Here is a 140,302-nt window from a genome sequence, read left to right as displayed (position 1 = left end):
CAGCAACACATTTTCAGCTCTGATCTCCAACATCTGCAGTCCTCACTTTCTCCTAAACTTAGAGATAACCACTGTTCAAGAAATTAAGAGATTATTCCAAGTTGCTTTTTCACTGATGCTGTTTTCTAAACGAGTGGAGAAGAGCTTTCAATATCTTTGCTGTTTATCATTCCATATTGCTCTCAACCTTTATAAATCAAACCGTCCATACCCGGCAACATCCTGGTATATCTTTTCTTCACCGCTCCCAACTTAATAATATCCTTCCTGTAACAGGGCAACCACAATTGGATACAGTACTCCAGAAGAGGCCTCACAAATATCCTGTACAACATTATGTAAAGGAGTCAGAACGCCATGTTAAAAGGTGTGAGCAATGAACGCTAGCATGCTAAATGCCTTTATAACCACCCAGTATACACGTGATACAAACTTCAAAGAACTATGTACCTGAAACCCCTCGGTCCCGCTGTTCGACAACACCACCCACTAAGAGAAATTGAGCTTTTGGTTAAGAAAAGAAGGAAGCATATGTCAGGTACAGACAGCAGAGATCAAAAGGAACCACAGAGTATAAAGGTAGTATGAGTATATTCCAATGGGAAATCAGGAGGGCAAAAAACGGGACATGAGATAGCTTTGGATTCTATTTGCCAAACAAATATTAAAAATATATGAAGGACAAAAGGGCAACTAGGGAGAGAATAGGACCCCGGCTGAAAATGTGTTGCTGGAAAAGCGCAGCAGGTCAGGCAGCATCCAGGGAACAGGAGAATCGACGTTTCGGGCATAAGCCCTTCTTCAGGAGGGCTCCTGAAGAAGGGCTTATGCCCGAAACGTCGATTCTCCTGTTCCCTGGATGCTGCCTGACCTGCTGCGCTTTTCCAGCAACACATTTTCAGCTCTGATCTCCAGCATCTGCAGACCTCACTTTCTCCTCAGAGAATAGGACCCCTCAAAGATCAGCAAGGCAGCCTATGTGTGGAACCACAGGAGATGGGGGAGATAATAAATGAGTATTTTGCATCAGTGTTTACTGTGGAAAAGGACATGGAAAACATAGAATGTGGTGAAATAGACAGTGACATCTTAGAAAATGTCCACCTTACAGTGGTGAAGGTGCTGGATGTCTTGAAATGCATAAGAGTGGATAAATCCCCAGGATCTGATCAGGTGTACCCTAGAACTCTTTGGGAAGCTAGGAAAGGAATTACTGGGCCCCTTAATGAGATATTTGTATCATAGATAGTCACAGGTGAAGTGCCGGAAGACTGGATGTTGGCTAACGTGGTGCCATTATTTAAGAAAGAGGGTAAGGAAAAGCCAGGGAACTGATGACCAGTGAGCCTGACATCGGTTATGGGCAAGTTTTAGATTAGATTAGATTAGATTAGATTACATTGTGGAAATAGACCCTTCGGTCCAACAAGTCCACACCGACCCGCCGAAGCGAAACCCACCCATACCCCTACATTTACCCCTTACCTAACACTACGGGCAATTTTAGTATGGCCAATTCACCTAACCTGCACATCTTTGGACTGTGGGAGGAAACCGGAGCACCCGGAGGAAACCCACACAGACACGGGGAGAACGTGCAAACTCCACACAGTCAGTCGCCTGAGGCGGGAATTGAACCCGGGTCTCTGGCGCTGTGAGGCAGCAGTGCTAACCACTGTGCCACCGTGCCGCCCACGGTGGAGGGAATCCTGAGGGACAGGATTTACATGTATTTGTAAAGGCAAGGACTGATGAGGGATAGTCAGCATGGCTTTGCATGTGGGAAATTATGTCTCTCAAACTTGATTGAGTTTTTTGAAGTAGTAACAAAAAGGATAGACAAGGGCAGAGCGATAGACGTGATCTATATCGACTTCACACAGGTGTTCAATAAAGGTGCCCCTTGGGAGACAGGTTAGCAAGGTTGGATCTCATGGAATACAGGCAGAATTAGCTATTTGGATACAGAATTGGCACGAAGGTCAGACAGTGGTGATGGAGGGTTGCTTTTCACACTGGAGGCCTCTGACCAGTGATGAGCCACAAGGATCGGTGCTGGGTCCACTGCTTTTCGTCATTTATACAAATGATTTGGATGTGATCATAGGAAGTACAGTTAGTAAATTTGCAGATGGCACCAAATTGGATGTGCAGTAGACAGCGAAGGTTACATAGAACATAGAAAAGTACAGCACAGAACAGGCCCTTTGGCTCACGATGTTGTGCCGAGGTTTAATACAAATATAAAATATAGTAACAACCTACGCACTCCTCAACTCACTGCTATCCACATGCATGTCCAGCAGTCACTTAAATGTCCCCAATGACTCTGCTTCCATCACCACAACTGGCAACACATTCCATGCATTCACAACTCTCTGCGTAAAGAACCTACCTCTGATGTCTCCTTTATCCCTTCCTCCTAATATCTTAAAACTATGACTCCTTGTACCAGTCAATCCTGCCCTGGGGAAAAGTCTCTGGCTATTGACTATCTATTCCACTCATTATCTTGTATGCCTCGATCAAGTCTCCTCTCTTCCTCCTCCTCTCCAGAGAGAAAAGTCCAAGCTTATTCAACCTTTCTTCATAAGGCAAGCCCTCCAGTTCAGGCAGCATCCTGGTAGACCTTCTTTGCACCCTCTCCAAAGCCTTTATAGTAGGGCGGCCAGAACTGGACACAATATTCCACTTGTGGTCTCACCAGGGACTTGTACAGCTGCAGCAAAACCTCATGGCTCTTAAACTCGATCTCCTTGTTAATGAAAGCCAAAACACCATATGCTTTCTTAACAACCTTATCCACTTGGGTGGCAACTTTGAGGGATCTATGTACTCGCACATCAAGATCCCTCTGTTCCTCCACACTGCCAAGAATCTTGTCTTTAATCCTATATTCAGCATTCGAGTACAACCTTCCAAAATGCATCACTTCGCATTTATCCAGGTTGAACTCCAAGTGCCATTTCTCAGCCCAGCTCTGCATCCTGTTAATGTTGCACTGCAACCTGCAGTAGCCCTCTATAATATAGACGACACCTCCAACCTTTGTGTCATCTGCACATTTACTAACCTACCCCTCAACCCCCTCAAAGTCATTTATAAAAACTACAAAGAGCTGAGGCCGAAGAACAGAGCCGTGCGGGACCCCACTCAACACTGATCTGCAGGCAGAATACTTTCCATCTACAAACAAACACTCTCTGCCTTCTGTCAGCCAGCCAATTCTGAATCCAAATAGCCAAATCTCCCTGTATCCCATACTTTATGAATGAGCCTACCATGGGGAACCTTATCAAATGCCTTGCTGAAGTCCACATACACCACATCCACTGCTCGACCGGTCTTGACATCTCCTCAAAGAACTCAATAAGATTTGTGAGGCATGACCTGCCCCTCACAAAGCCATGCTGACAGCCTTTAAATCACACTCTGCTTTGCCAAATAGTCATAAATCCTGTCACTCAGAATTCTTTTCACAACTTTGCTGACCACAGGTGTAAGACTAACTGGTCTGAAATTGCCAGGGATTTCCCTATTACTCTCCTTGAAAAGAGGAACAACATTCGCATCCTTCCAATCTTCTGGTACGACTCCCATGGAGAGTGAGGAGGCAAATATCCTCTCAGCAACCTCCTTTCTCACTTCCTGGAGCAGCCTAGGATAAATCTGGTCTGGCCCTGGGGACTTATCAATCTTAACATTTTCCCAAATTTCCAGCACATCAACTTAATCAATCTTGATCTGGTCAAGACTGTATCCCAGCTCCTCAAAGTTTTCATTCACAACAAGTTCCCTTTCCTTGGTGAAAACCAAGGCAAAAAACTCATTTAGGGCCGAGGGCAGCACACTGGCTCAGTGGTTACCACTGCTGCCTCACAGCACCAGGGTCCTAGGTTCGATTCCAGCCTCGGGCGACTGTCTGTGTGGAGTTTGCACATTCTCCCTGTGTCTGCATGGGTTTGCTCCAGTTTCCTCCCACAGTCCAAAGATGTGCGGGCCAGGTGAATTGGCCATGCTAAATTGCCCGTAGTGTTAGGCGCATTAGTCAGAGGGAAATGGGTCTGGGTGAGTTACTCTTTAGAGGGTCGGTGTGGACTGGTTGGGCCGAAGGGCCTGTTTCCATACTGTAGGGAATTTAATCTAATTTATCTGCTCAGACTCCACGCACAAGTTCACTCTGCTATCCCTGATCAGCTCTACCTTCTCCCTGATCATTCTCTTATTCCTCACATATGAGTAAAATGTCTTTGGGTTCTCCCTAATCCTTAGAACATAGAACATAGAAGAATACAGCGCAGTACAGGCCCTTCGGCCCTCGATGTTGTGCCGATCGAAGCCCTCCTAACCTACACTAGCCCACTATCCTCCATATGCCTATCCAATGCCCGCTTAAATGCCCATAATGAGGGAGAGTCCACCACTGCTACTGGCAGGGCATTCCATGAACTCACGACTCGCTGAGTAAAGAACCTACCCTAACATCTGTCCTATACCTACCCCCCTAAATTTAAAGCTATGCCCCCTTGTAATAGCTGACTCCATACGTGGATAAAGATTCTCACTGTCGACCCTATCTAAACCCCTAATCATCTTGTACACCTCTATCAAGTCACCCCTAAACCTTCTTTTCTTCAATGAAAACAACCCCAAGTGCCTCAGCCTTTCCTCATACGATCTTTCTACCATACCAGGCAACATCCTGGTAAACCTCCTCTGCACCCGTTCCAGTGCCTCCACATCCTTCCTATAGTATGGCGACCAAAACTGCACACAATACTCCAGATGCGGCCGCGCCAGAGTCTTATACAACTGCAACATGACCTCAGTACTCCGGAACTCAATTCCTCTACCAATAAAAGCCATTACGCCATATGCCTTCTTCACCGCACTATTTACCTGGGTGGCAACTTTCAAAGATCTGTGTACATGGACACCAAGATCCCTCGGCTCATCCACACTACCAAGTATCCGACCATTAGCCCAGTACCCCATCTTTTTGTTACTCTTACCAAAGTGAATCACCTCACACTTAGCTACATTGAACTCCATTTGCCATCTTTCTGCCCAGTTCTGCAGCTTATCTATATCCCGCTGTAACCTGCCACGTCCTTCCTCACTGTCTACAACTCCTCCGACTTTCGTATCGTCCGCAAACTTGCTCACCCAACCTTCTAACCCCTCCTCCAGGTCATTTATAAAAATGACAAACAGCAATGGTCCCAAAACAGATCCTTGCGGAACACCGCTAGTGACGGCACTCCAAGATGAACCTTTGCCATCAACTACTACCCTCTGTCTTCTTCCGGCCAGCCAACTCCTAATCCAAACCTCCAACTCACCCTCAATGCCATACCTCCGTATTTTTTGCAGTAGTCTACCATGGGGAACCTTATCAAATGCCTTACTAAAATCCATATACACCACATCTACCGCTTCCCCCTCGTCCACCTCCTTAGTCACCTTCTCAAAGAATTCAATAAGGTTTGTGAGGCACGACCTGCCCTTCACAAAACCATGCTGACTATCCTTGATCACATTATTCCTATCCAGATGTTCATAAATCCTATCCCTTACAATTCTCTCTAAGATTTTGCCCAGAACAGAAGTGAGACTCACGGGCCTGTAGTTACTAGGGTTATCCCTACTCCCCTTCTTGAACAAGGGAACCACATTTGCTAGCCTCCAATCTTCTGGCACTACTCCTGTAGACAATGAGGACATAAAAATCAAGGCCAATGGCTCTGCAATCTCCTCCCTTGCTTCCCAGAGAATCCTAGGATAAATGCCAGCAGGCCCAGGGGACTTATCTATTTTCACCCTTTCCAGAATTTCCAACACCTCTTCTCTACATACTTCAAAGCCATCCATTCTACATTGTGACTCAGTATTCACATTGACAACAATGTCCTGTTCCTGATTGAATACTGACGAAAAGTATTCATTCAGTGTCTCCCCGATGTCTTCAGCCTCCACACGCAACTTCCCACTACTATCCTTGACTGGACCTATTCCTACCCTAGTCATTCTTTTATTCCTGACATACCTATAGAAAGCCTTAGGGTTTTCCGTAATCCTACCAACTGAGGACCTTTCATGTCCCCTCCTTGCTGCTCTTAACTCTCTCTTCAGGTCCTTCCTGGCTACCTTATAACTCTCAATCGCCCCAATTGAACCTTCACGCCTCATCTTTACATAGGCCGCCCTCTTCCATTTAACAAGGGATTCCAATTCCTTATTAAACCACGGCTCCCTCACGCGACCCTTTCCTCCCTGCCTGACGGGTACATACTTATCAAGGACACTCAATAGTTGCTCCTTGAACAAGCTCCACATATCAATTACGCCCTTGCCTTGAAGCTTACTTTTCCAAGCCACACATCCTAAGTCATGCCTCACCGCATCATAATTTCCCTGCCCCCAGCTATAACTCTTGCCCTGTAGTGCACACTTATTCCTCTCCATCACTAGAGTAAAAGTCACCGAATTGTGGTCACTGTCCCCAAAGTGCTCACCTACCTCTAATTCTAACACCTGGCCTGGTTCATTACCCAGAACCAAATCCAGTATGGCCTCACCTCTTGTTGGCCTATCTACATATTGTGTCAGGAAACCCTCCTGCACACATTGGACAAACACTGACCCATCTAACGAACTTGAGCTATAGCTTTCCCAATCAATATCAGGAAAGTTAAAGTCCCCCTTAACAACCACCCTATTACTTTCACTCTTCTCTTGAATCATCCTCGCAACCTTTCTTCTACGTTTCTAGGACTATTAGGAGGCCTGTAAAAAACTCCTAACAGGGTGAGCTCACCTTTCCTATTCCTAACCTCAGCCCAAACTACCTCAGATGGCGAGTCTTCATCCATCGTCCTTTCCACAGCTGTAATACTATCTTTGACAAGCAATGCCACACCTCCCCCTCTTTTACCCCCACCTCTGACCCTACTAAAACATTTAAACCCTGGGACCTGCAACAGCCAATCCTGTCCCTGTTCTACCCATGTCTCCGTAATAGCCACAACATCGAAGTCCCATGTACCAACTGTTAAGACGGACCCGGAGGGTCCCGTCTTTGCGTGTTCTTTTGGAAGGAGAGACTCACACTGGCAACTATGATTAGACGCAGACAGCAGTTTATTCACAGAATCTTAACTGGTACAACGAATCTACAGGCATGCATTCGTTGGAGAAGGCGTTCTGCCTTCCCGTTCAAAGTTGACACAATTATACTTCGCGCTGCCTGGAGTCCCCGGTCAGTTCGCCTTCCCCATTGGTCCATTCGTCTGCGCGCGCTGGGGATCCGTCCTCCTATTGGCCGCATCGAAGTGCCTGTCCAGCTCCAGCTGTGCTTGACAATGGCTCAGCCATCCCTGGGAGCGGTTCCGATCCCGTATTCAATAGTCCATTGTGTCAAGGAATTACTATGCGTCTGACAGGCTAGCCATTTTCAATAGTTTTAGTTTAACTAAATTGTCAATTACACTTATCAACTTTAGACTTAAATAGAGCCATTCACACTCACTAGTTACAGGTTCCGATAGAGCAATTCACACTTGTCTAACAGTTACAGATTCCGATCAGTTTCTTTATGAATCCCGAGTTTCGATGGGGCAATTGATACTGGCTGGTATTTACAGGCTCCAAGATTTAATTAACATTATGCATATCCCTTACAAGCTCCAGCAGTCATGCAATCGCCTGCAGCAGCTCGCTTGGCTGTTGTTAACCATTTCAGGGCTGGAAGTGTCACCCTCCCTAGCCCTACATTAAACACCGCAGTGAAATCTCCCCAACATTCCCTCCCTTGGCCTCTACTGAGGCCACACCAACCCATGTAAACAGTAACGAACGTAAGAGGACCGGAAGGGGGAAAGTAAACCACATAGGGTGCCACGTCTGCTGTCCAAGAAAGAAGTGCAAATGCCCATCCGCTACGGTGGTGTGTGGTTTGTCTCGTGTTTCCTTGTACAACAAACGAGAAGGTGTAAGGGCATACTGCCCGCAGTCAGGTATACGCCAGCGTCCGGAAACCCATTGGAACAGTGTACTGTGCCCCGGCCTTCCTGCCAGCCAGAATGGTTCACCGGCCTGCAGGCCCGTCCAGGCGTCTGATGTGTGTACTGCAGGCCATGTGGTCGGAGGCAATCTCCTCCCAGTGCACAGCGCAATTGCACCTGTGCCAGGCTGACCCGTGCCCGAGGAGAGTCTTCCGCCACTGGACAACCTCCAGTCAGTAACGGACAGCAACCTCCATCCAGGTGCCGCTGAGGACAGAGCCGGGCAGTGGCAACCCGGTCAAAACCCACATAGAGCCTCCGATTGCAGGGTAGTAGTTACTGGTGTGACCAGCAGTTGGATCCCGGGGCATACAGTACTTCTCGGCCCCTGACTGCAGCGTACAGTATAGGTTAAAGTGCTGCCAATGTAGGTGGGCAAAACTAACACGGAAGGGGTTTATTATATTCTTCGAACAGCAGACGCTACATTGAGGGAGAAGGAATAGTATTGGGTAGAAGTAGGGGAAAAACGAAAACATAAGCACACCTATTGGAGCCCCGTACCCTACGGAAATAGATGACCCTCAAATAGGCCTGTCACCGTGAGCAGTGTGAATTGCCGTACATTAATGATAGTCCCCCGTGTACGGGGAACGGACATGCGCGCAAACTGTAGCATCTGTATCTATCCAAGAGAGAGAAAAAAAATCATTATAAACCGCAAGCATCGAGAAAAAAAATCATTATAAACCACAGGCACCATTAGACAAATCATTATAAACCGCAAGCATCGAGAGAAAAAAAAAATCATTATAAACCACAAGCATCGAGAAAAAAATCATTATAAACCGCAAGCATCGAGAAAAAAAATCATTATAAACCACAAGCATCGAAAAAAAAATCATTATAAACCACCATTAGACAAATCATTATAAACCGCAAGCATCGAGAAAAAAAATCATTATAAACCACAAGCATCGAAAAAAAAATCATTATAAACCACACGCATCGAGAAAAAAATTATAAACCACAGGCACCATTAGACAAATCATTATAAACCGCAAGCATCGAAACAAGCAATCACCCCCACGCAGAGGCAATCCGGCTGTCAGCTAGGTAAGCTTTCTAGGATTCAAGTACTCGAATCAGCAGGAGATCCCCGCAGCCCGCCAGCTGTGTAAACATATTAAAGGCACTCGAAAAGTGATTACCTACAACTCTAGCAATTTCACCCCAGGCCGTTGGCTGTGTAAACATCAAGGGCCCTTTGAGGTAAAAGCTGGGTGAGTTTCCGATTTAAACGGACAGATGACCCAGCGCTGGGTCTGTGGAAGACAGCACCCACATCCGGATGAAAGTGAGGGAATCGGGCACTAGGGTTAACTGTACATCTGAGCGGCTGGAGGCACCAGCTCCCGCGCGGCGGTCTTTGCCCCCACCTGCTCTAGAATCTTCCCAAACTGTTCCAAGATATGTGTAGCCGTCTTGGAGGCCTACCTTCGACTTTCATCTTTAGGGAACCAGTTCTTAACCCGCCACAGCTTGAGACTATTCTCTAGGTTTCGGACCTTTCGTTTAGCCTCCATAGCAGTATTATTCTCCCTTAACTGGGTCCTGATCTCCCCCAATATCTCCCCTGTCGGTGGCCGCGAGTCGGGGGTTTTCGGGACTGGGGTGGACTCGTCAGTGTACGCATCAGTGGGTAAAGTAACAGTCGCGGCTAAATAGTCTAGCTCGGGGGTGCCCACCCCGCGGGGGGCTTGCCTAGCACAATTGTTTGGAGAGCCGAATAATGTGGCGACCTGTAGAGACCGTCCAGAATCGTGATCATTAATGTGGGATTTTTAAATGTTTCTCTCAATCTTGTCAGGATAATTCCCTTTTGTTCTGGTGCTTGGGCAATCACCAGGTCCAACTTTTCCTTATGCAGGGCTATGCTATCCAGCAGTAACTGACTGTGAATAGGCATGTCCCCACTGTCCCTGCAGTGCCACCAGGGCACTCCGGGACGTGCTGTCCTGAGGTGAGTCAACTTAGGTGGTCCGAAATTCAGGTCCCCCATGTCGGATCTCCCCTGAAGGGAACCGCTTCAAAAACAGTACGTCTTTCAAAACCTGACCTTCGCGTGGCAGATCTCTGCTCTTAACAACCGGTCTAAGGCAGACGTCTGTACGGTTACACCCTCTTCATAAGAAGAGCTCCGACCTCTGTCACCCCGGGTATGTTCGGTGGTCACAACAAATATACAAACCAAAAGTCCGTCAGGTTTAAGTGCTCAGTAACATGGATCCAGGAAGTCGAATATGGTCAGCGCTCAGGTAGGAAACGTCAGGTAATCGTCAGGCAGAACTATCTGCAAAATCGGGCAAAACAGATATGCGCTCTGGCTCCGAAAGCCACGCTAGAGATTCAGGGGAAAAAACACACGGGAAAAAACACATGCGCTCCGGCTCCGAAAGCCACGCTAGTGATTCACACTCTGGGTAAAAATATATATGCACTCCGGCTCCGAAAGCCACGCTAGAAATTCACACACTGGGTACAAATATATATGCGCTCCGGCTCCGAAAGCCACGCTAGAAATTCACACACTAGGTACAAATATATATGCGCTCCGGCTCCGAAAGCCACGCTAGAAATTCACACACTGGGTACAAATATATATGCGCTCCGGCTCCGAAAGCCACGCTAGAAATTCACACACTGGGTACAAATATATATGCGCTCCGGCTCCGAAAGCCACGCTAGAAATTCACACACTGGGTACAAATACATATGCGCTCCGGCTCCGAAAGCCACGCTAGAAATTCACACACTGGGTACAAATATATATGCGCTCCGGCTCCGAAAGCCACGCTAGAAATTCACACACTGGGTACAAATATATATGCGCTCCGGCTCCGAAAGCCACGCTAGAAATTCACACACTGGGTACAAATATATATGCGCTCCGGCTCCGAAAGCCACGCTAGAAATTCACACACTGGGTACAAATATATATGCGCTCCGGCTCCGAAAGCCACGCTAGAAATTCACACACTGGGTACAAATATATATGCGCTCCGGCTCCGAAAGCCACGCTAGAAATTCACACACTGGGTACAAGTATATATGCGCTCCGGCTCCGAAAGCCACGCTAGAAATTCACACACTGGGTACAAATATATATGCGCTCCGGCTCCGAAAGCCACGCTAGAAATTCACACACTGGGTACAAATATATATGCGCTCCGGCTCCGAAAGCCACGCTAGAAATTCACACACTGGGTACAAATATATATGCGCTCCGGCTCCGAAAGCCACGCTAGAAATTCACACTCTGGGTACGTCAAAAGGTTAGTAAAAGCTTACCAGTCAGGACTCTGCGATGCTGCTGTCAAATTGATCAGGTTTTTTTTTTGGGTTGGTGAGGGTCGGAGAGCAGACAAGAAACTAACTGAGAGTAAATCTAACTACTGGAAGCCTTGGATTTAACAGGCGCTTCCCCACCTTTAGAAAACTTCGGCCGAAGGTTGTCTGCTCCCTGATCCGCCAACGTTGCCAACTTGCCGTTGTCTCTTTCCCTTCCCGCGTCAGGCTCACCAAATGTTAAGACGGACCCGGAGGGTCCCGTCTTTGCGTGTTCTTTTGGAAGGAGAGACTCACACTGGCAACTATGATTAGACGCAGACAGCAGTTTATTCACAGAATCTTAACTGGTACAACGAATCTACAGGCATGCATTCGTTGGAGAAGGCGTTCTGCCTTCCCGTTCAAAGTTGACACAATTATACTTCGCGCTGCCTGGAGTCCCCGGTCAGTTCGCCTTCCCCATTGGTCCATTCGTCTGCGCGCGCTGGGGATCCGTCCTCCTATTGGCCGCATCGAAGTGCCTGTCCAGCTCCAGCTGTGCTTGACAATGGCTCAGCCATCCCTGGGAGCGGTTCCGATCCCGTATTCAATAGTCCATTGTGTCAAGGAATTACTATGCGTCTGACAGGCTAGCCATTTTCAATAGTTTTAGTTTAACTAAATTGTCAATTACACTTATCAACTTTAGACTTAAATAGAGCCATTCACACTCACTAGTTACAGGTTCCGATAGAGCAATTCACACTTGTCTAACAGTTACAGATTCCGATCAGTTTCTTTATGAATCCCGAGTTTCGATGGGGCAATTGGTACTGGCTGGTATTTACAGGCTCCAAGATTTAATTAACATTATGCATATCCCTTACAAGCTCCAGCAGTCATGCAATCGCCTGCAGCAGCTCGCTTGGCTGTTGTTAACCATTTCAGGGCTGGAAGTGTCACCCTCCCTAGCCCTACATTAAACACCGCAGTGAAATCTCCCCAACACAACCCACGCTGCAAGTTCACCTACCTTATTTCGTATACTTCTTGCATTGAAGTATACACACTTCAAGCCACTTTCCTGTTTACAGGCACCCTCCTTTGACATTGATGCCATGTTCCTAACCTCCCTACACTCCAGGTCCTGCACCCTAAAGCTACAGTCTGGGTTCCCATGCCCCTGCAGAGTTAGTTTAAACCCCCCCCAAGAGCACTAGCAAACCTCCCACCAAGGATACTGGTGCCCCTCAGGTTCAGGTGCAGACCATCCTGTTTATAGAGGTCCCACCTTCCCCAGAAAGAACCCCAGTTATCCAAATACCGGAATCCCTCCCTCCTGCACCATCCCTGTAGCCACGCATTTAACTGTTCTCTCTCCCTATTCCTCGACTCTCTATCACGTGGCACGGGTAACAAACCAGAGACAACAACTCTGTTCGTTCTAACTTTGAGCTTCCAACCTAGCTCCCTGAAAGCCTGCCTAACATCCTCAGCGCTCCTCCTACCTATGTCATTGGTGCCAATGTGGACTACGACTTCGGGCTGCTCCCCCTCCCCCTTAAGGACCCGGAAAACACGATCAGAGACATCACGTACCGTTGCACCTGGGAGGCAACATACCAAATGTGAGTCTCTCGTTCCCACAAAACCGCCTATCTGTGCCCCGAACTATCGAGTCCCCAATTACTATTGCTCTGCTCTTCTCCACCCATCCCTTCTGAGTAACGGGGACAGGCTCCGTGCCAGAGGCCTGAGCCCCATTACTTACCCCTGGTAAGTCGTCCCCCCCACAAGTATCCAAAACGGTATACTTGTTCTTGAGGGGAACGGCCGCAAGGGGTCCCTTCACTGGCTGCTTCCTCCCAGTCCCCCTCACTGTCACCCATCTATCTGCCATCTTTGGAGTTACTACTTCCCTAAAGCTCCGATCTATGACCCCCTCTGCCTCCCGAATGATCCTAAGTTCATCCAACTCCAGCTCCAGTTCCCTAACACGGTCTTGGAGGAGCTGGAGATGGGTGCACTTCCTGCAAGTGTAATCAGCAGGGACGTCCATGGCATCCCTCACCTCAAACATGTTGCAAGAGGAACATTGCCATCACTGCCTTCACTGCCATCCCTCTGAAAGTAACCTTTTTTAAAAAAAACTGCGTCTAAAGAATACAACAAGCAAAATGCAGCACTTAACTACTTACCACTATTTTTTTTTTGTTTTTTTTTATGACTGAAATTAAATGTGCAGACATTATGCTGCAGTTAGAGTATTGTGAGCAGATCTGATCATTACAGCTTAGGAATGATTTGTTGGAGGAAATTCACTGCAGTTATACTTCGACTTCAAGGTTATTTTATGAGGAGAGATTAGAGCCTTTATTTTCTTGAATTTAGAAGGTCAGGAGATGAGCTAATTGGAGTCTTCAGGATATTAACAAGGAAATGCAGGGTGGATAAAAATAACTATTTCCACAGGTTGAACATGCTAGAACCATAGGGCAATGCTGAAGAATTAGGGCCAGAGAGAAATTTTAGAGTAGTGGTGTTTTGGAACTCTGTACCTCAAATGGCAGTTGGATGCTAATGCATTTGTTAAATTTAAACTTCAAGTAGTCAGATGTTTATTAAGCAAAGCCTTCTTGCAAAGCCTTTTTCGTGCCCCATCCTGGCTCTCCTCAGTCTATTTCTGAGCTCCTTTCTACCAAGCCTGTAATCACCTAAAGCTGTGCTAGATGCTTGCTGAGGGGTGACCTTATAGAGGTTTATAAAATCATGAGGGGCATGGATAGGATCAATAAAAAGTCTTTTCTCGGAGTGGATGGAGTTCAGAAGTAGAGGGCTTAGGTTTAGGTTGAGAGGTTAAAGAAATAAAAGGGACCTAAGGGGGACCATTTTCACTTAGAGGGTGGTGTGTGAATGGAATGAGCTGCCAGAGGAAGTGGTGGAGACTGGCACATTTACAGCATTTAAACAGCATCTGGATGGGTATATGAATAGTAAAGGTATAGAGGGATATGCTGGCAATGGGACTAGACATGTGGTCAGCATGGACAAGTTTGACAGAAGGGTGTGTTTCTATGCTGTACATCTGACTCTGACTTTAGTCCACACTTCATACTTAAACTGTTTTGTAATGTGCGTACAGATGATTTGAATAAAACAAAATGTAGTGGACTCTTAAATGCCCTTCGAAATGGCACTAGGAAGCCATTCACTTGTAAAGCATTTGGGGCAGTGATAAGGCAATATGCACACTTTTACCTCGAGCACATGGCATGAAGGAAAATAAGTCCCACTAGGAGATCTGCTCTGATCACTGTTGAAGATAAGTGCTTTGGGAAGTTTTTAAGGGGTATTCCCTTTCACCAAGAATGAAATGCTGCACTGCCAACATGGTATAGCGTAATACTGATTAGGTCAACCTGGCAAAATTGTTTAATTGTTGCAAATATCGTGCCCAAAATAAATTTGTCACATGCCCGTGTTCATTGCATTTGTGAACCTTACAAAAACCCATTGGTGTGATTAAGTTTATACATCATTCACTATGAATACCCTTGTCGTTGCATCATGTTTGTTTAAAAGATCATCACGCAAATTTTCAGGGCAGAAATACCTTTCTTCATAATGTCATAATGGTAGTTACCTAGAAGACTGAGTTCCAAATCGCTTAATGTCCACAGTCCCTTCCTCAGAGCCATAGAGTCAGAGATGTACAGCATGGAAACAGACCCTTCGGTCCAACCCGTCCCCCATAATCAGCAATTTCTAACAATCTTTCAACCTGTAATATCAAGTAAAATAGGTTTAGATATGGTGTACCTTAAAACTCTGTATATTAAAAGGAATACAAGTGAATTAAGCATTTTAACTTTTTTAAAACTGTCTTGTCAAATCACTTATGAGAAACCTATTAGGTTATCGTTAAACTGTAGGTACAAGTTTGTTCAGGACAGATTATACAGCTGGAATAAAATATGAAGACTTATTTTCTGCCGTTTTGGCTTTTATTTGCATTTCATTTATTACCCACTTCAGCTATCACTGCTTGCTGTTGGTCTTTAACAAAGACCACTGGAGGAACATTATCCATGACTTGCTGGGAAATGAGAAGGTACCTCGAACCTTTTTATTTTACAAAAAAAAAATGGAATTTGCCCACCTCAAATCAATAAATATTCCCAGTACATTTTCACTATGAATGTTTCTTTGTAAACTATAGATAAAACAAATATGGCTTGGTTAACATCTACTATGAACAAAAATGGTGCAAACTTAATAGAAAGGTGGTAATGATGACACTTACCCCAAGAGCAGAGTCATAGAGTCAGATGTACAACACAGAAACAGACCCTTTGGTCCAACTTGTCCATGCTGATCAGATAACCCAACCCAATCTAGTCCCACCTGCCAGCACCCGGCCCATATCCCTCCGAACCCTGCCTAATCATATACTCATCCAGATGCTTTTTAAATTGTACAACATTCAGGAATTCTTGACTATCAATTTAGACATGGCTAATAGTCTATGCGAAGAGACACTGCTAAGGTTTTTGCTAGGGGATTAGCTACTTCCTATTCAGCTGGCCAGAAACGACAGAAGGGGTAACAGCAGCGTCTACTTGAGGTGCGGTTGAAAGCCGCCGAGGCAGCACATTTTTCACAGCTTTCGGCAACCAAGCTGCAGCGGATCATGGCCCTCCAGGCTGCCTTGAATTCAATACTGACAAACGCAAAGGATGAACTTGTTTTTGCTAGACAAGGCTGTTCGAGTATGGGGATAGGCCAGGGAAGTGTTTAGCATACTTGACTCGGAAAAAGTGTGCTCCCTAATCCATTACTGCAATCAGAGATCACGCTGGGGTCCTTACACACGATGCAAAAATGATTAATGAGGCTTTTCAGAGGTTTTAAACTCTGAATTGTCTTGGTCTGAAGGTTGCAAGGACAGGAAGACTAAAATGGGGACGTTTAAGAACCTGGACCTCATAGGGGTAACCTTGGAACAGACCTCTCTCCTTAATGCCGCCTTGACAGTTCAGGAAATACAGGAGGCAGCTAGGCAACGTCAGAGTGGGAAAGCACCTGACCTTGATGGTCTCCCATGGGAGTTTTATAAGGAGTTTATAGGGATTCTGTCAGGGCTGATGTTGGAGATGTAAAATCACTCCTACACGCATGAATGCTTACCACCATCTTTGAGAGAAGCTAATATTTCCTTGATTCTTAAGAAGGGGAAGGTTCCTGAGGATTGTACCTCATACAGGCCTATCTCTCTATTAAATTCAGATTTCAAGATTCTGTCTAAGATCTTGGCGCTGAGATTGGAAAAAGGTGTTGCCCGTATTGTTAAAGAGGACTAGAAAGATTTTATAAGTTGCTGTAGGTCCTCTAATAATATTAGAAGGTTGCTGAAAATGGTCCAAGTTTGTCAGCAACAATCGATTCAGGGGTTGGTGATTTCCTTAGATGCAGAGAAAGGATCTGACTGGGTGGAATGACCGTATCTTTTTATGTCTTAGAACGGTTTGGGTTGGGTAGGGTCTTTGCTAGGTGGATGAAGGTTTTATATCACCACCATCTGGCCGCGGTCATCACCAACAGGGTGAAGGCTGGGAACTTTAGGATTGGGGAGAAAGTGAGAACTGCAGATTCTGGAGATCAGAGCTGAAAATGTGTTGCTGGAAAAGCGCAGCAGGTCAGGCAGCATCCAGGGAACAGGAGAATCGACGTTTCGGGCATAAGCCCTTCTTCAGGAGCCCTCCTGAAGAAGGGCTTATGCCCGAAACGTCGATTCTCCTGTTCCCTGGATGCTGCCTGACCTGCTGCGCTTTTCCAGAAACACATTTTCAACTTTAGGATTGGTAGGAGTAGTTGGCAAGGCTGCCCCCTCTCACCATTGTGGTTTACATTGCCAGCGGTTCCATCACCAGAGGCCATTAGTCAGAACATCCACATAACCGCTCCAGAAGTGGGATCGAGGGCACACAAGATTACACTGTATGTGGATGATGTCCTGCTGCTTTTAAATCGAACCCGCTGACCTCCATACCCCATCTGATCAATGTATCAATTCATTCAGGACAATTCCAGGATAAAAGATCAACTTTGCAAAAATTGGAGGCTATGTCTTTGGGGAACCGCAAGGAAGTGCCGGAGGTTGAAGATGGCCCTCGGTTCCCTTTTAAGTGGTCACGGGCAGGGTTCCGATACTCAAGCAGTTTTATTACCCCCAAGCTTGATCAGTTATTTCAGACTAATTTTGCTCACCTGCTCGACAATATTATGCGGGATCTCCAGAGTTAGACCGAATATCTCTCATTAAGATGAACATCCTTCCTCGTTTGCTTTATCCCATGCGTATGCTCCCTATAATGTTTCCCAGATCAACACTGTGGAAGCTTATGGGGTGGTTTGGTTCCTTTATCTGGCATCGTGGATGGCCCCTCAAACTTACTAAATTGCAGTTGCCTCAAGGATGGGGAGGAATTGATTTCCCAGACATCAGGAGGTATCAACCGAGTTCCCTGCTGTCTGTCCATTGTCTGCGATTGGGTAGGTAACGATCTGGGCTCTATATGGTTGTCTATCGAGGCCTCCCTGGCAAAGTGCCCTCTTATTCACCTGTTGTCCATGGATAAGATGAGGACAGTTATGGACTACTGTTGGAACCCCGTTGTTATTCGTGTGGTCATGCAATGGAGGGTGATGCATCAGTGAGGGTTGCTTATCCGAAACTTTGCCACTTATGCCTATAGTTGGTATGTCAGGGTTTCGACCAGAAGTGATGGACTCAGGGTTCAAACTATGGGCAGCGAGAGGAGTTTCCCAGTTTGGGAGACTTGTTTGAGGGGGACGTTATGATGCCTTTCGTGCAATTGAGCCGTAAATATGGGTTGCCCAGCAGAGATCTTTTCTATTTTTTTCAGATTAGGGATTTCAACCAGAAGACTATGCCTCTCACTAAGCCCTAAAAGCCTGATACAGAGAGGTTGTTGCTACATTCCACAAGCACCCTTTTGGTTAGTGCCCTCTATTGCCTGCTGGGCGGCGGGGCCTGGCAGGATATTAACCTGTTATGTGAGGACTGGGAGCAAGAGCTAGGAGTGGAGATCTCTTCTGCACATGGGAGAATGCGCGAAAGATCTCAATCTGTAATAGGACACGTGCTATGCAGTTAAAAGTTCTGCACAGGGTTCACTTGGCACTGGACTATCTGGCAAAGTTTAAAAAAAGGGGCATCTCCAATGTGCCCCGAAAGTGTAAGTACTCTTACTCACTGTTTCTGGACTTGCCACAGGCTCAGTGCTTATTGGAGCGCTGTGGTGGGAGAGATAGGGAGGGTATGGAACGCTGAAATTAGAGTCTATGTTTCTCCTAGGAGAAAGTGAGGACTGCAGATGCTGGAGACCAGAGTTGAAAAATGTGGTGCTGGAAACACAGCAGGCCAGGCAGCATCCGAGGAGCAGGAGAATCGACGTTTCGGGCATAAGCCCTTCTTCAGGAATGAGGCTGGTGTGCCAAGCGTGCTGAGATAAAGAGGAGGGGGTAGGGAATTTGGGGGAGGGGTGCTGGGAATACGATAGGTGGAATGAGGTGAGGGTGAGGGTGATAGGCTGGAGAGGGGGTGGGGGTGGGGGTGGAGAGGTCGGGAAGAAGACTCTAGGTTAAGAGGGCGGAGCTGAATCCGAGGGTTGGGACTGAGATAAGGTGGGGGGAGGGGAAATGAGGAAGCTGGAGAAATCTACATTCATCCTGTGTGGTTGGAGGGTTCCTAGGCGGAAGATGAGGCGCTCTTCCTCCAGGCGTTGTGTGGCCAGGGTCTGGCGATGGAGGAGGCCAAGGACCTGCATGTCATTGGCAGAGTGGGAGTAGGAGCTAAAGTGTTCAGCCACGGGGCGGTTGGGTTGGTTGGTGCGGGTGTCCCAGAGGTGTTCCATGAAACGTTCCGCAAGTAGGCGGCCCGTCTCCTCAATGTAGAGGAGACCACATCGGGTGCAACGGATACAAGTAAATGATGTGTGTGGAGGTGCAGGTGAATTGGCGACGGATATGGAAGGATCCACTGGGGCCTTGGAGGGAGGTGAGGGGGGAGGTGTGGGCACAAGTTTTGCACTTCTTGTGGTTGCAGGGGAAGGTGCCGGGAGTGGAGGTGGGGTTGGTGAGGGGTGTGGACCTGACGAGGGAGTGGTCTCTCCGGAACGCTGATAGGGGTGGGGAGTGAAATATATCCCTGGTGGTGGGGTCCGTTTGGAGGTGGCGGAAATGACGGTGGATGATACGATGTATCCGGAGGTTGTTGGGGTGGAAGGTGAGGACCAGTGGGGTTCTGTCCTGGTGGCAATTGGGGGGGGGGGGCGGGGTTCAAGGGCGGAGGTGCGGTGGAGAGCATCGTCGACCACGTCGGAGGGGAAATTGCGGTCTTTGAAGAAGGAGGCCATTTGGGTTGTTCTGTTGTGGGAGCAGATGCGGCGGAGGCGAAGGAATTGGGGATGTGGGATGGCGTTTTATACAGGGGGGCAGGGTGGGAAGAGGTGTAATCCAGGTAGCTGTGGGAGTCGGTCGGTTTGTAGTAAATGTGTTGAGTCAGTCGTCCGAGATAGAATTGGAGAGGTCTAGGAAGGGGAGAGAGGAGTCTAAGATGGTCCAGGTAAATTTGAGGTCGGGGTGGAAGGTATTAGTAAAATGGATGAATTGTATATTTCTCCTCTTAGGTCTACCGAATTTCATCTTCAGACAGGCATGGGAAGAAATTCTTGCATACGGAAGAATATTCTGATGAATTGGGTGTCTGAGAATCCGCCAGGCTTGCTGGGATGCCGGAAATTAACTATGGAGTACATTCCCTTGGACTTTTTTCTAAAACAAACATGGTGCACCACACAGCAGACCATTTTTATAAGACATGGCAGACTTTCTTTGGAGTTATTTGGATATAGATTTGTTGGCTATTTTAACTAGGATGTTTGTTTAACCAGAATAGTTCGGTTTGTTAAGCCCTAGGCCCTGGAGGGAGGACTCCTAAGTTAATACAGGTATATATACACAGCCACACACAACGCTCCCGTTCTTTTGTTTGGGAGCTTTGCGCTGAGCATAACTATTTTGTCATAGAGTCATAGAGATGTACAGCATGGAAACAGACCCTTCAGTCCAACTAAGAAAACAAGCTGTTGAAAGAGATGGAACCCAGAGCTGAAGTGTGGTGAAATCATTTTAAAGCACTGCAAGTAGTAAAGATGATTTCTGCATGGTTTGGAATGAATTTAGATTCATAGAGATGTACAGCATGGAAACAGACCCTTTGGTCCAACCCGTCCATGCCAACCAGATATCCCAACCCAATCTAGTCCCACCTGCCAGCACCTGGCCCATTTCCCTCCAAACCCTTCCTAATCATATACCCATCCAAATGCCTCTTAAATGTTGCAATTGTACCAGCCTCCACCACATCCTCTGGCAGCTCATTCCATACACGTACCACCCTCTGCGTGAAAAAGTTGCCCCTAAGGTGTCTTTCCCCTCTCACCCTAAACCTATGCCCTCTAGTTCTGGACTCCCCAACCCCAGGGAAAAGACTTTGCCTATTTATCCTATGCATGCCCCTCAATTTTGTAAACCTCTTTCAGGTCACCCCTCAGCCTCGTGGCACTCCACTGGTCAAGTGTCTCGTGGCACTTCAGTGGTCACAGTGAAAAACAACCCTCCACCACCACCGTCTGTCTTCTACCTTTGAGCCAGTTCTGTATCCAAATGGCAAGTTCTCCGTGTATTCCATGAGATCTAACCTTGTTAATCATTCTCCCGTGGGGAACCTTGTCGAACGCCTTACTGAAGTCCATACAGATCACATCTACTGCTCTGCCCTCGTCAATCTTCTTTGTTACTTCTTCAAAAAACTCAATCAAGTTTGTGAGACATGATTTCCCACGCACAAAGCCATGTTGGCTATCCTGAATCAGTCCTTGCCTTTCCAAATGCATGTACATCCTGTCCCTCAGGATTCCCTCCAACAACTTGCCCACCACCGAGGTCAGGCTCACTGGTCTATAGTTCCCTGGCTTGTCCTTACCACCCTTCTTAAACAGTGGCACCACGTTTGCCAACCTCCAGTCTTCCAGCACCTCACCTGTGACTATCAATGATACACATATCTCAGCAAGGGGCCCAGCAATCACTTCTCTAGCTTCCCACAGAGTTCTTGGGTACACCTGATCAGGTCCTGGGGATTTATCCACTTTTAACCGTTTCAAGACATCCAGCACTTCTCCTCTGTAATCTGGACATTTGCAAGATGTCACCATCTATTTCCCTACAGTTTATATCTTCCATATCCTTTTCCACAGTAAATACTAATGCAAAATATTCATTTAGTATCTCCCCCATTTTCTGTGGCTCCACACAAAGGCCGCCTTGCTGATCTTTGAGGGGCCCTATTCTCACCCTAGTTACCCTTTTGTCCTTAATATATTTGTAAAACCCCTTTGGATTCTCCTTAATTCTATTTGCCAAAGCTATCTCATGTACCCGTTTTGCCCTCCTGATTTCTCTCTTAAGTATACTCCTACTTTCTTTATACTCTAAGGATTCTTTCGATCTATCCTGTCTGTACCTGACATATGCTTCCTTCTTTTTCTTAACCAAACCCTCAATTTCTTTAATCATTCAGCATTCCTTATAGTTACCAGCCTTCCCTTTCACCCTGACAGGAATATACTTTCTCTGGATTCTTGTTATCTCATTTCTGAAGGCTTTGTGTTTTCTTTTGCTTTTTCTTTGATTTATTAATCACTTATTTATTGGTGTTGTTTTGCACAGGGTTAGGTTTTGTTTTGTATTATAGGGTAGGTTAGTAGTTAGTAGACAGTAGTTGTAATTTGTGGGGGGTTTTCCCCTCTTTATTATTTGTATTTTCAATAACTTTTTATTTTTGTAAAGTCAAAATTTTAAAGTGTTGTTTTATTAACCCAGAAATGTTACATTATGTAATGCACAATAAATTAGCCCACTGCTTAGTTAGAAATTTGTTTTTTTTTTGTTTAACCAATTTTTCTCATTAACCTGGCCAGAGATGTTCTTACAAACCTCTAGAACAGATGGACTTGAAGCTCAGCCTTCTGGATCAGGGTAGGGTTATGATGACTATGCAACAAGAGCGCTATTAAAAGACAAAATTCACAAAGCTTTTGTTTATCTTAGAGTTTCAATGGTGATGAATACAAGGTTGCAAGTCAGAAAGATCAAGGGAATCATGACTAATCAAACATTTTGTCTGCACCATTCCTGTATCCTTGCATGCCAATCTATCAATCTTAATCTTAGACTCTAAGAATGAGCTTCCACACCCCTCTGTGGTACAGAATTCTGAAGGTTTACAACCCTTTGAGTAAAACATATTTATACCTCTCAATTAGGGATGGCACCACCTGGGAAACATCTTATCTCCATCTCCGCTACCCAGTCATTTTAAGGATTCGTAGGTTTCAATGAGATCATCTTTCCTTCTTTAAAACTCCAGAACCTACAGGCCCAATTAGCCCAATCTCTCTTCATCATCTCAGGAACAACAGTCTGTCTGTCTATCTTTATTGTATCCCCTCAATGGCAGTAATTCTTTTTCCTGAGATATGGAGACCAAAACTGCAAACAATACTCCAGATATAGTCTAACCAAACTCTTGTGCACTTGAAGAAAGATTTTGCAACTCCTATACTCAAATCCCCTTTCAATAATAGCTAACATTCCATTAATCTCCTTACTAACTTGCTGGACTATCATGTCAGCTGTCAGGGAATTATTGACAAGGATACCCAGATTCCCCTTGTACATCTGCACTGTCCAACCTCTTGCTATTTAAAAACTACACTACGTATCTTCATCACCTGCTTAAACAGATAACTTTTCACATTTTTCCACATCATGCCATGTTTCTGTCCACGCATTCAAGGTGTTCAAATGTTCCTGAAGAGACCTTCCATCTTTTTCACAATACCCATTAGCACGCAGTTTTGTATCATCTGCAAATCTGGAACTCTTAATTGGGTCCCTACCTCTAAAGCATGGACATATAGTGAATAGCAGGGGCTACAGATAGAAAACACAGGAATAAAAATCAATCATTAATCCATGCTAATACACTCTCATTGCATTTTTCACCATCCATTTGAAAATTTAAGTACTCCAATCAGCTCTCTATTCTCAATTTTGTTAGTTATATCTACAAAGACCTCCAAGTTCCTATTCAGAAATCTATGCTGACAATGCCTAATCACAGAATTGTATCAATGTCTATTTGCTCCATCCTGTATATAGATTTGAATATTTTCCCCTTCTACTAATGCAAGACTAACCAGGTTGAAATGCTGTTTTCTTTCTTGCTTCCTTCTTAATGAGTAGGAAGGTAATCTATAGAAGTTTGGAAGATAATCACCAATGACTCTCTACAGCCATCTCCTTCAACACTATGGGATGAAGATATCAGATCCTGGAGACTTATCAAGTGTCGACCCCATTAATTTCTCCAGTACAATTTTTATAAACCGAAAGCCAATTTTCTTCAAGTTCTCATTTTTCCCATCCACATGGATCACTAGTTTGGGAGATTTCTGGCATGTTCCTCCATGAAGACAGACAAAACAACCACTTCACTTCTCTGCCATTTCTTTATGCACACATTTTCTTTTCTTCTGACTACCTGTAATGGATCCACATTCATTCTAGCCAAACGTTTACACACCTATAGAATCTCTATAATCCATTTTGGCAATATTCCTAAATAGCTCCAACCTTAGATTGACATAAATGTATTCACTTCGTAAACTTGACTTGAATTTAGCTTGAATTGGCAGACAAGGGAGGTGCGGTAGTAGTTTGGCGCACCGACCTTTACACCGCTGAAGCTAAACGCCAGCTCGCGGACATCTCCTACCACCGCCCTCCTACCCTTGACTATGACACCACCTCCCACCTCCAAACCATCATCTCCCAGACCATCCATAACCTCGTCACCTCAGGGAATCTCCCATCCACCGCCTCCAACCTCATAGTCCCACAACCCCGCACCGCCTGTTTCTACCTCCTGACTGCCCCGGCCGACCCATCGTCTCAGCCTGCTCCTGCCCCACCGAACTCATCTCTGCATACCTCGACACGGTCCTGTCCCCCTTAGTCCAGGAACTCCCCACCTACGTTCGGGACACCACCCAAGCCCTCCACCTCCTCCATGATTTTCGCTTCCCCAGTCCCCAATGCCTTATCTTCACCATGGACATCCAGTCCCTGTACACCTCCATCCCCCATCACAAAGGACTCAAAGCCCTCCGCTTCTTCCTTTCCCGCCGTACCAACCAGGACCCATCCACTGACACCCTCCTTTGACTGACTGAACTGGTCCTCACTCTGAACAACTTCTCTTTCCAATCCTCCCACTTCCTCCAAACCAAAGGAGTAGCCATGGGCACCCACATGGGCCCCAGCTATGCCTGCCTCTTCATAGGATATGTGGAACAGTCCATCTTCCGCAGCTACACTGGCACCACCCCCCACCTTTTCCTCCGCTACATCGATGACTATATCGGCGCTGCCTCGTGCTCCCACAAGGAGGTTGAACAGTTCATCCACTTTACCAACACCTTCCACCCCAACCTCAAATTTACCTGGACCGTCTCAGACTCCTCCCTCTCGTTCCTAGACCTCTCCATTTCTATCTCAGACGACCGACTCAAAACGGACATTTACTATAAACTGACCGACTCCCACAGCTACCTAGACTACACCTCCTCCCACCCTGCCCCCTATAAAAACGCCATCCCATATTCCCAATTCCTTCGTCTCCGCCACATCTGCTCCCAGGAGGACCAGTTCCAATACCGAACAACCCAGATGGCCTCCTTCTTCAAAGACCGCAATTTCGCCCAGACGTGATCGACAATGCTCTCCACCGCATCTCCTCCACCCTTGAGCCTCGCCTCTCCAATCGCCACCAGGACAGAACCCCACTGGTCCTCCCCTACCACCCCACCAACCTCCATATACATCATATCATCCGTCGCCATTTCCGCCACCTCCAAACGGACCCCACCATCAGGGATATATTTCCCTCCCCTCCCCTATCAGTGTTCCGAAAAGACCACTCCCTCCGTGACTCCCTAGTCAGGTCCACACCCCCCACCAACCCAACCTCCACTCCCGGCACCTTCCCCTGCAACCGCAAGAAATGCAAAACTTGCGCCCACATCTCCCCCCTTACTTCCCTCCAAGACCCCAAGGGATCCTTCCATATCCGCCACAAATTCACCTGCACCTCCACACACATCTTTTACTGCATCCGCTGCACCCGATGTGGCCTCCTCTATATTGGAGAGACAGGCCGCCTACTTGCTGAATGTTTCAGAGAACACCTCTGGGACACCAGGACCAACCAACCCAACCACCCCGTGGCTCAACACTTCAAGTTCCCCTCCCACTCCACCAAGGACATGCAGGTCCTTGGACTCCTCCATTGCCAGACCATAGCAACACGACGGCTGGAGGAAGAGCGCCTCATCTTCCGCCTAGGAACCCTCCAACCACAAGGGATGAACTCATTTCTCCAGTTCCCTCATTTCCCCTCCCCCCACCTTCTCTCAGTTCCAACCCTCGAGCTCAGCACTACCTTCCTAATCTGCAAACTTCTTCCTGACCTCTCTGCCCCCACCCCCACTCCGACCTATCACACTCACCTTAATCTCCTTCCACCTATCGCATTTCCAATGCCCCTCCCCCAAGTCCCTCCTCCCTCCCTTTTACCTTAGCCTGCTGAGGACACACTTTCCTTATTCCTGAAGAAGGGCTCATGCCCAAAACGTCGATTATCCTGCTCCTTGGATGCTGCCTGACCTGCTGCACTTTTCCAGCATCACATTTTCAGCTCTGGTCTCCAACATCTGCAGTCCTCACTTTTAACTTGAATTATATTAATGACTGGGTCTCATGAACATGCCACTCACTCAAACATTTTGTGAATGCCTGGCTATTATACAGGGTTATAAGGAATGAAGGGGTCTCAGGTATATCCAGCATTCTAACATAGATAGTTTAGAATTAAAGAATAATAGAGAACCTGTTATGATGCTGGGTGAATGCTTCAAGCACCAAACTGTAGAAAGCGCAAAGATAAATTACAGTAAAACGTGCAAGAACTTGGAGACTCGCGAAGCATAAGGCACAGAGGGCACAAATTTCTGGAATAATTCCCTTGTTAATTGTTTCCACCCCAATTAGAAAGGAATAAATACTGGATCGAGCTGTGGGAATGTAGTGGGACAAGTGTTGTGTGTTTCAACGGGGGGGGGGGGGGTAAGAAAAGAGTTGGCGAACTACGATCACTATGTCATGAAAAAGAACCAGGAAATAGCAAATTTGAAAATACTCAACTGGAGCAAGCTATTTACAATGAAGTGGGAAGGGACCCCTAGTGTACTGGAACAGAGTTTCACAGGTAAAGAAAGAAGAGAATACAGCTTCCTATATGACAAAGACAGAGATTAAGACACAAAAGAGAAAGCAATGTTGTTTAGATGGACTTTACTAAATCCTAGACAAGGTTCCGCAAGGTAGACTAATCAGTAAAACGGAATCACGTGCATTCACAGTGAGCTTGCCAACTGGATACAAAATTGGCTTTATTCTAGGAGACAGAGGGTGGTGGTAGTGGTGGTGGAGGGTTGCTTTTCAGAATGGAGGCCTGTGACCAGCAGTGTTCCGCAGGGATTGGTACTAGGTCCACTTTTGTTTGTCATTTAAATCAATGATTTGGATGAGAATATGGGAGGCATGGGAAGTAAGTTTCCAGATGACACCAAAATTGGTGACATAGTGGACAGTGAAGAAAGTTATCTAAGATTATAAAGAGAGATCTTGACCAATTGAGTTAATAGGCTGTACTTAGGATGTACAAAACAAGGACAGGACTTGAACCACTACCCAGGGCCCTACCATTAATTGTACAAGAACAGAGACAACATGGTTCACGTACAAAGTCCTTTGTAATTCGTGTCACAGGTTGACAGAGTGGTTAGGAAAGCATTTAGCACATTTGCCTTCATTGCTCAGACCTTTGAATACAGGAGTTGGGACATCACATTGAGGTTGTACAGGATATTGGTAATGCTCTTCCTGCACTACTATGTGCAGTTTTAGTCACCTTGGTATAAGGAGGATATTATGAAGCTGGAGAGGATTCAGAGAAAAATTACCAGAATGTTGCTGAGAGTGGAGAGTTCCGTTATAAACAAAGGCTGGATAGTCTGGGGCTTGTTTCACTGGACCTTAGGAAGCTGCGAGGTGACCTTGTGAGGTTTATAAAATCATGAGCGGCATAGATAGAGTTAATGGCAGGTGTCTTTTCCTTGGGATGAGGCATATCAACAATAGGAGACATGTTTTTAAACACGAGAGGAGAAACATTTTTAAAAAAAAGACAAAGGGTAATTTCTTTTTTAAAAAGGTGTTTCTCACATGGAATGAACTTCCTGAGAAGTGGTGGATGTAGGCACAGTTACAACATTTAAAAAGATAGTTCGATAAGTATATGGAATACAACTGATTTGGATGGAAATAAGCAGGAGCAGGCCAGTGCAACTAATTTATATTTGGCTTGGACTGAAGGATCTGTTTCCATACTCTATGACTTGATGACCCAAAGTGACAAATGTTAAAATCATTATTCAGCTCCCTAAATGACAAAGACAGAGATTAAGACACAAAAGAAAAAGAGGAGTCAGAGTGTGATGCACGTTAGACAAATTATTTAGTAGAAAACCAACCAGAATATAAATAGAGGAACTGAAAAAGGAAACACACAAGACAGAGTGCATGAGCACAGATATGCTGCTACCATTAGAAGAAACCCAAGGAGCTCTTCTGGAAATTTGCAAATAGGAAAAACTTAGTCAAAAGGAATTTTTACCAATTAAGGACCAAACATATGGAGGTGGTTATTGCTGAGTTTGTAAGTGAGTACCTTGTATCAGTTTCCACCCAGAAGAGGATGCTGCAAATGTCACATTAATGAGAGGTGAGAAATAGATAAAACAAGATGGTTGGAAGTTCTCATGAGAGAAAACAAAATAATTTCATCCAGATAGGATGAAACCTAGATTGTTAAAGGATTAAAACAGTAAAGAAAACTTGGATGATTAATTGGTTTGACGTTTATTTATAGTTGCTGGTGATTACCTAGTTTTGATGCTGATCTTCATAGTTGATGGATATTATTCATAGTTTTTGCCATGACATGAAACAAAGTACTTCTAGCTCCACGTTCAGTCCTGATTAGGTTCTTCATTAACAGAGAAAGTCACGTGAACTCTTAAATTCCTTCCATCACTCAAAAGACAAAATCTCTTTAGTCATGAAAAAAATGGAAATCAAATCAATAAGTCATTTCTCCAGTTTGCTAAATTAACACATATTTACTAAACCTTCCCTTACAAGTTGCAATCCCAGTGTCAGGCTTTCATACCAAAATGTCTTCCTGGTTGAAGGTCAGAAAATAATAGATTGAGAACAATTAGGTGGACTTAGTCCCTCACTTTTCCACTGTACCATGGGTGCTACACGGTTACATGCCAGTGTGAATTGGAATCCCACCATCATGCAAGTTACCCCCTCTGGGAAATTCTAATAATTTTGTAATTGTGGATAAATATGCATGTTGGTAGCAAGCTTAATCCAGGTCCTGTACTTTCAGTGTAGGTTAGCAGTAGCTGTTTTTAGAATTGATTTTAAGACTTATTTTAAGTGCTACTGTCGTTATCCAACATCGAACTTTTGGAAAAATTAATTCCTGAAACTTCTCAACTGCATCCCTTGCCTGAGGGGAGTTAAGTTTCATGTTTAACAAACCAACAGTGTCTCTCTCTCACACATGAGATAGCAGTCAGAGTCATACAGCATGAACACAGACCCTTCAGTCCAACTTATCTGAATCGACCAGACATCCCAATCTGACCTTATCCCATTTGCCAGAATTTGGACCATATCCCTTGTAAACCTTTCCTATTTATGTACCCATCCAGATGCCTTAGAAAATGTTGCAATTCATAATTTGTACTCATCATCACCATCACCCCCAGCAGCTCGTTCCATACACGTATCACACTGCATGAAAATATTGCCCCTCAGGTCCTTTTCATATCTTTCCCCTCTCACCTTAAACCTTTAGTTTTGCAATCCCCACCCTGGGGAAAAGACGTTGTCTATTCACCCTGTGCCGCTCATGATTTTATCAACTTCTATAAAGGTCACCACTCAAACTCTGACGAAAAAAGCCCCAGTCTGTTCAGCCTATCCCTATAACTCAAATCCTCCAGTCCCAGCAGCATCCTTGCAAATCTTCTCTGAACTTTCAATTTTAACAGTATCTTTCCTATAGCAGGAAGACCAGAATTGTACACAGTATACTAGAATTGGCCTCACCAATGTCCTGTCAGCTGCAACATGATGTTCCAACACATGTACTCCATAAACTGACCAATAAAGGCAAGAGTCCCAAATGCTTTCTTCATCACCCTGCCTACCCACGACTCCATTTTCAAGGAACTATGCCCCTGCACCCCAACATCTGTTTATTCAGCAACACTCACCAGGGACTCATGATAAGTCTTGCCCTGGTTTGTCTTACCAAAATGCAACACCTCACATTTATCTAAATTAAACTTGATCTGCCACCCACAGCCCACTGGAGCATCTGATCAAGATCCCTTTGTACTCTGAGATTACCTTCTTCACTGTCCACTACACCACCTATTTTGGTGTTGTTTGCAAACTTACTAACTACGCCTATATTCTCACCAAAATCATTTATATAAATGGACCAAGCACTGATCCTTGTGACACACCACTGGTCACAGACCCTCTACCACCACCCTGTGTTTCCTACCTTCAAATCAATTGGCTAGCTCCCCCAGATCCCATGTGATCTAACCTTACAGAGCAGTCTACCATAGTCTTGGGAGACCATGGGAATATTAAAATGAATTTTCCTTACTATTGAAACCATAATGCTTACAAATACCACAATGCATTTCTTAATGCACCTAAATGGCAACTAAATTATCAATTTAGGATTATTTAATAATGGAGTATTTCCTGAAGATTCTCAAAATCCATTTTAACATTATTTCTAAAACAAACCACACAGCATAATAAATTCAAATCATTTAAATAATGAAAAGACTATGTTTCAGTGAATTTGACAGCTTGATCTAGTTTATTTTGAGATATTTTAATGAGGGAAACAGGCAGTGGATAATTTAAATGATGGTTATGTGAACAAACTATAGACACAGTAAACTACTTAATTTATACGTACGTTCATTGGAATAACTCCAATGAAAAGTTACAGCAAGACGTTAATTGTTTCTTTTCCCACAGAAATCCACCTGCTAAGCATTTGCAGCATGTTTCATTTATTACTTTTTGCCACTCCAGGTGGACAGAAGTCATATTTCTCATCTATTTAGTTGTAAACAAATCTCAAACTCGTTGATAGATTTCAACAAAGCCTGGTATATAATTAACATATGGCCCAAGGAAAATCTGATCAGTACCTTCAGATCCTATAGCCTTTTGAAAGAATCATTTCGGAAGATATGACAAATTGACTTTTTTCCTTTTATATTGTTTATGGTCTCAGCTGATTTGATGCAATTGGCCACAACTGTCAAAACACAAACAGGGTTTTCCAGGTGTGAATTGGCCTGAAGCCATGGCAGTGAAGCTCTTAAAGTGTTGCACTTTTCAATGTTGCAGTTACTGGTTAGCTCAGTCAGCTACATGGCTTGATAAAAAATTAGAGGAAAACAAATAAAGTGTTTTGACTGTCTAAGAGCGAGACAACGGAAAGGTGGAAAACGAACTAAGGTTGGTCAGGTGAGGGATTTGACACATAACGTTTTGAGTGGGAATGAAGAATTCCCTCTTTCAGCTCTGGTAGTGAGGGGCTGAAGTAGCGGTGTTGGTCTCTTAGTGTTCAGCCAACCTTTCCCCAGTCCCAATCCAAAGAGGCACATCCATCTCCTTTGACATGTTGACTGAACTTTACATTTACTTTTATTTTCCTTGTAACTAGATGAGCTGTTTTATTCTAACCCTTTCTCGGTTTTGTATTGCTGTGTCTTTGACAAATATCCCCCAATAGGTGAAGGATTCACTGCAGCCCAATGACTGGCTGGCTACTCCTGGTGCAGGACTACCTGGACTGCACTCCCTCCCTCTTCCCATAGATGATGCCTTCAACTTGTTCATAACCGCAAACTTGGACCATTTGATATGACGTCTTGCAAAGGTGAGGGAAGGGGCATATAAGGGTTTCTCTCGCAAACAAAATGATTGGTGTGAATTGTATTTGTGCAAGGATGATTCAGTACTCTTTGTTAATTTGCATCAGAATATTGTCTTGTGCCTTTCTGAAGTAACTTTCATAAGTCCTCAACTGTAGCATATTCAGATACTTCAAAAATATTTAAAGTATGGAACAAACAGGCACACCAACTTGACGAGTTTTTCTGTAGTATGTAGTATTGTATCTGATTTTTGGTGTATTTTTACTACATTTTGTAAAGTGCACGGGTGTAATGAGTTTAAATTTTATGTGCAATGATGGTGAAATATTGCACTAAATACTTGCGACGTACATTCCACATGATGGCTAACTTTTGCTTGATCAAGATTTTGGAATTTTTTTTATACAAGTTATCTGCAACTATCAGAATTCTTCTAAATATAGCTCATCACTCGAAGATCGAGCCAAGTTGGTTGCAAGCATCAAATACTTTAACTGAACCCCATCCCATCCCATGGGTTAATGGAGAATAGTCACAATCTTGACAACTATTGATAACTGGATAAACTTGATTTTGGCTAGTTTGAAGTACTTCAGATGTGGAATGCATTTTGTTTTTAGTACATCACTAGTTTTTAAGCACTGTTGTCTCTCACAGCCAGGAACCCAGATTCGATCCCAGCCTCAAGAGACTGCATGTGTGGAATTTGCACATTCTCCTTGTGGCTGCATGGGTTTCCTCCCACACTCCAAAGATGTGCAGGTTAGGTGAACTGGCCACTCTAAATTGCCCATAGGTGTTCATGGATGTGTCAATTATGTGCATTACTCAGGGGAAAATATACGGTAGGGGAATGGGTCTGGGTGGGTCACTCTTCAGATAATCGTTGTGGACTTGTTGGGCTGAAAGGTCTGTTTCCACACTGTAGGGATTCTAGGATTCAAAAACAGAAAGACTTCATATCCCATACCGGCTGAGGTCACCAAGGGTTCCAACCATCTCAAATCACCTTATGCCTGAGGCATTGTGACCTTCAGATTAAAATCATCACCACACCTGCTAGAATTCTTTGAGGAAGTAACAAGCATGTTAGACCAAGGAGTGCTGATGGATGTTATCTACCTGGACTTCAAAGGGGGCATTTGACAAGCTGCCACACAGGACTCTGAGTAAGATAAGGGCCCATGGCGTTAGAGGCAAGGTGCTAGCATGGGTGGAAGATTGGCTGTTTGGCAGAAAGTGGGGATAAAAGGGTCCTTCTCAGGATGGCAGCCGCTGAGAAGTGATGCTCCGCAAGGCTCTCGAGCTACGAGTGATGAGCTATATTTAGAAGAATTCTGATAGTTGCAGATAACTTGTATAAAAAAAATACTCATGCGCGGTCTGGATCAGGTACATGGTCACATTGGTGCACGTGCGAGTAGCACCTCATGGGCACGCGGTTGGTGGTGCGCACGAGCCTTCTTAGCCGTTGGGTTTCCCGGCAAAGTGTGCGTGCGTGTCGATGCTGCGCTCGTGGTGCTGACAGCAACCCTTGTCCGAGATGACAATTGCTCTTATGGGATATGTAATGTACTGCAGTTAGCATAAGACTTATATTTGAGCTCCTAAAGTTATTTCGTTTGTGATTAGCAGAAACATGTTGGTGCTGAAAATTTGCAATGAAATCAGAAACGACGGTGTAAGAAACAAACTCAATAAAATTTTAGACGAGACCAACAAATCTGGAAACAAGACAATTTATTACGGACTTGCAAGTACGGGCTGCAACTGCACAAAGCAATTGAGCGAATTAGACTTGGGTTAGTTTACAATTATACCAAAGTCTGTGAGAAGATTTGTAGCTCAGGTGCTCGTTGTTGTGGTTCTGTTCGCCGAGCTGGGAATTTGTGTTGCAGATGTTTCGTCCCCTGTCTAGGTGACATCCTCAGTGCTTGGGAGCCTCCTGTGAAGCGCTTCTGTGATCTTTCCTCCGGCATTTATAGTGGTTTGAATCTGCCACTTCCGGTTGTCAGTTCCAGCTGTCCGTTGCAGTGGTCGGTATATTGGGTCCAGGTCGATGTGCTTATTGATTGAATCTGTGGATGAGTGCCATGCCTCTAGGAATTCCCTGGCTGTTCTCTGTTTGACATGTCCTATAATAGTAGTGTTGTCCCAGTCGAATTCATGTTGCTTGTCATCTGCGTGTGTGGCTACTAAGGATAGCTGGTCGTGTCGTTTCGTGGCTAGTTGGTGTTCATGGATGCAGATCGTTAGCTGTCTTCCTCTTTGTCCTATGTAGTGTTTTGTGCAGTCCTTGCATGGGACTTTGTACACTACATTGGTTTTGCTAATGCTGGGTATTGGGTCCTTTGTTCTGGTGAGTTGTTGTCTGAGAGTGGCTGTTGGTTTGTGTGCTGTTATGAGTCCTAGTGGTCTCATTGAGCTGAGTGAGGTCACCTCTCCAGACTCCTAATTACCCAATCTCTCTTACTAGGCTATATAACTGCCCATCTTCGCTCCACCCTTGTTACTTCCCCTTCCCCATGTTGGCAACCTTCCTCCCTGTTAGTGCTGACATTTTCATTATTTTGTCGATAGTACATCAAGATATAGTTTAACATTTTGTATCAATACTGCTGGTATATTCCATTCTCCATACACTTCATCAATTTTGTATCATTTTTGTACAGCTCAGGCATTTTTGTTATCTCAGGTTTTTTGCTGAAAACCTATTTTAAAAGAGTTAACTTGACTCCAGAATTAGTATTGAATTGACCATAATTAAAAGTAAAGATACACTTCCCTAAGTACCTGCAGAGTTAATAGTTTTTCTGCTGGACCCCTTTTCTTCATGTTTTTATATATCTGCAAAAACAACACTTCTTTTCGTTTCTAACAACGGGAAACACCAGCATCTGTAAAGAGTTATCGCATAATTTCAGACCAGACAGGAAATGTAATTTCAAAAAATTGCAAGGACCATGATATGTGACATAGTGACATAAAAGTCACCACCTTTTCTTCAGTCACACTCTGGGTAAAATAAAGTCAGTGTTGTGTGTTTGGTCAGTCAATTATGTCTGTGTAATGTACAGCAACATTCAGCACCAAATCTAGGCTATGTATACCTCTGTGATGTTTTAACAATGGAAATGCGTTGTGTTAATTAAAGCTTAAGACATTTGTCTCAACAAGTACGTGATATTTATCATATACTTTACGTGAGCTAACATATATGCCAGTCTCATGTTAAAATAGTGCTTGACCCAAGAAACCATATCATGGTGACACATTATTTAACATTTCAGATCAATTTTTTTTATTAGAACTGGGGAAAGTTAAAGATCTAATAGACTTTGAGCAAGAGGTAAGGACAAAATGAAGATTTCTGATAAGGTGGAGGACAGGAGAGATTGAATGATAAAAAGAGTTACTTCCATGGGGTAGAAGGGAAATGTGGTAGGACAAGAACAGAAACAAAATGAAAGAATGTCTGGAGCACGTGTGCAACTGCAATTAAAGGCTAAAGCTCTCAACTGCATTTTGTGGTTATGATTTGTTGTCATCACAGCCACTTTGTTGGCCAGGAATCCACACTGAACACCAGTTCTCCAACTCTTCTTATGAGGATTATGACTTCACCGCTGACCATCAAGCCACCATTTTGAAAGCAGATGCTTCCCTCATTTCTTCATAAGCAAGTTTGAGGAACCAAATGGCCTCCTCCTGTTCCTATTTCTTATGATCTTTATGGGGTTCTGGAATTTTCCCTGAACAGCTTCTTCCTGCTTCCCAAGATCAACAACTAGCTCTGCTCTGGTGGACACAACCTTCCTGCCCCAGTAAATTAATTTCTTCCAATTTTGACTCCATTTATCTCTCTCCAAACTGTCTGCATTAGGGGATTGCAAGAGGAGAAGAGGGAGCTGTGGGGTCATGTAACTTACTATGTACATTTAACCCACTTCTAACTATCCCATATGCCGCACTTCTAAACATTTCTTACATTTTTGGCATAATAAAATTTATCAGTTTTGGGACCTTTGCTATTTGTGGTAAATATAAGTGATTTAAATTTGATTGCAGGATTATGTGAAATTTGTTGGAGTGTTAAATCGTGAAGAGGATCAACTTACATTGCAGGAATGTACAGATTGGTTGCTCAGATGGTCTGATCAATGGCAAATGGAATTTAATCAGGATAAGTCTGAGGTGATTCACTTGGGCAGGACAAATAAAGCAAGAGAATATATGATGAATGGCAGGACCTTGGATACACCTTGACATGCAGGTCTGTGGTCTTTTAATGTCGGACAAGTAAATATATTGCCTTTATTAGCTGAGGCATAGCGTTTAAGAGTAGGTAGGGTGTACTGCAATTGGATAATAGTCATGATTCGGAGATGCCGGTGTTGGACTGGGGTGTACAAAGTTAAAAATCACACAACACCAGGTTATAGTCCAACTCATGTGCTTCCAATTAAACCTGTTGGACTATAACCTGGTGTGTGATTTTTAACTTTGCAATAGGATAAGGCATTGCTTTGGCAGAGACTACAATACTGTGTGCAGAGGGGAATCCATGTTATCAGAAGGATATGATGGCACGAGAGAGGATGCACAAGCAATTTACCAGAATGTTACTTAGACTGGACAGTTTTAATTATGAAGAGAAATTGTTTACCTGAGAGGAGACTGAGGGGAGCCACTATTGAGTTGTGCAAAATAATGGGAGGCATAGTTAGTATAGACAGAAAGGAACTTTTCCCCTTGGTGGAGGAATCAATTCCAGGGACATAGCGTTAAGGCAAGGGACAGGAGGTTTAAAAGGACTGTGAGGAAAAATCTTTTCACTCAGGCCGTATTGGGAATCTGGAACTCAGTACTTCTAAGAGTGGAAGAGGCAGAAGCCCTTATAATTTCAAGAAATATTCAGATGTGTTGTTGCAGTGCCAAGACATTCAAGGCTACGGGCCAAGTGCTGGATTTTGGGATTAGAATAGTCAGATGCTTGTCTTTGACTGGCACAGATTCAATAGACAGAATGGCCTTTGTTCTGTGCTGTAGATTTCTGTAACTCTATAACTGTTCCAAACCTGTTCTTTCCTGGGAAAGCCATAGTTATACTTCATAATTTACTGTCTGTGAGGACATTTATGTATCACTATTGTATTGTGTTTTGACTAAAAATGTCATGAGAACAGCATTTTTAAAAAAAAAATCATCTCCTGATGTGGGAATCTAGACAGTTGCTCTGGGAATAAGAGACCTCGAAAATTAGCTACCTGCGCTGTCCAAATATTGGGATCTGCCGATAACTGGCACTTTTGCCAGTATGTCCCACCATTTCAGATGTCTTTCTGGTTTGCATCAGGTGTTACAATGTTCACGAGAGGCCACAATTTATTACTGTTCCATAAAACAAAATTTAATTGAAACTGATAGTAAAATCAGCAAATTATATTGCTTTCTCATCGAGCCTCAAGGGAGGAATGAATGTTGACCGGCCTGCATTGGAATATTGAACTACCAATAGACTTCAATAAAAAAGGCGGTTCCCAAGACTGGTTAAAAAAAATCCTTGTCAAGGTAACTGTTGATGAGAATGTATGATTCACATCAGTCCCAGTCTGGCATAAAATCAAAGCTGATGGTGATATTTCAGTGCAAAGCTTTTCCTGAGGAGAATTTTTTGATTTTATTGTCACATGTATTTTACAGTCAGAATGCAATAATACAGGGTGAAAAATTTTCATTTGTCGTCACTGTGAGATATTGTATTATAGGTCTCATTACTAACCCACTCACAAGTGCCTTGTTTATTCATTCGTAACTCCTTTCTTACCCACTCTCAAGCGAACACAGTGCACCCGTTTCATTCATAACTCCCTACAAAAATAAAATTTCATTTGTTCGTTCATAAAACCATGGTTATGTAGTATAATTTTACGATCATAAGATAGACCAAATTAAAACAACCCTTTCTAATCAAAATAACCCTTTCAAACCCATTACTGCATTTTCACACCTTATCAGTCATTGCTATAAGCAGTGTTTAGGCCTATTTACCTCTGAATAAGTGTAGCATATTCAGAACAATATCAAACCCACCATCAAGTCTCCACAAAACATTATATTAATTAGCCCTTACCAACCGTCTCTCGGACCTGATAAGATTACAGAACACCAAACATTTCTCCCAATTAGTATGTACCTGTTAAATACCCTTCAACTGGGCTGTTATCTCATTAAGAAACCAACTGTCATAACAGCACTGATGTGAAATTGCATGAATGAATGAAACTCACACCAGCAAATAGTAAACAAATCTCACATCGGCTGTGGTAATCAGTTTAATATCCTTTATTCTTTTCTTAAATACAGGTACAATTTCTAACTTATTTAAAGCATGTCAGCCTGGTAAATGTTTTACTAATGTTGACTAACAGTTAAGACAAAAGGATTAATACCTCTTAATTATACAAGCAGACAGGACAGTCACACTTCATCCTATCAGGAGTAGCAGCTAGTATTTAGCACATGTTTTAATCAATCTCCTGTCTCCCAGGGCAGACACCTGTCAAACCATTGTGTATTATAGATAAAACAATGTAACATCACAGTAATGGGAATTTTAATATATGTAAGAACTGGGCATAAAGAGGCTAGTGTAAGATCTGTATTTTGGGACTCTGTTGCCACCTTGAAATTATGCTTCTTGTGGTTGCTGAATAAAGAGGCTATTTTCTCCACTCACTGATTTCGATCATTATTTGAAGACGATCCCACACCACAAATCGGCGCCCTTTTAAATAATTTAAGAATAGGAACAAAAAAAATTTCAGAAAGGCACTGTGATCCACTTGCACAAGAAAGTTTTAATTGAAGAAATAGATCAAATAAGTGTGAAATTTGAGAATGGGGGACTATTGAAGAAAGAACTTTGCTTCTGTGGGATTTGTTCATATCCCACCTTGTCAACAGTGTAGTCTGTGTTACACAATCAACCAAAACCAACTTAGCAGTTATACCTGGCCTTATGAATGTAGTTCAGCCCTTGGAAATGTGCAAAAATGAACTTATCCAGGACAGCATCTGAAATATTTGCAACAACTGCAAACATCTGAAGATAAACAATTTCACTAAGGGCAGAAGTATGTGACCATCCTTGCAAGCAGTTGTGTCACAGCGTCATGGAAATGGGGAATGAATTTGATCCTAAAATTGTCAAAAAGTTAATTTCTAACATTGAATATCAAATGTACCAAGAGCAATTGCTTATGCAACAATAATGCCAAAGTTAATGGGGTACTGAAGATGCCAAGCTCAGGGACGAATCAAATTTTGATATTATACAACAAAGCTACTCATGTTGTATATTTTATGGATCCATGCAGAGACAACACGAGTTTCTATGAACATAAGTTTCATTTACTGTCCTTTAAAATACTTACATTACTGTTTTCTGAGACCCCCCCCCCCCCCCTCCCGCCCCGCCGCCCCCCAATTAAGCATAAAGAGGATCAAGAGGAAACAGACCACAACATGATAATCAACCACTTAACAACTGAATACTACATTTTTTTCCCTTTGGAAAACTCAAATACCTTATTTTAAACTAAACCATCGAGGGAACAGATATTTGTATATAAAGTTATTTCGTAGAATTCAGTTTGTCTAGTTTGACCAAGTACAGAAATAATATTTGTATCGAGACATCAACGTTTCTGTTGTCTCTGTTGTGATGAGCAAATTTGAGGTTGGAGTTCTGTGTGATTGACTAATGAAAAAGATAGTCAACCTGATTGCAAGGGCCTGCAAGATATTCAATCTTGAAGTTAATACTGATGATCTTGATTCCATCGATCTGTCAATGACTAGATCTTGAAATGGCTTAACATTGTAGTCAGCACTTGATAATCGGTGCAGAGAGTGAATCTTCTACCAATGTGGTACATGTGCCAGCGTCGACAGGTGTACGTGTAAACTAATACTTCCTGCACTTCAGTAAAATATTTGCATTCAGTTTCTGACATCATATACGATGCGTAAGTGATTTTTTTTTGCTTCCTTTGTGTTCTGTGTTGGCACAGCTGCAAGCATATTTTCAGATGTACCAGTTGTGACAAACATTTCCACAGGTGAAGAACTGTGAGGACTGGGATGCAGATACAGCCTTCACCTTTAATGTGCCAAATATGCTAGTTGTGCAATTGTTAATTCCCATTAGGTGTCTTTGCACAGTAGCTTCTGATGAGTCTCCACGATCTCTGAGGATTTGGAAGGAATTTATGACAGAAGTGGCACTGTGGTTAACACTGCTGCCTCACAGCGCCAGAGACCCAGGTTCAATTCCCGCCTCAGGCGACTGACTGTGTGGAGTTTGCACATTCTCCCCGTGTCTGTGTGGGTTTGCTCCGGTTTCCTCCCACAGTCCAAAAATGTGCATGTTAGGTGAATTGGCCATGTTAAATTGCCCGTAGTGTTGAGTGTAGGGGAATGGGTTTGGGTGGGTTGCACTTCGGTAGGTTACTGTGGACTTGTTGGGCCGAAGGGCCTGTTTCCACACTGGAGGTAATCGAAAAAAAAGTTTTCGTATCCTATGACAAAATTAGCTCCAACACTTCATGTTGAAATCCTTCAAAATCATTCTGATCACTATCTGAATCACCAAACAATTCATCCCAATTTTAGTTTTCCATTGTTCATTACTAGATTCTGTGAGTTTGAATACAGGCATTCTTCACTGTGCTTAATTGGTTCAGAAAATAAATTTTTGAAACATTGCTAGGTAATTACCATCTCCAGTAAGAGACAATCTAACCACCACTCTTTGACATTTGATGGTGTTACCATCACTGAATCCCTCACTATCAATATCCTGGGGATTGCTGTTGACCAGAAACTCAACTGGACTCACCATAAAACTCCATTGGCCATGTTAACAGGTCAGAGGTTAGGAATACAGCAGCAAATAACTCACCTCCTGACTCCCCAGAGCTTGCCCACCATCTACAAGGCACAGGTCAGGAACATGATGCAATACTCATCACTTGCCTGGATGAGTGTAGCTCCAACAACACTCAGTAAGTTTGACATCATCCAGGACAAAGCATCCTACTTGATTGGCACCATATCCACAAGCATCCACTCCCTCGGCCACTGATTCCCAGTAACAGCAATGTACTATCATCAAGATGTCTTATAGAAATTCTCTAAAGATTCTTAGACAGTAGATTCCAAAGCCAAAACCACTTCCATCGAGAAGGGCAAGGGCAGCAGATATACAGGAACAGTACCACTTGCAAGGTCCCCTCCAAGACATTCACTTCCTGACTTGGAAATATATTGCCATTCCTTCACTGTCCCACCAAAGTCCCGAAATTCTCTGCTTAATGGTATTGTGAGTCAATCTATAGCATGTGGACTATGGTTGTTCAAGAAGGCAGCTTCCCACCAACTTCTCATGGGTAACTACGGATGGTCAGTAAATGCTGGTCAAGTGGCAACTCTTACATTCAACAAGAGAATAAAAAGATTGGGTGTAGACCTAGCTAAGAAAACAAGCTGTTGAAAGAGATGGAACCCAGAGCTGAAGTGTGGAGAAATCATTTTAAAGCACTGCAAGTGGTAATGATGATCTCTGCATGGTTAGGAATGAATTTAGAGTCATAGAGTCACAGAGAAGTACAGCATGAAAACAGACCCTTCCGTCCAACCCGTCCATGCCGACCAGATATACCAACCCAATCTAGTCCCACCTGCCAGCACCTGGCCCATTTCCCTCCAAACCCTTCCTATTCATATACCCCTCTCACCCTAAACCTATGCCCAATAGTTCTGGACTCCCTCACCCCAGGGAAAAAACTTTGCTATTTATCCTATCCATGCCCCTCATCATTTTGTAAACCTCTATAAGGTCACCCCTCAGCCTCCGACACTCCAGGGAAAACAGCCCCAGCCTGTTCAACCTCTCCCTGGAGCTCAAATCCTCCAACCCTGGCAACATCCTTGTAAATCTTTTCTGAACCCTTTCAAGTTTCACAACATATTTCTGATAGGAAGGAGGCCAGAATTGCATGCAATATTCCAACAGTGGCCTAACCAATGTCCTGTAAAGCTGCAACATGACCTCCCAACTCCTGTACTCAATACTCTGACCAATAAAGGAAAGCATACCAAACGCCTTCTTCACTATCCTCTCTACTTGCGACTCCACTTTCAATGAGCTATGAACCTGCACTCCAAGGTCTCTTTGTTCAGCAACACTCCCTAGGACCTTACCATTAAGTGTATAAATCTGCTAAGATTTGCTTTCCCAAAATGCAGCACCTTGCATTTGTGTCAAATATTGTTAGTGCCACTGTTCACTCTAGCCAGGGTTGTCATGACTTTAACGTTGTGTTTCGGCTTTGCTCCAGACTGTGATCACAACTTAAACTGATCAATGAAGGAGTTTTTAATTCAAGGCATCCAGGAGGGATCAGAATGGCTGAACTCAATATTGGTTCCAAAGACTTCAGAAAGCAGAAAAATGGAAGTGAGGCTTTGTTTTAATATTTCAAGGAGCATAACAAATGTACAATTATTTTAAATAAATTATACTTTGTGAATAAAAGCAAATTACTGCGGATGCTGGCATCTGAAACCAAAAGAGAAAATGCTGGAAAATCTCAGCAGGTCTGGCAGCATCAAAGGTCAGTTAGACTCGAAACATCAGCTCTTTTCTCTCCTTACAGATGCTGCCAGACCTGCTGAGCATTTCCAGCATTTTCTCTTATATTTTGTGAATTTTGTTTACTTGTTTGCTCTGTTGTTAAATCATTTATTTTCAGTTATCTGGGAGCATGCATCTTTTGGAGGGTAAATGTTCATTATTGAGGAGAGTCAGATGGTGGCTAATGTTCCCTCTAAGTTTTCTTTATTTTCGCAGGCTCAAAGCTCCTCTGAACACTGTGTTGAAATTTATGGAGTGAGAGGGGCAGCTATGGTACATATTGTTTGCCAAATTCAGAAGTAAAGTCAGTCCCAAATGGACATTTTATAGAGGCCAGCCCACAGCCAAAATAGACAACCTTAGCGATATGACGATAGATATTTCCAACCCTTAGCACAAGGATGTTCTAACTTCAAGAGCCATCCAGTTCCAACAATGCCAGAATGTGGCAATGGAAACCTTTTGAGGCTATAAGCAAACCCACAGAGATTGTCAGTTGGATCTCGCTAGGACCCTGGCATTTTTGGCAGGGAGCTTGCAAGGAGCCTAAGGAGCAGGATGAGGCATAGGATTTGGTGGTCAGATGAGAAGTGGCAAACAGCAGTTACGTCGGAATGTGCTCCTGACACATACAGGGTGCATGTACCATCTTTCATATACGTTTATGTAGGTATATTGGACTATCATTTTAAGAGTCCAATCATGTGATGTTCTATGCCTATATGCATCATGTTACTGCACTCCAAAAATGTTTGGTGGGCAGAAGCCAAATTCAAAGGGCTGAGAAATGATCAATGATTCTTTCAATTTCTGTGAACCATTGTATATATGATTGCAAATACTGTACATGTTTTCATTGCATTTCATTATTTATTGTGTGTTTATCTAAGTTTGTTGGACTATCCCTTTAAGCATCTGACATCGACATTTTGGAGGAAAGCACCTTAATATGAGCCTTGCCTGCAGAGTGGTCACATTGTAATATAAAGCTTCTGCTGTTGTGAAACACTTTGGCCTTCCATCCTTCTTGGAATGTTGACACTACTACCTCCCACTTCCTTCCCACCTTTCAATCAGCTGAATTAAAAAAGTGCTTTTAAACTCCTGCCTGTCTGCTTTCGCTACAATATTATAGCACGGCAATGTAATATTGCGATCATTTGGCTTGTTAAGAATTTCAATTTCCATTAGTTACTTTTGAAAACATGATTGGTGGGTAGGTTGTCGGTTTCAGCACCCACCAGCCTATGGGGGTTTGTCATGGATGGATGGGAAGGCAGTGGACTAGCCACCTGACACTTCAAATGAAAACATGTCCAGCAGAGAGCCATAAAATTCAGCCATATATTTTTGACTGTAAACAGTTTTCATTTTAAAAGAAAAGCAATATATTGAGAATGATGGAAATCTGAAATAAGAAATACTGGAGAAACTCCAGAACAAGAGAACGAGAAGAAGAGTAATTGGATTTAAAATGTTTACTCTTATTCTCGTTCCACAGATGCCTCCAAACTTGCTAAGCTTATTCACATTTTCTGTTATTATTCCATTTTAAAGATCATGACTTATGCTGGAAATTTCTCCTGAAGAAATTGTGAGCTGTCTGTCTATTTCAGTTTTCTGACTGCATGGCTGCACACGTGTGTATCTGAGAGAGAACATAGTGATGGATTGTGATGTTTTTTTAATCTAGAATACGGCGGCCAGGCTATTTCTTATCAGAAACCCTGGCTATAACTTAGATCTATTTAGATACTAGGCATGTTATGGTACATTGTACTCCTCTACATTGGGGAGACAGGCCGCCTACTTGCGGAACGTTTCAGGGAACATCTCTGGGACACCCGCACCAACCAACCCGACCGCCCCGTGGCTGAACACTTTAGCTCCCCCTCCCACTCCGCCAATGACATGCAGGTCCTTGGCCGCCTCCATCGCCAGACCCTGGCCACACGACGCCTGGAGGAAGAGCACCTCATCTTCCGCCTCGGAACCCTCCAACCACAAGGGATGAATATAGCTTTCTCCAGCTTCCTCATTTCCCCTCCCCCCCACCTTATCTCAGTCCCAACTTTCGGATTCAGCACCGCCCTCTTGATCTGCAATCTTCTTCCCGACCTCTCCGCCCCCACCTCGTCTCCGGCCTATCACCCTCACCTCCTTCCACCTATCGTATTCCAACCGCCCCTCCCCCAAATTCCCTCCCCCCTACCTTTTATCTCAGCCCACTTGGCACACCAGCCTCATTCCTGAAGAAGGGCTTATGCCCGAAACGTCGATTCTCCTGTTTCTTGGATGCTGCCTGGCCTGCTGTGTTTTTCCAGCACCACATTTTTCAACTCTGGTACTCCAGCATCTGCAGTCCTCACTTTCTCCTATATTATGGTACATTCTGACTTGGGGACATGGAAATTATTTGCAAAAATAGTGTTTGATCCAGAACCTGAGCAAGACATGTAGTGGAACCCCAAATTAGTGGAATTACTCTACATATGCAGGTTTGCTTGTAGAATTCTAAAACCTACAGTGTGAAAGGTGTCAATTTTGCGTGCTGTGCCTCTGTTTGCTTTTTGTACTGACTTCCAAATCACCTATTTATGTGTATAACCTTGAAAAGAGGTTGTGTTCACCGAGCTGGGAATTTGTGTTGCAGACGTTTCGTCCCCTGTCTAGGTGACATCCTCAGTGCTTGGGAGCCTCCCGTGAAGTGCTTCTGTGATCTTTCCTCCGGCATTTGTAGTGGTTTGAATCTGCCACTTCCGGTTGTCAGTTCCAGCTCTCCGCTGCAGTGGTCGGTATATTGGGTCCAGGTCGATGTGCTTATTGGTTGAATCTGTGGATGAGTGCCATGCCTCTAGGAATTCCCTGGCTGTTCTCTGTTTGGCTTGTCCTATAATAGGAGTGTTGTCCCAGTCGAATCGAACAGAGAACAGCCAGGGAATTCCTAGAGGTCTGGCACTCATTCACAGATTCAATCAATAAGCACATCGACGTGGACCCAATATACCGGCTACTGCAACGGAGAGCTGGAACTGACAACCGGAAGCGGCAGATTCAAACCACTACAAATGCCGGAGGAAAGATCACAGAAGCGCTTCACAGGAGGCTCCCAATCACTGAGGATGTCACCTAGACAGGGGACGAAACGTCTGCAACACAAATTCCCAGCTCGGTGAACAGAACCACAACAATGAGCACCCGAGCTACAAATCTTCTCACAAACTTTGAACCTTGAAAAGACCTAATCCTGGAGTACATTTTTAAATTATTTATGGAATCAACTTCTGCTATCTTTTCATGTTGAGCATTCCAGAGGTTATTGAATCTAAATTTTAAAAAAATCCTACATTTTCCATCTAGATCTTTTGCCAATGATTTTTAAATGTGTAACTTCTGGTTTTTGATCCCCTCACCAGGAGGACTGGTTCTGTCAAATCTCCTCATTTGAAAACCTTGAATAGGCCATCTCTGAACCTTCTCTTGGATCAAGGATCAGTCTGTTTTTTCCAGCCTCTCCTCATGATTGATGTGCTTATCCTTGGTAAACCTTTGGACCCTTCCGGAGGCTTTCTCAAATAGAATAGAATCAAATAGCAATTTATTGTCACTTGTATTTATGAAAATACAGTGAGATGTGTATAATTCAGTTTGGCACCATTTTAATTACAGAAATTTAAAAACTAAGTTCATCTTTTGTTCCCTCCACAGCTGTATGATGATTCCTTATCACTGCATATCATGTTGTATGAGCTAACAGGATTTGGGTCCCTATAACTCTGCTACTACCATATTTTAGGTAGGGATCCACAAATCTGTTTTGTTCAGAATCACAGAATTCTTACAGTGTGGAAAGAGGTCATTTGTTGAGTCCACACCAACCCTCTGAAGAGCATCCCACCCGTACATAGCCCCTTACCCTATCTCTGTAACTTCATATTTACCATGGCCAATCAATTTTTGACTGTGGAAGGAAACCAGATTGGTTGAAATTCACACAGATGCAGGAGAATGTGCAAACTCCACACCGTGACCCAAGGTGAACCCGGGTTCCTGGCGCTGTGAGACAGCAGTACTAACTACTGTGCCTCTGTGCCGCCCAGCTTTGTTCAAAGCGTCTCTGGAAAACCAATAGGTAGACCAATAGGAAGTGGCTCTTATCTCGAACAAGGTATACTCAAATGTAGTATCGCCATCAGATACACCCCTGAGAAGGAATATCTGTGAAGCTCTGAGAATGTACTGTCAAAATGTTCCTCCCATCTTCCACAAGTGCAGATACGTTCACTTGGGTGTGTAATCTATCCTGAATTGGCTCAGGGACAACTGCTGGTGAGCTTGGCACAGACATGGGCCTTATAGCCAGTGGATGAAATCATGACCAAGCTCTCTAAAACCCAGAGGATATTTGGAGAACAGGTCCCTGCTAAGCACACGATGATGATGAGTCTCTGGATGTGGACATGAACGAACCAATGGAACGCATGAGAAGCAGAGGAATGTTAGGCAGAGGTGTCAGAGATTACGTGTAGACTGGAACAAGATGCCTCGGAGTCTGGCCAAGGTCTGTCTGACCTATAGTTCTGGCATGGCAGCCTCCATAGTGACGGCCGCTGCCCTGGGAAGTTAGGTCCAGCAGAGCAAACAAAGGGAACTTCAATCTATTATTCAAGCTACAGGTGCATGGATGAATTCATTCAATGGCGAGGTGAGGCCTCCCTGCAAGTGCTACATCCCTTCAAAGTGTGAAGGTGGTGCCATTGTGCCCCGACAGGGAGGAGGTCTGACAGCCAGACATCCAAGAATTGTTATCCTAGGATACTTCGGCAGTGAAATGCCTCTCCACCTTCATCTGCCTGTGACCTAATAACCTCAAGGAGGGTAGGCCAAGAAGATTACACTTGTGCAGGCTTCCCACAGCAGGCCTCACTGCTCTAGCTCCTAAACGACCAGAATTCTCCCACCAAAATCACCTGAGGCATTCTGTCAAAGTGGTCAGCAGGCTTCCTCAAGCTTAGCTGCAGCTGTCAAGGTAGCACCCAGCTGTCGCAGTAAGAAAAGAAAGAATAAAGAACATTAACATTTTCTTTTGGATGTGCAGCTGTCTATGTTATGTGGAACCAAGTATTTCACAAACATAGCACTTTGCACTACATTAATGAAGTTTCTTTCTCACTGTTAAGGCTTCTAAAAGTTTCTGTTATGTGCAAGCTGGATTAGCCATGGAAAATGTTGAATTGCAGTGATAGGGTAGCGGATTGGGTCTGGAAGGGATGATGTTCAGAGGGGCAATGTGGACTTGATGGACTGAATGGCCTGCTTCCCCACTGCTGGGATTCTGATTCTATGAGAGTCATGATTCTTTGCAACTGTCTCCCTGAAAAAAAAAACGGTGAAAGTGGAGTCTGAATATTTCTGAGCAGAGGTGGACAGATTCAAATTAAGTAAGTGGTGAAAGGTTAAAAGGCTGGTGAGAATGTGGACTTAATCATATAATCAGATCAACCGTGATCTTCTTACATGTTGCAGCAGGCTTGAGGGGCTGAGTGGCCATTCCTGTTCCTGATCCTGTGTTTTCGTCTACATCTACCTGCCGATCTAAGGGTACAGCTGGATTTCCAAGCCATTATTATCCAGGATCCCTGTTTCTACTGAACTTCTAGGTTGTAACCCTTGTGGATTTTGATGAGAAGACATTGGAACTGTGGTATTGCACTTGTAAGAAGGGACGGGGGGGGCGGAGGTGGTGAATAACTTAGTTGGTTGGACAGCTGGTTTACAATTTACAATAATACTAACAGTGTGGGTTCAGCTGCACCAGCTGAGGTTATGATAAAGGATTGTCCTTCTCAACCTCTCCCCTTGCCTGAGGTGTGGTGACCCTCAGGTTATACCATTACCAATCATCTCTCTCTCTCATTAGAGAGCAGCCCTTTGGTCCAGTAGGACTGTGGCAACTTTATCTTTACCTGTAATTTGTTCCCTACAAATTGTTTCCACAGGCTTCTGAACAGTTTGGACTGCAAAGTATTTATCAAACAAATATAGTGGAACCTCTAGATGCCAAATACCCATGCCAGCATTCCACTTTCAGTATTGGAGTTATTTTCCTGTGCCATTGTGATGGGTTTTGGATCTGAATGTGACACATTAGTTGTCCTGCAGCAGACCCATACCAAGGCCTTTTTGAGATGTGTCTATTTTCAGAATGGTAGGGTTAGAGAGTTTACTGAAGGACACATTGTCTCTTGATGTAAGACATAGCATTCTTGAGTGAAACAATATGTAGAGATGACCAAAATAAGGTGTTTTTTTCTCCAGTTATGAAACCAGCTGAGAAATGTTCAAGCATAGTGCTGTACCCAAACCTAGCAAATTTGTGTTGATCTTTCACTGCTCAACAGAGAGATGTCAAGAGGAATCCACCGAATGTCTACCCGAGTTAATGAGAGTTCAACAAAATTATCCAAAAGTGTGTTTCTCATGAACCTCAATGCATTTTGCCAGGTGCTATTGGTAACCAATCAAGATTGTGGCACGGTGGCACAGTGGTTAGCACTGCTGCCTCACAGTACCAGAGACCCGGGTTCAATTCCCACCTCAGGCAACTGACTGTGTGGAGTTTGCGCATTCTCCCCGTGTCTGTGTGGGTTTCCTCCGGGTGCGCCGGTTTCGTCCCACAGTCCAAAAATGTGCATGTTAGGTGAATTGGCCATGCTAAATTGCCCGTAGTGTTAGGTGAAGGGGTAAATGTAGGGGAATGGGTTTGGGTGGGTTGCGCTTCAGCGGGTCAGTGTGGACTTGTTGGGCCGAAGGGCCTGTTTCCACACTGTAAGTAATCTAATCTAATTGCTTGCCACATTCATTTGGAAAGTTTTGCTTTACCAGATTAACATTGGGATCACTTTGGTCCTCATCATTTTCCAAAGGAATATGTGGGCGGCACGGTGGCACAGTGGTTAGCACTGCTGCCTCGCAGCGCCAGAGACCCGGGTTCAATTCCCGACTCAGGCGACTGACTGTGTGGAGTTTGCACGTTCTCCCCGTATCTGCGTGGGTTTCCTCCGGGGGCTCCGGTTTCCTCCCACAGTCCAAAGATGTGCAAGTCAGGTGAATTGGCCATGCTAAATTGCCCGTAGTGTTAGGTAAAGGGGTAAATGTAGGGGTATGGGTGGGTTACGCTTCGGCGGGTCGGTGTGGACTTGTTGGGCCGAAGGGCCTGTTTCCACACTGTAAGTAATCTAATCTAATGTCCAATAATGTCTTCAAATAGTCATATGCCACATGGTAACATATTGATACTTGGGAAACAGGGGGACACGATCAGAGTCCTAAAGCAATTACCTGTGGAAGGGCTCACCCAAAATGTGTATTTTCAAAAGAATGTATTTGCTTCTTGCAACATAATCAACAATGATGGTAGACATTAAAAAGACTAAAGACCTTTCAGGAGTTTGCTACTTCAAACTCAGTTCATGACTCCCAAGATCTTAGAAGATGGTAAACCAGTTGGTGATTGCTTTTGTCTCACTTTGCAACTACCACAGAACCCTGACACATTCTGCAAGAAAGCGCAAGAATGTGGCTGCATCAATTGAATGCTTTTCACAGGATCAAGAACATGTCGTGTCGTAGATGTCCTAGCTTAATACAAGTTGGCCTTTCCAATCATTACAGCAGCTGTTGCAGTCTTAGGAGCAGTGCTTTTCCAGTAGAAACCAGTTGGTTGTCATAAACTGGTCGATTATACATTATAAGCATTATCAGTCACAGTAAATTGTGCAGGGCCATTTCTGTGGTTCTGGCACCTAACATCATCCCCTGAAGTAAACTGTCTCTCTTGCTTAGAGGAAGCAGGTGGCCTGCATTTGCATTCCTGCTGGTTCCAATCACTACACTCCTTTTCTTCTCTCTCTCTCTCTCTCTCTCTCTCTATCCCCATTCCCCCTTTCTTCTGTTGGGGTCTTTCTCTCCTTTAGCTTCTGCTTTTAATCGTAATTCAAAGTTTCATTTCCTTTTCTCTTCCTTTTTGTTCTGATCTGGCTATTCTTTCCTTTCGTTTTCCCTTTCCATTGCCTTTAATTCCAGCTGCTTCACTTGCAATCAAATTTTAGCCATTTCCAAAGATTCCGATTGTATTCCTGACAATTGTAAATCCTGTGTAATTGCCACAACTATCTCCACTTTCCTCACAGGTACAGGCAACTCCAACTCCCGCTTTTTTGCCAATTCTGGAAGCTTTGCCTTGCTCACTTTCTGTAAAACGTTTGAAGTGACTTCTTCCATCCTGAGGAAACCCTTAGTGACTGAAAGAGCCATTAATACACAAGGCACACCCTGTTTAAACCAACGAAATACAATGCTTGAAATGAAAAAAAGCCAACACTTACTACTCACTGCCTTTGAGTCCCATAATCTTAAATCCATTCTAGAAATAGAGATTTTGATCCCAACAAGAGTCACCAATTTGTTATGGACCACAATATATTTTGAATTTATATATTAAGAAAGTAGACTAGACTGTACCCTTTTCTTATTTTAAAGGCATTGTGTTCTGGGTGCAATTTGATTGGTCAAATTACCAGTGTTGAAGCAAAATGCACTTGTCTCATACACGATAGTTAAAATACATTAGAAGACAAATTGTAATAATTTAACTCTAATAGAAAACTTAACAGAACAATAGATTACTTAATGAATAAACAGTAACTGTTCCAATATAGTAACATCCCATAAACACACCCCCAATAAAGGCAAATTCAGCAAAATAGATTGTCTTACAGGCAATTGTCTAGTCTAGGAGGAAAGCAAAAAAAACAAGAAGACTCTGTGTGTGTGTGAGAGAGAGAGTAGCAGGGAGAAATGTATTGCAGCTTTCATCCAGCTTCAAGAACCTAACAACTGCCACTGAAGCATTAACAGTAAAAACAGTGCTGGCTCTGTGGAAGCCTGACCCCACTCATTTCGGCTGCCTCCATTGCTCCAATTTAAAAAAAATACCCAAAGCCTCATAAGCTCTTTACTTTACTGGATTCAAATAGCCAGCTTGTTGTATCTGTCTTTAAACCTCTCTTCAAAAAAACACAGGACAATATGTACTTCTTAAAGCCACAATATCATCACATCACCACCCTGTCTACCTCCCAGTCCACTAACTGTGCATCTGCACCCTTCGGTCTCTTTTTATCGGCCACACTCTCCAGAACCGTATCATTAACTGTATAAGTTCTGCCCTGGTTTGCCATACCAAAAGGCAACACCTCACATTTGTCTAAATTACACTCCATCTGCCATATCCCTTTACTGTGAATAGCCTCTCCCAATCAACTTGTGAAAGTTCTTGCCTAATACTATCAAAATTGGCCTTACTCCAATTTAGGACGTCAACTTTTACATCAGGTCTGTCTTTTCCATAACTATTTTAAAACTAACAAAAGAATTATATCTGTTTCTAGTACAGTGAGTGCTGATGCAGCTTATTTCAGAAATGGTTTGGAGATGTCGGTGTTGGACTGGGGTGTACAAAGTTAAAAATCACACAACACCAGGCTATAGTCCAACAGGTTTAATTGGAAGCACTAGCTTTCGGAGCACTGTTCCTTCATCAGGTGGTTGTGACAACCCCCTGGTAAGGAGCAGCGCTCCGAAAACTAGTGCTTCCAAATAAATCTGTTGGACTATAGCCTGGTGTTGTGTGATTTTTAACTTATTTCAGAAATGTGAGTGACTGCTCAATACTGTGTTTGCTACCTGTCAACCTCTGATATCTGGCAAGCTGATAAAGGAATGGAAATGATTGTGAAAATAGAAAGTTTTGAGATGTATTGGAGTACATGTTCCATGGATAAAATGCTAATCTGGCTTGTAAAAACAGTTCTACTCCCTTGACTGACCAAGGGAATCTAATGTTATCCGGTTGGTGGGAATGTGGAATTGAGGCCACGATCAGATCCCCCATGATATAGTGGATGGTGAAGCAGCTTTCAAGGGGCCTACTCTTGCTCCTGCTTCATATATAGAATGTTGAAGTTTGGATCTAACAGTGTGAAATGTACCCATAGCTTTGATGGTTTCCTTGAAGTTTAGTTCATCCATTTGCTTGGTTTTCAAGCTTTGGCAGAAGGCTGGGCATCTGATTATCTTCAAATGCTTTACTGAATTAAGCCAAGGAGAGTTTGTTGACCCAGTTCTTCAATGGAATCTTGTTATGAATAGTTGGCTGACTTTCAAAACAACTATTTGATTCCGCTCTGGAAGGTTAGTTCACATAGTGGTCAAACAGAATATGAACTTTCTTATTGTGACAGATTTTGACTTGGTCTGAGATCATGGTTTTCAAGTGAAATTCAAGTAATGTTTATTTATTTAGTCAAATTTATCACCTTCCCAAGGATTTGCAATTGTTAGTATAGAGCTTGTGAGTTATTTTTACCATGGATATTGGATGACGGCTCGTGGTTATACAGAGATGAGGGATGTCTTGAGGGTGTGGGGTAATAAGAGAGTGAATGTCAAGGAGCTGTACACATCACCAGACTGGGCTGTTATTTCAATGAACAGAGGTGGGCCTCAGTATTGATCAGCTCCTGTTCCTGAGCTGGGTCTGATGAATATAGTGTTGGTGGGCAGAAGTAGAATCACAATGTTTTACTTGTTAAGTCAATTCATTATTCATCTTGTCATATCTGCATGAAGATTCTTGTGCTTCAGTGTGAGAGCTGGCCTGAATTTAATAAATTAATATGAAAGGAGGGAAAAGGAAAATCCCAGTATTATTTTGGCTGACAACAGGATATAAAACCTTATTTCTTCACTAAAATGTTGACATTTTTGTTTTTAATGAATTGATGTTGAGGTGGTCATTCCTACAATGTATTAGTATCAAAGAATCACAAAATCTCTACTGCTTATACCCATCATGACAGCAGCACTTCGTCAGGCATCGGAAATCCACGAACAGCAGCCACAGCATTTTCAATCATTTTCTCCAGCATTTCACGAGTGGTCTTTTCAGTAGCACCTCCAATGTGGGGAGTCAGAATGATATTTGGTATGTGTAGTAAAGGATGATTCCTTTTAGGAAAAGCACAAGATGGTTGTGATGTGAAATGGGTTTCTGTGCCAAGGTCATTGATTGCTATTTTTGAATTGATAATTTGAATAAATGAATGTGACAACATACCTCGGAAGGGGCTCTGGTTCAGAGACATCTAGTGCTGCTGCACGAATAACCCCATTCTGAAGCGCTTTCACTAAAGCATCCTGCTCAATCACTCCACCTTGAGATATCAAGCAAACTATGTTAGCTTGGTCTCATAGTCTACTGTATGTGGAACATAGATTTGAAATATGCATGCAAAGTAAAAGTTACATAGTTTTAGCAAAATTTATTTTGGGGAAATTTATCCCAAAAATGTTTTATTGCAGTTGTGGAGGCCATATCATTCATTTTACTTGAAATTAATGTCAGTTAGGGAAAAATATTGCATCTAACATATAACTGTAATGTTAACTTTATAAAGAATTCATTAACTCAAAAATGATTGGTTGAGGTAACCACTATCTCCTGTTTTCTTGATTACTGTTCATTATGTTTCTCCATGGACAAGGCATTCTGGTTCAACAGCAACACTGTTTCAATGGTTAGAACAAGTCAGTAGTGGCTTGAAGAGATGGGGACATGAATGACAAAACCAGGCATGTTCACCTCATGTGCCTGGGCCTGAGTGGCTGCTGTGGGTAAATGTAGATGAGTTAGGTTTAGATTTCTGCAAGTGTAATTCCTTCTCGGTTAATGGGATAGACCACTGGTAAGTGGCTTTGGATATTTGAGGAGTCATGTTGAGGCTGGGAGAATGTTGCAATAATGACGAGGAGGAAGAGTGCTTACTATTGCCTTCCATCTGGAAATTGCAAGTGCAGGCTAAGTGACTGGGTCTGTGAGGGAGGAAACTGCAGCATACACATCACAGGACTTTTAGAGGGAACCAACAAAGGTTACAGGCATGTGAAAGGTCGAGTGCAAAAGCCTGTATGATGTATACTCCCTGGTCATTCTCCAGAATTGTCTCTGAAGGTGGCACCGCTCTGGCACAGCCACTGGTGGATAATTCTTTGACTGCTAAACTTCGTGCACAAAGGTATTTAGATTAGATTTGATTCCCTACAGTGTGGAAATAGGCCCTTCGGCCCAACCAGTCCACACCAGCCCTCCGAAGAGTAACCCACCCAGACCCATGCCACTCTGACTAATGCACCGAACACTAAGGGCAATTTAGCATTGTCAATTCACCTAACCTGCACATCTTTGCAATGTGGGAGGAGACCAGAGCACCCGGGGGAAACCCACTCAGACACGGGGAGAATGTGCAAATTCCGCACAGACAGACGCCCGAGGCTGGAATCAAACCTGGGACCCTGGTGCAGTGCTAACCACTGAGCCACCATGCTGCCACCCTAAACATTTAAACATTTGGGATCTTCATCCAGAAGGGCCAAAGGTGTCAGCAGCATATAAAGCGATGTGCACACATTGTTCTATCTGATTATAAGTGATGCTGTCAGCTCTGTGCACAAACCTCAATCCATGAAGCCCCTTGTTTGATTATGAACTCCTGCTGGATGATATGACCAAGTATCATCATTTGTCTCTGCCGCTACGTCAATGCATCTTCTCCTGAAACTTATGCAGGATTTATTTTTCTCCAGCATTCTAAAACTCTTTCAATGGCTTCCAATTCTCCACTTAGCTTCAGGTCATCCTGAAGCAGATCCTGCTCACACATCACCACAACCAAGCTTTCTTATATTGATTTATAATCCTTTTCTCAATATTTCATGCACTATCGATGAAAATTTCATACAGTTTATATACCAGCAATACTACTCTAATCTTGACCTTCAAGTTGACTTTGGGTAGTCCACTTTGTGAGGTGGTGAATGAGTTTAACTACCGCATGGAAAGCTCTGTTATATGTTCTTATATACAAGAAGTGTCTTGCCCAGTCTGTTTGATCCTTACTAATTGGAACAAGTTGCCCCTTTGAAAGGAAACATATATTGTTGACATAACTACATAAATATTTAGGCTGCTCCCCAGAGATGCAATGCTGAAACCATCAATCAGTGGAATTCACAAGTGCTCCTGTGAAGAAGAGTATAAACTATGGAATCTTGTAAAACCTGTCCAAAAAATTAGTTTTGATAATTTTCTGTGTTAGAAATGTGTCACTTTTATAAAAGATTTAATAGAATTACAAAATCAGAAACTTCTTAAATAAGGAACTTAGTCATAGCAAACAGATGGTGAAAACATTTTTGCAAACGACATCTATATTTGTAAAACAAGCAATCACATATATATTTTCTTACCACGGGAGATATTAATGAGAGTAGCGTTGGGTTTCATTAGACTGAGCTCTCTTTCCCCAATCATTTTGGAAGTTTGAGAAGTCAAGCTTACTACTATCATCACAAAATCTGACTTCAGGAGGAGATCATCAATTTTTGCACAGTAACAAGCCCCAACCAGCCTCTCTTCTTCCTCAGTCCTAAAAATAGATGAAGCAAGTGTTATGATAAAGATAGAGAATTTTTAGTACCTGGTATCCAGTTTATTTTAGTTTAGTATGCTGTTTTGGAAAATGTAGGGGATGATGGACTCTCAGGAGAGTGTAGCATGAAATGCCAAGTTTCTGGTATCGAGATTGGCACTAATGCAATCAGGGGACATTGGGTTCCAAGCGATTGATTGCGATAGGGGACTCTGCAGTCAGAGGCACAGACAGACGTTTCTGCAGCCGACAGCAAGAAATCAGTTTGGTGTGTTGCCTCTCTGGTGCCAAGTTCAAAGACATCTCTGAGAGGGTGCAGAATGATCTCAAAGGGGAGAGGGACCTGCCGGTCATTGTACACATTGGAACTAACAACATAGAAAGGGAAAAGCATGAGATTCTGAAGGGATAAAAAAAAAAGTTAGGCATGAATTTAAAAAGGAGGTCTTTGAGAGTAGTAATATCTGGATTACTCCCAGTGGTATGAGCTACTGAGGATAGGAATAGGAGGATAGATCTGATGAATGTGTGATTGAGGAGCTGGTGCAGGGGAGAAGGGTTCACGCTTTTGGACCATTGGAATCTCTTCTGGGGTAGAAGTTACCTGTACAAGAAGGACAGATTGCACCTGAATTAGAAGGGGGCTAATATATTGGCAGGGAAATTTACTCAAGCTACTTGGGAATATTTTAAACTGGTAAGGTGGGACAATGGGTTGGGGGGGTTGGACCCAGGGAAATAGTGAGGAAAGAGATCAATCTGAGACTGGTACAGTTGGGAAAATGAGTGAGTCAAACAGTCAGGGCAGGCAGGACCAAAGCAGAGATGAAGGTAGGACTGATAAATTAAACTGCATTTATTTCAATGTAAAAAGCCTAGAAGGGAAGGCAGATGAACTCAGAGCATGGTTAGGAACATGGGACTGGGATATCTTGGCAATTATAGAGATGTGGCTCAGGGATGGACAGGACTGGCAGCTTAATGTTCCTGGAAACAGATGCTATAGGAAGGATAGAAAGGGGGAGGTGGTGCAAGAGAGGAAGGGGAGTGGCGTTTTTGATAAGGGATAGCATTACTGCTGTATTTAGGGAGGATATTCCTGGGAATACACCCAGGGAAGTTATTTGAGTGGAACTGAGAAATAAGAAAGGAATGATCACCTTATTGGGATTGTATTGTAGACCCCATAATAGTCAGTGGGAAATTGAGAAACAAATTTGAAAGGAGATTTCAGTTATGTGTAAAACTAATAGGGTGGTTATGGTTGGGGATTTTAACTTTCCAAATGTAGATTGGGTTGCCGTGGCATTAAGGGTTTAGAAGGAGAGGAATTTATTAAGTGTGTACAAGAAAATTTTCTGATTCAGTATGTGGAAGTACTAGTGGAGAAGGTGCAAAACTAAGTGTGACTTGAAAGTGTGATGCCAACAGTGTGGGTTCAATTCCCATTACTGGTTTGAGGTTACCATGATGGACTCTCCTTCTCAACCTCTTCCCTGGCCTGAGGTCTGGTGACCCTCAGGTTAAATCACCAATGAAGAGAGCGACCACTATGGTCTGGTAAGAAAATGGCAACACAACAATGCCAAAAGTGGCCTCAACAACATCAGTGCAGCTGCAACATGACCTCCCAACTCCTATACTCAATGCACTGACCAATAAAGATAAGCATACCAAATGCATTCTTCACTATCCTATCTATCTGTGGCTCTAGTTTTAAGAAAATATAAACCTGCACTCCAAGGTCTCTTTGTTCAGCAACACTCCTCAGGACCTTGCCATTAGGTGTATAAATCCTGCCCTGATTTGCCTTTCCAAAATGCAGCACCTCACATTTATCTAAATTAAACTCTATCTGCCATTCCTCAGCCCATCGACCCATCCGATCAAGCTCCTCTTGTCCTCTGAGGTAACCTTCTTGGCTATCCACTATATCAACAATTTTGGTGTCATCTGCGAATTTACTAACTATACCTTCTATTTTCATATCCAAATCATTTACATAAATGACAAAAAGCACTGAACCCACCACCAATCCTTGTGGCAACTTCTGGTCATAGGTCTCCACTCTGAAAAGCAACCCTCCACCACCACCCTCTGTCTTCTACCTTTTGAGCCAGTTCTGTATCCAATTGGCTAGTTCTCCCTAATTTCCAACCTTGCTAACCAGTCTACCATGAGAAACCTTTTTTGAACGCCTTACTGAAGTCGGTATAGATCACGTCCATTGCTCTCTCTTCATCAATCCTCTTTGTTACTTCTTCAAAAAAAATCAATTAAGTTCATGAGACACGATTTCCCATGGTCAAAGTCATGTTGACTATCCCAAATCAGTCCTTTCCTTTCCAAATACATGGAAATCCTGTCCCTGAGGATCGCATCCAAAAGCTTGCCGACCACTGATGTCAGACTCACTGGTCTGTAGTTCCCTGGCTTCCCCCGTCTTCCAGCACCTCACCTGTGGCTATTGATGATTCAAATATCTGAGCAAAGGGCCCAACAATCATCCCTCTCGCTTCCAAAATGTTAGGGTACACTTGATTTATCCATCTTCAGTCATTTTAAGACATTCAGCACATCATCTTCTGTAATAGGGACATTTTTCAAAATGAAGCCATTTATTTCCTCATGTTCTCTAGCTTCCATATCATTCTCCACAGGATTCACTGATGTAAAATACTCGTTTAGTATATTACCCCCATCTCCTGCGGTTCCATATGTAGGCAGTCTTGCTGATCTTTAAGGGGTCCTGTTCTCTTCCTAGTTACCCTTTTGTCCTTCATTTATTTATAAAGTCCTTTTGGATTCTCCTTAACCTTATTTGCTAAAGCCCCTTTTTGCCATCCTGATTTCCCTCTTTAAGTATACTTCAACGGCCTTTATATTCTTCGAGGGAATCATTCAATTTCTGCTGTCTATATCTGCCATATGCCTCCTTTATCTTGAAGAATACGTCAATTTCTCTTGTCATCCAGCATTCCCTGTACCTAATAAGCGTACCCTTCACCCTCACAGGAACATACTCTCTGTGAACTCTCATTAAATCATTTTTGATGGCTTCCAACTTTCCAGTGGTCCCTTTACCTGCAGATACCCACCCCCAATCTACATTTGAAAGTTTTTGCCTAATTCCATCAAAATTGTTCTACCTCCAGTTTAGAACTTGAAATTTAGATCTGGTCCATCATTTTTCTATCACTATTTTGAAAGCAAGAGAATTATGATCGCTAGCCCCAAAGTGCTCCCCCACTGACACCTCAGTCACCTGCACTGCCTTATTTCCCAAGAGTAGGTCAAGTTTTGCTCCTTTTCTCATTGGTACATTCACATACTGAATCAGAAAATTTTCGTGTACATGTGTAACAAATTCCTGTCCATCCAAGCTCTTAACACTATGGCAGTGTCAGTCTGTTTGGAATGTTCAAATTCCCTAACATTACCACCCTATAATTCTTACCGATAACTGAGATCTCTTTACAAATTTGCTTCTCAATTTCCTACTGACTACTGAGGAGTCTGTAGTACAATCCCAGTAAGGTGATCATCTCTTTCTTATTTCTGAGTTCCACCCAAATAAGTTTCCTGGATGGACTCCCCGGAATATCCTCCCGAAGTACAGCTGTTATGATATTCGTAATCAAAAGCACCACTCGCCTTCCTTTCATGCCCTTCTTTCTATCCTTCCTATCGCATCTATACCCTGGAACATTAAGCTGCCAGTCCTGTCCATCCCCGAGCCATGTTTCTGTAATTGCTATGATATCCTCGTCCTATGTTCCCAAATATGCCCTGAGTTCATCTGCCTTACCTGTTGGGCATCTTGCATTGAAATAAATGTATTTTAATTCATCAGTCCAACCTGTTCTCTGCTTTATTCCTGCCTGCCTGAACTGAGATACTCTATTTTCCAGTTGCAGCAGTCTCAGACTGATCTCTTTTCTCATTATCTCCCTGGGTCCATCCCTTACTGGTGTAAATCCTCCCGAGCATTCCTCGCAAATCTCCCCAACAGTGTATTAGTCCCCTTCCAATTGAGGTGCTATCGTCCTTCTTATACAGGTCACTTTTTTACCTAGAAGAGATTACAATAATCCAAAAATGTGCATCCTTCTCCCCCACACCAGCTCTTCAGTCACGCATTCATCTGTTCTATCCTCATATTCCAACTCTCACTCGCTCATGGTAGAGAGTCAATCCAGATTTTACTACCTTTGAGGAACTACTTTTCAAATTCCTGCCTAATTTCCTATATTGTCTCCTCAGAATCAAGTCCTTTACTCTTCCTATGTCATTGATTCTGCGTAATCCAAGATGGAAGACAGGAAAACATTGTGGATGTAAGAGCTGCTCCTTATTTGAAATGTTTTAGATGTTGGAGGTGATTTCCTTGAATTCCAGGAGCAGCAATTACTTTTCTATATACTGTTATGTTGATTTGGAAATTAGGGGGGAAAAACAGATCAAAACAACAGCACTTTAAAAAGGAGGAAGACAGAGAAAAGCATTGACCACATGGTTAAAGAAAGAAACTTATACTGCTGTCTGACACAGCAGTGAATCTGCACAGTTACTACCTTTGCTGTTGAGTTCAAGTATCTCTGGACATCAGAGTGTGCCCATGAAAAATTAACAAACAGCGAAATTCACAGCTGAACCTGGAGGAACCTCTGTGGGAGAGCTCACAGCACAGGAACGGATAGGTGCTTAGTTTTTAAGTGTAGCCTTACTGTAAATCAACAACAGTGAGTACAGTGGGTTATTTCTTGATTATATTTTTAATTCCGATCTGTCTCCTGATTAAATTTTAAAAATATAAGCTATAAGTATTAAGTTAGCCTGGAGCAGTGTTTTTATTAGAGTGGTACTGGAAAGGCACAGCAGGTCATGCAGCATCTGAGGAGCAGCAAAATTGACGTTTCGGGCAGGAGCCCTTCATCATTCCTGATTTTCCTGCTCCTTGGATGCTGCCTGACCTCCTGTACTTTTTCCACTCTAATCTTGATGCTAATCTCTAGCATCTGCAGCCCTCAGTTTCTCCCAGTGTTTTTATTTAAGAACAATAAGACAGTGCTATTTTTTGGGCTAGTAGATTGTGAAGGAGCAAAGATGGCCTTTAGTAGAGTGATGTGCTCTTCCTGTCAGGTGTGGGAGTTGAGGGAGAGTTGCCATGTTACTGATGATTACGTCCACGGGAAGAGTCTTTGGTTGCAAATCCTATCCGATCGCATGGGTCGGTTGGAGCAGCAGTTAGAGGCAATAAGGAATTTTCAGGAGCTAAGGAGTGTGATCAATGACAGTTATAGGAAGGGAGAAAAGCCACAGTTAGAGCCAGGATGATGAGCCAACTCCAGGAAAGGTAGGAGGGGTAGATAGGTAATGCAGGAGTCTCCTGTGGCTATCCCCATCTCAAACAAGTATGCTGTTTTGGAAAATGTAGTGGACTCTCAGGGGAATGTAGCATGAACAGCCAAGTTTCTGGATCTGGAATGGCTGTAATGTAACGAGGGGTATGTCAAGTCCCAAGCAATCGATTGTGATAGGGGACTCTCCAATCAGAGGCACAGATAGATGTTTCTGTGGCCAGCAGCAAAAAATCAGAATGGTGTGTTGCCTCCCTGGTACCAGGATCAAGAATGTCTCAGAGATGGTGCAGAATGTTCTCAAAGGGGAGAGGAACCAGCAGGAGGTCATTGCACACATTGGAACTAACAACATAGAAAGGGAAAAGGATGAGATTCTGAAGGAACAATTTAGAAAGTTAGGCTGTAATATAAAAGTTAGGTCTTCTAGGGTAGTATTATCTGGATTACTCCCGGTGTTACTGAATATCTGGACCCCCTGGAGTAGCGGGGTGGTGGGTGGGGTGGTACCTCTCTGTTCCGTGATCGGTCAATAATCACTCACAATCAGTCTGGTTCTTTAAGGCTTCATTCTTTCTTTCTTAATACGGCCAGGTACACAGCATCCGGAAACACAGAGGTTATACACTTCCGTGTTCCTCAGAAGAGCTGCACACATGGTTAAAATAAAGACATTTTTATACTTTTCTTAAGGAAAGATACAGGCCATGATCACCTAGTACATTCAGACAATTATCAATCAATACATGATACTGCTTTATTTGATAGTTACTGTCAGGCAATGAGACAAGTCACTGACAATGTGTAAAGGAATAAAACCAAGCAATCCTGCCAATTAATTCTGATTTTGTGATTCAGGGCTAATACAATTGATTATTAAAAATAATAAATAAAATAATCATTATCTGTAATTCAGAGGGGGAAACCAAACAAGTGACTCAGATATTTTTAAAATCATCATAGAAGTTGGGAAGTTATGTTGCAGTTGTACAGGACTTTGATGAGGCGCACTTGGAGTGTTGTGTTCAGTTTTGGTCACCTTGTTACAGGAAGGATGTTATTAAACTGGAAAGAGGTGCAGAAGAAATTTGCAAGGATGTTGCCAGAACACAAGAGACTGAGTTATAGCGAGAGGTTGGACAAGCTAGGACATTTTTCTTCAGAGCTTAGGGGACTGAGAGGGGATCTGAGAGAAGTGTGTAAGATCATGAAAGTGTGGATAGGGTGAATGTATTCTGTCTTTTTACCAGGGTTGGGGAATCGAGGACGAGAGGACATCAGTTTAAGGTAAAAGGGGAAAGAATAAACGGGAACCTGAAGGACAACTTTTATACACAGAGGGTGGTACACAAATGGAATGAGCTGCAGGTGGAAGTGGTTGATGCAAGTACATTAATGACATTTAAAAGACATTTGGACAAATACATGGATAGGAAAGGTTCAAAAGAATATGGGCCAAGTGCAGGGAAATGGGATTAGCGTGGATGGACATTTTAGTTGGCATGGACCAGTTTGGGCTGAAGGGCCTTTCTCCATACTATGGGACTCTATGACTCCATAAAAAGAGCAATTTAAGGAAACTTGCCACGGTGAACAATTAGATCTGAGGCAGAGGACAACATTCTATGTTTTGGGTGTGCTTCCTGCTTCTCTTCTTGCTGCTCCCTCTCCTCATGTATACACTTCCTTTACTAACAACATCTGACGGCATTGAGCCAGCTTCCATGTGAACAATGGTACACAACTTTAAAACTCTATCACCCCATCTTGACCCATTCACTGCTTCCATATTGTCGGACTGCTTAACCAACATCCAGTCTTGGACAATCCATGATCTTCACCAGTTAGAAAGAAAGAGCTTGTCCTTACATTATTGCCACTGCAACTTCAGGACATCCCAAGTTCTCAACAGACAATCAAGCGGTCTTTGAAATGTGGTCACGATTGTAACATAGGAACCATGGCTGCCAACTTGTACATAGCAAGCTTCACAAACAAGTGTGGTAACAAGCAATTAATTGTTTTTGTATGTTGCTTGAAGGGTGAACATTAACTAGGACACTGTGAAGAAGTTATTAACTCTTTTTAGGAATAGCACCATAGGATTTTAAATATCCCATAGAAAACACAGCATCTCTGAAATGCAGTCCTCTCTCAGTTCTACATTGATATAGCAACCTCCATTTTGCTGGAGTGGGACCTGAATCCAAAATGTTCTGACTCAGAGATATGTGTGCTACATTTGGCACATAAACGTTAAGAAGATTAAACTCAGTTTCTTCAAACCCCACCACAAACTCTGCATCTTTGCTGCTATTTACAATTCTATTTTGGCTGCTGTCTCAATAACCTGGGTAGACCTTTGGATTCCTGAGGGGTTTGGGGACATAATCGGGCTGCACCTTTTGAATTTTTAGTCAGCCTCGATGTATTCTTTTGGAGGGGAGGGGGGGGGGGGCGCAATTTCCACCAGGATTTGAATTATCACTGTGAATATGGCAGCAAGGCAGTTGTAATACGGAATATCAATTTTTTGTGATTTTAATTTCTCATTCAACCCTGACCTGGCTATCCAAGAAGCAGGTGAAATACTGTGTTTGGGGACTAATGTGCTAGTATGTCAATGTGGACCTCATGATTTAGAAGAGTCGGTGTGGACTGGGGTGGACAAAGTCAAAACTCACACAACACCAGGTTATAGTCCAACAAGTTTATTTGGAAGCACTAGCTTTCAAGGCGCTGCCTCTTTATCAGGTGTTGTGGAACATGATCATATAACGCAGAAATTATAGCAAAAAGGTTACAGTGTCATGGAGTTGTAATGATATATTAAACTACTACACCATAAGACCATAAGAAATAGAAGTGGAAGTAAGGCCATTCAGCCCATCGAGTCCACTCCACCATTGAATCATGGCTGATGGGCATCTATCCACACTCTCCCCGTAACTGTCTGAGCTGAGATGACACCTATTATTAAATAAGCTGACGTCACCTTGAGAATGTAATTCTGGGATTTACATACTAAAGAACCTAAACCACCATATCCCAATCTAAAAGATGAAAGACTTAATCTAAATTTGTTTAAGAACTATAACCTGGTGTGGTGTGTTTTTTTAATAATGTGCACTTCAATATACTATTAACAGATAATATCTATGCACTGTTACAAAATGATCTTTATTTGGAACCTCCAATAAATCCTACCTCCTGTTCCTGTTGTGATACAGAATTTTCATCTCAAATCCTTTGGCTCTTTGAGCGACTTTGTATCCGATCCGTCCCATTCCAATGATCCCAAGAGTGGCTCCAGTCACTTCGACTCCGTACCAACTCAAAGGGTACATTTTAGTGTCTGGACAAGTTGTAATCTTCTGACCTAAAATTTTAAAATCAAACTAGTCAAGAGCAGACTAATAAATGCTTTCAGAAATAAAAATATAAAACTGCTGGAAATATTCAGCAGGTCGGGCAGCATCTGTGGAGAGAGAAACAGAGTTATCATTTCAGGGCGATGACGTTCAAACAGAATGTTTTTCAGAAGCTGGAAGAAGGTGAAAATTGAAGGCCAATATTGTCCAATATCCTCGTTGTCTGGCAATAAATAGGTCAACAATCTGTTGCAGTACTGCTTGCAGATTAGCAGATTATCTTGAGATGTCACTACAGTGCTATTTGGGTTAATTAACTTTTATACCTGCAACAATTAAACTTAGAAGCCTTGTGCACATCTTCAGCACTGTAGCACCAACAAAATAGTTGGTTTCATATGAAAACCAGGGAAGAAGTGTGCACAAATCTGATATTACCAATTGATAACCTATAGGAGGCTCATGTGCTAAATTGACAATCAATTTTCAGTAATTTTGGTAGGGGGCTTATGTAAAGACTTTCCTTTTATAACCCATACATCATAAATGCCTGTTTATGTAAAATACCACATCCACAAGAGAAACAATTCATACTGTTAAATGTAGTATCCCTATATGGTAAGAAGTGGAGTCCCTGAGTGAACTGCATATCTAAATTCAGATCAATTCTGTTTAATTCAGTTTTCAGATATTATTTTTATGAAGACTAGAACACTCAGAAGTTAAAAATTTTAATCACATAAAGCAACCCAATCTTTTCATGGTTTATATATTTTTACAAGGTACATTCTTTTTCCTGTCCATAAGACATAGGAGCAGAAATTAGGTCATTCAGCCCATCACGTTTGCTCTGCTACTCAATCATAACTGATAGGTTTCTCAACCCCATTCTCCGGCTTTCTCCCCATAACCCTTGACCCCCTTGACAATCAAGAACCTATCTATCTCTGTCTTAAATATACTCAATGATCTGACCTTCACAGCCTTCTGTGGCAGTGAATTCCGTAGATTCACACTCTCTGGCTAAAGAAGTTTCTCCTTATCTCCATTATAAAAGTCTGTGCCCTCGGGTCCAAATCTCTCCTACCAATAGAAACATCTTCCCAATATCCACTTTGTCCAGCCATTCAGTATTTTATAAGTTTCAGTTCGATACCCCCTCATCCTTCCAAACTCCATTGCGTATAGAGCCAGAGTCCTCAAACATTCCTCATATGTTAAGGTTTTCTTTCCTGGAACCATTCTCCTCAACCTCCCCTGAACATGCTCCAGGGCCAGTACATCTTCCTGAGATATGGAGCCCAAAACTACACACAATACTCCAAATGTAGCCTGACCAGAGCCTTAGTGAGCCTCAGAAGTACATCCCTGTCTTTCTAGTCAAGTCCTCTCAAAAGAAGTGCCATCATTGCATTTGCCTTCCTATCTACTGACTCAACCTGCAAGTTTACTTGAGAGAATCCTAGACTAGAATCCCAATTCTCTTTGCACTTCAGACTTCTGAATTTTCTCCCCATTTAGAAAATAGTCCATGCCTCTATTCTTCCTACCAACACACATGACCTCACATTTTCCCAGGTTGTACTCTATATGCCACTTCTTTATCCACTCTCTTAACTTGTCCAAATCTTCTGCAGCCTCCACGCCTCCTCCATTCTGCCTGTCCCTCTACCTATCTTTGTATTGTCTGCAAACTTAACCAGAATGCCCTCAGTTCCTTCATCTAGATCACTAATGCATAAAGTGAAAGTTGTAGTCCCAACACTGAGCCTTGTGGAACACCACTTGTCACCGGCTGCCATTCTGAGAAAGATGCTTTTATCCCCACTCTCTGCTTCCTGCCAGACAGCCAGGTTTCTATTTCTGTTAGCACCTTGCCTCTAACACCATGAGCCCTTATCTTACTCAGCCTGCTGTGCGTCACCTTGTCAAAGGCCTTCTTGAAGTCCAAATAGATATATCCATTGGCTCTTCTTGGTCTAACATGCTTGTTCCTTCCTCAAAGTATTCAAACAGATTTGTCAGGCATGACTTCCCCTTGATGAAACCATGCTGACTTTGCCCTATTTTACCATGCTTTCCCTAGTTTTCAGAAATCTCATCCTTCACAATGGACTCCATGACCAAGGCTAGGCTAATCGGTCTGTAATTTTCTGTCTTTTGCCTTAAAATTAAATTTGTGCCCTCTCGTTTTGATCCTTCTAGCTTTTTCCTTTGCCTATAAATCGGATACACAAGGGATGAGTGAAAGTAAGTAATTCCTACAGGGTGAAAATGTGAAAAAAAGCTAAAGAAGCACCTCCTTCATCTAACTTCATCAATTCCCTAAACTCCCAGCATTCCGTTCAAGTTGCACTGAGGTGCTATGTGTAATAACTCTGAAACTGAACTCCAGTTACAGAAAGAAAGTTCAAACTAGCTTCCTTAATTTACTAACCTAGCTATCCTACAGTGATAATTTGCATACCTCTGCTTAGGCCCTGGTTCATAAATTTATGCATTAACTTTTAGCTAACTGTTAGATATAAGCAAGTCTAGATTTTAAGAAAGAGATAAAAATACCCTCAACTCACCAACTCCAGCACACTGAGCTAGTTGTACTAACAGCCAGTAAATGCAGTTAGTCTATCTGAGAGCGTGTTTCTGTTGTGCATAATTTTATGATTTGAACCTCTGTTTTCTCTGATTATTATATGTTAATTTGAATGTTTATTACCACATGCTGTACTCCTTCCTTGGTTTTAAAGTTCAAAGTTATAGATTCCAAGTCATCATCTGTCTGTTTGCCAAAATAGTTTACATTTTACCTTCCAATATATTCCTGGCAGATGCCAACATCAAAGCCATGCCCATTTCAGCAGTAGCATTGTCCACCACATGAGGAGTGTTGGCCACCTTCACCCCAAAACTGTTGATCAGAGGCAAGTCGAGATGGTCCACACCAACTCCATAATTTATAATGGCCTTCAAATGAGGTAGAGATTTCAGAAGCTTTTCATCTATTATGGGATAGTGTTTCCAACCAAAAATAAACTGGATTTTCTCAGCAAGTTCTTTTTCATTTTTCAGGAATTCTTCATAGTAGATGATGTTGAAATGTTTCTTGATGAGTTCTACAAACCTTTCTGGAATACCTTCAGTTTCATGAAGCGCATAAGCTAAAACGTGAGGCTGATTGTTCATTGTCTGTGGAAGAGCAGAAATGAAAAGGCATTATTCTGTAAATTTGTTGCTACATTTTCTTCTCATAATCCTTCACTTCTGATCCATCGTGTAGGCAAGCACCAGGGAGAGAGTTAAAATGGATTGAGCCATCAACATGTGGAAACCTCCTGGTCACACACACACACAGGTTTGGAGACAAGTCAAAGGGCAGAATTGGAAATTTGCAACTCTGGTTGGCACAATTCCACCCTCAAGCACTCTTGCCAGAGGCAGCACTATTGTCACAGAGGTCATCCATTTTAAAAAATATTAGACAGATTCTGAGAGCGCCTGCATCTTGAGCCAACCTCACACTCTCCCATATACCTCAACAACTCCACCTCAGCTGGTGGAACTTCTATTTTCCCCTGCTGCAAGCCTCCCTAAAGGCTTTCCTGTCTTGGGAGCCCACCCATCGTCCTTCACTATATAGTGAATTTGAAGGTAGCCTATTCATTTGCTGCCTCCTGGAAGATTGCAATCTCTGACCTGGACTGGGTTTGGGGGCCCAGAAATAGATCTGATTCATAAAACTTTCCAAAAAGCAGGTGATCCCATCCAACATGTGATTTGGTGACCAATTGCTGAATTCATGACACATGGAGTGAGTCAACTAAGGGAAAATCCTTCGCTGTGATGGAAAAATTATTTCCCACAATACACTGCTGAACAAGCATCTGCATTTAACTAACTAATCCTGCAGAGTAAATTAGTTTTACTACCATTTTAATTTCACTGCTTTGTTAATTCAGTTTATTTCTATTTCTATTTAGTGTACTTACATTTTTCGCTCTCTTAACTCTATACAGGGCAAAGGAGTAAAGAAGTAACTTTTGAACAGAACCACAGGTTGGAAATTCAAAGAAAAATGAAAACCAATTTTTTAAAAATCTCCATGATGTTTCTCCAGGACTGTTTCAATTCTTTTAGGAGAATCATTTTTTAGTTCCAGGACAACCCTGGAGGATTGATGTTCTGCACAAATTTGAATTTTTAAAGTGAAAATCTCAAAAAATGAAAGGAAATATTATCGAAAATTAAGTGCATACCCCTCTGAGTCATGCTTGTTGGAGATTCATGATAGGATAACATGGTATTCCATTGTATTATTGTAAGATCATCTTGGTGTCTGTCAGCTAGCAAGATTAATTGGTTGACCAGCCATTATGCGGAAAGGTCAAAGAGAGTGGCTCATTCTGATAATTGGAAGAGAACAGGACAGACAATACGTCTTCAGATTTGCAGTTGGGTGAACAGGTTTCGGAGTTATAGGTTTGAGGGAGGGTTTGTTTGATAACCAAAGAAACCTACTCGAGGAAACACGGACAACAGTCCTGATCCCCTGACTCGCCAGGGTGCATTTTTCTGCTCGTTCAGGCTGCTACTATCTCTGTTTTGCGATTGGGTTTATCAAGAATTAGGAAAGCGCACTTGCAGCCATGAAAGCGGGTTTTCCGTCTCATTGAGGAAGCATAATTTAGTTATTATAGTGGAGTATTCCATTTTACAGGTTCGCTACACTGCACAATGATGCAAAATAGTGTGTATGCTGAGGGTTGGGTTACTCCATTGTTTACTTTAACCTTCTTTTTCCTCCTCCCATACTTTCTTCCCTGTCATGAGAAGGATTAAAATTTCCAATTCCACCTCCATGTAATGTTTTAAGTGGCCATGGTGAAAAGTTGAAGGTCGAGTGAGGAAGGCGTTTGGTATGCTTTCCTTTGTTGGTCAGAGTACTGAGTACAGGAGTTGGGAGGTTGCTGTACAGGACATTGGTTAGGTCACTGTTGAAATATTGTGTGCAATTCTGGTCTCCTTCCTATTGGAAAGATGTTGTGAAACTTGAAAGGGTTCAGAAAAGATTTACAAGAATGTTGCCAGGGTTGGACGATTTGAGCTATGGGGAGAGGTTGAACAGGCTGGGGCTGGTTTCCCTGGAGCGTCGGAGGCTGAGGGGTGACCATATAGAGGTTTACAGAATTATGAGGGGCATGGATAGGGTAAACAGGCAAAGTCTTTTCCCTGGGGCTGGGAGTCCAAAACTAGAGGACATAAGTTTAGGGTGGGAGGCGAAAGATATAAAAGCGACCTAAGGGGCAACATTTTCATACAGAGGGTGGTATGTGTATGGAATGAACTGCCAGAGGAAGTGGTGGAGGCTGGTACAATTGCAACATTTAAGAGGCATTTGGATGGGTTTATGAATAGGAAGGGTTTGGAGGGAAATGCACCAGGTGCTGGCAGGTGGGACTAGATTGGGTTGGTATATCTGGTCGGCATGGACGGATTGGACCGAAGGGTCTGTTTCCATGCTGTACATCTCTATGACTATGACTCTATCTATAAATAGCACACCTGATCCATGGTGCAAGTCACTTCCTGTTACTGCAACAGTTTGATTTCTGTTGTTTTGTAGCTTTGTTGGTTGTTCTTTGCTGTTAATGGATTTACAATCTATCTGGCAACAGCAACAATGAAACCATCAAATCTCAAATAAAGTCAGTAATGTGTGAAATTAAGAAGCCACATTGTGAGCTGACAGTGATCTAGGTTTTAATTGCATCCCAACTATATTCGCCACAGGGAGAGGACATGTTCTGGTGTGAAGGAGAAACTGCTGAATTGCTGCAACTAATTTCTGCCTTGCTGCAATCAGCTGCCAAGTTTATGGTCTTTGAAAGGGGAAATAAATGGTGGAAAATCAAAGCATTTATTTGCTTCCATGGTTTCTGTCAAGATCGTCTATTTAATTGGCACTCAGAGGGATGTTTAGGAAGCGTGAAGTAAAGATTGTGCTTAAATTTGTAGTTGCAAACAATGAAGCTGAACTGGACCTTTATGGATGGTTCATCTCTCTGGTACACTATCCACTGGAACTCTCCAACCCCAGCAATATGCTAGTAAATCTTTACTGCACCTTTTCTAGCTTAATAGTATCTCTTTCATAGTAGGGAGACCAGAACTGAACACAGTATTCCAAATGTGGCCTAAACAACATCTGCATAATGAATAATAAAATTCTCTTGTACACATTTAACAAATTCCTTGCCATCCAAGTCCTTAACCCTATGGCTGACCCAGTCTATGTTTGGAAAGTTAAAATTCCCTACCATTACAACCCTATTATTCTCACAGATATCTGAGATCTCCTTACAAATGTGTTTCTCAATTTCCCGCTGACTACTGGGGGCCTTCAGTACATCCTAGTAAGCGATCATCCCTTTCTTATTTCTCAGTTCTACCCAAATAATTTTACTGGATATATTCTTGGGAATATGCTCCCTCTAGTACAGCTGTAATGTTATCTCAAACCAAAACCACTCCCCTCTTCTCTTGCAGTCTTTCTATCCTTCCTGGAACATTAAGCTGCCAGACTGCCGTTCCCTGAGCCACATTTCTGTAATTGCTATGATATCCCAGTCCCATGTTCGCAACTATGCCCTGAGTTCATCTGCCTTACCTGTCAGGCCTCTTGCATTTTAGCTTATCAGTTTTACCTCATTCTCTGCCTTGCTCTTGCTACCTTGACTACTTGACTTGCTCGTCCTCTCAACTGAACCAGTCTCAGACTCACCTTTTTTTCTGACTATCTCTTTCGGTCCCAGCCTCTTAATGGTTAAAGCCTCCGGAGTAGTGCTACATCTCTCACCAGGATATTGGTCCTCTTCCAATCCAGATGCAAACTGTCCTTCTGAAACAGGTCACTTCTATCCCAGAAGAGATTTCAATGATCTAAACATGTGAAAGCCTGCCCTTTGCACCAGTTCCTCAGCTACACCTTCATCTGGTCTATTCTCCTTGTCCTACTCTCACTAGCAAGTGTCACTGCGAGAAATCCAGATGTTATTATCTTTGAGGATCTTTTTAAGCTCCTGCCAAGTTTCACATATTCTCCCTTAAGAACCTAGTCACTTCCCATGTTGATTCCATTGTGTACAATGACCTTCTGCTGGTCATGCTCCCTTTTGAGAATACTTTGTACCCTCTCCAAGACATCTTTGATCCTGGCATCAGGCAGGCAACACATTATTCTGTTATCATGTTGTTGGCCACAGAAACGTCTATCTGCGCTCCCAACTAGATGATGTTGCAAAATAAAAAGAGGACATAGATTTAAAGTGAGGTGCAAATGAAACAAGTGAGGTGAGAAAAATATTTATTCCACAGTGAGTATTTATAGAGTCAGACAGAATAGAAACAGACCCATCAGTCCAATTTGCCTGCTGCCCAGAGATCCCAATCTGATCTAGTCCTATTTGCCAGCAATTGGCCCACATCCCTGTAAATCCTGCCTATTCATATACCTATTTCTGCAGTGGTCATGAAAGCCAGGACGATGTACTGTGCAGGATCCTTCCTTTATTCGTCCAAAGCCACCACTGTGGTTAATTAGTTAATTGTGAATCAACAATAACACTGCCTACTGTATGCATTTGTTATTCAGTGGTACCTACACAATCAGACTTTGTCATCTCCTACAGCACAGACCCACAAGCAAAAACACATTTCTGACTGAACTCCAATCCTCATGTTCCAGAATGTGGAGCAACCACAGCATCCGAGCTTCATGACTCACTGGTTTCTTCCATTCATGCCAAGTCATTGGTTATTAACAATTCACTCATCCCCCTCGACCTGCAACAAAATCAACACAGTTGTTTGGTCACCTAAAATACTATCTGTACTACACCCATGGTCACTATGCTTCAGGCTCACCCTGCCCTATTAACCAATCAACTCCTGTCTCCAATCTCTTTCCCATCATTTTGACCCTGCATGCATATTTTGAACATTTTTAGAACATAGAACATAGAACATAGAAGAATACAGCGCAGTACAGGCCCTTCGGCCCTCGATGTTGCGCTGATCCAAGCCCACCTAACCTACACTAGCCCACTATCCTCCATATGCCTATCCAATGCCCGCTTAAATGCCCATAATGAGGGAGAGTCCACCACTGCTACTGGCAGGGCATTCCATGAACTCACAACTCGCTGAGTAAAGAACCTACCCCTAACATCTGTCCTATACCTACCCCCCCTTAATTTAAAGCTATGCCCCCTTGTAATAGCTGACTCCATACGAGGAAAAAGATTCTCACTGTCGACCCTATCTAAACCCCTAATCATCTTATACACCTCTATCAAGTCACCCCTAAACCTTCTTTTCTCCAATGAAAACAACCCCAAGTGCCACAGCCTTTCCTCAGACGATCTTTCTACCATACCAAGCAACATCCTGGTAAACCTCCTCTGCACCCGTTCCAGTGCCTCCACATCCTTCCTATAGTATGGCGACCAAAACTGCACACAATACTCCAGATGTGGCCGCACCCGAGTCTTATACAACTGCAACATGACCTCAGTACTCCGGAACTCAATTCCTCTACCAATAAAAGCCAGTACGCCATATGCCTTCTTCACCGCACTATTTACCTGGGTGGCAACTTTCAAAGATTTGTGTACATGGACACCAAGATCCCTCTGCTCATCCACACTACCAAGTATCCGACCGTTAGCCCAGTACCCCATCTTTTTATTACTCTTACCAAAGTGAATCACCTCACACTTAGCTACATTGAACTCCATTTGCCACCTTTCTGCCCAGTTCTGCAGCTTATCTATATCCCGCTGTAACCTGCCACATCCTTCCTCACTGTCTACAACTCCTCCGACTTTCGTATCATCCGCAAACTTGCTCACCCAACTTTCTAACCCCTCCTCCAGGTCATTTATAAAAATGACAAACAGCAATGGTCCCAAAACAGATCCTTGCGGAACACCGCTAGTGACGGCACTCCAAGATGAACCTTTGCCATCAACTACTACCCTCTGTCTTCTTCCAGCCAGCCAACTCCTAATCCAAACCTCCAACACACCCTCAATGCCATACCTCCGTATTTTTTGCAGTAGTCTACCATGGGGAACCTTATCAAACGCCTTACTAAAATCCATATACACCATATCTACCGCTTTCCCCTCGTCCACCTCCTTAGTCACCTTCTCAAAGAATTCAATAAGGTTTGTGAGGCACGACCTGCCCTTCACAAAACCATGCTGACTATCCTTGATCACATTATTCCTATCCAGATGTTCATAAATCCTATCCCTTATAATTCTCTCTAAGGTTTTGCCCAGAACAGAAGTGAGACTCACCGGCCTATAGTTACTAGGGTTATCCCTACTCCCCTTCTTGAACAAGGGAACCACATTTGCTAGCCTCCAATCTTCTGGCACTACTCCTGTAGACAACGAGGACATAAAAATCAAAGCCAATGGCTCTGCAATCTCCTCCCTTGCATCCCAGAGAATCCTAGGATAAATGCCATCAGGCCCAGGGGACTTATCTATTTTCACCCTTTCCAGAATTTCCAACACCTCTTCTCTACATACCTCAAAGCCATCCATTCTACTTAATTGTGACTCAGTACTCACATTGACAACAATGTCCTGTTCCTGATTGAATACTGACGAAAAGTATTCATTCAGTGTCTCCCCAATCTCTTCAGCCTCCACACGCAACTTCCCACTACTATCCTTGACTGGACATATTCCTACCCTAGTCATTCTTTTATTCCTGACATACCTATAGAAAGACTTAGGGTTTTCCCTAATCCTACCAACTAAGGACCTTTCATGTCCCCTCCTTGCTGCTCTTAACTCTCTCTTCAGGTCCTTCCTGGCTACCTTATAACTCTCGATCGCCCCAATTGAACCTTCACGCCTCATCTTTACATAGGCCGCCCTCCTCCATTTAACAAGGGATTCCAATTCCTTATTAAACCACGGCTCCCTCACACGACCCTTTCCTCCCTGCCTGACGGGCACATACTTATCAAGGACACTCAATAGTTGCTCCTTGAACAAGCTCCACATATCAATTATGCCCTTGCCTTGAAGCTTACTTTTCCAGGCCACACATCCTAAGTCATGCCTCACAGCATCATAATTTCCCTGCCCCCATGTATAACTCTTGCCCTGTAGTGCACACTTATCCCTCTCCATCACTAGAGTAAAGGTCACCGAATTGTGGTCACTGTCCCCAAAGTGCTCACCTACCTCTAATTCTAACACCTGGCCTGGTTCATTACCCAGAACCAAATCCAGTATGGCCTCACCTCTTGTTGGCCTATCTACATATTGTGTCAGGAAACCCTCCTGCACACATTGGACAAACACTGACCCATCTAACGAACTTGAGCTATTGCTTTCCCAATTAATATCAGGAAAGTTAAAGTCCCCCATAACAACCACCCTATTACTTTCACTCTTCTCTTGAATCATCCTCGCAACCTTTCTTCTACGTTTCTAGGACTATTAGGAGGCCTGTAAAAAACTCCTAACAGGGTGACCTCACCTTTCCTATTCCTAACCTTAGCCCAAACTACCTCAGATGGCGAGTCTTCATCCATCGTCCTTTCCACAGCTGTAATACTATCTTTGACAAGCAATGCCACACCTCCCCCTCTTTTACCCCCACCTCTGACCCTACTAAAACATTTAAACCCTGGAACCTGCAACAGCCAATCCTGTCCCTGTTCTACCCATGTCTCCGTAATAGCCACAACATCGAAGTCCCATGTACCAACCCACGCTGCAAGTTCACCTACCTTATTTCGTATACTTCTTGCATTGAAGTATACACACTTCAAATCACTTTCCTGTTTACAGGCACCCTCCTTTGAAATTGATGCCATGTTCCTAACCTCCCTACACTCCAGGTCCTGCACCCTAAAGCTACAGTCTGGGTTCCCATGCCCCTGCAGTTGTTGGTCTTCTGCTAAATATTAATAGGTATTTTATAGTGAAATTGATCTCTGAGCTCAGAGATAGGGACACTTCAGCCCTGAGACAAATGTTAATATAGCAAGTAGTTAAGCAAGTGTTTGAGGGTTAATTGACAGGTTAAATATTAAAGGGCGACAGGTGGAACAGTCTCTTGGTTTTTGGTTCATCAGCTGGCTTGGACTAACATTGCTATTGGTAGTAGGGAATGACTGTATAAATGTGAGGCTTGCAAACGAAAAGTTTTCTTTTCATATAGAAACTTGATTTTAGAGTATCTTTGGAGAAGAATGGCTGAATCCAAATGCAAAGAATTAATATGTGACTTCCTGTTGAAGCCGAACCTTATGATTGATGGGTAAATCAAACGTATATGTGGAAGGGGTTGTTTCTTTACGAAGAAGACAACAAAGTTTGGTCCTGGTATTGTTGTTTACTGCTACAAGCACGATCAGGTGTAATATATTTTCAATTAGACATGGGTGGATGGCTTGAAACTTATATTAATTTATAAGAAAAATGACACTAAAGCAATATGAAGCTTAACCAGATTCTGAATTTAGGAAAGCAAGATATTCTAAATAAGAATGCATAATGGGATTTAATAGAATATATGTAAGATTGCAAAAAACCTACACATTTCTAATTCTGTATTTATCTTTAAACTGGACAATGCTGAATTTGTATAGACTTCTAGAATTGCCTCGAGTTAAGTTTTCAGTAAGAAACATGCTTTCTGAACAGATGTCAGAAGCGTGTGTGCGATCTGCAAACAAGTCGAAGTAAAGAATCTACACACTTCAACACTGGCACGCTGACAATTAAAATGTTCTCACACAATTTGAGGATGTAGTACATACAACTCCACCTAATGGGACAAACAATATCCAACAATTCAGGACAGCTTTTCAGGAAGAAATTTCCTAGCTCAGAGATCAAGGATACTATTAAGAACAAAAGAAAAATCCCTGTTCTGAAGAACTAAGATACTATTTTGTTTTGAAAAACATTAGTACACCTTCAAAAGGATATCTGACCTCTGAAGCAAATGCATGTGATTAATGGTCTCCAACAGACCAACGCTTGTTTTCAGCAGGAACTACTTTTGGCGAAGAAAATTCAAAGAGAGAAAAGGCATTCAGTTTAAAGGGCTTGGACCTTGTTCTGTCATAAACAGAATCAAAGTCAACAATCTTCAACACTGAGACCTACCAATCTTCCAAACTGGAACAGAACAGTTTCTGAGAAATAGAGATACTATAAGACTGTTTTCAAATATGAGGCATGGGGGGGAAATGTGATTATACATTTTGTATGTATAATATTTTTATGATATTGGGTGAGGAGAAGCTTGGAGGGAGATATTGTAAAGCGTCTGAAAGGGTTCATGTTGAATTCATTAGGGTCTTTCAGCACTACTTAGAGTCCTTGAGCTATGCAGCATGAAACCAATCCTTCGTTCGAAATTGTCGATGCCAACCATCTAGCCTAAATTAGTTTCATTTGAGAGCATTTGGCTGTATCCCTCTTAATCTTTCCTATTCTTATACCCATTCCGATGCCTTTTAAATCTTGTAATTGTACCAGTCTTCGTCACTTCATCAGGCAGCTCATTCCAGACGTGCACCACCCTCTGCATGAAAAAGTTGCTCCTTCGGACCCTTTTAAATCTTTCCCCTCTCGCACCTTAAACCTATCCCATCTAGGTTTGGACTCTGCTACCCTGGGGAAAAGATGCGGAAACTCGTTGGCAGGAATCCCAGTAATTTGTCTGCTTTGTGAGGTAAGTAGCTTGCATTTTTATATGAAACTTTGAAGTCCATCTCTGTCCTGCTCAGCAAAGCTAGAAAAAGAACATAATCCTCCCTCTGCTGAGCTCAGTCTCATTATTTAGTCCATGTGGGCTGCCATTGCCTGGAATGATGCTTGAGATAAAACATTTGGACGGGAGGAATTTCTTTCTCCAAATACCTTCTTAAACAGAATTCAGATACTAACAAGGCCTTAATGGAAAAGAGACTGAACATCGGCAGGTTGGTATTGAGAGTGTTCCTGGCTGAATATTTGCTGAGTGAATGTAGTGTAACAAGTAATTTGTAGATCCCTTGCTCAAATAAAACCAGTTCCTTCACTATTCCAAATACTCACCTTTTTTGGGCCTTAAATATCCCTAATTCTTTTGGAATAGTTTTCCTCCTCTTCTACTATGTTTCAAATTATTGTTGCATTATTTTGTACTATGGTGCAGTTTTTTCTGCTGAAGTGGAATTCTGTACCTCCGAGGCAATTATGTCAAGTTATTTAGTTATTCAGAGAACATTATGATTTTTTTCCCCTGGGATCTTTAAAAATTTTGAAGTGCATAACAATTTTGGCTCTGGGCAAAGTATACCCAGCAATAAATAAATGGAATTTCCCCTTTTTACAAGTGTTTTCACCTCGAAGTTGTGTAATGTTTGGAATGTGATGCTTGGGGCATGTTGATGTACTATTTCGAAGTTCCTAATTTTCCTTTAAGGGAACTAGCCTTAAAGAATCAGAGACATTGTAATTGCATTGACGCACTGAAGCAAACTTTTGCCCGAACTTGGGAAAACTCGACCAACTCACTTTTGTGTCTTTTTGCTCAGTGGTGTATTTGTTTGTAGTGTATTTTGTGGATTATGATGGAGTGGACGAAGAATGTTGCTTGGTAGGTGGGCCAGTTAGAGACCGGGTTTTGTTTGTCTACATAATATTGCAGCTCCTAATATTGTTTAAAGGCCACCTTAGCCTCACTTCATGCCCCTTCACCCCTCGGTCCAATTTCCGTGCAACCCCTCTATGCCTCAATACCATGTCTAGCCCTGCCACATTTCCCCAGGAAACCCATGTCCCCTGCTATTCCCCCATGCCACCTCTGTCCCCATGTAATAGTGTCACATAGTTTTTTTTACAGAAGGAGCCCCTTGGGCCATCAGGTCCACGTCATGAAAAATCCATCCATTCTAATCACATTTTCCAGAATTTGGCCCATAATCTTCTATACTACGCTATTTCAATTGTTCGTCTAAATAGTTCTCAACTGACTTGAGAGTTCCTTACCACCTCACATTTTCTATGCCATCTCATGCCACCTCTATGCCCATGTTTCCTCCAAAGCCACCTGCCTAGTCTGTGCAGTTTTCAAGAATCTCTGCATCATGCGCCATTCTTAGGAGATATGTGATAGTAATAACAGTTACTTTAAAATTACAAACCTCTAACGATCTCTGAAAACCATGAATTCAAACTCACTACCATTGATGTGGGACCAAAATAAAACCTTGAGAAAAGAAAATCCTGATCCTTTAAGCATCTATTAGATTTGTAAACAGACAAGAAATGACACGTAAAAGATTCTGCAACTGTAAATTAATTCAGGTGACATACATATTCCAGAGGGATTCAATAAAGAGATGGATATGGCAGAGGACTTGCAGAAGAACCTATGAACAAACTGAAATATTCATTGAGTGTTCAGAATGATGGACAAGAAATGAGGCCAATGGATTAGTAAAATGGGATGAAACAGTGGGAATAAGAAAGCTGAGTGAAGATGACGAAAGTAAATCTGGAAATGACCTTACATTAGAAAACGATCACAAACTTGAGAAAGAAACCTCAATACCATAAGAATGAGGATGGAGTAACTTCAGCAGGTCTAGAAATACGAGTATAAGCTACAGCTTGAATCAATTAGATAAGAAATAAAGGCCACAGAAAAATCATGAAACAGAACTAAAATCAGAACTCCTCACAATTATCAGAGTTTGGTGGCTGCCAATAAACTTGAGAATAGAGTAAATTTGATATTTGGACAGAGTTTGCAATTTATTCTGAGGCACTATTCATGGCAACCAACTTCGTCTGTTAGGGTATTTGTACTGAAGATGTTCTTTCAGGTTGGAGGGGAATGAATTGTTAGGGTTTTCAAGGATGACTGGATGAGATGGATGTTAGTGGATTCACCCACAGCTGGAAGGGAATCTATTGAAATTGTGTTCTTTTGGTCATATGTATTCAAGGTTCATGGAAGTGGCATTTGTAAATTAATTCAGGTGACATACATTTTCCAGAGGGACCAATAAATAGATGGATGTGGCAGTTAGAGGACTTGCAGAGAAAGATATGACTGACACTGCCTGAAGAGGCAATAGGTTCAGAAGGAAAATAAAAATACTAAACAAATGCATCTACAGCTTGAATAATGCTTCCAGAGAACAGAAGGATGCTTGGTGGAGTGCAGGCCTGTGACTAGTGGAGTGCCTCAGGGTTTGGTGCTGGGCCCATTGCTGCTGGTTATCTACGTCAATGATTTGGATGAGAAATTACAAGGCATGATTAGTGAGTTTGCAGATGATACCAAAATAGGCGGTATCATGGACAGTGAGGAAAGTTATCAGAAATTGCAACAGGAATTTGATCATCTGAGGAAGTGGGCTGAGAAATGACAAATAGTGTTCAATATAGATAACTGTGAGGCGTTGCATTTTGGAAAGTAAAATCAAGGTAGGAGTTTCATGGTAAATGATCGGGCCTTAAGGAGTGTAGTGCAACAGAGGGATCGTGGAGTACAGGTGTATGGTTCTCTGAAAGTGGAGTCACAGGTCCACAGAGCAGTGAAGGAGGTTTTTGGCCACAATGACCTTCATCAGTTCAGGAACTGAGTATAGAAGTTGAGAGGTTATGTTGCAGTCACACAGGACTTTGGTGAGGCCGTACTTGGAGTACCGTATTCAATTTTGGTCACCTTACTATCAGAAGGATGCTATTAAACTGGAAAGAATGCAGAAGAAATTTACAAGGATATTGGGACTGATGGGACTGCGTGAAAGGAAGAGGTTGTACAAGCTAGGAATTTTTCTTTGCAGTGTAGGAAACTGAGGAGGGATCTTTTAGAAGTGTATAAGATCATGAGAGGCATGGATTGGGTGAATGCACTCAGTCTTTTTCCCAGGGTTGGGGAATCGATGAGCGGACATTGGTTTAAGTTCAGAGGGGAAAGAATAAATGGGAATCTGAGGGACAACTTTTATGCACAGAGGATGGCAATCAAATGCCAGCAGATGTGGTTAAGGTGGGTACATGAACAATATTTAAAAGGTGTTTAGACAAATACATGGATAGGCAATGTTTAGAAAAACATGGGCCAAGTGCAGGGAAATGGGGTTAGCGTGGATGGACATTTTAGCCGGCATGGACTAGGTTGGACCAAAGGAACTGTCTCTGTGCTTTAGGACACTATGACTTCTTTACCCCCACTTAAAAAATGAACCATCAATTTGCAAAGATGGCTTCATTTTTAAAAACCTTTAGTCTTACATTATTAGACAGTACAATACATATGTCATGTTGACTGTAATCACTTTCCACAATTATAGTCCATGTGTTTTTTTCCCACCACCAAACGCCTCCATCTTCTTTCATCAAAGTCGTGACAATGTGTCAGTAATTACATTCTCTCATCCTGCCATGCGTATAATTTTCAAATTGAATTGCTGCAATAATAAGTTCCACTTGAATAGTCTGGAAATTTTATCCTTAAATTTTCCAAAAACTTTTAATGTGTTACAATCAGTATATACAATTGTGTCAGTCATATCACTGGCAATATAAATGTTAAAATGTTCCAATGCTAACACCAAGCTCAAGGTCTCTTTCCGAATCATGGAATGTTTTTGAGTTCATGATTTTCAGTTTTCTGGAAAAATACCCAATAAGTCTTTCTATCTTCTTGTTGTCTTCTTGCAAGAATACAGCACTGACACCCACATCACTCGCATCGATAGCCACCGTGAATGGATTTACGTAATTAGTTGTGGCTAATACTCGGGCAGTGGTTAACACTGCTTTCAGATTGTCAAATGCCTTTTGACAGTCCTCCATCCATCAAAGTTTTCTGCACTTCTTCAAGTCAGTCAGTGAAGCAACCACACTACTATAATTTGGTCCAAACATCCAATTAAAAACCGCTCAGTCCGAGGACTCATAGTGCTTTCCTCTTCGATGGTACGGTATTCCAATGTGTGACTAAAAATCACCAGATTGTCAAATGTACTCCACAGGATTGGGTAATCTTGAAATCACTTTATGAGTTAGTCTTTGAAATGTGGCTGGTGCATTTTTTCACATCAAATGGCATGACTTTAAACTGGTACAGACCATTTTGTGTCACAAAAGCCAAACTTTCCTTTGATTTTTCTTAGTTGGTCTAATATTGAAATGTAAGTTGTTTTTCTCATCTTCTCAATACAGTCTTCCAAATGTGGAATTTGGTATGAATCAAATTTTGTAACTGGACTTTGTGATAGTCCACACATAATTGTTGGGGATCACCTGGTTTTGGCACTATAAGTATGAATGAGCTTCATTTGCTGCAACTCACTTTCATTATATTGCCTTTGGGCATGTGTTCAATCTTTTTGTGAACCTGTGCCAACTTTAGAAGGTTAAACCTTTCAAGATGTTACTTAACTGGATCAGCATATCTACGTCATGTGTAATCAAGTTCATACTTCCCAGCTTATTCCCACCTATGATTATAATCATTCTTTCAGGCCATTTTGTTTTTACTTTGAAAAGTGACTCAGTAATTTATCTCAATTTTGGAGAACTTCAACATTGTCCAATTTAATTTGAGGAATGTTAAATTCAGAATCACCTGAGCTTGATTCTTTACTCTGTATTGTATTTAGTAACGTATTCATTTTTTGCTTTCCTTCCCTATCAAAATATTTTTTGAGCATAGTCACATGTCACACTCTGAGATTTCTTTCTCTCTGGCCTTCTTATCAAATAGTCCACCTCACTCAATTTCCTTTCAATTTGATAAGCTCACTAAACTTTGCTTTTAAAGGTTAAACTAACACTGGAAGTGTTATCTCTGTTAGTAAAATTACAACTTTTTAATTTCTTATCTGTTTCCTGTTTCATCACCTGCCTAGCCAACTCACCCATTTGATGTAAACTCTCTCTAAAATTTGACACATAATCCAAATGAGTGGTTTCTGAACTCTAACTCACCAATTTTCCCCTTAATTAATTTCAGTGGTCCTCTCACCTCATGCCCAAAAGACTAATTCAAATGGACTAAATTTAGTTGATTCATTAGGTGCATCCATAATTACAAAAAGTACATACAGAATTTCTGTATCCCAATCCTGTGGATAACCTTAACTATAAGCCCTCAACATGGTTTTTAAAGTTTGATGCTACCATTTGAATGTTCCCTGCAATTATGGATGGTATGTAGTGGACTTCAGTTGTTTTATTTTCAAGCTATCCGTAACTTCCTGGTATAATTTTCATGTAAAATTTGACCTTAGGTCTGATTGTATCTCTGTGGTTAGCCCATACCTAGTTAAATAAAGATTGAGTAATGCATCCACAGTCCTTTTAACTATGATAGGCACAATGAAATAGTCTTTGGAAATCTAGTAGACACACCCATTATGGTCAACAAATACTTATTCCCATTACTTTAGTTTAGGAAGGGGCCCTACCAAATCAATTGAGACCCTTGTAAAAGGTTCCTCAATTGTAAGAATGGATATTAGGGGTACTGGTTTTATCACTGCTTGAGGGTGTTTCCAATTACCTGACACATATGACATGTCCAACAAAATTCCACCACATTCTTATGCAGTCCAGGCTGATAAAAATGTTTTTGTGTTTTGGCCTGAGTTTTCCTTGCTCCTAAATGACCTTCTCCTGGTAATTCATGTGCTCCATCTCCTTCCAAAACCCACCAGTAGGACAGCGTGATGAGCTTCTGCCCATTTCTCGTCTACGGTCAAGGTGTCATTTTGAAGTTAGTAACATTCTGGGATACACTCAGATTTTTCTTATGTTTATAATTTTTGATACAACTGCTTTAGTTTTTCATCTTTCTTTTGTAAATCAGCTAATTCCTCAGAACTAAAAATATCCACTTTGTCTGCCATCTGTTCTTGATTTTATCTTAATCTCTGATAGTTGATCTTCAATTTCTTTATCTTTATTCTTTGATTTCTCCTCCTGTTTCAAACTATGGCTTTGTGACCTTGTTACCACACAGTCAAGAAAAATCCCAGGGTATATTCCTTGTAACATCTCAATTGCCAGATTTTCCATTGATTTTTCAACCACAGTAGGGATCATTCCCATCTGTGATCTGGCTGTAATATTACCAAGGATAAAGTGTATGCCTGGAACCGAACATTTCTCTACCTCCTACCAACTTTGTTTAGATCAACAATACTGACATGACCACCAGCCATTTCATGTCTTTGGCCATTTTCTCTAATTAAATGAAAAAGCCTTCTCCATCCTTCTCATTGAATGATTATGCAACGCTTGGATATATTTAAACAGATCCCCACTAGGCCTTTGGCTATGATTGGCCTCCTCACTGCTCCTATTTTTCACCTCAGTTTCTGTCATTTTAAATCACTTTTGAGTTTTCAGTTCCAACCTCAGAAGTTCAAAACCTCTTTTTCTCCCTTGCTTCTGCTTTTAATTGGAATTCAAACTTATCATTTCCTCTTTTCTTTCTTTATGTTCTACCAAAGCTGTTTTTGCCTTTTCTTTGGCCCTTGCCATTGCCTCTAATTCAAGCTGCTTCTTCTGCAATAGAATTTTAGCCATTTCCAAAGATATATATATATATATATAAATAGTGCAAGATTGCCACAATTATCTCCCCTTTCCTTACAGACACAAGCAATCCTAACTCCAGTTGTTTGGCAATTCAAAATGCTATGCCTTACTTAATTTTTGTAAAATTCCCAAAGTGATTTCCTCCACCTCCAGGAAATTCTTAGTGACGGAAGGAGGCGTTATTACACAAGGCACACCCAGTTTAAACCAACCAAATGCAATACCTAAAATAAAAAAAACACTCACTGCCTTTAAGTTCAACAATCCTAAACCTAAGCTGTAATTGGAGATTTTGATCGCAACAGAGCCTCCAATTTGTTATGGACCAGACCAAACTTTCTCAAAATATATTAAGAAGATAGCTAACTTTTTTTTTCTTTTATAGGCAAATGCTGGGCATTGTTTTCCAAATTCTGTTTGATTAGTCAGACTACCAGATTTGAAGCAAAATGCAATTTATGCATACTTAATAGTAAAAGTACAACGAAAGAAAGAATAAATTGGAATAATAACTCCAATGGAAAATGTAACAGAATAGTGGATTATTTATAGAGTCATAGAGTTGTATAGCATAGTAACAGACCCTTCAGTCCAACTCATCCAGCTGACCAGATTTCCCAAATTAATCTAGTCCCAATTCATGTACCCATCCAAAATGCTGTAATTATAACAGCATCCACCACTTCCATATACACACCACTCTCTGCAAGAAAAAGTTACCCCTGAGATCCTTTTTAAATCTTTCGCCTCTGACTTTAAACCTATATCCTCTACTTTGGACTCCCCGACTCTGGGGAAAAAAGATCTTGGCTATTCGACCTATCCATACCACTCATGATTTTATAAACCTCTGTAAGGTCACCCCTCAGCCTCTGATACTCCAACTAAAATAGCACAGCCTGTTCAGCCTCTCCCTATAGCTCAAGCCCTCCAACCCTGGCAACATCCTTGTAAATCTTTTCTGAACCCTTTCAAGTTTCACAACATCATTCCTATGGCAGAGACACAGTATTCAAAAAGTGGCCTCACCAATACCTGTATAGCCGCAACTTGTCATCCCAACTCCTATACTAAATACACTGACCAATAAAGGCAAGCGTACCAAATGCCTTCTCCACTAGCCTGCTTACCTGCACCTCAAGCTTTCTTTGTCCAAGAACACTCCCCAGGACCCTGCCCAGATTTGCCTTACCAAAATGCAACATTTCACATTTATTAATTTAAACTCCATCTGCCACTCCTTGGCCCATCTGATCAAGGTTCCAGTGTATTCAAATCATTATATAAATGACAAAAAGCATCAATCCTTGTGGCTCACCACTAGTCACAGGCCTCTGGTCCAAAACAAATTCTCCACCATCAACGTCTATCTCCTACCTTCAAGCCAATTTTGTATGCAAATAGCTAGCCCTCTCTAGATTCCATGTAATCTAACCTTGCCAACCTGTCTACCATGTCAAACCGTGTTGAGTGCCTTGTTGAAGTCCATATTGACAACGTCCACCACTTTGCCTTCACCAATCTTCTTTCTCACTTCTTCAGGAAACTCAATCAAGTTAATGAGATGCCATTCCACACGCACAAAACCATGTTGACTATTCCTAATCAGTCCTTGCCTTTCTAAATACATGTAAATCCTGTCCTTCAGAATACCCTACGTAATCTTATCCATCACTGACATCAGGCTAAGTGGTCTACGGTTCCTGGCTTTTCCTTCTGACCTTTCTTGAATAATGGCACCACAATAGCTAACCTCCAGTTTTACAGCACCTCACCCATGGCTATTCATGATGAAAATATCTCAGCAAGGGGCCCAGCAATCACTTCCCTAGTTTCCCTCAAAGGTCTGGGGATTTATTCATTTTATGTGTTGTAAAACATCCATTATCTGTAATATGGATACTTTTCAAAATATTTCAAAATATTTATTTCTCCAAGTTCTTTAGCTTCCATATTCTTCTCCACAGTAAATACTGTTATGAAATGCATGTTTAGTATCTCAGCCATTTCCTGCAGTTCCACACATAGATAGCCTTATTGATATTTAAGAGGCCCTGCACTCTCCTTCTTTACTCTTTTGCCCTTACTACATTTATGGAATCTCTTTGAATTCTTCTTAACGCTGTGTGCCAAGTCTATCCCATGTCCCCTTTCTGCTGTCCTGATTTCCTTCTTGACTATATTCCTTCTGCCTTTATACTTCTGCCGTTATAACTGTCTATATCTGTTATCTGCCCTTTTTCCTTGACCAGAAGCTCAATTTGTAGAGTCATACAGCACAGAAATAGATCCTTCGGTCCAACTAGTCCATGCTGAACATAATCCCAAATGAAACTAGTCCCACCTGCCTGCTGCTATTCCATATCACTCCAAACCTTGCCTCTTCATGTATTTATCTAAGTGACTTTCAAATGTTGTAAGGTGCCCATATTCACCACTTACTCAGGAAGTTCATTCCAAATACGAACCTCCCTCTCATTTCAAAGCTCAGCCATATCCTCCACCATCTTTTTGGTCCTTAATTGGTGAAAAATCCCTTTGAATAAATTCTTCCGACCCGCAAATTACTAAGAGCGCTCTTGTGTTTCCTTTGTCCTGTGTGTTTCATATTTCAGTTCCTCTATTATTTGTATTCAGTTTGGTTTTCTACTGAACAATGAGTCTAACATTTATCACACTATAACTTATAAAGTCATACATCATGGAAGCTGACATTTCGGTCCAACCAGTCCATGCAGAACATTATCCCAAACTAAACTACTCCTCACCTGCATGCTTCTTGCCCATATCCCTCAAAACCTTTCCTGTTCATGCACTTATCTCAGTGTCATTTAAATACTCTAACCATGCCCACATCCACCACTTCCTCAGGAAGTTCATTCCATGCACAAACCACCCTCTGTAAAATAGAAATTGTGCCTCATGCCCCTTTTAAATACCACTCACCTTAAGAATATGTCTTCGAGTCTTGAAGCCTCTCATCCTATGGAAGGGCCATCTAGTATTTACCCCTCATGATTTTATAAACCTCTATAAGGTCACTCTCAATCTTACACGGTCTAGTGAAACAAGTCTCAGCCTATCCAGCCTTTCTTTACAACTCAAACCCGCCCTCCTGGCAACATCTTTGAAAATCTTTTCTGAACCCTCTCCAGTTTAATAATGCCCTTCTATAACAAGACAACCTGAACTGCACATAGTGCTCCAGATAAGGCCTCACCAACGTCCTGTACAAGCTCAATATGACTTCCCATCTCCTATATTCAAAGGACCGAGCAATGAAGACAAACATGCGAAACACCTTTTTATTTCCCTTTCTAAAGGTGATGCAAACTCAAAGAATTGTGTACATGAACGCCTACATCCCTCTGTTCTACAAACTACCCAAGGTCCTACTATTAATATAAAGTCCTGCTCTATTTGTTGTACCAAAATTTTGTTGTACCTCACATTTATCCAGATTGAACTCCACCTGCCATTTTTAAGCCCATTGACTCATTTGACCAAGATCCCTTTGTAATCTTAAACTGTTTTTCCCGCTATTATTCCACCAATTTTGGAGTCATCCACAAACTTACTAACCATGCCTTCTATTTTCTCATCCAAATCCTTTGTATTAATGATAAACAAGAGAGGACCCAGAACCAATCCCTGTGCAACACTGCAGGTGACACACCTCCAGTTCAAAAAGTAATCCTCCACCATCACTCTGTCACCTGCCATTAAGTAAATTATATATCCAATTGACAAGCTCACCCTGAATCTCATCTGACTTAAATTTACTAATTAGTCTACCATGCGAAACCTTGTCAAAGGCTGTACTACGATCCAAGTAAACAATGTATATTGCTCTTCCCTCATCCATCTTTTTGGTAACTTCCTCAAAAAAACTCACTTGAGTTTGTGAGTCATGATATTCCTTGCACATAACCATGTTGACTATTCCTAAGTGTTGGAGCTGAAAAGTGTGGCGCTGGAAAAGCACAGCAGGTCAGGCAGCATCTGAGGAGCAGGAGATGTTTCGGGCACAAGCCCTTCGTCAGTTACCGGGAGGGCAAAGGGCACTGAGGGATAAATAGGCAGGTGGGGCTGGGGGGAAGGTAGGCGGGAAGGCACTAGGTGGATGCAGGTGAGAGATAATTGTGATAGATCAATGGGGAGGGTGGAGCAGTTAGGTGGGAAAGAAGATGTACAGCTAAGACAGGTCAAGAGGGTGGTGATGAGGTGGAAGGTTGGATCTGGGATGAGGTGGGGGAGGCAGATTTTGAAACTGGTGAAGTCAGTGTTGATGCCGTATGGTTGTCAGATCAATTTTTGCTTCTCTAAATGTTAATACATCCTATCTTTTAGAATCACCTCCTACAATTTACCCAAACCGAATTCAGGTTCACAGGTTTTTCTTTACAACTCCTCTCACACAAAGGCACAACATTAGCCATCCTCCAGTCATCAGGCACCTCACCCGTAGTTATAGATGATGCAAATATTTCTACAAGGGGCTTTCAATTCCCTCCATTACTTCCCACAGCATTCTAACCTGTAAGACCTCTTGCATTGAAATGATTGCAATTTAGTTCTTTACAGTAACTACATTCTCTGACTTTCTCGTGTTTTCTTTTCTAATTGACTTGGTCTTTTCATATTGAGAACCTTTCCCATCAATCTGTGTATTTTCACTGCTGCTTAGAATTCCTCCATAACCCCCTCCCCTCACCCAAAAAAAGCAGGATTAAATCTCCCTTAATGAAACAAGGAAATCTACTACTGTGGTGCTCTGTCATTATTAGCGGGTGCTTGAAGTGTATTCCTTTGTCTCCACAGCTAAGCCAAAGCCCCAAGGGCAGTTTCACAACTCAGCAATACCAAAGCCACACAAGGAACAGGTCAGACAGAGAAGCACCACCAAGGGCATTGCTCCCAAAATAAGACAATGGAAGCACCTCACCACTTCAGAGGAGACATTAGCAACTACCTGTGAAGAGGAATGGAAGCTCCAAACCCATCGATACTGTCAGGATATTGCTTTGTGTAGAGAATCAAGACATTCCTCTGATAACCGTTTTCAGATTAGCATCACTGTAACTAGATTACTCCATTTCCAGATACGTTATGATTTCCCCATTTCTAATTAGCCTAATTGTACAGGATTATTATAAAAACTGGCTTCTTTCTCAGCTCAAGGAAGAGAAATTCTGATCTACCTGTACAGACTGTCAGTTCGGTGTCAGCTTAGACAATTTATCTTCCAGCCATATCGCTTGTAATAAACAGCATGTCAATTTCACCCGATCTGGTTTGTGTGATCTCTACTTTATTGGACAAATTTCTCCGACAGCAGCCTCCATAGAAATCATTCCTGGTATTCAATAACTGACTACACCTTCTAATTTTGTTAGAACAATGCCCAGAGCTGAATATTTATTTGATAGAGGAATAGCCACCAGAGATTTTTGAACTAATGTCTTACCTTTCCTGACAGTCAACTTTCTATTGAACTGTCATATTATCACTTTTCTAAATCTACTAGCCATCTCACAGTGTGCCTCTTATATGTTCTCATTAACATTAAGCCGTAAAAGAAGCAACTTTCAAAAATAATTCTATGTTTAAACTACCTTCCATTACATACAGAAAGTAATGTTAAAATGCAAAAACGTTTTAAAAAAATCAAAAATATAATTTTTAAATAAAATCAACCATGCTAATTAACTTAAGGTGAGAGGGGAAAGAAATAAAAGAGACCCATGGGGCAACATTTTCACTCAGAGGGTGGTACATGTATGGAATGAGCTGCCAGAGAAAGTGGTGGAGGCTGGTACAATTGCAACATTTAAAGGGTTTGGAGGGATATAGGCCAGGTGCTGGTAGGTGGGACTAGATTGGGTTGGGATATGTGGTTAGCGTGGACAGGTTGGACCAAAGGGTCTGTTTCCATGCTGTGCATCTCTATGACCCTATAAATCTAAACAACTCATCTTCAACAAATTTCTCTGATTAAAAAAAAATCTTCTCCAGAGCCAATCATGCATAGGACTGCCCAAAATGAAGACGTGACTCTGTCTAAAAAATACTGTTCAGCCACTCAAAAAAACCTTTTACAATGTTAAAAAACTGCTTAAAATGTATATGGTTTTTTAAAGCTTCTAAAATTAGAATAAAGAAACCTTCAGCCATTCACTACAGCCCTTTGAAAGGCTTGTTTTTCAACAAAGGTCCATTTGAAAAAAAAACTCTTCTTGTTTGTTTTAATGTTAAAGAAACTAAATGAACAAAAATCTTTTCTGGTGAAACATAATAACTGTATTTCTCTAGTCATCCAACATTCTCTACACCTACCAGCCTTGCCTTCACACTAACAGGAACATCCTTTCTCCAGACTCTCATTCTCTCATTTTGAAGGCCTCCCATTTTTCAACCATACCTTTACCTCTGAATACGCTCTCCTAATAAACCTTTGGAAGTTCTTGCCTAATACCGTCAAAATTGCCCTTACTTCAATTTAGAACTTTAACTTTTAAGATCAAGTATTTAACTACTAAAGAGCAGCTGTGCCGATATAGTATAATTCTATAAACACACCCTTGTAAAGTCACATTTAGTAAAATAGATTGTCTCATGGGCAAATGTCCAGTCCAGGAGGGAAAAAGAACATCGAGAAAACACTGTGTGAGAGAGTGAGTAGTGGGGAGAGATGTACTGCAGCTCCCAAACCCAGTTTCACGACCCAGCAATTGCTACTGAAAAACTAAAACTCAAACTCTGGGCTCTAAGGGGGTTCACCCCATCCAATCAGGCTGCTTCTCCTGTTCCAACTTTGAAAAAAAACACCCAAAACCTCAGAAACTGTTTCCTTTATGAGCTTTCAAGCAGACTGACTATCACCTCTGTCTCAACCTTTCTTCATTTAATAAAAAAGCTGAACAAAATACAGCTCTTAAAGCCATAGTATCATCACAACAGGGGCAGCATGGTGGCTCAGTGGTTAGTGCTGCTACCTTTCAACACCAGGAATCCACGTTTGATTCCAGCCTTGGGTGACTGTGTGGAATTTGCACAGGATTTTAGCATTGCTAGCCAGGCAGCATTTATTGCTCATCCCTAATTGCCCAGAGGGCAGTTAAGAGTCAACCACATTGCTTTGGGTCTGGAGTCACATGCAGGCCAGACCAGGTAAGGATGGCTGTTGCCTTCCCTAAATATTTTTCAAATGTTACTTTATTTTTGCATATTCTCAAATTTTCATACAATAAACCTTTACAACTTTCTGTTGTACATCTCCAGTTGATTGGATTTCCTACAGTGTGGAAACAAGCCCTTCAGCCCACACCAACCCTCTAAAGAGTAACCCATCCAGACCCATTTTCCTCTGACTAATGTACCTAACACTATGGGCAACTTAGCATGGCCAATTCACATGAACTGCACATCGTTGTGACTGTCGGAGGAAACCAGAGCACCCAGAGAAAACCCACACCAGAAGAATGTGTAAACTCCACACAGACAGTCACCTGAGGCTGGAATCAAACCGAGGACCCTGGTGCTGTAAGGCAGCAGTGCTAACCACTGAGCCACCCTTTCTTTCCTCTCTTAAAAGCCATCAAATCCAAAATCTAATATGGTCTTAGTCTCAGGGTTGCCTGTTCTGAAATACTGTACCTTTAACAATTTCACCAATGATTTATACTGGATGTGATTTGAGTTTATTATGTTAGTGTGCTATTAACATATAATCTTTGAACACATTATCAGCAGTTCTGTTGGAATGTACTAGAATTTGTGGATGATTTGTCAAATTTGAGCTGTTATGTAATGTCCTTCTTGACAAGCTTTTTATGGCTTAAAGTATACTTTTGGGAAATAAATTCATCCTTTATCCTTGATTTTATTTGGTGTGCCATCACTCTCTATATTATTGAAGTAATCAAATTGCTATCCTAAATATTCTTAAAAGCTTAATTAAGCACTTTTTAAAGCCCGCATTTTTGCATTGTATTTTGAAGTATTGTAATTTAGATGGTGGGGAGATGGGATCTATGGTGATTAATTGTTGACATTTTTACAGCAAAAGCTCAGTGAAAGATTAGGAAGGTTGGTTGTGTGCAGTTTGAGATATACCTTGAGGTGCCAAGTCTAATATTTTAGTAGATTGGGAATTGCAAGGATGATGTAAAGCAGAGGATTTGGACAAGGTTAGTGAATGGGCAGTGGCAAATGGAAGATAATGTAAAAAAATGTTAGGTTGTCCATTTTGGTAGGGCAAACAGGTGAACAGAATGTTTATTTTAAATGGTAAGCAGTTGGAAAGTTTAGGTGTACAAAGAGGTCTCGGTGTTGTTGTCAATATGTTACTGAAGCCTAACATGCAGGTTCATTGAGCTATGAGGAAGGCAAATGGCACATTAGCATTTTATTGCAAAAGGATTTGAGTACTGGAAGAGTGAAGTTTTACTTCAGTTGTACAGAAGCTTAGCCACACTACACCTGGAGTACAATGATGCAGTTTTGATCTCACCTCTGGAAACATATTGCTGTAGAGGGAGTGCAACTAAGGTTCACCTGACTTGTTCCTAGGATGGTGGAAGTACCCAATGGAGAGACATTGGGCAAACCTGGCTGTATTCTCTCGAGTTTGAAAGAATGAGACATTATCTCATTGCAACTTACAAAATGCTTCAAGGGATAGACAGGGTAATTGCAGGTAAAATGTTTCCTCTGGTTTGATGTCTAGAACCAACGGACACAAGTTTAAAATTAAGGGGAATGCCACTGAGAAGAGAATTTTTATTTTTACTGAGAGGGTTGTTAACTTTTGGAATTCTAACTGCTGAGTTGATCTTTATAGCCTATTTGAACAAGGGATCAATAGTGGCGATTCTACAGTCCTCCAGCCCCAAGTCCCCAATCTCGAGAAAATTGAAAGATGATTGCCAATGCCTTTGTAATTACCACACACTCTCTCTTCCTTTAGTATCCTTTGCATCTCACCTGGTCCCCTTGTCTTAATAACTGAAGTACAGACAACTTGTCTGATACTGCCTCCTTATCAATTTTAACTTGCTTGTGACTGAGTTTCCTCCACTGTTACTAAGGCCTGTTAAACATTAGCCTCACAGATAAAGACAGATGCACAGTATTAATTTCAACACCTTTAACCATCCCTTCTGCCTCTAAGTATAAATCTTCTCTCTTAGTGCCTAATTAGCCGTATTTTTTTAAAAACACTTCTTTTACTATAGATGTGCTTATAAAAGATATTGGGATTCCTCTTTATATTAACAGCCAGTCATTTTTTATAATCCCTCCTTGCTTCTCATTTGCTGTCTTGCCTCCTTTCTACACGTTCCATATTCAGCTTGGTTCTCAACTGTATTTACTACCTGACACTTACCATTTGGCACTTTGTTTCTTTAACTGAATTTCTATCCCACTATCATCCAGGGAGAACTGGATTATTGTCACTCCTTCCCTTTTTTGAGGGTGTGTACCCTGACTGTGCCCAACCATTTCCTCTTTGAAGGTCACCCATTGTTGAACCACTATTTTCCTTCCAACTCTTAGTTTCAGTCTATTCAACATTAACTCCATTTTCATCCAATGTCCCTACTTGTCATTAACCCAAACAAATTTTCCTTCATCCTAAACCTCATACTACAACAATCATGGGTCCCTAAGTACTCCCCAATTGTCACGTGATCTACTTATCTGACCTAATTGCCAAGAAATCAGACTAGCAGTGACCTCTTATTGGGCTGAATAAATACTCCTGTCGGCAACTGGCCTGAACACAACCAAGGAATGCTTGTCCTTCACAGTCTGTTTAAGCCAACACTGTTGAGGTGATATCCAAATATTTAAAGTTCCCATTATAACTATGCTATTTGCACCTCACTGTAATTTTCTTGTACATTTTTTCACTATATCTTTCCCACCAGCTATCAGTCTATATATTACAATGAGCAATATAGTTACACCTTTTTTTAATTCCTTAGCTCGAGTCAAATCAATTCTGTCCTTGAATCCTTTCAGACATCCTCTTTCTCTAGTACTCTAATATTCATGTACCACAATCATCACCTTTTCTGTTTCTCTTCCTTTCGTAACTTTTCCGAACACCTTACGAACAGATATAATTTAAAAATCCAAGCTGCTTTACGTTTGGCCAAGTCTTTGTTACTACCTCAACATTATAATCTCAGAAAGAAATATGTGTCTGTAACTCCCCAGTTTTATGAACTGGGGATTTCACGCATTCACATATACCGAAATCTATCCACAATTTTTAGACTTCATTATTTTCTCCATTACTCTGACTCCACGTATTAATTTACTGATCTCTCTTTTTAATGTTATCTGCCTCTCCTATTATGTCATGCACTTTTTTAGTATTACTTTTTAATATTCTCGTCTGGTTTCCATGTTCCTGCTGAGTGGACTTAAATCTTCCAAATGTACAGCAAGACATTCTCTCTCTCTCTCGCTGTGTGTGTGTGTGTGTGTAAATAACTCAGTCCCGGCTCTGTTCAACCTGTCCAGCTTCAAAAGTGCCATCTTTCCCAGAGCTCGGTCCTGTGTCCCAGGAATCTAAAGCCCTCCATCTTGCACTACCTTTCCAGCCATACATTCACCTGCCTTATCTTCCTAGTTCTGAACTCACTTATAGGTGATACTGGGAGTAATCTGGAGAGTACTAATTCTACAGTTCCTACTGACTCATTTTCTAAATTCAATTGCAAGATCACCTCACCCTTCCCACCTAGTCATTTAGAACCAATGTATGTTCGTACAATGGCCTCTGGCTGGGGAAAGAAGGGATACATGGAGAACAACTTGCGAGAATGAGATAATACAGTTTAATAGGAAGATTAGAGGTGTTGACCATTTTCTAGATGGGGAAAGTCTTTTCAAATCAAAAGCACAAAGAGACTGGGGACTCTGAGTACAAGATTCTCTTTAGGTTAACATGCAGGTTCCATTTGGTAGTTAGGAAAGCAAATGTAATGCTGGCATTCATTTCAAGAACTGAAAATGTGTTGCTGGAAAAGCGCAGCAGGTCAGGCAGCATCCAAGGAGCAGGCGAATCGATGTTTCGGGCATGAGCCCTTCTTCATGCCCTTCCTGAAGAAAGGCTCATGCCGAAACATCGATTCTCCTGCTCCTTGGATGCTGCCTGACCTGCTGCGCTTTTCCAGCAACACATTTTCAGCTCTGATCTCCAGCATCTGCAGTCCTCACTTTCTCCTAGATTCATTTCAAGAAGTCTAGAATACCAGAGCAGAAATGTAGTGCTGATGCTTAGGCTGTGGTCAGACTGCATTTGGAATACTGTGTGAGCAGTTTTGGATCTTGTATCAAAGGAAAGATATGCTGATGTTGGAGGGGTCCACAGACAATTTACATGAACGATCTCAGGGATGAAAGGTTTGTCATATGAGGAGCGGTTGAACATCTGGGTCTGTACCTGAGGGAGTTTACAAGCATGGGTTTGGTGATCTCATTGAAATTTATTGATGACCAATAAGCCTGTAACAAACACTACGTCTGACAAACAGGCAGAAAACTGGCCACCTGGATACATGAGTGCCAACTAGCCACCCACTATCACTAGCATCCTTACATACTGACAAAGAAGGACACCACAACCATCCTAGGACAGGCTAAACAGGAACACACATGGGAATTCCTAGAGGCCTGGCATTCAAACTGGAACTCCATCAATAAACACATATATTTGGACCCCATTTACCAACTCTGAAGAAAAGAACTGGAAATGATAACACTCACCTTAAGAGACCAAGACACAAATAGGAAGTAGGACAGAACACCAGCGCTTCACTAGAGGCTCACTGATGATGTTACCTAGCATGGCGACAAAATTCTTCTTTCGCACAATACCGTGGTACTTGCTTCTTATGGCGCCATCTTAAGTGCAACATTGTAAAACCTTTCACTGTACTTGAGTACTGTACATGTAACAATTTTATTAGCTGCCATGTCTCAGTTTTAATTGCTGAGTAAATGAGTAAGGTGACTTGGTGAGGTAACTTGGCTGAATACTGCATTTGCATGGTAATGCACCAGATTAGTCATCTGCTTCATAAATCTGTTTTTTACCTTGCACATTTTAAGTCAAATGGAGTTCCGTAGGATCAATCTGCCAGATCCTTGCTCAGTAATGCAAGAAAGAAAAATTAAATATTTTCAAGCATTACTTCATTCTTACATATCCTCATTTTCATACAGAAAAACCTATTCATTTCCACTCATTTATCTCCTATGAGTATTTTTCTCCCTTAAAAACCTGCAAATCCAAAATCTAGTATGATCCCAGTCTCAGGATTTCCTGAATTGTACCTAAACCAATTTCTTCAAAAATTTGACAAGATGTGATCTGAGTTGATCGTAAATGCGCCATTGACATAATCTATGATTACGTTATCAGCAGTTGTTAGAATGTACTAGAATTTGAGGATGTATTTTCCTTTTTTAAAAAGTTTTTATATAAATGTTTTATTGAATAAAAGATTTTAGGTTTTTTACAAAATTAAAAAACCAATACAAAATAGTATGACAACTTTATAATATAATAGCAATAATAGAAAACAAACTACTACTCTACTCCACAGACTACAGAAGCACAAAAAACCCTATAAAAATTACAGTTCAATAAATAACCAAAGAGAAAAAAAAAATAAATAGACAAAATAAAATTAAACCAAGTTATAACAAAGTAACTTAGACGATATTCAAATAAATTACTGCACTCAGCACAATCTCATCACAGCTCCCCACCACTGGGAGCAATAGTGACTAGACATGTATTTGTCCAGGATTCTTCCTCCCAGGGACCCCCAAACCGACAGACACAATCCTCACGGCTAAACAAAGGCCCTGAATAATATAGCCGATATATCTACATCATTATAATTCAAAAAGGACAGCCATGTTCTGTGAAACAATTCTGTTTTCTGATGCACCATACTTGTAAGGAAGTCCAGAGGTATGTGTTCCATGACTATCCTATGCCAACTCAAGAGTCCTGTGACCCAAAAGGAGGGATACCGGATCCAAGCTAACCTCAGTTCCTAAAACCTTTACCAAAGCACTCACTATGTCATCCTAACACCAGCGGATTTTGTGGCATGACCACAAGCAGTGAGTAAGAGAACCAACCTCCATTTTGCACTTGGGGTATATTGGGGACACTCCTGTCTTGAACTTTGCAAGCTGTTCTGGTGCCAGATGAGCATGGAGTACCTTCAGTTGAATAGCCTGGGTCCTATTACAAATTGAGATCTTCCTAACATTTTCTCAGATATCCTCCCACATCTCTGACGAGATTTCCACCCCTAATTCTTGAGTCCAGATTTTATATAGCAGTTCACTATCCTTCGAAACATTACTACCTAACAAGTGATAGAGAGTGCTAACCGAGAGGGCACCCGTAGGCCGGAGCACTCTCCTCTCCATGTCCGATTTGTAGGGATTAACCATTAATGTAGTCTTTTTTTATACAAAGTCTCTAAACTGGAATTAATGAAAGAGATCCTTCCTAAGTAGCTCGAACTTCTGACTCAGCTGTTCAAAGGACATCATGACCTCCCCATCAAATAGATCTCCCAAACAGAGATTCCTCTGGACTCTTAGAGCTTAAAGCCAGAGTGCATCAAACCCAGCTGGAATCCCGACATTCCCACTATTGTAAATTGCCCTTTCCATGCTTTAACTGTGTTTAGGACAATCAGGTTGTTGCAATAACAGTTCTCACCTTGTCCATAAACAACAAATTAACGAGGAGCATTTTGTGTGGGAGGACTCAACATCAAGCCAAACTGATCGCGGATCGCGCCAGGCCCATTCACTCACATAAGATAACAAGGAACTCAATTGGTACTTCCTAAAGTCCAGAAAATCTAGACCTCCTCTTTCTTGTGGAAGCTACAATTTATCCAGCTTAACAAGAGGCCGCCTATGATGCCAAATAAAAGATCCAAGCCAGCTGTAAAGCCTGTGCAGTGCTTGCCTTGGCAGCAAAGGGAGCATTCTCGTGGGACTGTAATAAGCGAGGAAGAACATTCATTGTAACCAGAGCTATCCTGCCCAACCAAGATATCAGAAGACCTTCCCAACTCTGAAGGCCCTGCCTGATTTTCTCTAGCAGCTGCTTGTAAGTGGCTTTATATAATTGATCGAAAACCGGGGTAATAAAAATGCCTTCATACCGAAAACCTCCCTGTGACTACCGGGAGGAGTAACGGGTTCTATCCTCAAAGCTGGATATAATAGTAAGACCCCCACAGGCATGGCCTCTGATTTCATGAAATTAATTTTATATCCTGAACACAAACCAAATAGATTAATCACTTGTATTAGGCGGGGCACAGATGTCATTGGATCGGTTAAAAAGAGAAGGATGTCATCTGCATAGAGGGTAATTTTATACCTGCCTGACCCTACCTCCAGGGCAGTTATATTGAGACGGGGAGGGGAAGAGAAGAGAAAGGGAATGATAAAAAAGGAACAGAGATAATTATGACCCCGACATATTAAAAGGAAGATCAAGATCACCCCCCGACAACCAAGTAAACCAGGCAAATTATAGGAAAAAATGGGCAGAATAGAATAATTGTCCATATAATTCAGGCCAATCAGTCTATTTTAGAGCATCCAAGAAGTCCTTTGCCTTTTCTGGTGAATCAAAGTTGAACATGGACCCTCCGTGGCTGAAACGCAATATTGCCGGATATCTAATGGCGTACTGGATATTCAGGTCCCTCAGCATTTACCTCATCAAAGGCGAATCGCAACCAAGAAAAGTCCTAAAAAAGCATAATTCATGATCCTTTATAGACCTAGCCTGGGGATCCTTCCCCAGAGCTCGAGAGGCTTTTAGCATCATCTGATAGTCTCTATAATGCAGCAGTTGCACTAGGACCAGGTGGGGGCGCTGGTCCGAGCCAGGCCAGCGCACTTCGACCCAGTGGGCCTGCTCGACCTGCAGCCGGCCTACCTTGACCTCCAGCCTTAGAAACTGTGGGAGCCATTGCTCCAGAAAGCTGACAAGCTGGCCTTCTTCCTCCCATTCAGGAAGCCCCAGCAACTGGATGTTCTTCCAATGACCTCGATTTTCAAGGTCATTGACCTGCTCCTCCAAGGCCCTCGATGTTCCAGGGCCTGAACCCAGCCCTCTGAGGATTTGGCTGCAGTCTCAGAAGCTGCAGCCTGTTGCTCTGCATCCCCCGTCCCGACGTTGGATCTCCAGGTCATACCTTTGAAGCATGACCGAGATCAATTCAAGCCTGGTCTAGGTCTCTTCCATCGACGAGTCGACCTTCTCTTGGAAGTTTGCGAGATCAGGCTTCGCTCTCAGGTGAGTCCTCTGGGGCGGCCGCAGAGGCTGACGCCGTGGCCACAGGTGCATCCATTGCTGTTGGGGGGAAGGGGGTCCCTGCCTGATGCGAGCCCTGTGCTCCTTTCCCCTTAGTCATTTTTTAAACTGTACCAAACTGTTCAGAACTGGTGCTAAGTAGTTCCAACAGTCAGGAAAGAGCTATTTTCAACAAATTGGACAGTGAAGGGAAGGTGAGTGCCCCAGTTTGGGGTCTGGTGCAGAGCTCAGCAAAGCAGACCTTCTGTGTCGCCACCATCTTGAATCCCCCTTTAAAAGCTTTTTATGGCTTCAAGTACACTCTTGGAAAATAAATTAATCTTTTGTCCTGGAATTATTTGATGTGCCATCACTGTAAATATCATTGAAATATTCAACTTGCTACTTCTTGAAAACTTAATTAAACACTGTTTAAAAGCAGCATTTTTGCATCATATTTTGAAATTCTATAATTTAGATGTTGGGGAGGTGGTGTCTATGATCATTAATTCCACCAACAAAACCATTTGTGTACCAATGAACTACAGGACAGGTGTGGAGGAGTTGTTAATATGTAAAACTTCAGTCATATGTTGTTCACTTTGAATTATTCACATTTTTTACAGCTGAAGCTTGGTAAAAGATTAGTAAGGTTCATTGTGTCCAGTTTGAAAATTTACAGTGAGGTGCTAAGTCCAGTATTTTAGTAGACCGGGAATGAATCCTGACAAGAGAAACAGCAAATAACTGCACTTAACATTCAGTAGTCTTTCCACTTCAACTGACTTCCATTTTCTAGTTCTGTGTAATCTCTCTTTTGGATCATTAGCCCACTGATTTATCCTTGGTTATTTTGTACAGTGTTTTACTTTAAGTTCAATTAAAAAAAAACAGCATACAACAATTTTAATTCATTTTGTCTAAACAAATATAGGTCCATTACAGGCAGAATTGAAGCATTTATCATAGAGATTAGAGAAATGGCAGAGAAGCTCGAAGATGACTTTGTTTTTCACTGAGGAAGATATCAGAAATCTCTAGAACCAGAAATCCAAGTGGTTAGGGAGAATGAGAAGTTAAAGGAAATTTACTTGTGCAAGAAGACTATGCTGGGGAAATAAACAGGGTTGATAAATCCCCAGGAGCTGAGTTTTCATTTCAATCATTCTGAAAGAAATGAGTATAGAAATAATAAATGCACTTGTGCTTGTTTTCAAACATTCTATCAATTCTCAATGATTCCTATGGATTAGAAGCAGCAAATTTCACCCTACTATTTAAGAAGGGAGTGAGAGCGAGAGAAACATAAACTATGTGACTGTTAATTTTGCATTAGAGTTGGGAGAATGCTAGAGTCCATTTTAAAGAATGGACAAATCTGGTTAATTAGTGATCTGACTGGTCAGCATGGATTTGCAAATGGGAAATTGTGTTTAAGATTATTGGAGTTTTTTGAAGACATGACTAACAAAATTGAAGTAAAGCTCACAGTGGTAGCATATTTAAATTTTCCTAAAGTTCTGGAAGTCTTCTGAACTAAATAGGAATTGAGTTAGAAAAACTAAATCAGTAGGGGTAGGAGGAGGTAATACACTGGCATGGATTGATGCTTAGCTAACAGTAGGAATAAATGCTATGACTTGTGCAGTACTGCAATAGTTGGATCAATAGTTGGGTCCATCTGCTCACTATATATATCAGTGACTTTAATGTGGGAACCAAGTGTAAGACTTTAAAATTGTGGATGATATAAAGCTAAGCAGTGATGTGCAAAGAAGATATAAAGTGGCTTCAGGAGGATTTGGACAAGGTTAGTGAACAAGCAAGGACATGGTAGATGGAACATAATATGGAAAAAGATTAAGTTGTCCACTTTTGTAAGAGAAACAGGTGTGTAGAGTATTTATTTTAAATGGTTAGCAATTGGGAAGTGTAGATGTACAAAGATCTAGGTGTCCTTGCTAATATGTCACTAAAGCCTAACATGCAGATTCAGCAAGCTATTAGGAAGGCAAATGGGATATTAGGCTTTTATTGCAAGAGGATTTGAGGAGAGGAATAGTGAAGTCTTGCTTCAATTGTACACAAATGTTTGGTTACATCATACGTGGAGTACTGTGTGTATTTTTAGTCTCCTTAAGTCTGGAAAGATATTGTCATAATGGGAGTACACCAAGGTCCCCAGGATGGCAGGAGTACCCAATAAAGAGACATTGGGCAAACTGGGCTGTATTCTCTAGAGTGTGAAAGACGGAGAGATGATTTCATTAAAACTTGGGAAATACTTAAAGGAATAGACGGGTTAGAAACAGGTTTGGATGTCTAGAACCAGGGGACACAATCTTAAAATTAAGGGGAACGTCACTGAGAAAATAATTTTTATTTTTACTGAGAGGGTTGTTAATTTTTAGAATTCTAACTGCTGAGTTGATGATCTTTTTTGATAAAAGGAGGAATAGTTGCAATTCTACAACCCTCCAGTCCAAAGTCCCAATCCAGAGATAATTGCCAATGCCTCTAATTTCCACACTCACTCTTCTTCAGTATCCTCACATGGTCCCCTTGTCTTATTAGACTTAAGTACAGACAACTTGTCTTATACTGCCTCCTTATCAATTTTAACTCTTGCTTGTGGCTGAGTTCCCTCCACTATTACCAAGGCCTGTTAGATAAAGACAGATGCACAATATTAATTTCAATGCCTTTAACCATACCTCTGCCTCTAAGTATAAATCCTCTCTCTTGGTGCTTAATTAGCCCTACTTTTTTTAATCACTTGTTTTACTGTAGGTGTGTTATAAAAGACATTGGGATTCCTCTTTATATTAACTGCCAGTCATTTTTTATAATCCCTCCTTGTTTCTCATTTGCTGTCTTGCCTCCCTTCTACATCCTCCATATTAGCTTGGTTCTCAACTGCATTTACTAACTGACACTTACCATTAGGCACTTAGTTTCTTTGACTGACTTTCTCTCTTATTTATTAAACATGGAAAACTGGAATTTTGTTCAATGTTCCCCTTTGCGAGTGTATGTGACCAAACCATTACCTCTTTGAAAGTCACTCATTATTGAACCACTATTTTTCTTCCAACATTAGTTTCAGTCTATCCAACAAAACTCCATTCTCATCCGAACTCTTCACTGTCCTATATAATCTTTTTCTCTATCCTAAACTATTATGCTACAATAATCACCCATTCCTAAATACTCCTCAATTGTCACTTGATCCACTTGTCCAACCTCATTCCCAAGAACCAAGTCCCAAATATAACTATACTGTTTAGATCTCACTATACTTTGCTTGCATGTTTGTTTCTCCACATCCTTCCTACTATCTACTGGTCTATATATTATGCTGAGCAATATAACTGCACCATTTTTATTCCTTAGCTCTAGTCAAAGCAATTCTGTCCTTGAACCCTCTAAAACATCCTTTCATCAAACTCATACCACAATCGCTACCCTTTCTCCTTTTCTTTCTTTCATAGTATTTCTGAACACCTTGTGACTAGAAATATTTAAAACTCAGATCTACCCTCTGTTCGGCCAGGCCTGTGTTACCACCACCACATCATAATCACAGAAAGCAATACGTGTCTGTAACTCACCAATCAATCACATACATTGAAGTGTATCCCCAATTTTTAGACTTAATTACTTTCTCCACTACTGACTCCACTTATTAATTTACCAATCTCTCGTAATATTCGGGAATTTTGAAAATCCAAAGAAGCCCAAATATATAAATAGAAAGCAGGAATTATCAGCAGTGCATCACCCGGAGGCCCACTGAAGATGTTACCTAGTATGGTGACGAAACATCTGGAAATGAACCTTCTAACTCAGTGAGCAAACCTACATCCACATTTCAAAATTTTATCTGCCTTTCCCAGCATGTCTGCACCTTTTTTTAATATCATGTTTTAATATTCTCTGCTGGCTCGCAAGCAACAGCAGAGTGAACTTAAATCTTCTTCAACAATACCAGCAAAGTATTCCCTCTGCGCGTGTGTCGTTCGCTGTGTCTGCCTGTCCAGCTTCTACATGTGTCACCTTCCCCCAGAGCTAGACCCTGTGTTTCAGGAATCTAAAGCTCTCCATCTTGCACTTTCCCAGCCATTTATTTATCTGCCATATCTTCCTAATTCTGAACTTATTTATAAGTGGTACTGGGAGTAATCTGGAGAGTACTACTTCACAGGTTCTGCTTGTTAATTTCCTAAATTCAATTGCAGGATCACCTTATCCTTATCAATGTATGTTTGTACTATGAACTCTGGCTGTTCTGAGGGAGGGTGAGCAATGTCCTGCAGCTGTTCTGTGACATAGAGTCATAGAGATGTATAGCATGGAAACAGACCCTTCGGTCCAAACTGTCCATGCCGACCAGATATCCCAACCCAATCTAGTCCCACCTGCCAGTGCCCGGCCTATATCCTCCAAACCCTTCCTATTCATATACCCATCCAAATGCCTCTTTAATGTTGCAACTGTACCAGCCTCCACCACCTCCTCTGGCAGTTCATTCCATACACGTACCACACTCTGCGTGAAAATGTTGTCCCTTAGGTCTCTTTTATATCTTTCCCCTCTCACCCTAAACCTATGCCCTCTAGTTCTGGACTCCCCAAACCCAGGGAAAAGACTTTGTCTATTTATCCTATTTATGCCCCTCATAATTTTGTAGACCTCTATAAGGTCACCCCTCAGCCTCCGATGCTCGAGGGAAAACAGCCCCAGTATGTTCAGCCTCTCCCTGTAGCTCAAATCCTCCAACCCTGGCAACATCCTTGCAAATCTTTTCTGAACCCTTTCATGTTTCACAACATCTTTGCAATAGGAAGGAGACCAGAATTGCACGCAATATTTCAACAGTGGCCTAACCAATGTCCTGTACAGCTGCAACATGACCTCCCAACTCCTGTATTCAATACTCTGACCAATAAAGGAAAGCATACCAAATGCCTTCTTCACTATCCTATCTACCTGCGACTCCACTTTCAAGGAGCTATGAACCTGCACTCCAAGGTCTCTTTGTTCAGCAACACTCCCTAGGACCTTACCATTAAGTGTATAAATCCTGCTAAGATTTGCTTTCCCAAAATGCAGCACCTTGCATTTATCTGAATTAAACTCCATCTTCCACTTCTCAGCCCATTGGCCCAGCTGGTCCAGATCCTGTTGTAATCTGAGGTAACCCTCTTCGCTGTCCACTGCACCTCCAATTTTGGTGTCATCTGCAAACTTACTAACTGTCCCTCTTATGCTCGCATCCAAATCATTCACGTAAATGACAAAAAGTAGAGGGCCAAGCACCAATCCTTGTGGCGCTCCACTGGTCACAGGCCTCCAGTCTGAAAAACAACCCTCCACTACCACTCTCTGTCTTCTACCTTTGAGCCAGTTCTGTAACCTAATGGCTAGTTCTCCCTGTATTCCATGAGATCTAACCTTGCTAATCATTCTCCCATGGGGAACCTTGTCGAACACCTTACTGAAGTCCATATAGATCACATCTACTGCTCTGCCCTCGTCAATCTTCTTTGTTACTTCTTCAAAAAACTCAATCAAGTTTGTGAGACATGATTTCCCACGCACAAAGCCATGTTGACTATCCCGAATCAGTCCTTGCCTTTCCTAATACACGTACACCTTGTCCCTCAGGATTCCCCCCAACAACTTGCCCACCACCGAGGTCAGGCTCACCGGTCTATAGTTCCCTGGCTTGTCTTTACCGCCCTTCTTAAACAGTGGCACCACGTTTGCCATAACTGTTATCATCAGGAATGCATCAAACCATTCTGGAGTCACATTGACAGCCACAGAGACACCTGTCTATTTCAGGAACTAAAGAATCCTGTAACAGTACTACTGTTCTTCCTCCACTCCAGTACAGCTTGGCTTTTGCTGCATTCCTCCAAGGATCCATTGTCCACACCACAATCAAGAATGGAAAACCAACTGGTGAGCAGGACCTCTGGACACTACCTGCTGGTTCCTCATGGACTGTCTAGTGGGTAGATTCAAGTTTCTGTGCTGTATGATTCTATGATCAACTAAGGTTTTATTTTTATTTGAGAACTAATATCACCTACATTAGTTCAACACAAGTTGGGGGACAGCACCTCAACTTCCACCGAGATTAACAATTCCAGATTATAACCACTTTATTTCCAGACAAAAATAGAGGAAGATGGTTCCACGCTCCTATTTATGCCTCCAGACGTTTTAAAAAATATAATTTATTGTCCCATTGCTGCTGGTTTCTTCCTACCAATTCCAGAATAGAAGAGCAGAGATATACTGCTGAGGCTGTATAAGGCTCAAGTCACACCACATCTGGAATATTCTGTGAGCAGTTTTGGGCCCCATATATTTTAAAAATGTGCTGGTGATTGGAGAAGGTGCAAGAATGGTTTGCAAGAATTATCACAGAAATGCATGCTTACCATATGAGGAGCAGTTGAACATCTGGGTCTGTACGCAATGGAGCTTAGACGAATGAGGGTGAATCTTGTTGAAAGTTATTTTGGAGAGGCCTGGATAGACGTAGAGAAGATATTTCCTGCAGTAGGAGAGACCTAGGACCACATTCTCAAGGTGAAGAGACAACCCTTTCAAACTAAACTTCTTCTGCCTGAAGGTCATTAATCTGTAGAATTCATTGACATAGAGGGTCACAGAGACCAAGTCATCAAGTGTATTTAAGACAGAGAGATTCTTGATTTCTAAGGGGGTCAGGAGTTATGGGGACAAGGTAGGAGAATGAGGTCAAGAAATATATCAGCTGAGATTGACTGGTGGAACAGACTCAATGGCTTAATTCTGCTCCCAGATCTTAGGGTCTTATTTCCAATAATCGACAATAATTTACTTTAGCAAGTTGAAAAGCTAACAGATATTTTAAAATGCATCAAATTAACATCCTATAAACTTGATAGATAATAAGATAATCAGTGATGTATTAAATGTTTAGTGACCCCAGCATTGAGCTGAGCTTTCCTGAGGAATGGAAAATTTGTCTACACAAAGTTAAGGTGTAATCCCTCCAGTTCCGAAGAGCAGTCATATCAGATTCAACGTCAATTGTTTATTTATTTCTCTCAACAGATACTGCCAGACTAGCTGAGTTTCTCTGTCATCTGTATTTGTTTTGAATTTCCAGCGTTTGCAGTATTTTGATTTTTACGTAATTTTGTGCAAGATATCCTCCTATGTTTGCTCATATAATTTCTATTGATTTTGTTATTGATTTAGAATGGTTAAAAATGGCAGACATTTATCCTGCATATTCTGAAACCAGAGCCAGTCACTGATAGTGGGTACGTGAAGGCTTGTCATTTTAAGATCTGGCCATAACCGAAGAAATACGAGCAGAACTAAGCCATTCGGCCACTCCAGCTTGTTGTGCCTTTCAATATGACTGATTTGCCTCGGGCTTCAACTCTTGAAGGACTCTCCTTCTCAATCGCTTCCCTTGCCTAAAGCACAGTGACCCTACGTAAACTTCTCCTAGCATTTCTCTCATTCCAGATTATGGTGACTTTACATTTTACTTCCAGAATTTAACCTTCAGGGACTTGTGGAGGCTATTTAACAGAATCATAGAATCTCTACAGTGCAGATAGCGGCCATTTGGTCCATCGAGTCTGCACTGACCTTCCAAAGAACATACCCCACGCTATTCCCGCATTTACGAAGGCTAACCCACTTAGCATACACATCGCTTGACACTTTGGGGCATTTTTTAACATGACCAAGCCACCCACCGACACATCTCTGGACATAATTTAATGATGAGACAATATTTTCCCTCTCCCTCCACTATTCTCAGACTCGACAGAAACTTTACCCTACCAATTATGTGTGTGCACCAGCAGTTATTTATGTTAGCTTAACGTTTTCTGTTGACCGCTGGTATATGCAACTTGGAATTCGCCCTCAAGGGCCCCCTCACCTGAACTAAACTATAATCGCCAAACAAAGGTTAAAGGCGCGGTTTCAAAGATATTGCTAGAATTCTGCTCTTCAATCCTCGAGTTTGAAGATGAACAGTTCACTTTTTCTCCTGCTTTAGTCAGGAGCTTCAATTGTGTAAATAGTTCAACTGTATTCTAACTTTCAAACATCGCTGTTCATGATCGAGAATCAATGTGTCTCAAAAACCGCATATTCACATTATCCCTCCGGCTGCACTGGCGCTTCTCCCACCTTTTTCACGGAGCCAGGACATCACTGTCCCTTGGGAGGGATTTTTGGATTTGTTGAGTAATTAAGGGCAGAATTGTACCGTTTTGCAGATATCTACATTTGGATGTACAGCGGGAATCGAGCCGTTTTTCTCTCAGTCCAGTCCAGGCTCAGCCCAGAAACCCTGCCGCGGTTACACACAGACACCACACTCTCACTCTGAGTGCTGGGCTGTCCTGCCTGCGGGAACTGCTCGCTTCAGCGGGAACAGTGCTCCGGCCTGAAGACATCAGCCACACAGACACGGCGTGAGTATTAACACCGCTCCTGGATTGCATTGGGTGAGGGTATCGCCCCATTGGGAGAGTGCAGCGACCGCGCTAAGTTCCAACCTGCGGCATCTGAACTCGCCGTGTCCGGAATCCAGCGGGAAACCTAGTGCTTCAGTCGATGGGAGGACTTCGGCAAACAGCCTGCACGTTGGTGGAATATGAAATCCGTCCTGAATCGTGGCTATTTCAGGAACCATAATAATCCCAGAGTAGGCCCCATAACGGCCTATTTAGAGAAGCTTCCCCGTGCTGAGTCGTCTCCTCCAGCAACTTTTTCTGCTCATCATACCGCATGTCCACTGGCATTATTTAGGCTCTTCTGAAATATTTAACTTCACCTCTTTTAATTCAAACAAGCCATCAGATAATTAAAACATCGTATCCAAGATTTGGTTATCATTCAGCGTTCAGAAGCTGTTTTCTCTGGCCCAGTAACTTACCTCCTGATTTCTCCAAAGCTGGTGCTACAGTGGCCGCTGTGCATCGACAAAGCCCACACGCCAATGCTCCTTCAGCACTTCTCAAATCTGCAATCAGTTGTGTTGAAAAAATAAACAAACTGGCATCCTTACCTCGTCTGTCCTGCATGTGGCACCAGATCCCCATAGCATTAGCATTGGCCAGTAATAGTTCAGTTTATTAAAAATGAACCACCTCGTGTTAAACAATAAACTGAACTATTTACCCTTCGGAGTCGTCCTTATGGGATATTACGTAACTGTCAGCAAACGTTCAGCACTATTCGCAACTCATTCAGATGCTGAATCATTCCAGCCCAAATGCATCAAGGCTTGGATAATATCTTACGCTGACAAGTGGCAAATAGCATACACACCCCAACTGCCTTGCAATGGCAGTCTCCAAGAGGGATAATTTAATCATCACATCTTGACATTCAGTGGCATTACTATCACCAAATTAGCCCTTATCAACATCCTGGGTGTTATCATTGGCCAGAAGTTGAATAAGAGCAAGTTGAAGTTTAGTGACTTTCTCACTCCCAAAGCATGCAATTGTATAAGACATTTGTTAGACCTTAATTTGAGTACTGTGTACAATTCTAGGTCCATGTAGCCATAGATTCGTACAGCACAGATTTGTATGAAAGATGTGATGTGCTGGAATGGCTTACAAGATTGGTTCCAGAGTTGAAGAACTTCAGTTATGAAGATACATTGAAGAAGTTACGTCTTCTCTGAGAGAATGCAGCCCAGATATTTTCAAAACAAGTGGATTGGACAGGCAGATAGGGAGAAGCTATCCATACTTGTAAAAAGAATATCAAGAAGACATAGATTTAAAGTGATCTGCAAAAGAAGTAAGGATGAAGTGAGGAAAATCTTGCCAATTCAGGGAGGGTTGGATGTATGAATTGTATTTACCTGGCAGTGCAGTTCAATTGAGTCATTCAGGAGGGCATTGGGTGATTATCCAAATGATACCACAAAGATTGGTGCTGGGCCCTCTACTTTTTGTCATTTACATAAATGATTTGGATGCGAGCATAAGAGGTACAGTTAGTAAGTTTGCAGATGACACCAAAATTGGAGGTGTACTGGACAGCGAAGAGGGTTACCTCAGGTTACAACAGGATCTGGACCAGATGGGCCAATGGGCTGAGAAGTGGCAGATGGCGTTTAATTCAGATAAATGCGAGGTGCTCCATTTTGGGAAAGCAAATCTTAGCAGGACTTATACACTTAATGGTAAGGTCCTAAGGGGCATTGCTGAACAAAGAGACCTTGGAGTGCAGGTTCATAGCTCCTTGAAAGTGGAGTCGCAGGTAGATAGGATAGTGAAGAATGCAATTGGAATGCTTTCCTTTATTGGTCAGACTATTGAGTACAGGAGTTGGGAGGTCATGTTGCGGCTGTACAGGACATTGGTTAGGCCACTGTTGAAATATTGCATGCAATTCTGGTCTCCTTCCTATCGGAAAGATGTTGTGAAACTTGAAAGGGTTCAGAAAGGATTTACAAGGATGTTGCCAGGGTTGGAGGATCTGAGCTACAGGGAGAGGCTGAACAGGCTGGGGTTGTTTTCCCAGGAACGTCGGAGGCAGAGGGTTGACCTTATAGAGGTTTACAAAATTATGAGGGGCATGGATAGGGTAAATAGACAAAGTATTTTCCCTGGGGTCGGGGAGTCCATAACTAGAGGGCATCGGTTTAGGGTGAGAGGGAAAAGATATAAAAGAGACCTAAGGGACAACATTTTCACGCAGAGGGTGGTACGTGTATGGAATGAGCTGCCAGAGGATGTGGTGGAGGCTGGTACAATTGCAACTATTAAGAGGCATTTGGATGAGTACATGAATAAGAAGGGTTTAGAGGGCCAAGTGCTGGCAAATGGGACTAGATAGGGGTTGGGCTATCTGGTCGGCATGGACGGGTTGGACCGAAGGGACTATTTCCATGCTGTACATCTCTATGACACTAAATGCAAGGCTATGGGGAGAAACTAGGAAATTGGCACGAGGTAATTATACTTGTTTAATGACCCAGTGCAAGCACAATAGTCCAAATAACTTGGGATTTGAGGTTTGTCTTCATTTCCCTGAAAACTGGTTGAATGTCAGGGTTTGGGGCTTGACTTTGCCATTCCTCTCCCTTGTAAAATTGCTGTTTCTCACAGCTATAAATGTTAATGTTCTGTAAACTGTATTGTTTAATAAAATAGTCTAAATCACTTCCTTCTGTGGCATAACACTTCAGTGATTCTGCTCACCATCTACAAGGCAGAAGTCAAGAGTATGATGGAATACTCCCCTTTTTGCCTGGATTCCTCTGGCAGCTTATTCCATATATGCACTAATCGTGATTTGGTGCAAACTGCCCTGGTGTGAGTCCGGCTGCAGCGTTGAAACACTCAGCCCAGACTGAGTGGATTAGTGGAACTTCAACAATACTCTGGAAGCATGACAAAGCAGCCCCCTTGATTGGCACCACATCCAGAACTATTCACTCCCTCTACCACTGATGCTTCGTAGCAGTAGTGCCCTGTCTATAGATGCACTGCTGAAATTCATCAAGGTTCCTTGGATAGCACCTTCCAAACTCAACCATCTAGAAGGACAAGGGCAGCAGATACATGGGAACCCGCTATCTATACATTTCTCTCCAAGTCAGTCACCATCCTGACATGGAAATATCACTGTTCCTTCAGTGCCACAAATGCTGAAACTCCTTTCATAATGGCATTCTGGCTCTGCCTACACCGACTGGGCTATGGTAGTTAAAGAAGGTAGCTCACCATTTCGACAAGTTGTCTTATGTGATGTGCAGTTGCATAATAGTTAATCACACATTTATGGAAACTGATCTTTTTGCACAATCAATAGACATGCCTTGCAGCAAAACCTGCAAAGTGTAATAATTAGGTTGGGTCAGAGATTCGGAGAGAAAATACATGGATTTATTAAACAGCATTAATATTTTTAGTCAGTGTTCTTTTTGTAAATACATTTAGTCAGAGTATTTAGACCATGAAAAGGCAGCCTTTGGTCCATACAGGACATCAAGCATTTAACGACTCTAATCCCACTTCCCAGCACTTGGCCCTTAGCCTTGTATGCTGTGAAGTTTCAAATATTTATCTTTCATTTGATTTATTTCACGTAGGTACATATGACAAAGTTTGTTTTGTGTGCAGCACAGGCAGATCATAACATACAAAGAGCATTGTATTTCTTGCACTATTCAATCACCCAAAGTTATGGCTACAAAAAAGGTTCACAAAGAAAGAGCAACACAGTTTAGTATGCCTTCCTTTATTGGTCAGAGCACTGAGTATAGGAGTTGGGAGGTTAAGTTGCAGCTGTACAAGATGTTGCTTCGGGCACTTTGGAATACTGTGTGCAATTTTGGTCTCCCTCCTAGGATGTCGTGAAACTTGAAAGGATTGAGGAAAGATTTACAAGGGTTTTGGCAGGGTTAGGAAATTTGAACTATAGGGAGAGGCTGAATAGGCTGGGGCTGTTTACCCTCCAGTGTCAGAGGCTGAGGGGTGATCTTATAGAGGTTTATAAGATTATGAAGTGTATCAATAGGGGAAATAGACAAGGTCTTTTACTTGGGGTAGGGGAAATCCAGAATTAGCAGGCATAAGTTTAGGGTGAGAGGAGAAGAATTTAAAAGGGAGCTTAGGGGCAACTTTTTCACACAGAGGGTTGATTGTTTGATAGAATCCCTATTGTGTGGAAACAGGCCCTTCAGTCAAACAAGTCCACATTGACCCTCGAAAGAGTAATCTATCCTGACCCATTCAGATACCCTATTAGTCAGGGATAATTGTAGAGTAACGAACCTAACCTACACATCTCTGAACACTGCCAATTCACCTGACCTGCACATCTTTGGACTGCGAGAGGAAACCATGACACACAGAGGAAACGCATGCAGACACGGGGGAGAATGTGCAAACCCCACACAGACAGCCACCAGAGGTTGGAATCGAACCCGGGTCCCTGGTGCTGTGAGGCAGTAGTGTTAACCACTGAGCCAGCATGCTGCCCCACCCCCCTTTATTTTTATAATTTAAGAAAGGGCAGTATGGCCCTCCGTTTAAAAGCACCCAAGGCCACATGACATCTCCCCACTTGATAGTCTGGGCTGAGTGTTTCAACGCTGCAGCCGGACTCACACCAGGGCAGTTTGCACCAAATCACGATTAGTGCATATATGGAATAAGCTGCCAGAGGAAATGGAGGAGGCTGATACAATTCCAACATTTAAAAGGCATCTAGATTGATATATGAATTGGAAAGGATCTGGGCCAAATGGGATTAGAGATTAAGTGAGGATATCTGGTTGGTGCGGATGACTTAGACCAAAGGATCTGTTTCCATGCTGTACATCTCTTCCTCCCTCTACAAGAACACGACGGCTGGAGGAAGAGCGCTTCATCTTCCGCCTAGGAACCCTCCAACCACAAGGGATGAACTCAAATTTCTCCAGTTTCCTCATTTCCCCTCCCCCCACCTTGTCTCAGTCCCAACCCTCGAACCCACCTTCCTAACCTGCAATTTTCTTCCTGACCTCTCCGCCCCCACCCCCACTCTGGCCTATCACCCTCACCTTAACCACCTTCCACCTATCGCATTTCCAACGCCCCTCCCCCTAGTCCCTTCTCCCTACCTTTTTTCTTAGCCTGCTTGGCATACTTTCCTCATTCCTGAAGAAGGGCTCATGACCAAAACATCGATTCTCCTGCTCCTTGGATGCTGCCTGACCTGCTGCGCTTTTCCAGCAACACATTTTCAGCTCTGATCTCCAACATCTGCAGTCCTCACTTTCTCCTAAACTTAGAGATAACCACTGTTCAAGAAATAAAGAGATTATTCCAAGTTGCTTTTTCACTGATGCTGTTTTCTAAAATTGAGTGGAGAAGAGCTTTCAGTATCTTTGCTGTTTATCATTCCAAATTGCTCTCAACCTTTATAAAACAAACCGTCCATACCCGGCAACATCCTGGTATATCTTTTCTTCACCGCTCCCAGCTTAATAATATCCTTCCTGTAACAGGGCAACCACAATTGGATACAGTACTCCAGAAGAGGCCTCACAAATATCCTGTACAACATTATGTAAAGGAGTCAGAACGTCATGTTAAAAGGTCTGAGCAATGAACGCTAGCATGCTAAATGCCTTTTTAACCACCCAGTATACACGTGATACAAACTTCAAAGAACTATGTACCTGAAACCCCTCGGTCCCGCTGTTCGACAACACCACCCACTAAGAGAAATTGAGCTTTTGGTTAAGAAAAGAAGGAAGCATATGTCAGGTACAGACAGCAGAGATCAAAAGGAACCCACAGAGTATAAAGGTAGTAGGAGTATATTCCAATGGGAATTCAGGAGGGCAAAAAAGGGGACATGAGATAGCTTTGGATTCTATTTGCCAAACAAATATTAAAAATATATGAAGGACAAAAGGGCAACTAGGGAGAGAATAGGACCCCTCAAAGATCAGCAAGGCAGCCGATGTGTGGAACCACAGGAGATGGGGGAGATAATAAATGAGTATTTTGCATCAGTGTTTACTGTGGAAAAGGACATGGAAAACATAGAATGTGGTGAAATAGACAGTGACATCTTAGAAAATGTCCACCTTACAGTGGTGAAGGTGCTGGATGTCTTGAAATGCATAAGAGTGGATAAATCCCCAGGACCTGATCAGGTGTACCCTAGAACTCTGTGGGAAGCTAGGAAATGAATGACTGGGCCCCTTAATGAGATATTTGTATCATAGATAGTCACAGGTGAAGTGCCGAAAGACTGGATGTTGGCTAACGTGGTGCCACTATTTAAGAAAGAGGGTAAGGAAAAGCCAGGGAACTGATGACCAGTGAGCCTGACATTGGTTATGGGCAAGTTGTTGGAGGGAATCCTGAGGGACAGAATTTACATGTATTTGTAAAGGCAAGGACTGATGAGGGATAGTCAACATGGCTTTGCGTGTGGGAAATTATGTCTCTCAAACTTGATTGAGTTTTTTGAAGTAGTAACAAAAAGGATAGACAAGGGCAGAGCAATAGACGTGATCTATATCGACTTCACACAGGTGTTCAATAAAGGTGCCCCTTGGGAGACAGGTTAGCAAGGTTGGATCTCATGGAATACAGGCAGAATTAGCTATTTGGATACAGAATTGGCACGAAGGTCAGACAGTGGTGATGGAGGGTTGCTTTTCACACTGGAGGCCTCTGACCAGTGATGAGCCACAAGGATCGGTGCTGGGTCCACTGCTTTTCGTCATTTATACAAATGATTTGGATGTGATCATAGGAAGTACAGTTAGTAAGTTTGCAGATGGCACCAAATTGGATGTGCAGTAGACAGCGAAGGTTACATAGAACATAGAAAAGTACAGCACAGAACAGGCCCTTTGGCCCACGATGTTGTGCCGAGGTTTAATCCAAATATAAAATATAGTAACAACCTACGCACCCCTCAACTCACTGCTATCCACATGCATGTCCAGCAGTCACTTAAATGTCCCCAATGACTCTGCTTCCATCACCACAACTGGCAACACATTCCATGCATTCACAACTCTCTGCGTAAAGAACCTACCTCTGATGTCTCCTTTATCTCTTCCTCCTAATATCTTAAAACTATGACTCCTTGTACCAGTCAATCCTGCCCTGGGGAAAAGTCTCTGGATATTGACTCTCTATTCTACTCATTATCTTGTATGCCTCGATCAAGTCTCCTCTCTTCCTCCTCCTCTCCAGAGAGAAAAGTCCAAGCTTATTCAACCTTTCTTCATAAGGCAAGCCCTCCAGTCCAGACAGCATCCTGGAAGACCTTCTTTGCACCCTCTCCAAAGCCTCTATAGTAGGGCGGCCAGAACTGGACACAATATTCCACTTGTGGTCTCACCAGAGACTTGTACAGCTCCAGCAAAACCTCATGGCTCTTAAACTCGATCTCCTTGTTAATGAAAGCCAAAACACCATATGCTTTCTTAACAACCTTATCCACTTTGGTGCCAACTTTGAGGGATCTATGTACTCGCACATCAAGATCCCTCTGTTCCTCCACACTGCCAAGAATCTTGTCTTTAATCCTATATTCAGCATTCGAGTTCAACCTTCCAAAATGCATCACTTCGCATTTATCCAGGTTGAACTCCATCTGCCATTTCTCAGCCCAGCTCTGCATCCTGTCAATGTCGCACTGCAACCTGCAGTAGCCCTCTATAATATAGACGACACCTCCAACCTTTGTGTCATCTGCACATTTACTAACCTACCCCTCAACCCCCTCAAAGTCATTTATAAAAACTACAAAGAGCTGAGGCCAAAGAACAGAACACTGCGGGACCCCACTCAACACTGACCTGCAGGCAGAATACTTCCCATCTACAAACAAACACTCTCTGCCTTCTGTCAACCAGCCAATTCTGAATCCAAATAGCCAAATCTCACTGTATCCCATACTTTATGAATGAGCCTACCAGGGGGAACCTTATCAAATGCCTTGCTGAAATCCACGTACACCACATCCACTGCTCGGCCGGTCTTGACACCTCCTCAAAAAACTCAATAAGATTTGTGAGGCATGACCTGCCCCTCACAAAGCCATGCTGACAGCCTTGAAATCACACTCTGCTTTGCCAAATAGTCATAAATCCTGTCACTCAGAATTCTTTTCAAAACTTGGCTGACCACAGGTGTAAGACTAACTGGTCTGTAATTGCCAGGGATTTCCCTATTACTCTCCTTGAAAAGAGGAACAACATTCGCATCCTTCCAATCTTCTGGTACGACTCCCATGGAGAGTGAGGAGGCAAATATCCTCGCCAACAGCTCAGCAACCTCCTTTCTCACTTCCTGCAGCAGCCTAGGATAAATCTGGTCTGGCCCTGGGGACTTATCAATCTTAACGTTTTCCCAAATTTCCAGCACATCAACTTAATCAATCTTGATCTGGTCAAGACTGTATCCCAGCTCCTCAAAGTTTTCATTCACAACAAGTTCCCTTTCCTTAGTGAAAACCAAAGCAAAAAACTCATTTAGGGCTGAGGGCAGCACAGTGGCTCAGTGGTTAGCACTGCTGCCTCACAGCACCAGGGTCCTAGGTTCGATTCCAGCCTCGGGTGACTGTCTGTGTGGAGTTTGCACATTCTCCCTGTGTCTGCATGGGTTTGCTCCAGTTTCCTCCCACAGTCCAAAGATGAATTGGCCATGCTAAATTGCCCGTAGTGTTAGCCGCATTAGTCAGAGGGAAATGGGTCTGGGTGAGTTACTCTTTAGAGGGTCGGTGTGGACTGGTTGGGCCGAAGGGCCTGTTTCCATACTGTAGGGAATTTAATCTAATCTATCTGCTCAGACTCCACGCACAAGTTCACTCTGCTATCCCTGATCAGCTCTACCTTCTCCCTGATCATTCTCTTATTCCTCACATATGAGTAAAATGTCTTTGGGTTCTCCCTAATCCTTCTTGCAAAGCCTTTTTCGTGCCCCATCCTGGCTCTCCTCAGTCTATTTCTGAGCTCCTTTCTGCCAAGCCTGTAATCACCTAAAGCTGTGCTAGATCCTTGCTGAGGGGTGACCTTATAGAGGTTTATAAAATCATGAGGGGCATGGATAGGATCAATAAAAAGTCTTTTCTCAGAGTGGATCGAGTTCAGAAGTAGAGGGCTTAGGTTTAGGTTGAGAGGTTAAAGAAATAAAAGGGACCTAAGGGGGACCATTTTCACTTTGAGGGTGGTGTGTGTATGGAATGAGCTGCCAGAGGAAGTGGTGGAGACTGGCACATTTACAGCATTTAAACGGCATCTGGATGGGTATATGAATAGTAAAGGTATAGAGGGATATGCTGGGAATGGGACTAGACATGTGGTCAGCATGGACAAGTTTGACAGAAGGGTGTGTTTCTGTGCTGTACATCTGACTCTGACTTTAGTCCACACTTCATACTTAAACTGTTTTGTAATGTGCGTACAGATGATTTGAATAAAACAAAATGTAGTGGACTCTTAAATGCCCTTCGAAATGGCACTAGGAAGCCATTCACTTGTAAAGCATTTGGGGCAGTGATAAGGCAATAGGCACACATTTAACTCGAGCACATGCCATGAAGGAAAATAAGTTCCACTAGGAGATCTGCTCTGATCACTGTCGAAGATTAGTGCTTTGGGACGTTTTTAAGGGGTATTCCCTTTCACCAAGAATGAAATGCTGCACTGCCAACATGGTATAGCGTAATACTGATTAGGTCAACCTGGCAAAATTGTTTAATTGTTGCAAATATCGTGCCCAAAATAAATTCGTCACATGCCCGTGTTCATTGCATTTGTGAACCTTACAAAAACCCATTGGTGTGATTAAGTTTATACATCATTCACTATGAATACCCTTGTCGTTGCATCATGTTTGTTTAAAAGATTGTCACGCAAATTTTCAGGGCAGAAATACCTTTCTTCATAATGTCATAATGGCAGTTACCTAGAAGACTGAGTTCCAAATCGCTTAATGTCCACAGTCCCTTCCTCAGAGCCATAGAGTCAGAGATGTACAGTATGGAAACAGACCCTTCGGTCCAACCCGTCCCCCATAATCAGCAATTTCTAACAATCTTTCAACCTGTAATACCAAGTAAAATAGGTTTAGATATGGTGTACCTTCAAACTCTGTATATTAAAAGGAATACAAGTGAATTAAGCATTTTAACATTTTTAAAACTGTCTTGTCAAATCATTTATGAGAAACCTATTAGGTTATCGTTAAACTGTAGGTACAAGTTTGTTCAGGACAGATTATACAGCTGGAATAAAATATGAAGACTTATTTTCTGCCGTTTTGGCTTTTATTTGCATTTCATTTATTACCCACTTCAGCTATCACTGCTTGCTGTTGGTCTTTAACAAAGACCACTGGAGGAACATTATCCATGACTTGCTGGGAAATGAGAAGGTACCTCGAACCTTTTTATTTTACAAAAAAAAATGGAATTTGCCCACCTCAAATCAATAAATATTCCCAGTACATTTTCACTATGAATGTTTCTTTGTAAACTATAGATAAAACAAATATGGTTTGGTTAACATCTACTATAAACAAAAATGGTGCCAACTTAATAGAAAGGTGGTAATGATGACACTTACCCCAAGAGCAGAGTCATAGAGTCAGATGTACAACACAGAAACAGACCCTTTTGTTCAACTCGTCCATGCTGATCTGATAACCCAACCCAATCTAGTCCCACCTGCCAGCACCCGGCTCATATCCCTCCGAACCCTGCCTAATCATATACTCATCCAGATGCTTTTAAAATTGGACAACATTCAGGAATTCTTGACGATCAACTTAGACATGGCTAATAGTCAGTCTGTGCTCAGAGACACTGCTAAGGTTTTTGCTAGGGGATTAGCTACTTCCTATTCAGCTGGCCAGAAACGACAGAAGGGGTAACAGCAGCGTCTACTTGAGGCGTGGTTGAAAGCCGCCGAGGCAGCACATTTTTCACAGCTTTCGGCAACCAAGCTGCAGCGGATCATGGCCCTCCAGGCTGCCTTGAATTCAATACTGACAAACGCAAAGGATGAACTTGTTTTTGCTAGACAAGGCTGTTCGAGTATGGGGATAGGCCAGGGAAGTGTTTAGCATACTTGACTCGGAAAAAGTGTGCTCCCTAATCCATTACTGCAATCAGAGATCACGCTGGGGTCCTTACACACGATGCAAAAATGATTAATGAGGCTTTTCAGAGGTTTTAAACTCTGAATTGTCTTGGTCTGAAGGTTGCAAGGACAGGAAGGCTAAAATGGGGACATTTAAGAACCTGGACCTCGTAGGGGTAACCTTGGAACAGACCTCTCTCCTTAATGCCGCCTTGACAGTCAAGAAATACAGGAGGCAGCTAGGCAACGTCAGAGTGGGAAAGTACCTGACCTTGATGGTCTCCCATGGGAGTTTTATAAGGAGTTTATAGGGATTCTGTCAGGGCTGATGTTGGAGATGTAAAATCACTCCTACACGCTTACGACCATCTTGGAGAGAAGCTAATATTTCCTTGATTCTTAAGGGGAAGGTTCCTGAGGATTGTGCCTCATACAGGCCCATCTCTCTATTAAATTCAGATTTCAAGATTCTGTCTAAGATCTTGGCGCTGAGATTGGAAAAAGGTGATGCCCCATATTGTTAAAGAGGACTAGAAAGATTTTATAAGTGGCTGTAGGTCCTCTAATAATATTAGAAGGTTGCTGAAAATGGTCCAAGTTTGTCAGCAACAATCGATTCAGGGGTTGGTGATTTCCTTAGATGCAGAGAAAGGATCTGACTGGGTGGAATGGCCGTATCTTTTTATGTCTTAGAACGGTTTGGGTTGGGTAGGGTCTTTGCTAGGTGGATGAAGGTTTTATATCACCACCATCTGGCCGCGGTCATCACCAACGGGGTGAAGGCTGGGAACTTTAGGATTGGTAGGGGTAGTTGGCAAGGCTGCCCCCTCTCACCATTGTGGTTTACATTGCCAGCGGTTCCATCACCAGAGGCCATTAGTCAGAACATCCACATAACCGCTCCAGAAGTGGGATCGAGGGCACACAAGATTACACTGTATGCGGATGATGTCCTGCTGCTTTTAAATCGAACCCGCTGACCTCCATACCCCATCTGATCAATGTATCAATTCATTCAGGACAATTCCAGGATAGAAGATCAACTTTGCAAAAATTGGAGGCTATGTCTTTGGGGAACCGCAAGGAAGTGCTGGAGGTTGAAGATGGCCCTCGGTTCCCTTTTAAGTGGTCACGGGCAGGGTTCCGATACTCAAGCAGTTTTATTACCCCCAAGCTTGATCGGTTATTTCAGACTAATTTTGCTCATCTGCTCGACAATATTAGGCGGGATCTCCAGAGATGGGAGGCTCTTCCAGTTTCACAGTTAGACCGAATATCTCTCATTAAGATGAACATCCTTCCTCGTTTGCTTTATCCCATGCGTATGCTCCCTATAATGTTTCCCAGGTCAACGCTATGGAAGCTTGTGGGGTGGTTTGGTTCCTTTATCTGGCATCGTGGATGGCCCCTCAAACTTACTAAATTGCAGTTGCCTCAAGGATGGGGAGGAATTGATTTCCCTACACCAGGAGGTATCAACCGAGTTCCCTGCTGTCTGTCCATTGTCTGCGATTGGGTAGGTAACGATCCGGGCTCTATATGGTTGTCTATCGAGGCCTCCCTGGCAAAGTGCCCTCTTATTCACCTGTTGTCCATGGATAAGATGAGGACAGTTATGGACCACTGTTGGAACCCCGTTGTTATTAGTGCGATCATGCAATGGAGGGTGATGCATCAGTGAGGGTTGCTTATCCGAAACTTTGCCACATATGTCTATAGTTGGTATGCCAGGGTTTCGACCAGAAGTGATGGACTCAGGGTTCAAACTATGGGCAGCGAGAGGAGTTTCCCAGTTTGGGAGACTTGTTTGAGGAGGACATTATGATGCCTTTCGTGCAATTGAGCCGTAAATATGGGTTGCCCAGCAGAGATCTTTTCTATTTTTTTCAGGTTAGGGATTTCAACCAGAAGACTATGCCTCTCACTAAGCCCTAAAAGCCCGATACAGAGAAGTTGTTGCTACATTCCACAAGCACCCTTTTGGTTAGTGCCCTCTATTGCCTGCTGGGCGGCGGGGCCTGGCAGGATATTAACCTGTTATGTGAGGACTGGGAGCAAGAGCTAGGAGTGGAGATCTCTTCTGCACATGGGAGAATGCACGAAAGATCTCAATCTGTAATAGGACACGTGCTATGCAGTTAAAAGTTCTGCACAGGGTTCACTTGGCAACCCCGCACCTCCCGCTTCTACCTCCTGCCACGCCGCGATATTAACCGCCACCTGAACTCCCCCACCCCACTCACCCACTCCAACCTCTCACCCTCGGAACGCGCAGCCCTCCACTCACTCCGTTGCAACCCCAACCTCACTATCAAACCAGCAGACAAGGGAGGCGCGGTAGTAGTTTGGCGCACATACCTCTACACCGTTGAGGCCAAACGCCAGCTCGCAGATAACTCCTCCTACTGCCCCCTTGACCATGACCCCACCCCCCACCACCAAACCATCATCTCCCAGACCGTCCATAACCTCATCACCTCGGGTGATCTCCCATCCACCGCCTCCAACCTCATAGTCCCACAAACCCGCACCTCCCGCTTCTACCTCCTGCCCAAAATCCACAAACCTGACTGCCCCGGCCGACCCATTGTCTCCGCCTGCTCCTGCCCCACCAAACTCATCTCTGCGTACCTTGACACCGTCCTGTCCCCCTTAGTCCAAGAACTGCCCACCTACGTTCGGGACACCACCCATGCCCTCCACCTGCTCCATGATTTTCGCTTCCCCGGTCCCCAACGCCTTATTTTCACCATGGACATCCAGTCCCTGTACACCTCCATCCCCCATCACGAAGGACTCAAAGCCCTCCGCTTCTTTCTTTCCCGCCGTACAAACCAGTACCCTTCCACTGACACCCTCCTTCGACTGACTGAACTGGTCCTCACCCTGAACAACTTCTCTTTCCAATCCTCCAAATGAAAGGAGTAGCCATGGGCACCCGCATGGGCCCCAGCTATGCCTGCCTCTTCGTAGGATATGTGGAACAATCCATCTTCCGCAACTACACTGGCCCCACCCCCCACCTTTTCCTCCGCTACATCGATGACTGTATCGGCGGCGCCTCGTGCTCCCACGAGGAAGTTGAACAGTTCATCCACTTCACCAACACCTTCCACCCCGACCTCAAATTCACCTGGACAGTCTCAGATTCCTCCCTCCCCTTCCTCGACCTTTCTATTTCTATCTCAGGCGACCGAATCAACACGGACATCTACTACAAATCGACCGACTCCCACAGCTACCTGGACTACACCTCCTCCCATCCTGCCCCCTGTAAAAACGCCATCCCATTCTCCCAATTCCTTCGACTCCGCCGCATCTGCTCCCAGGAGGACCAGTTCCAAAAACGCACAACCCAGATGACCTCCTTCTTCAAGGACCGCAATTTCCCCCCCGACGTGGTCGACGATGCCCTCCACCACATCTCTTCCACTTCCCGCTCCTCCGCCCTTGAACCCCGCCCCTCCAACCGCCACCAGGACAGAACCCCACTGGTCCTCACCTACCACCCCACCAATCTCCATGTACAGCGCATCATCCGCCGTCATTTCCGCTACCTCCAAACAGACCCCACCACCAAGGATATATTTCCCTCCCCTCCCCTATCAGCATTCCGTAAAGACCACTCCCTCCGTGACTCCCTCGTCAGATCCACACCCCCCACCAACCCAACCTCCACTCCCGGCACCTTCCCCTGCAACCGCAGGAGGTGCAAGACTTGCGCCCACACCTCCCCCCTCACCTCCCTCCAAGGCCCCAAAGGAAACTTCCATATCCGCCACAGATTCACCTGCACCTCCACACATATCATCTATTGCATCCTCTGCACCCCATGTGGCCTCCTCTATATTGGGGAGACAGGCCGGCTACTTGCGGAGCGTTTCAGAGAACACCTCTGGGACACCCGGACCAACCAACCCAACCACCCTGTAGCTCAACATTTCAATTCCCCCTCCCACTCCACCAAGGATATGCAGGTCTTTGGACTCCTCCATCGTCAGACCACAACAAAACGACGGTTGGAGGAAGAACACCTTATCTTCCGGCTAGGAACCCTCCAACCACAAGGGATGAACTCGGATTTCACCAGTTTCCTCATTTCCCCTCCCCCCACCCTGTCTCAGTCAAATCCATCAAATTCAGCACCGCCTTCCTAACCTGAGATCTTCTTCCCGACCTCTCTGCCCCCACCCCAGTCTGACCTATCACCCTCACCTTGACCTCTTTCCACCTATCACATTTCCGACGCCCCTCCCCCAAGTCCCTCCTCCCTACCTTTTATCTTAGCCTGCTGGACAAACTTTCCCCATTCCTGAAGAAGGGCTTATGCCTGAAACGTCGATTCTCCTGTTCCCTGGATGCTGCCTGACCTGCTGCGCTTTTCCAGCAACACATTTCCAGCACTGGACTATCTGGCAAAGTTTAAAAAAAGGGGCATCTCCAATGTGCCCCAAAAGTGTAAGTACTCTTACTCACTGTTTCTGGACTTGCCACAGGCTCAGTGCTTATTGGAGCGCTGTGGTGGGAGAGATAGGGAGGGTATGGAAGGCTGAAATTAGAGTCTATATTTCTCCTAGGAGAAAGTGAGGACTGCAGATGCTGGAGACCAGAGTTGAAAAATGTGGTGCTGGAAACACTGCAGGCCAGGCAGCATCCGAGGAGCAGGAGAATCGACGTTTCGGGCATAAGCCCTTCTTCAGAAATGAGGCTGGTGTGCCAAGCGGGCTGAGATAAAGGGTAGGGGGGAGGGAATTTGGGGGAGGGGTGCTGGGAATACGATAGGTGGAATGAGGTGAGGGTGAGGGTGATAGGCCGGAGAGGGGGTGGGGGTGGGGGCGGAGAGGTCGGGAAGAAGATTGCAGGTCAAGAGGGTGGAGCTGAATACGAGGGTGAGGGTGATATAAGGTGGGGGGAAGGGAAATGAGGAAGCTCGAGAAATCTACATTCATCCTGTGTGATTGGAGGGTTCCTAGGCGGAAGATGAGGCGCTCTTCCTCCAGGCGTTGTGTGGCCAGGGTCTGGCGATGGAGGAGGCCAAGGACCTGCATGTCATTGGCAGAGTGGGAGTAGGAGCTAAAGTGTTCAGCCACGGGGCGGTTGGATTGGTTGGTGCGGGTGTCCCAGAGGTGTTCCATGAAACGTTCCGCAAGTAGGCTGCCCGTCTCCTCAATGTAGAGGAGACCACATCGGGAGCAACGGATACAAGTAAATGATGTGTGTGGAGGTGCAGGTGAATTTGCGACAGATATGGAAGGATCCACTGGGGCCTTGGAGGGAGGTGAGGGGGGGAGGTGTGGGCACAAGTTTTGCACTTCTTGTGGTTGCAGGGGAAGGTGCCGGGAGTGGAGGTGGGGTTGGTGGGGGGTGTGGACCTGACGAGGGAGTGGTCTCTCCGGAACGCTGATAGGGGTGGGGAGCGAAATATATCCCTGGTGGTGGGGTCTGTTTGGAGGTGGTGGAAATGACGGTGGATGATACGATGTGTCCGGAGGTTGGTGGGGTGGAAGGTGAGGACCAGTGGGGTTCTGTCCTGGTGGCAATTGGGGGGGGGGGGCGGGGTTCAAGGGCGGAGGTGCGGTGGAGAGCATCGTCGACCACGTCGGAGGGGAAATTGCGGTCTTTGAAGAAGGAGGCCATTTGGGTTGTTCTGTTGTGGGAGCAGATGCGGCGGGGGCGAAGGAATTGGGGATGCGGGATGGCGTTTTTACAGAGGGGCAGGGTGGGAAGAGGTGTAATCCAGGTAGCTGTGGGAGTCGGTCGGTTTGTAATAAATGTCTGTGTTGAGTCAGTCACCCGAGATAGAAATGGAGAGGTCTAGGAAGGGGAGGGAGGAGTCTGAGACGGTCCAGGTAAATTTGAGGTCGGGGTGGAAGGTATTAGTAAAGTGGATGAATTGTATATTTCTCCTCTTAGGTCTACCAAATTTCATCTTTAGACAGGCATGGGAAGAAATTCTTGCATCCAGAAGAATATTCTGATGAATTGGGTGTCTGAGAACCCGCCAAGCTTGCTGGGATGCCGGAAATTAACTATGGAGTACATTCCCTTGGACTTTTGTTTAAAGCAAACATGGTGCACCACACAGCAGACCATTTTTATAAGACATGGCAGACTTTCTTTGGAGTTATTTGGATATAGATTTGTCGGCTATTTTAACTCGGGTGTTTGTTTAACCAGGATAGTTCGGTTTGTTAAGCCCTAGACCCTGGAGGGAGGACTCCTGAGTTAATACAGGTATATATACACAGCCACACACAACGCTCCCGTTCTTTTGTTTGGGAGCTTTGCGCCGAGCATAGCTATTTTGTCATAGAGTCATAGAGATGTACAGCATGGAAACAGACCCTTCAGTCCAACTAAGAAAACAAGCTGTTGAAAGAGATGGAACCCAGAGCTGAAGTGTGGTGAAATCATTTTAAAGCACTGCAAGTAGTAAGGATGATTTCTGCATGGTTTGGAATGAATTTAGAGTCATAGAGATGTACAGCATGGAAACAGACCCTTCGGTCCAACCTGTCCATGCCAACCAGATATCCAACCCAATCTAGTCCCACCTGCCAGCACCTGGCCCATTTCCCTCCAACCCCTTTCTAATCATATACCCATACAAATGCCTCTTAAATGTTGCAATTGTACCAGCCTCCACCACATCCTCTGGCAGCTCATTCCATACACGTACCACCCTCTGTGTGAAAAAGTTGCCCCTTAGGTCTCTTTCCCCTCTCACCCTAAGCCTATGCCCTCTAGTTCTGGACTCCCCAACCCCAGGGAAAAGACTTTGCCTATTTATCCTATGCATGCCCCTCAATTTTGTAAACCTCTATAAGGTCACCCCTCAGCCTCGTGGCACTCCACTGGTCACAGGCCTCTAGTCTGAAAAACAACCCTCCACCACCACCCTCTGTCTTCTACCTTTGAGCCAGTTCTGTATCCAAATGGCAAGTTCTCCCTGTATTCCATGTGATCTAACCTTGTTAATCAGTCTCCCATGGGGAACCTTGTCGAACGCCTTACTGAAGTCCATACAGATCACATCTACTGCTCTGCCCTCATCAATCTTCTTTGTTACTTCTTCAAAAAACTCTTCAAGTTTGTGAGACATGATTTCCAACACACAAAGCCATGTTGGCTATCCTGAATCAGTCCTTGCCTTTCCAAATACATGTACATCCTGCCCCTCAGGATTCCCTCCAACAACTTGCCCACCACCGAGGTCAGGCTCACTGGTCTGTAGTTCCCTGGCTTGTCCTTACCACCCTTCTTAAACAGTGGCACCATGTTTGCCAACCTCCAGTCTTCCAGCACCTCACCTGTGACTATTGATGATACACATATCTCAGCAAGGGGCCCAGCAATCACTTCTCTAGCTTCCCACAGAGTTCTCGGGTACACCTGATCAGGTCTTGGGGATTTATCCACCTTTAACCGTTTCAAGACATCCAGCACTTTCTCCTCTGTAATCTGGACATTTGCAAGGTGTCACCATCTATTTCCCTACAGTCTATATCTTCCATATCCTTTTCCACAGTAAATGCTAATGCAAAATTTTCATTTAGTATCTCCCCCATTTTCTGTGGCTCCACACAAAGACCGCCTTGCTGATCTTTGAGGGGCCCTATTCTCACCCTAGTTACCCTTTTGTCCTTAATATATTTGTAAAACCCCTTTGGATTCTCCTTAATTCTATTTGCCAAAGCTATCTCATGTACCCGTTTTGCCCTCCTGATTTCTCTCTTAAGTATACTCCTACTTTCTTTATACTCTATGGATTCACTCGACCTATCCTGTCTGTACCTGACATATGCTTCCTTCTTTTTCTTAACCAAACCCTCAATTTCTTTAGTCATTCAGCATTCCTTATAGTTACCAGCCTTCCCTTTCACCCTGACAGGAATATACTTTCTCTGGATTCTTGTTGTCTCATTTCTGAAGGCTTTGTGTTTTCTTTTGATTTTTCTTTGATTTATTAGTCACTTATTTATTGGTGTTGTTTTGCACAGGTTAGGTTTTGTTTTGTATTATAGGGTAGGTTAGTAGTTAGTCGACAGTAGTTGTAATTTGTGGGGGGTTTTCCCCTCTTTATTATACTGGTATTTGTTATTGTTTGTATTTTCAATAACTTTTTATTTTTGTAAAGTCAAAATTTTAAAGTGTTGTTTTATTAACCCAGAAATGTTACACTATGTACTGCACAATAAATTAGCCCACTGCTTAGTTAGAAATTTTTTTTTTTGTTTCACCAATTTTTCTCATTAATCTGGCCAGAGATGTTCTTACACACCTCTAGAACAGATGGACTTGAACCTGAGCCTTCTGGATCAGGGTAGGGATATGATGACTATGCAACGAGAGCGCTATTAAAAGACAAAATTCCCAAAGCTTTTGTTTACCTTAGAGTTTCAATGGTGATGAATACAAGGTTGCAAGTCAGAAAGATCAAGGGAATCATGACTAATCAAACATTTTGTCTGCACCATTCCTGTATCCTTGCATGCCAATCTATCAATCTTAATCTTAAACAGACTGTAAGAATGAGCTTCCACATCCCTCTGTGGTACAGAATTCTGAAGGTTTACAACCCTTTGAGTAAAACATATTTATACCTCTCAATTAGGGATGGCACCACCTTATTATTCGTAAATTATTCCCCCGGCTCTAGACTGTCCAACCGGGAGAAACATCTTATCTCCATCTTCCCTACCCAGTCCTTTTAAGGATTCGTAGGTTTCAATGAGATCATCTTTCCTTCTTTAAAACTCCAGAACCTACAGGCCCAATTAGCCCAATCTCTCTTCATCATCTCAGGAACAACAGTCTGTCTGTCTATCTTTATTGTATCCCCTCAATGGCAGTAATTCTTTTTCCTGAGATATGGAGACCAAAACTGCAAACAATACTCCAGATATAGTCTAACCAAACTCTTGTGCACTTGAAGAAAGATTTTGCAACTCCTATACTCAAATCCCCTTTCAATAATAGCTAACATTCCATTAATCTCCTTACTAGCTTGCTGGACTATCATGTCAGCTGTCAGGGAATTATTGACAAGGATATCCAGATTCCCCTTGTACATCTACACTGTCCAACCTCTTGCTATTTAAAAACTACACTACGTATCTTCATCACCTGCTTAAACAGATAACTTTTCACATTTTTCCACATCATGCCATGTTTCTGTCCACACATTCAAGGTGTTCAAATGTTCCTGAAGAGACCTTCCATCTTTTTCACAATACCCATTAGCACGCAGTTTTGTATCATCTGCAAATCTGGAACTCTTAATTGGGTCCCTACCTCTAAAGCATGGACATATAGTGAATAGCAGGGGCTACAGATAGAAAACACAGGAATAAAAATCAATCATTAATCCATGCTAATACACTCTCATTGCATTTTTCACCATCCATTTGAAAATTTAAGTACTCCAATCAACTCTCCATTCTCAATTTTGTTAGTTATATCTACAAAGACCTCCAAGTACCTATTCACAAATCTATGCTGACAATGCCTAATCACAGAATTGTATCAATGTCCATTTGCTCCATCCTGTATATAGATTTGAATATTTTCCCCTTCTACTAATGCAAGACTAACCAGGTTGAAATGCTGTTTTCTTTCTTGCTTCCTTCTTAATGAGTAGGAAGGTAATCTATAGAAGTTTGGAAGATAATCACCAATGACTCTCTACAGCCATCTCCTTCAACAGTGTGGGATGAAGATATCAGATCCTGGAGACTTATCAAGTGTCGACCCCATTAATTTCTCCAGTACAATTTTTATAAACCGAAAGCTAATTTTCTTCAAGTTCTCATTTTTCCCATCCACATGGATCACTAGTTTGGGAGATTTCTGGCATGTTCCTCCATGAAGACAGACAAAACAACCACTTCACTTCTCTGCCATTTCTTTATGCACACATTTTCTTTTCTTCTGACTACCTGTAATGGATCCACATTCATTCTAGCCAAACGTTTACACACCTATAGAATCTCTACAATCCATTTTGGCAGTATTCATAAATAGCTCCAACCTTAGATTGACATAAATTTATTCACTTAGTTAAATTGACTTGAATTGAGCTTGAATTGGCAGACAAGGGAGGTGCGGTAGTAGTTTGGCGCACCGACCTTTACACCGCTGAAGCTAAACGCCAGCTCGCGGACATCTCCTACGACCGCCCTCCTACCCTTGACCATGACACCACCTCCCACCACCAAACCATCATCTCTCAGACCATCCATAACCTCATCACCACAGGGAATCTCCCATCCACCGCCTCCAACCTCATAGTCCCACAACCCCGCACCGCCTGTTTCTACCTCCTACCCAAAATCCACAAACCTGACCGCCCCGGCCGACCCATCGTCTCAGCCTGCTCCTGCCCCACCAAACACATCTCGGCATACCTCGACACGGTCCTGTCCCCCTTAGTCCAAGAACTCCCCACCTACGTTCGAGACACCACCCACGCCCTCCACCTCCTCCATGATTTTCGCTTCCCCAGTCCCCAACGCCTTATCTTCACCATGGACATCCAGTCCCTGTACACCTCCATCCCCCAGCACAAAGGACTCAAAGCCCTCCGCTTCTTCCTTTCCCGCTGTACCAACCAGGACCTTTCCACTGACACCCTGCTTCGACTGACTGAACTTGTCCTCACTCTGAACAACATCTCTTTCCAATCCTCCCACTTCCTCCAAACCAAAGGAGTAGCCATGGGCACCCGCATGTTCCACATATCCTACGAAGCCCCTCTTCGTAGGATATGTGGAACAGGCCATCTTCCGCAGCTACACTGGCACCACCCCCCACCTTTTCCTCCGCTACATCGATGACTATATCGGCGCTGCCTCGTGCTCCCACGAGGAAGTTGAACAGTTCATCCACTTTACCAACACCTTCCACCCCAACCTCAAATTTACCTGGACCGTCTCAGACTCCTCTCTCCCTTTCCTAGACCTCTCCATTTCTATCTCAGACGACCGAATCAACATGGACATTGACTATAAACTGACCGACTCCCACAGCTACCTAGACTACACCTCCTCCCACCCTGCCCCCTATAAAAACACCATCCTATATTCCCAATTCCTTCGTCTCCGCCACATCTGCTCCCAGGAGGACCAGTTCCAATACCGAACAACCCAGATGGCCTCCTTCTTCAAAGACCGCAATTTCCCCCCAGACGTGATCGACAATGCTCTCCACCGCATCTCCTCCACCCTTGAGCCTCACCTGTCCAATCGCCACCAGGACAGAACCCCACTGGTCCTCCCCTACCACCCCACCAACCTCCATATACATCGTATCATCCGTCGTGATTTCCGCCACCTCCAAACGGACCCCACCACCAGGGATATGTTTCCCTCCCCTCCCCTATCAGCGTCCCGAAAAGACCACTCCCTCCGTGACTCCCTTGTCAGGTCCACACCGCCCACCAACGCAACCTCCACTCCCGGCACCTTCCCCTGCAACCGCAAGAAATGTAAAACTTGCGCCCACACCTCCCCACTTACTTGCCTCCAAGGCCCCAAGGGATCCTTCCATATCCGCCACAAATTCACCTGCATCTCCACACACATCATTTACTGCATCCGCTGCACCCGATGTGGCCTCCTCTATATTGGACAGACAGGCCGCCTACTTGCTGAACGTTTCAGAGAACACCTCTGGGACATCAGGACCAACCAACCCAACCACCCCGTGGCTCAACACTTCAACTCCCCCTCCCACTCCACCAAGGACATGCAGGTCCTTGGACTCCTCCATCGCCAGACCATAGCAACACGACGGCTGGAGGAAGAGCGCCTCATCTTCCGCCTAGGAACCCTCCAACCACAAGGGATGAACTCATTTCTCCAGTTCCCTCATTTCCCCTCCCCCCACCTTGTCTCAGTCCCAACCCTCGAACTCAGCACTACCTTCCTAACCTGCAATCTTCATCCTGACCTCTCCGCCCCCACCCCCACTCCGGCCTATCACACTCACCTTAACCTCCTTCCACCTATTGCATTTCCAACGCCTCTCCCCCAAGTCCCTCCTCCCTACCTTTTACCTTAGCCTGCTGGACACACTTTCCTCATTCCTGAAGAAGGGCTCATGCCCAAAATGTCAATTATCCTGCTCCTTGGATGCTGCCTGACCTGCTGCGCTTTTCCAGCATCACATTTTCAGCTCTGATCTCCAGCATCTGCAGTCCTCACTTTTATCTTGAATTATATTAATGACTGGGTCTCATGAACATGCCACTCACTCAAACATTTTGTGAATGCCTGGCTATTATACAGGGTTATAAGGAATGAAGGGTTCTCAGGTATATCCAGCATTCTAACATAGATAGTTTAGAATTAAAGAATAATAGAGAACCTGTTATGATGCTGGGTGAATGCTTCAAGCACCAAACTGTAGAAAGCGCAAAGATAAATTACAGTAAAACGTGCAAGAACTTGGAGACTCGCGAAGCATAAGGCACAGAGGGCACAAATTTCTGGAATAATTCCCTTGTTAATTGTTTCCACCCCAATTAGAAAGGAATAAATACTGGATCGAGCTGTGGGAATGTAGTGGGACAAGTGTTGTGTGGGGGGGGTGGGGGGTAAGAAAAGAGTTGGCGAACTACAATCACAATGTCATGAAAAAGAACCAGGAAATAGCAAATTTGAAAATACTCAACTGGAGCAAGCTATTTACAATGAAGTGGGAAGGGACCCCTAGTGTACTGGAACAGAGTTTCACAGGTAAAGAAAGAAGAGAATACAGCTTCCTATATGACAAAGACAGAGATTAAGACACCAAAGGAAAAGCAATGTTGTTTAGATGGACTTTACTAAAGCCTAGACAAGGTTCCGCAAGGTAGACTAATCAGTAAAACGGAATCACGTGCATTCACAGTGAGCTTGCCAACTGGATACAAAATTGGCTTTATTCTAGGAGACAGAGGGTGGTGGTAGTGGTGGTGGAGGGTTGCTTTTCAGAATGGAGGCCTGTGACCAGCAGTGTTCCGCAGGGATTGGTACTAGGTCCACTTTTGTTTGTCATTTAAATCAATGATTTGGATGAGAATATAGGAGGCACGGTAAGTAAGTTTCCAGATGACACCAAAATTGGTGACATTGTGGACAGTGAAGAAAGTTATCTAAGATTATAAAGAGAGATCTTGATCAATTGAGTTAATAGGCTGTACTTAGGATGTACAAAACAAGGACAGGACTTGAACCACTACCCAGGGCCCTACCATTAATTGTACAAGAACAGAAACAACATGGTTCAGGTACAAAGTCCTTTGTAATTCATGTCACAGGTTGACAGGGTGGTTAGGAAAGCATTTAGCACATTTGCCTTCATTGCTCAGACCTTTGAATACAGGAGTTGGGACATCACATTGAGGTTGTACAGGATATTGGTGATGCTCCTCCTACACTACTGTGTGCAGTTTTAGTCACCTTGGTATAAGGAGGATATTATGAAACTGGAGAGGATTCAGAGAAGATTTACCAGAATGTTGCTGAGAGTGGAGAGTTCAGTTATAAACAAAGGCTGGATAGTCTGGGGCTTGTTTCACTGGACCTTAGGAAGCTGCGAGGTGACCTTGTGAGGTTTATAAAATCATGAGTGGCATAGATAGGGTTAATGGCAGGTGTCTTTTCCTTGGGATGAGGCATATCAACAATAGGAGACATGTTTTTAAACATGAGAGGAGAGACATTTAAAAAAAAAGACAAAGGGTAATTTCTTTTTTAAAAAGGTATTTCTCACATGGAATGAACTTCCTGAGAAGTGGTGGATGTAGGCACAGTTACAACATTTAAAAAGATAGTTCGATAAGTATATGGAATACAACTGATTTGGATGGAAATGAGCAGGAGCAGGCCGGTGCAACTAATTTATATTTGGCTTGGACTGAAGGATCTGTTTCCATACTCTATGACTTGATGACCCAAAGTGACAAATGTTAAAATCATTATTCAGCTCCCTAAATGACAAAGACAGAGATTAAGACACAAAAGAAAAAGAGGAGTCAGAGTGTGATGCACGTTAGACAAATTATTTAGTAGAAAACCAACCAGAATATAAATAGAGGAACTGAAAAAGGAAACACACAAGACAGAGTGCACGAGCACAGATATGCTGCTACCATTAGAAGAAACCCAAGGAGCTCTTCTGGAAATTTGCAAATAGGAAAAACTTAGTCAAAAAGAATTTTTACCAATTGAGGACCAAACACATGGAGGTGGTTATGGCTGAGCTTGTAAGTGAGTATCTTGTATCAGTTTCCACCCAGAAGAGGATGCCGCAAATGTCACATTAATGACACGTCAGAAATAGATAAAACAAGATGGTTGGAAATTCTCATGAGAGAAAACAAAATAATTTCATCCAGATAGGATGAAACCTAGATTGTTAAAGGATTAAAACAATAAAGAAAAATTGAATGATTAATTGGTTTGATGTTTATTTATAGTTGCTGGTGATTACCTAGTTTTGATGCTGATCTTCATAGTTGATGGATATTATTCATAGTTTTTGCCATGACATGAAACAAAGTACTTCTAGCTCCACGTTCAGTACTGATTAGGTTCTTCATTACCAGAGAAAGTCACGTGAACTCTTAAATTTCTTCCATCACTCAAAAGACAAAAACTCTTTACATTAGTTATGAAAAAAATGGAAATCAAATCAATAAGTCATTTCTCCAGTTTGCTAAATTAACACATATTTACTAAACCTTCCCTTACGAGTTGCAATCCCAGTGTCAGGCTTTCATACCAAAATGTCTTCCTGGTTGAAGGTCAGAAAATAATAGATTGAGAACAATTAGGTTGACTTAGTCCCTCACTTTTCCACTATACCGTGGGTGCTACACGGTTACATGCCAGTGTGAATTGGAATCCCACCATCATGCAAGTTACCCCCTCTGGGAAATTCTAATAATTTTGTAATTGTGGATAAATATGCATGTTGGTAGCAAGCTTAATCCAGGTCCTGTACTTTCAGGGTAGGTTAGCAGTAGCTGCTTTTAGAATTGATTTTAAGACTTATTTTAAGTGCTACTGTCATTTTCCAAAATCTAACTTTTGGAAAAATTAATTCCTGAAACTTCTCAACTTCACCCCTTGCCTGAGGGGAGTTAAGTTTCACATTTAACAAACCAACAGTGTCTCTCTCTCACACATGAGACAGCAGTCAGAGTCATACAGCATGAACACAGACCCTTCAGTCCAACTTGTCTGCATCGACCAGACATCCCAATCTGACCTCGTCCCATTTGCCAGAATTTGGACCATATCCCTTGTAAACCTTTCCTATTTATGTACCCATCCAGATGCCTTAGAAAATGTTGCATTTCATAGTTTGTACTCATCTCCACCATCACCCCTGGCAGCTCGTTCCATACACGTATCACACTGCATGAAAACGTTGCCCCTCAGGTCCTTTTCATATCTTTCTCCTCTCACCTTAAACCTTTAGTTTTGCAATCCCCACCCTGGGGAAAAGACGTTGTCTATTCACCCTGTGCCGCTCATGATTTTATCAACTTCTATAAAGGTCACCACTCAACCTCTGATGAAAAAAGCCCCAGTCTGTTCAGCCTATCCCTATAACTCAAATCCTCCAGTCCCAGCAACATCCTTGCAAATCTTCTCTGAACTTTCAATTTTAACAGTATCTTTCCTATAGCAGGAAGACCAGAATTGTACACAGTATACTAGAATTGACCTCACCAATGTCCTGTCAGCTGCAACATGATGTTCCAACACATGTACTCCATAAACTGACCAATAAAGGCAAGAGTCCCAAATGCCTTCTTCATCACCCTGCCTACCCACGACTCCATTTTCAAGGAACTATGCCCCTGCACCCCAACATCTGTTTATTCAGCAACACTCACCAGGGACTCATGATAAGTCTTGCCCTGGTTTGTCTTTCCAAAATGCAACACCTCACATTTATCTAAATTAAACTTGATCTGCCACCCACAGCCCACTGGAGCATCTGATCAAGATCCCTTTGTACTCTGAGATTACCTTCTTCACTGTCCACTACACCACCTCTTTTGGTGTTGTTTGCAAACTTACTAACTACGCCTATATTCTCACCCAAATCATTTATATAAATGGACCCAGCACTGATCCTTGTGACACACCACTGGTCACAGACCCTCTACCACCACCCTGTGTTTCCTACCTTCAAATCAATTGGCTAGCTCCCCCAGATCCCATGTGATCTAACCTTACAGAGCAGTCTACCATAGTCTTGGGAGACCATGGGAATAGTAAAATGAATTTTCCTTACTATTGAAACCATAATGCTTACAAATACCACAATGCATTTCTTAATGCACCTAAATGGCAACTAAATTACCAATTTAGGATTATTTAATAATGAAGTATTTCCTGAAGATTCTCAAAATCCATTTTAACATTATTTCTAAAACAAACCACACAGCATAATAAATTCAAATCATTTAAATAATGAAAAGACTATGTTTCAGTTAATTTGACAGCTTGATCTAGTTTATTTTGAGATATTTGAATGAGGGAAACAGGCAGTGGATAATTTAAATGATGGTTATGTGAACAAACTATAGACACAGTAAACTACTTAATTTATACGTACATTCATTGGAATAACTCCAATGAAAAGTTACAGCAAGATGTTAATTGTTTTTTTTCCCGTGGAAGTCCACCTGGTAAGCATTTGCAGCATGTTTCATTTATTATTTTTTGCCACTCCAGGTGGACAGAAGTCATATTTCTCATCTATTTAGATGGAAACAAATCTCAAACTAGTTGATAGATTTCAACAAAGCCTGGTATATAATTAACATATGGCCCAAGGAAAATCTGATCAGTACTTTCAGATCCTATAGCCTTTTGAAAGAATCAATTTGGAAGATATGACAAATTGACTTTTTTCCTTTTATATTGTTTATGGTCTCAGCTGCTTTGATGCAATTGGCCACAGCTGTCAAAACACAATCAGGGTTTTCCAGGTGTGAATTGGCCTGAAGCCATGGCAGTGAAGCTCTTAGAGTGTCGCACTTTTCAATGTTGCAGTTACTGGTTAGCTCAGTCAGCTACATGGCTTGATAAAAAATTAGAGGAAAACAAATTAAGCGTTTTGACTGTCTAAGAGCGAGGCAACGGAAAGGTGGAAAACGAACTAAGGTTGGTCGGGTGAGGGATTTGACACACAACGTTTTGAGTGGGAATGAAGAATTCCCTCTTTCAGCTCAGGTAGTGAGGGGCTGAAGTAGCGGTGTTGGTCTCTTAGTGTTTTCCACAACCGCTCCCCCCCCACCCCCACCACCCCGCCGCCAATCTTTCCCCAGTCCCAATCCAAAGAGGCATGCACATCCATCTCCTTTGACATGTTGACTGAACTTTACATTTACTTTTATTTTCCTTGTAGCTAGATGAGCTGTTTTATTCTAACCCTTTCTCAGTTTTGTATTGCTGTGTCTTTGACAAATATCCCCCAATAGGTGAGGGATTCACTGCAGCCCAGTGACTGGCTGGCTACTCCTGGTGCAGGACTACCTGGACTGCACTCCCTCCCTCTTCCCATAGATGATGCCTTCAACTTGTTCATAAGCGCAAACTTGGACCATTTGATATGATGTCCTGCAAAGGTGAGGGAAGGGGCATATAAGGGTTTCCCTCGCAAACAAAACGATTGGTGTGAATTGTATTTGTGCAAGGATGATTCAGTACTCTTCGTTAATTTGCATCAGAATATTGCCTTGTGCCTTTCTGAAGTAACTTTCATAAGTCCTCAACTGTAGCATATTCAGATACTTCAAAAATATTTAAAGTATGGAACAAACAGGCACACCAACTTGACGAGTTTTTCTGTAGTATGTAGTATTGTATCTGATTTTTGGTGTATTTTTACTACATTTTGTAAAGTGCACGGGTGTAATGAGTTTAAATTTTATGTGCAATGATGGTGAAATATTGCACTAAATACTTGCGACGTACATTCCACATGATGCCTAACTTTTGCTTGATCAAGATTTTGGAATTTTTTTTATACAAGTTATCTGCAACTATCAGAATTCTTCTAAATATAGCTCATCACTCGAAGATCGAGCCAAGTTGGTTGCAAGCATCAAATACTTTCACTGAACCCCATCCCATCCCATGGGTTAATGGAGAATAGTCACAATCTTGACAACTATTGATAACTGGATAAACTTGATTTTGGCTAGTTTGAAGTACTTCAGATGTGGAATGCATTTTGTTTTTAGTACATCACTAGTTTTTAAGCACTGTTGTCTCTCACAGCCAGGAACCCAGATTCGATCCCAGCCTCAAGCGACTGCCTGTGTGGAATTTGCACATTCTCCTTGTGGCTGCATGGGTTTCCTCCCACACTCCAAAGACGTGCAGGTTAGGTGAACTGGCCACTCTAAATTGCCCATAGGTGTTCATGGATGTGTCAATTATGTGCATTACTCAGGGGAAAATATAGGGTAGGGGAATGGGTCTGGGTGGGTCACTCTTCAGATGATCGTTGTGGACTTGTTGGGCTGAAAGGTCTGTTTCCACACTGTAGGGATTCTAGGATTCAAAAACAGAAAGACTTCATATCCCATACCGGCTGAGGTCACCAAGGGTTCCATCCATCTCAAATCACCTTATGCCTGAGGCATTGTGACCTTCAGATTAAAATCATCACCACACCTGCTAGAATTCTTTGAGGAAGTAACAAGCATGTTAGACCAAGGAGAGCTGATGGATGTTATCTACCTGGACTTCAAAGGAGGCATTTGACAAGCTGCCACACAGGACTCTGAGTAAGATAAGGGCCCATGGCGTTAGAGGCAAGGTGCTAGCATGGGTGGAAGAATGGCTGTTTGGCAGAAAGTGGGGATAAAAGGGTCCTTCTCAGGATGGCAGCCACTGAGAAGTGATGTTCCGCAAGGCTCATTGTTGAGACTACAACTTTTCACTTTAGACATTAATGATCAGATGAAGGAACTGAGGGCATTCTGGCTAAGTTTGCAGATGGTCCAAAGACTGATAACATTGAGGAGGTAGGGATGCTGCAGAAGGATTGAGACAGGATAGGAAGGTGGGCACAGAAGTGGCAAATGGAGTACAACATGGAAAAGTGTGTGATCATGCACTTTGGTAGAAAGAAGGGGAGGCATGGACTATTTTCTAATGGGAAGAAAATTCAGAGGTTTGAATTGCAAAGAGACTTGGGAGTTATAGTCCAGGATTCTCAAGGTAACTCTCAGGTTGAGTCAGTAGTAAGGAAGGTAAATGCAATGATAGCCTTTACCATAGAATCCCTACATGTGGAAATAAGCCCTTCAGCCCAACAGGTCCACACTGACACTCCGAAAAGTAACCCACTCAGACCCATTCCCCTCCCCTGTGATCCTTTATTTACACTTGACTAACGCACCTAACCTTCAAATCCCTGAACATTATAGGCAATTTAGCACGGCCAATTCACCTAACCTGCACATCTTTGGATTGTGGGAGTAAACCTATGCAGACACGGGCAGAATGTTGGAAGGAGCAACACGAATTCAGAGTACTGAGTTAATGGTAAGATTCTTGGTAGTGTAGGTGAGCAGAGAGAGAGGGATCTCAGTGCCCAGGTACATAGATCCTTGAAAGTTGCCAACCAAGTTGATAGGGTTGTTAAGGCAGACGGTATGTTAGCTTTTATTGGTAGAGGGATTGAATTTCAGAACCATGAAATCATGCTGCAGCTGTACAAAACTCTGGTGCGGCCACATTTGGAATATTGCATACACTTTTGATCACCGCATTATAGGAAGGATGTGGAAGCTTTGGAAAGTGCTCAGAAGAGATTTACTAGGATGTTGCCTGGTATGGAGGGATGGTCTTACAAGGAAAGGCTGAGCGACTTGAGGCTGTTTTCGTTAGAGAGAAAGAGGTTGAGAGGTGACTTAATTAAGACATAAGATAATCAGAGGGATAGATAGGTTGGACAGTGAGAGCCTTTTTCCTCAGATTGTGATGGCTAGCACGAGGGGACATAGCTTTAAGTTGGGGGGTGATAGATATAGGACATATGTCAGAAGTAGAGAATGCATTGCCTGCAACAGGAGTAGACTCGCCAACTTTAAGGGCATTTAAATGGTCATTGAATAGGCAGATGGACAAGAATGGAATAATGTAGGCGAGATGGATTTCAGATTGCACCAACCTGTAGAATCAACATGGAGGGCCGAATGGCCTCTACTGCACTGTAATGTTCTACACTTTAATGTGCAAACTCACCACAGTCGCCAGAGGCTTGAATCGAACCCGGGTTCCTGGCACTGTGAGGCAGTAGTGCTAACCACTGAGCCAGAGGACTTGAATAGAAAAACAGGGATGTACTTCTGAGGCTGTAAATGTCTTTGGTCACACCACATTTGGAGTATTGTGCACAGTTATGTGCCCCATACCTCAGGAAAAATATACAGGCCCAGGACCACGTTCAGAAGAGATTCACGAGTATAGTCCCAGGAATGACAAGCTTAAAAATGAGAAACATTGAGAAGTGTGGGTCTATACTCAATAGAGTTTAGAAGGATGAGGGGGTATCTAATTGAAACTTACAGAATACTGAATGGCCTGGACCTAGTGGATGTTGGGAAGATGTTTCCATTGGGAGCAGAGACTAGGACTTGAGGGGACAGCCTTAGAGTAGAAGGAAGACCTTTGAGAATAGAGATTTGCTGAAGATGTTTCACCCTGAGGGAGTGGTGAATCTATGGAATTCATTGACACAGAAAGCTGTGGAGGCCACGTCATTGAGTGCATTTGAGGCTGAGTTAGATAGGCTCTTGACCGTCAAGAGCACCAAGGGTTACAGGGAAAAAGCAGGAGAATAGGGTTGAGAAACTTATCAGCCATGATTGAATGGTAGAGCAGACTCAATGGGCTGAATGGCCTGACTTATGCTCTTATGTCTCACAGTCTTATCTCTCTCCAATGAGAGAACAACCCTATGGTCCTCTAGGACTTTGATA

General features: G+C 42.9%; 1 protein-coding gene across 4 annotated transcripts; it reads right to left on the bottom strand.

Annotated features, from left to right (window-relative positions):
- Positions 1-37,998: 37,998 nt before the first annotated feature.
- LOC122546750 (uncharacterized) lies at positions 37,999-108,697 on the bottom strand. 4 transcript variants are annotated; one of them, XM_087978458.1, is made up of 7 exons: positions 106,100-106,219; positions 67,445-67,823; positions 64,474-64,645; positions 55,725-55,903; positions 53,536-53,632; positions 53,267-53,426; positions 37,999-38,444 (listed from the first exon to the last, which is right to left on the bottom strand). In XM_087978458.1, exons 1-6 carry the CDS (start codon positions 106,100-106,102, stop codon positions 53,270-53,272), a joined length of 987 nt encoding a protein of 328 aa, XP_087834584.1. In that variant the 5' UTR covers positions 106,103-106,219; the 3' UTR covers positions 37,999-38,444; positions 53,267-53,269. The 4 variants fall into 4 exon arrangements, with proteins under 4 accessions (XP_087834584.1, XP_087834585.1, XP_087834583.1 ...); XM_087978459.1 differs by lacking the exons at positions 37,999-38,444; positions 106,100-106,219 and adding an exon at positions 108,613-108,697 and having other exon boundaries at positions 53,176-53,426; XM_087978457.1 differs by lacking the exon at positions 37,999-38,444 and having other exon boundaries at positions 53,176-53,426; positions 106,100-106,218.
- Between the last annotated feature and the right edge of the window lie 31,605 nt (positions 108,698-140,302).

The sequence above is a fragment of the Chiloscyllium plagiosum genome, unplaced genomic scaffold (genome assembly GCF_037043375.1).
Source record: "Chiloscyllium plagiosum isolate Xiang-an unplaced genomic scaffold, Cpla_swu_hap1 HiC_scaffold_34, whole genome shotgun sequence".
NCBI classification, from domain to species: domain Eukaryota; kingdom Metazoa; phylum Chordata; class Chondrichthyes; order Orectolobiformes; family Hemiscylliidae; genus Chiloscyllium; species Chiloscyllium plagiosum.
The sequence above is the reverse complement of the archived record's forward strand: the minus strand, read 5'-3'. Positions and strand labels throughout refer to the sequence as shown.

Excerpts from the sequence above, each read along its gene's own strand:
- LOC122546750 (XM_087978458.1), bottom strand. Across the intron at positions 53,633-55,724 it reads TCTCATTAATATCTCCCGTG|GTGGAGTGATTGAGCAGGAT; the intron begins GTAAGAAAATAT and ends TGATATCTCAAG. Across the intron at positions 53,427-53,535 it reads GAACCAGAGCCCCTTCCGAG|GAATCATCCTTTACTACACA; the intron begins GTATGTTGTCAC and ends TTTTCCTAAAAG.